General features: G+C 46.8%; 1 protein-coding gene and 1 long non-coding RNA gene across 6 annotated transcripts; one reads left to right on the forward strand and one right to left on the reverse strand.

Annotated features, from left to right (window-relative positions):
- Positions 1-29,318: 29,318 nt before the first annotated feature.
- Positions 29,319-100,563, reverse strand: LOC120848286. 5 transcript variants are annotated; one of them, XR_005717658.3, is made up of 5 exons: positions 92,586-92,733; positions 91,492-91,910; positions 47,697-47,702; positions 44,542-44,546; positions 29,319-29,368 (listed from the first exon to the last, which is right to left on the reverse strand). XR_005717658.3 is itself a non-coding variant. In XM_040220260.3 (5 exons), the coding sequence occupies exons 2-5, from the start codon at positions 91,846-91,848 to the stop codon at positions 75,296-75,298; spliced, it is 447 nt and encodes a 148-aa protein (XP_040076194.1). In that variant the 5' UTR covers positions 91,849-91,910; positions 100,507-100,563; the 3' UTR covers positions 75,159-75,295. The 5 variants fall into 5 exon arrangements, 3 of the variants coding, with proteins under 3 accessions (XP_040076194.1, XP_040076189.1, XP_040076186.1); XM_040220260.3 differs by lacking the exons at positions 29,319-29,368; positions 44,542-44,546; positions 47,697-47,702; positions 92,586-92,733 and adding exons at positions 75,159-75,374; positions 88,373-88,478; positions 90,775-90,826; positions 100,507-100,563 and having other exon boundaries at positions 91,639-91,910; XM_040220255.3 differs by lacking the exons at positions 29,319-29,368; positions 44,542-44,546; positions 47,697-47,702; positions 92,586-92,733 and adding exons at positions 75,159-75,374; positions 88,373-88,478; positions 90,775-90,826; positions 100,036-100,086 and having other exon boundaries at positions 91,639-91,910.
- LOC121833874 lies at positions 36,640-39,534 on the forward strand. The gene is made up of 3 exons (XR_006076917.1): positions 36,640-36,680; positions 38,243-38,446; positions 39,471-39,534. It is a non-coding gene; the product is annotated as an uncharacterized LOC121833874 (long non-coding RNA).
- Positions 100,564-144,179: the final 43,616 nt, after the last annotated feature.

The raw sequence follows: 144,179 nt of genomic DNA on the forward strand, positions 1-144,179 counted from the left end.
TCGGTGCCGTACTCGCCGGCTGTCGCCGTGTGTGCGGTCTTCCGTACTCGTCGCTAGGCCTAAGTTGTCATCCGGGTTGATTGATTGATTGATTGAGTTTTATTGGCGCAAAAGCATCTAAGGCTATAGAGCGCCAAAGTCCGTGACTATTTCATAAATGGTTTCTAGAGAGGAAAGAGGGCTCTAGTGGCCAGTGATAGAATAAAAGGATGTGCATGAATCTGTATATAAATAATGTGGATGAAAAATTTAAAATTGCAAAGCAAGTTTAAAGTCGATGTAAAAGTCCAGTGCTTTCTAGGAATTTAAAAACATTTGTATGATTTATAAAAGGTTCATCTCCAAGCAAAAGAGCAAGGTGTAAAGGCATCTGTGCTGAATAAAACTGGGCAAAGTAGAATTGGCGGTATCTGTGATATGCGGGGCACTCAAGAAGGATATGAACTACTGTTAATGGTTTTGAGCAGTGTTCGCATGCAGGTGGATCCTCTCGACGAAGCAGATACCCATGTGTTAGATGTGTGTGGCCAATTCTTAGCCGACAGAGGATTACCTCGAAAAAACGGTCCCTGTGACGGGCACTCGCCCACTCCTGTAGCATCGGCTTCACAACATGAAGTTTGTTGTTGGTTTCGCGGGACCATTCCTCTTGCCATTTACACTTGATACTTTTCTTTACAGTCGCTTTGTAGTCTTGGTAGGGTATGTCGTCAAGATCGACCTTCCTTGTAGCACATGTGGAAGCGGCACGATCAGCAGCTTCATTGCCGGGAATACCCGCGTGACTAGGCACCCAGCAAAAGACTATCTGCAATTTGTTGTCCCTAGCCGCAGCAACCACTTTATGTTGTAGCTGAGTTATTATAGGGTTTTTCGCTATCTCAAGGGATCTGAGTGCTCTCAGAGCACTTAGTGAATCAGTGTAAACTAAAGAGTATGTATGCCTATTTTTGATAATATAGTCTGTGGCCAATAGTAAACCGTATAACTCGGCAGTCAAGATAGTTGCACTGGAATTAATCCTCCGCACACATTTAAGTGATGGTCCAATCACGGAACATCCGACACAGGAATCGGTTTTTGTGCCGTCAGTATAAAAGCTGGTGTAGTCTTTATATGTATTTTGTAGCTCAAAGAATTCCTGTTTCAAAACTTCTGGTGGGGTATTTTTCTTAGTGTACTCAGTAAGTGACAAGTCTGTGATGAGCAGACCATGTTCCCATGGTGCCACTGTTCCCAAAAGCTGAGCAACAGGTGGGTTTGTCTGAAGGTTAGCTGATGCGGCCGCAGTCTTGTTCCGCAAAGAAAAGGGAGGCTTAACAGCGGGCTTGCTTTGGAAGGTTCGTTCAAAACGTGTTCCCTCGACTAGTTCCCGACACGGATGTTGTACTACCGACCGTATCCTAAGCGAATACATTAGACCTAGGACATCTCGCCTTTTCTCTAGAGACATTTCATTAGCTTCGGCATAGAGGCTCAGCACAGGGGATGTACGAAATGCACCAGTGGCAAGTCTGATCCCTGCATGATGGATTGGATCCAACATTTTCAGTGTTGATGCACTCGCTGATCCATACACCAAACATCCATAATCTAGGCGTGACCGCACAATCGACCTATAGATTCTTAGAAGGCACAGTCGATCGGAGCCCCAAGTCATGTGGGAGAGAACTCTTAAAATATTAAGGGATTTATGGCATTTTTGTTTTAGAGTTTTGATATGCTGGCTGAAAGAGAGCTTGGAGTCGAATATAAGCCCTAGAAACTTATACTCAGTTTTTATCTGAACTGGTGCACTGTATATGGTCAACGAAGGCGTCGGCATCACACCAAGTTTTCGTGAAAAACAAACACAAGCAGTCTTCTCCGTGGAGAACTTAAATCCGTTATTGTCAGCCCACCTTGTCACATTATTAATAGTCAGTTGAACACGCCGTTCACAGATTGCAAGGTTACATGAGGAAACAGCGATCTGGAGGTCATCTACATATAGCGAATAGTGGACCGATGGTGGTATGACACGCGCGATAGAATTGATTTTTATAGCAAACAGAGTAGCACTTAGGACACCGCCCTGTGGAATACCGTTTTCCTGTACGAACCATCGTGAGTGTACAGACCCCAGCCTTACTCGGAAGGTGCGTCTACCTAAATAGCTTTCAATGGCAAAGAACATGCGGCCCTGGATACCAATGTCAATCAAGTCCCTCAAAATTCCATGCCGCCAGGCAGTATCGCATGCTTTCTCGAGATCGAAGAACACAGAGAGGCAGTACTGTCTATTGACAAAGGCCTCTCGAACAGTTGTCTCCAATCGAACCAACTGATCCTGTGTTGAGCGGAATGAGCGGAAACCGCACTGGTATTTATCCAGGATGCAATGTTTTTCCAAGTGCTGCATCAGTCGTCTATTAATCATTTTTTCGAGGGTTTTACACAAGCAGCTCGTCAATGCGATTGGCCTGTAACTAGAAGCAGCATCCGAGTTTTTTCCAGGTTTAAGTAGAGGGATAATTGTAGCCGTTCTCCAAGCTGATGGAAAACGTCCCTCCTCCCATATTCTGTTGAAAAGGTATAAAACCAAATCAAGTGTAGACGGGTGGAGATGATTCAACATGAAGTAGTGGATACCGTCAGGACCAGTTGCCGAGGGTTTGACGTTATGAAGGACCATCTTTAGTTCAATAAGGGTGAAGAATCTATTGTACGGCTCCCGTGCACTGCCAGGTGCCTTTATGGTCCTGGCTTCTTCCCGTTGTTTTAGCCGAAGAAATGATGGTGAATAGTGCCTGGAACTTGAAACAAACTCGAAATGTTCCCCGAGAATATCGGCTTGTTCCTCTAGACTTTCTGGACAGGTTCCGTTGCAGGATAACAGGGGGATGGTGAAAGCAGTATAACATCCATTGATTTTGTTAATTCGGTCCCAGACCTCTTTCGGGGATGTGTGGCTATTTCATACCGTCGCATACCCTTGGAAACTTGTTCTTTTTGATTGCCGGCGAATGTACCGTGCACGGGCCTTCATTTGCTTAAAGTGAAGATGATTGCTCGATGTCGGATACCGTCGAAATATGCTCCATGCCTTGTTTTGTTTTTTTCGTGATTCTGAGCATTCTTCGTTCCACCAAGGCTTGGGACGGCGTGGGAGGCGTCCCGAGGTCATGGGGATTGCCATTATGGCTGCCTGAAGGATACAATTCGTTAAGTATTCGTTCACTTCATCCATTGAAAGCTTGTCAAGAGATGTGCATGCCAGCAGTGAGAATTCACTGAATTGTGACCAGTTTGCCTTCTCAAATTTCCAGCGGGGAGTTCGGCTGGGGAGGGTCACACCTGGGTTATTTCGTCTTAAAACAATCGGCATGTGGTCACTACCTAAAGGATTATCTGTAACCTGCCACGAAAAGAGTGAAAATAAAATAGGTTCACTTACAGAGAGGTCAATTGATGTAAATGAGTTTGTGGGTTTCTTTTCGTTAAACAGACACAAATTTGTAGATAAAATAAACCGTTCGACAATTGCTCCACGAGTATCGCGTCTAGTACTGCCCCATAAAGGATTGTGTGCATTAAAATCGCCAAGAATAATGAATGGATGGGGGAGTTGCGCGATGAGTGACTCAAGATCTTCACACCTTAAATGAAAGTTTGGAGGAATGTAAAGTGAACAAAGGGTTATCAGGCGGTCTGACAGAATGCGAACAGCTACTGCTTCCAAGGCGGTCTGCACGGAAACCTCAACACATGCAGCTGATTTTTGCACTACTATGGCCACGCCGCCAGAAGAGTAAGACGAGTGATCTCTATCCTTGCGGAAAAAATGAAAGTGCCTAAAGACTCCTGACTGACTTCCCTTCAAGTGAGTTTCCTGGAGACACACTGCCAGTGGACGATATTCCTCCAAAAGGGAGCAAACATCGTCATAATTATGTAGGAGACCTCGGCAGTTCCATTGAATAAGACTCATTGTCGGTTACAAGTTTGAAACTCGGGACCTCGAGTTCGTAGCCTTAGCGCATAAGCAGCTAAAGCTGTAATGCACCACTCACAAACTAAGGTTCTAAGGAAAAATCGAAAAACTAATTTAATAAAAAACGAAAGAGGACATGAATGGGTGTGGATGTCAACAGGAGGGCAGTTCCGACCAAGCCTTCGGGGAAAGACAAATAGAGGTAGTGCCCCAGGCGAGGGAGTCGCCAATAGTCCTCTGGCTGATCCTTGTGGAGCTGCCCCCTCTGACCTCCAAGGGGGTCGAGACTTTGGGCCAACGCCACTGGCGAGGGAGTCGCCATCATTCCTCTGTCCCAACTGATCCCTAAGAGTGAGTGAGGTAATGCAGGTGAGCGACAAAGAACAGTGATGCTGTGAGGTGTATGAAGTGTTAATGAAAATTTTTGGGTGTTGAAACAGCGTCCACGACTAAGCACTTGCAATGTGCCAGCTTCTGGACCTGTCGCTTTGGTCTTTTTCTTTGGGTCCTCAACTTTTGACGAGATTTTACCAACCTTCGGGGCAGGTGGAGGCTCCGGCGGACTGCTGGAGACATCCATTGCCTCAACCTCGCGATGCGAGGAACATGAAGGGCGCCCCTCAAGGCACTGTGACTCTGTCGTCACAGTTTTCTCACGAGAACGTGCGGGCATACGGCGCGGGGCCGTCGCCTTTGAGGATGCGGTTTGAGTTGAATCCCTCTGTTCTTGAGGGATTCCAGGTGAGATTTTGGGGGCTTGAGGTTTGCGCGGGGCAGAAAGGTCTAAAAGGCAGACCTGTGTCCCCACGGAAGCCGTTGTCGGTGCAGCCCCCTTGCTGACCGCAGCGGCGTAGGTGCCTCTCTGTAGGAATGAGAGGCGTTTTCGTGCTTCAAAGTAGGTCAGATTTTCTTTGGTTTTCAGTGTTAGTATTTCTTTTTCTTCTTTAAACTTTGGGCATGAACGGGAGTATGCAGGGTGAGCACCTGAACAGTTCACGCATTTGGAAAAATCACTTGCACAGCTGTCAGTAGGGTGATCATTGCTTGAACATTTTCCGCAGGTTGTCCGTCCCCTGCAAGTGGCTGCCCCATGTCCGAAACGCTGGCAGCTAAAGCAACGTCTCGGATTGGGGATAAACGGTCGAACCTTGCAGTTGAGATAGCCAGCCTTGACCGTCTGGGGGAGGGTTGTGGAGTTAAATGTAAGCACAAGGTGCTTCGAAGGCTTCTCTTGGTCTTCTCGACGAAAGGTAATACGCCTCACTGCAATCACACCCTGATTGCTTAGTCCTTCAAGGATTTCATCTTCAGTACTTTCCAACAGATCATCTTCGGAGATCACGCCCTGAATGGTGTTGAGAGATCGGTGTGGCGTTACTGTGACTTTGCGATCAGCTATACTAGTAAGTCCAAGGAGCGCTTTACTTTGTTGCTCAGTTTCAACCTCGACAAGGAGGTCTCCAGAGCGAAGCTTCTTTGCTTTGTAAGATTTTCCAACACATGATTCCAAGGTTTTTGCCACAAGGAATGGGGACAGCTTTCCAAGTGGTAGTTCGTATTCGCAGTGTATTACTAGAAACTTTGAGAAGGCTTGAGTGTTATCTGTAGTCTTTAGAGGAACGGTGGCTTCGGTGCGAACTCTTTTCAGAGATCGATCAGAAGGAAGTTTTGCTTTGGAACCCACATAAAAATGGGAGATCTTCGACACCTCCGGTGTGCCGCCCACCATGGAGCCCAACATGGGACAGGGTAACGGCACATAACAAAAATGGCTTTGCTGTGCACGTTACTCAAGTAGCACCTACCCAGATGTTATACCCAAGAATGGGTCTAGACTAGCGTCCTTCTCCACTCAAGGTTGGCCCTTGCCGCCAAGAAGGTGAAAGGGGAATGGAGAGAAAAGAGAGAGAAGTATAAGTAAAGGTGGGAGTGAAAGATCGGAGGGGATAGTAGAAGAAAAGGCGACTAGGCTGAATCATCCTGGCCGGGCCTTACCAGGACTCCCGTCTACGAGAAGCAGGGGCCGAAGTGGTGTATTGCCTCACCCGGGGGGCCCCGAAGGGTCCAACCCTACCCCGGGCTCGGCTCAACCACCAGGATGCCCTTTTCCCCGGACACGGGAAAGCCACGCACAGCCAGACGTGGGCGGGCGAACCGCATGGCTCGGGGTCCGTGGAGACGCCACTCTCCAAACACCTGCTTTCACAGGTGCCCCCTGCGGGGAATTGTCATCGGGGCTCCGTGGATGGAGCGGCGTTGCTCTGCGCCGTGCTGCCAGTGACATAAAGTACTGGGAACCCTCTCGCTATCGCGCTGCGGGTCAGTCCGAGACACAAAGCTCCGAGGCTCTCCGGCGCGGGCCGCGGCGCCCGAACAGACGTGCGCTGGGCTGCACACGTCTGTTTTTTTTGTGTGTGTGTTTTTGTTCTTTTTCCTCGGGCGCGTAAAAGCCGAAATCCAAAGTCCACTCGCCGAACAGCGTTCACCCACACCTTCTCCAATTTCCGGTCCGTTGGAAACTTGTGAAAAAGCACCTCCGGGTTGTGCAGCGGGTTGTTTGAGCAGCCGACAGAGCTTCAAGTTGTACTCGGCATCTTTCGAGGAACAGCTGGGCAGTCTGGGACGCACCGAGTTGCTCACTAAAACGAGTCTTGCAGTCCTCACAAGCAAATAAACAAAAGGCTATAGCGGAGCTACACGGGCTCCAGATAAAAGCAACGGCTAAACACGCCAATCACAAGCCGAAGTAGCGCTGGTAGCGGCTCAAAGAAGCGCACTCCGCGCAACGCCCGGATCAGAGGAAAAAAAGAGAACGATACTGATGTTACGGCCCAATGTTGCTTTACAATCAGCAACCCGCTGGCCGCCCGCTAAGGAGCAGCGGCTCGCGGTGAGTCTCATTTTTATTATCGGCATTAGTTGAGAATGCGGCGTCCCACGGACGTGATATTTTGGCTGGTGTTGTATTTTGTGTCACTACAGCGATACCAGTAATTTATTTCATTTTGAGTTTCGGGCAGAGTTGCCCTCTAAGGCTGGCTTGAGGTCTTGGTGTGGCAGGCCAAGAGACGTTTCCGTGTAGTTTTTTGCAGAAAGTGCAAGGTGGTCTGCATTCTCGTTACCAGGAATGCCCACATGACTGGGCACCCAGCAGAATTTTATAACTTGTCCTAGATGGAAAGCTTTGTTTATCTGAAAACAAACCTACTGCACAAGAGCATTCTTACTGTCTGCTAAAGATGAAATAGCTAAGAGAACACTTTGGAAGTAAACAGAACTGCTTTGTTAATGTTATTTTCTGGAATATATTCAACAGTAATCAGGATACCATACAATACGGCGGTAAAAATAGTTGCTAGAGGGTTGAGTTGCCTAACTTAACTGTAAGCGAGAGAACAAACGGCACACCCTACGCAAGTCGACGTTTTCGAGCCATCAGTGTAAAAGTGGAGATAGTCACTATATTTCTGCCCTAGCTCTGCGAACTCCCGCAAGAAACAAAAGGAGGAACAACCTTTTTGCTGTACCTTGAAAGGGACCAATCGTAAGAGATTGGCACCAAGTCCCAAGGAACAACCCTATAGGCCTGTCTCAACAAGGGAGGCTCATCAAAAGAAAGGTGCAGCGACCTTGCCATGCTCTCAGTCCGAAGGCTCAAGGGCCAAACAATACTAGGCTTATTCTCAAAAAGCCGCAGTGATGCAGAGGTCCGCAGAGCGGAGAATGAAGGTTGGTACGGATCCCTATAAACTTTGTAGGCATAACACAGACTAAGATATTGTTTGCGTCGCTCAAGCGACATCTGATGCGTTTAAGCATACAGAGTCAGCACGGGCGACGTGCGAAAAGCACCTGTGGCTAGACGCAGCCCCAAGTGTTGGATTGGGTCTAACATCCTCAAAGCAGATGGTCGTGCCGACGCATATACCGGTGCACCGTAATCCAACCGGGACCGCACTAGAGTTATAAATTCGCAGCAGACATTGTCTGTCAGGCCCCCGAGTAGTGTGTGACAGCACCTTAAGAATATTGGAAGATAGTAGGCATTTTTGTTTTAGTTCTTTCAAGTGAGGTACGAATGTTAGCTTTTTGTCGAATATCACGCCTAGAAACTTATGCGCCTCCTTTACAGCGATGGTAAGGTTATTCAGATGCAAGGTAGTATCCGGTGACAACCAGACTTGTACGTAATCCGTTACAAGTAACGAAATTACCTGTAATCCCTTACATTTATCAGTAATTTAGTAACGAAATAATTACATATTTTCTGATGTAATTTTAAAGTAATTCCCTTACATTTTTTACGTAACGGATTTCTTTTAATCCGTTACTTTTTTATTGAAGACCCCCCCCCCCCACTTTTTTTTTTCTAAAGGAAGGGTTGTTTTTATTTTGGTAAAGTCGAGCTCAGTGACACTCTCACGCGCAAAGCGAGGCTTGGCACCCTTCAGTTCCGCAAAACCATTTTTGTTTTCAACACCAAGCCCCTAAATTTATATTTGTTTAGACCCTAACAACAATGTAAAAAAAAAAGAAATAAAAAACATTTTTACACAAAAAAGGGGGGGGGGAGTGGGGTCAAGTTATATCCGCTTTTTTTAGACCCTTTGTTTTTTTCTTTGCTATCGAAGGCGGGAAGAGGACACCAAGTGGGTGTATGCCTCTTTGAAAAGCTCGAGGCGGTAAGTGCACAGACAAGAATTAACAATGTCCTTCTCGGTTTTGAGTGACTACGACCATTTTCATTATGTTACAACACCAGACAATGCTCCGTATACCCTAAAATTCACTAAAAAGAGATGTGATATTTATTATTATTTATTTACATTGTACCTACATCGCCCTGTGGGCATTATTGTAGGGGGGTTTTAGAAAACATTATAAAGAGTGGAAAAAGAAAACGTCATTATCATCAATGGACACAACATCTTCCGGGAGATCGTTCCACTCTCGCGGTTTTGACAAAAAATGAATTCGCAAAACTGACAGTCCTGTAAGTGGGAACAGCAACCTTTTTAGAATTATCACAACGGGTAGAAACGTAGGATGGCTCCATAAGATAAGTGGCTTTATCAATTCCTGTTTTGTTGTGAAAGACACGGTGGAAAAATTTTAGTCTTATTTTTTTTCGTCTACATTCGAGTGTTTCCCATCCCAGCATGGCCTTCATATCTGTAACACTAGCATAAGGGTCATAGTTGTTCAGTACAAAACGCGCGGCCTGATTTTGAATTTTTTCTAGTTTATTGATAAGGAAGTCGTGATAAGGGTCCCACACAACGCACGCGTAATCAAGGATCGTTCTTACCAAAGAAAAATAAAGTGTTTCTTTGACGTTTCGCGACGCGGATCTAAAATTTCGACGGATAAAATAAAACATTTTACTAGCCTTTAGGATTGTACGTTCTATATGGCTGTTCCATTTTAGGGAATCCGCAAATAGCACTCCTAGGTAAACATACTCAAACACAGTACATAAAACAGTCCCGTTGATTAGGTAGCTATAAGAATCGTGCAGCTTACTTCTCGAGAAACGAATATGATTGCATTTACTTAAATTTAGGCTCATTTTCCATTGATTGCACCAAGAAGATAAAATATTTATGTCGGTTTGTAACATGGCCAGGTCGTCTGACGTGTTTATTTCCCTGTACAATACGCAGTCGTCGGCGAACAGTTTAATATGAGACTGTATGTTTTCGGTGATATCATTTATGTATATGAGAAAAAGTAAAGGCCCTAAGACACTCCCTTGTGGCACTCCCGACGTAACCCGAGTTGATGTGGATATAGTACCGTTTAAAACAACCCGCTGCTCACGACCTTCTAAATAATTTTGTATCCAATTCAGGACGTTGGGATCTATGTTTAGCAAAGCCAATTTATACAATAATAACTGATGGGGGACCGTGTCAAATGCCTTTCGAAAGTCTAAGAACACGCAGTCGACATATTTCCTGCTGTCTAGTGATCTGGATATATGGTGATAAAATTCTACCAGCTGTGTGTTGCAAGAGTAGCCGCTTCGAAAACCATGCTGTGAGGGGGAAAAGAAGTGTAATGAATCCAGGAACGAGTAAAGGTTACTGTAAATAATGTGTTCAAACAACTTACATGAGATCGATGTCAATGAAATAGGGCGATAATTTTCAACACTGGCTTTAGAACCCGATTTAAAAACTGGTGTAACGTTTGCCATCTTCCAATCCATTGGAACCATCCCCGTCTTTAACGTTTCACTAAATATAACAAAAAGATAACGCGCTATGGATTCACTGCACTTAAGAAAAATAACAGGGGAAATGCCATCAGGTCCGACAGCCTTGGTTGCATCAATTCCGCGCAGCAACTTCACTATACCATTCATGTCAATTGTAATGCTGGGCATTACGCTTTGCTGCGTTCGGCAAGCCACTGGAGATAGCAGATGCGGAGTCTTCCGAAAATACCGACTTAAAATACGAGTTAAAGCATTCAACCTTCGCGTTATCAGACACCACAGTATTACCATCAACTTTCAACGCAGGAATAGAAGTGTCTTCCTTTCTGTTCGCGTTGACGAACTTCCAGAATTCTTTAGGGTTTCTTTTTAGATTTTCGTTAAACTTGTCAAAGAACACTTTTTTGCTTAATTTTATTTGCAATTTGAGAAGCCTGTTAATCTCTTTGTACTTCTGCTCAGTTTGGACTGACCAACTTTTGGTCAGCGTTTTGTAAGCACGTCTCGCTTTACCTATAAGTCTGCGAATTTCTACATTAAACCAAGGCTTATTTTTTTACGCTTCCTCATTTGTTTCGATGGAATATACACCTCCGCAAGCTCTAATATTTTATTTCTAAAAGCATGCCATATAGTTTCGACGTCACTATTTTCGGACAGACGACTAAATGTATAAAAATAGGATTCAAGCTCTGCATCGATCGCTTCGTAATTACCTTTGTCGTACAAAAATACTTTCCGTGGACACTCCGCTTGCTTTCGCGTTCCGGGCTCCGAGAGCTTAGCAACAACCGCGCAGTGATCACTTATGCCGGGAAGTACAGTGACCTCGGATACAACGCCAGGAAAATTGCATAAAATTAAATCCAAGACAGAATTTTCTCGCGTCGGTTTTTTAACATATTGTTCAAATCCAAATACACTGATTATGTCAGCAAACATCGAGTAAGCGCGGGGTCCATCTGTATCAAGAACTTCATCAGACCAGTTGAACCCTGGTAGATTAAAGTCTCCTCCCAAGAATACACTATCTGGAATTGTCGTCAACAAGTCACCCAATTTGTCTATCGAGTACGCATCACTATCTGGGGGGCGATAAAATGTACCAAAAACTAAAGTGGTCCGCTTAGGTAAAACTACTCGACACCATACAGACTCAGTGTCGTTTTCGGAAAAAACTAGTTCACTACTACTCCAGTCTGATTAAATTAGCAAACAGACACCACCTCCGTGTCCATTTCTATCTTTGCGGTATACGGAAAAACCAGGGGGAAAAACTTCGCAATTAGAAACCGAGTCATGCAGCCATGTCTCCGTTCCCATAATAACTTTGGGTCTGATTGTCTCGACTAGAGATAAGAAATCGTCCACTTTATTTTTTATGCTACGGAAGTTCACAAGTAATACCGAGACATCTACATCTGATAAAGCGGCATTTTGACAGATATCTCTCGCACGGCGTCAATCCTGCTGAATCGGTGGAGCCTTTTTACGAACGAGTATAGGCATGCTTTGTTCGAAATCCCAGGCGTACGTGTCTCCGTTGATAACGAGCTTGTCGTAGGTAAGATATACTTTGTTGTTCTTATCTTGTCGTTTTTCTTTGGAATAGTCCCATAGCTTGCGCCTTTTTTCTCTGACAAGTGCACTGAAATCCTCGGAAACGCTGTAAGCAGAGTTTTTGAATTTAAAGGCGTTGCGCATGATGTTGTCACGTTCTTTCCAATTTTGAAAGCTTGCTATAATCGGCCGACAGCTACGTTCCTTGAAAGTACCTAGACGGTGGGCCCTTTGTATTGAGGTGACATCGATATCTAGATTACCTTTACAGATGCGTCTAACAAGAGTTTCTGACTCCTCCCATGACTCTCGCACTGTGTCATCAGGTATGCCAAAAAACACCAAGTTTGTCCTGCGGCTCCGATTTTCAAGGTCGTCTAGTCTTGCTTCCAGCTTTCTTCTATTTACTTCAACATCTGAGATCCGTTGTTCAAATTGCTCGTTTTTTGCAATTAAATTCTCTATTTTATTGTGAATCTCCGTTTGTTTGCTTTCAATAACATTTAACTTCGAGAGGACACTTCTTTGACCGTTTTGCAGTTCAGTGAACATAGATTGTATGAGTTCCATTTGTTCCTTAGTTGCAGGACCAGGATTAGTTTCTACGTCGCCACTTAACAACAGCAACAAGAGCACAAATAACACTTTTTTCCTGTAATATAGTTTGCGTCTATTACCCACTATGGCATGAAAGTGCTTATTCCTAGTGCTCGCAATCAAGAATAGTTGGTTGGGTGGAGCTGGCAGGAAACCACCAACAGATCGGAAAGGGCCAGATGGCAAATCACTAACCTGCATCAAGAAAGGTTTTCGTGAGCACATGGCCTCGTTCCTGCCAGCTCCGAAACCCAGGGATTCCGTGACACGCGTCGGCTTATATGCTGACTCGAACAGTCCACTCGGTTGACTGGAGGGTGGGACGGGTGGAACCCTGAAGAACTCCGAAGAACTTGGAATCGTCTGACGGGAAGGCTGATAGGTCGTTGACGTCGCATGCAGCTGACGCTGCGCTGACGTTGGACTCAGGAAACTGATGCCAGCGGTGACGAGGCAGAACGGAACAATCGCCTGCATCAAGAAAGGTTTTCGTGAGCACATGGCCTCGTTCCTGCCAGCTCCGAAACCCAGGGATTCCGTGACACGCGTCGGCTTATATGCTGACTCGAACAGTCCACTCGGTTGACTGGAGGGTGGGACGGGTGGAACCCTGAAGAACTCCGAAGAACTTGGAATCGTCTGACGGGAAGGCTGATAGGTCGTTGACGTCGCATGCAGCTGACGCTGCGCTGACGTTGGACTCAGGAAACTGATGCCAGCGGTGACGAGGCAGAACGGAACAATCGCCTGCATCAAGAAAGGTTTTCGTGAGCACATGGCCTCGTTCCTGCCAGCTCCGAAACCCAGGGATTCCGTGACACGCGTCGGCTTATATGCTGACTCGAACAGTCCACTCGGTTGACTGGAGGGTGGGACGGGTGGAACCCTGAAGAACTCCGAAGAACTTGGAATCGTCTGACGGGAAGGCTGATAGGTCGTTGACGTCGCATGCAGCTGACGCTGCGCTGACGTTGGACTCAGGAAACTGATGCCAGCGGTGACGAGGCAGAACGGAACAATCGCCTGCATCAAGAAAGGTTTTCGTGAGCACATGGCCTCGTTCCTGCCAGCTCCGAAACCGAAAGTGCTATTGCCACAAGCATCCTCGTTCGTTGCTGCACACTTATCTTCTCGAAAACAGGATGTATTTTTTCTTCTGTTTCTTTCACCTTACCCTGTTTTAAAAGCTACTTAATTTTTTGTAGTCCAACTTCTAGAGTTGGCCCACTTCATTTGTGAATTCCAGCCAGGTTATCTGCATCTCAGTCACCCCTTTTGTGAGTCAGCTTTTTGTGAGCACTTTCCAAAATGGTAATAGTCTTCCTTTCTTCTTCTTCCCGTTTTTCCCCCAGCAGGACGCATCTTATCTCAAGCAGATATTCTTACAAATAAAACATAATGGTGGCTGACGTAGACTTGATATTCTGGGCTTGGGGAGAGAGTGAAACTCAAGAGTGGGGCCATAGCGCGGCTTACTTCGTTCTATGCCCTTCGCTGCCCGTGGCATCAGCGGACGTCTATCTGGAGAACACCGGAGTAAAATGCAGTCGATTCGTGCTCCGTGCGTTTTTAAACGGCACCAAAAAAGGTACACACGACAAACGTGCGTTTACATTTCCTTGTTTTAACCGGCGTTCTAATTAATTGTTGTTATGAGTTTCCTTTTTTTCGATTACTATATTCATTTACTGGAAACTTTTATTTATTCACCAACGTCTCAACCGAGGCTCGACCTGTTCAGAACCAAAGGAAGGAAAATATCGAGCCAAACCTTATTTACTATTTAATTATCACCTTACTGTTACAACGATGTTTTGCTATTGCCTGGCAATATATGCCGGTATAGTAAGATGGGCACAAATCAACTCTTATTCTAGTTTTGGCTAGATGTATGATGACTTCTACAGCTTTGCGATTTTGAGAATCGAGAATTTTAGTCGATCGGTCCGATCACTCCATTAACGATACCCGATACTCCGCCGCCGCCTGTCCGCAAATGGGACAGGTTGCAACAATAAAAACTTGAATAACCCTCTTCCTTTTGTTTCTTAATTGAAGGCAATATTCTTGAAAGTAACGCCACGAAAGTAACGGATTACTTTTTGGGGTAACGGTCACTTACTTTTATGGAAGGGTAATTGTAATTGTAATAAATTACAATTTAGCCTTGAGTAATTGTAACTGTAATTCCTTACTATTTTTCAGTAACGTGCACAAGTCTGGTGACAACCCTCGACGCAGCGAAAACGAAACTCATACGGTTTTGTCGGGGGGAAACGAAACCCATTTTCGGCTGCCCACTTGCTCATTCTGTTGATTGTCAGTTGCAGTTGACGTTCGCAACTATACAGGTTGCAAGAAGAAACTGAAATTTGCACATCATCCACATACAGAGAATAAGACACCGTCGGTGGAATATTTAAAATATTGGTGCTGAAACCCGGGACAAATATTCATTAAAATAACTGGACGATATTACTGCTTAAAGCATGGAAATGGGCTTAATGGGACGATGCCCGTTTCAAGCTCGCACCGTGGCGAGAGAGGTTGGGACAGTCAGGTCAGGGAGGTTGGGACAAAAGGCGAAAACGAATCACCTGACTAGGTCCCCAACCCCCGTTACAGCACTCAGCAGCAGGGCACAGGAAATGAATCAAAAACAGCATAAATAAAAAATAAAACAATATCTGAGAAGATAAAAATATGACACTCAAAAATGTACAATCTATTTTGATGTGAACTATAATAGGAATACACACTAGGCACATTGAAGTATACCGTAAGGTATTTTTTGAAAAGAAACACGGACGCTATTGTCTGGGCTAATTCGAATACACAATAATTTCTGTTAAGAAGATCGGGTATCTGGTAGGATGTTTTTTGTGTACCGTAATTAGTTCTTATTTTAGGTTTTGAAAACTGCTGGTGTCTCAAATTGTAATTTGTTTGCTTAAATAAATATGTTTCGTAAAATATTGCGGGATTCCTGTTTATTTGAGTATGAACTAAAATTGCAACCTTTAGGCAAAAAAGATTGTCTAACGTTAATATTCCATGTTTAATAAAGCTAGGGGAAGTCGATTCAGTCCAAGGTAAATTATCAATTGACCTAACTGCGCGTTTTTGCAATGTAAATAATTGCTTAATATTACTTGCTGTAGTCGTCCCCCAGACCAATAAACAGTAATGCAGCCTCGAGTTCACCTGCTATTTCGCAGTATCGCCGCAGTTCTGGTGGTAGAGCTCTCATGCTCGGCCAGCCCGTAGAGCAGAACTCCAGACGTGACAGGATCCTTCCCGATCTCATCTTTGATCCGTGAGAGCGTGTTGTTGACGCAGGTAACAGATCCACTGTGAGAACTTCATACTCCAGAACGGCTTCCTCCAGGTCGGCAGCTTCCTTTTCTCCTGCTCCAGTAAGTGGCTTGCGTTACAGCACATCTGCCGGGTGGATCTTCTTTACTGGGATGTGGGAGATCGTTAAGCCATACTCCAGTAGTCGCATGCGGAAACGTTGCAGAAGAGGTCTGAGTTCATCTAGACGCTTCGTGGTGAGAAGTGGCACAAGGGGCTTGTGGTCAGTGTCAATATGAAATTGGAGCCCTAGGAAGTATGTGCGGAAATGGCCACTAGCCCACATGATGGCTAGTGCCTCCTTCTCAATCTGGGCATAGCGTTGCTCAGTTTCCGTTAGTGCCTTGGATGCATAACTGGTCATCGCTCGCCTTGGGACTCCTGGAGGAGCGCAGCACCCAATCCATAGGATGAGGCATCGACCAAGAGTGTCAAGTGGTCTCTTTGGTTGTACATTGCCAATGCCGAGTTTGTGATGAAAGCTGCCTTGGTCTGCTGGAAGGCTTGCTGCTGAGCCTCTCCCCAGTACCAGACTGCATCATGACGAAGTAGGTCTCTCAGTGGTTTAGTTTGTCAGTGATAAGAGCAACAGTAGCGGGCACGGCACGCACAACCGAAGCAGCAGTGGGAGCAGCGGACACGCGTAACTGCGCAACAACGCCGGTCCAACATGACGGATCAGAAAGCAGCGGTTCAAGCGGGAAGCAGCTACTTCAACCCGATTTCAACACAACTGCTGGAAAAGTTCGACTTTCACCAGCCGCACACGTGGAAGACGTGGTTCACGAGATGGCAACGCTACAGGATAATCACCGAGTTGCGTCTCCGCTCTCAAGAAACGCAAGTAAACACGTTTACGCCATGGGCCGCGAAGGGGAGGACGTTCTTTGTTCTTTGAAGCTGACTGAGGACGAAGGCAAGAACTACGAGCATGCCACCATGTACCGGTTGGGCAGGGAGTCAGTACTGTCCGGCGAGTTTGCGTTTATTGTTTTTTCCGGGCACCCCCCGTCTCCCAAGCGGTGGCGCCTTCTCTTGGCCACTCGCCTAACCCTCCGACACTTTGAATAATAAGCATCCATTCATTGACGTGCTGTAACACACTGGATAATTTCAAAAATATATTAACTTATTGGTGGTTCCCAGAACTGATGAAAAAAGTGGTTCTTTTGCTAAAGAGATTATATGGAAGTGATAGATTCCAATGTCTAATGCACTACAAGTAGCAATGCCAACGTGTCTAATTGTTTTTCTTCCGTATTCTATGTGCCTGCTTAAGTACCATTCACTTTACTTTGTATGAAGCAAGTTATGAAGGACAGTAGTTGCGCAGGCATGTAGAACACATAAAAAAAGCATTTCAATTTCGTGTCACTGGCGAAAGGCATTTAAATTTTGTGTCACTAGCGAAGAGCAATCGTGATGTTGCAGTCAAGAGGCAATTGCGTCATTTTCTGTTTGTTTTTAATAAGGCGTCACTTCCCGTACGTCGCAGGCCAGCATGACTAGCGGCAATGCCGCACACCTCACAAATGGCGCTGCACCCAATGAGCCGCCATATTCGCGCCTTATGAGCTTCCATGGAAGCTTTGTTACCATTTATACATAGAGCTTGGATTAGTGATGTGCGAATTATTTGCGTTGGTGGGATATAAGATAGACCGTGACGACAGCGGTTGTCCCTAGAAGAAATATAAGACTTCCGCCCCGTTACGTGCGGGGATTTCAACCCAGACTTTTTGTACAATGTCTTCTGGAGCGGCAACATAACAACCAAGGGGGGCTACTACCACGCGCAGACTGTCAACGTGCCAGGTATGCAGAAAATTCTCCCCCCTAGCATTCCTCTTTTTATAAGTAACTGGTTGATCGAAGTGCATATAACCAAATGCACCTTAATTCAACAATTCCAGAATCTGAAGAACTGTGCGATGTAGTGAGGTGAACGAAGAAAAGGCCGCTCTCAAGCGCAAAGTCAACAGAGTTCATCGAGATGCGCAAGAAGCCTGGAGTGGTGAATATTAAAGGCAGCTTGCTCGGGTATCGGGTTCCAGTGCGCACCCTGCGGAGCTGCAGACGAACGGGCCCCTGTCCCGAAGCGATGAGCCGCGAGGCTCAGGCTTGTGAGGTGGAGTCTCAGGAGAGGTGGCCTTCTAAGAGCCCGAAAAAGAAGGCTTGCATGATCCCGTCAGTCCTACGCCGCTTTAAAGAGAGCATTGAGACTATGCTTGCGAGTGGCAACGCCCCCTTGCTACTCTCGCCACGTGACGCTGCAGCCTTAGGCCACAGTTCACACAGTGAGAATAAAAACACTGAAAATAGACGAGGGACAGACACAGTTCTTCCTGCGTGAGCTGCAGTCTATCCAACACACTCTGCTAGAAGTACCTAGCCTTAAGCCACTCGTCGACGCTTGCCGTCTGTGTTTTCTCCAAGACTTCAACACGTACAGCTGTTATTGGCCTCTTCGCCCAGCTGCCCGCCACGGCCCAGTACGTGCTGAGCGCCCCAGGCTCCGCCTGGGTGCGAAACGGGTGCGACGACAATGATGTCGAGGCCAATCCAGGTCCGGTTCGCACCCCGTTGAGCATGTCTGGGGTCGCTGCCGACTGTGGCTACTCAGACTGCTTTCCTCAGAATTTCCAGCAGCGGTCGTATGCACAATTTAATGCGGAGGAAGCGTGGTGTGCCAACATAAAAATAGCTTTTTTGTTGTTGTTAGTGTACTGCAGTGATTTTACCAGTTTACATGTGGTTCTCAACAAATTCCACTTTTTGTGTGAGTCCTTGCAACGAGACATTAGTTTTTATTTTTGCTAACATATCCATGTATGAATGTGTGCGTTCTACGCACTGATTATACTCATCAACTTAAAAAAGCTAGTTTTGCACATAATTCATGCGCTGTACGATGTAGTTCTGCCATATACAGCTGCTACAAAACAGAAAAACACAGTTCTTTTGCATCAGCACCTTCATTACACTGCTCAACAATAGCTTGCCATATTTTCCAAGGTCGATCTGGTAAGTCCTAGCACCAATACCAGACAAGCCATTGGTAATTCAAAAGGAGCCTAACAATGCCTTTCGGTTTGCGAGTTCGTGTGCATGCCATTCAAAGTGAAAAGCACTCCGACGAACTTTCCGTGATCTGTGGACCAGGTGTAACAAGGACTTCCATTCCGTGATGCCTACATTCACCATATTCTCGTTGTACTGATGGCATCTTCATATTCTAATAGCTCTTTTTAAGCTGAGTGTCGTCATGCACTCCACAAAAAGAAGAGGTGCAGCAGATTAGTAACCATCCGAATGTTTAGCTACTTACCTACAGACTTATTTTTAATGTTGAAGCAGATTACAGTCATGCTGAGATGCTGGGACAAGAAGTTAACTGGACAAGCTCTCCGAGCACTTACTCTCAACGCTCTTGATACAACTCAACTTCTGATGCCATGCTTCAACATGCATAAACCCTGTCCTAGAAAAAGAAATCTCTAAGGTGCCAATTTCCCGCACAGCTGGATCCGAACCGCAGCAGAACACCCTTTAGTCCAGGGTACCGTCCTAGGTCATACCGTTACTGCTGTGGCCGAGGATCAGTTGTAACCATGGTGCCACCTGCTCAGCGACCATGGTGAGGGATACAAGGATTCAGCGTCTGGCTGCACCTCTTCAAGTGTCATCGTTTTGCACGCCATCTTACACTGATGAGAAGTTTCCATATCAAAGTCATATAAAGACCTGATTGTCTCCTTAGTTAGGAATGCCAAGAGTGCAGAAACTTGTTCCAGTTGGGGAGAAAGAGAGGAAGCAGCCAGCACTTGGTTGTATGGGCTTCTGCCTTTTGGCTGCCTCACGCACTCGGCTGTGTGGAAGTTGTGCCATTAAACACCTTGAACCTTGAACCTTACTGCATATGAACAATTTATTGATTACAGTGTGACTGCTGGAGATAATGTTTGCTCACTAAACAAGGGAAACTGCTGTTCTTGCAGCTCCTGCCATGGAGCTAATCAAAACCCTCATGATCTTGAAGGACTTCGCAACTTGTCTTGTCGAGGAATTATGGTATGGAACTTCTGCCGATCTCTTAAGTCCCCAGCTCTCAACAGAACTTTCTTTGCTTTCCGATGGGGGAGTAGACAGGGGCGGGGAGCCACTGCCGCCCTTGTTGCCTTCATAAAACTAACACGCCTGTTTAGCAGGAGGCTCCAGCGGTTCTGACATAAATATATAATCTTCAATTTGATGAACACACACAAAGCATCACAAAATGCTGGCAGAGCAGTTTTCAACAGATGAAGCCATGTAGAAACTCAACTTATTGGGCAAACTTCACCTCAGCATTACTGGACATACTGAAGGATGCGCTCTGGCACATAATGCGCGTGCCCACACCTGCCTTCAGAGTGGTGCAACCAGTCCATGCCACATGCAAATCAGAAATTCAGAGCCCACATCTATTGTGCACATGCATGATGGAGTGGTGCATGTGAGCAGCTCACTAGCTATCTAGTAGTTTCAGTTATGGCACAGCTTGGGCTCGCCACGATGCGTGCTTTGTTTTGGAATGTGGCACTTCTTTCAATTTTTTTAACACTGACCAATCGAAGCTGTATGTTCTTGGTTGGGCTACTGTTATATTTATTTTGCTTCTTTTTTTTGAGTTTGTGAATTTCAGTAGGTACAGTTTTTTTATATTATTAAGGTTTAATGGTACTTTATAGTAAATTAGCTTCATGTAGAGCTGTAATTACAATATTTAATCAATGGTGTCCCCAAACTTAGAAGTTACCTGCATTTGCTACCTTCTAAAGTTGTGAAATAAACTATGATATACGGTAGTCAGCATTGAAATACAATAGGTTGCTCAAACTAATTAAATATTAAGAACGTTCCTAACATATTGTATACCAATTGGACGAATGCCCCCCGATATCCCCCGAATGTCTCCGATGTCGGAGGCCCCAATCTAAAAATCGGGGGCCTCCGATATCGAAGACATCTGATCTGTGGGAGAAGGGTCGGAGAAGGACGTTCCAGAGAAATCCTGGACGCACTTGAGGTAGCGCCGTACATCTACGCGAATTACGGTTTAGAACAGTTGTTGCTCGTGAGGCTGCTTTGTTCTTATCCGTTCGTGGTTGAGTCTCAGAGAGAGGACATTGAATAAGTTTTTAAGAACTCCCATGTTCTCTTTCAAATCTCTTCTCAAAAGGCAGTATGGCCTCATTCTCCGTGGGAAGGGGAATGCCGTCGAACTTAGAACAGTGGAGGGCCGAGATGCGGCCAGGCTTGACGATGACCCGTTTGCTACTGTCATGTGGGCTGTCCGGCACCGTCTGGTAGAGTCCACGCGTATTAGCACTCGGCGCTTTCCACTGACTCCCCTTTGCACCAACAATCTGACTGGCATCATAGACCTGCAAGGATCATGGGAAGATGATCTGTTTGCTAAGCGTGTCGAGGCACTTGAGGCAGAGCAGGACCCGCTCATCAGGGACCTGCTGGAGGCCAGAGCGGCTTGGGTTGCCGACCCGAGCCTCATTAACCCTATGGCCTTGTCCACCACTATAACTCGTGCCTTTGGCACTCACAGAGTGCGTCGTGTCTTTCCGGATCTACCAGACCCAGTCCTGGCCGATATCTCGGTTGACGACTTCTTTGCTGGCAAACGCGGGTCCGTGACGCTGCCAGACATTGGGGAGGCCAAGGAAGGTCTTCGCGCGACCTTGTCGGCAGTGGCCACGCAGCGGGGTCTGGCAGTGACGTGGAAGGGAGATCAACTTGAGGTGGTCGGGACCTTCGACTTGTTTAAATGTATCAACGGTCCCACCGTTGACATACCAGACTTCCCGGCCGAGTGGGTACAGCAGACTCGACGTCATAGCGAGACTGTCGGAGTCTCGCGGTCGAGAGGAGCCCTAAGCCGCCGCCGCGGGCCCCATTCGTTTGGGACCCGTTGCTCCGGCTGGTGCAGACGGCGGGGAAACATCAGGAGGGGGGCTGCCCGATCCTGCCCTTGTCGTTCAATGTCGGGGATCTTGTCGCCAAAGATCATAACTCGCTCTCTCCGGCGGAGAGCCTCAAATTCCGAGGAGGCGAAGACGGTGAGGCCGCCTGGCTGGCTCTCCCGAAGAGCAGAAGGAGAAGTTTTCAAAGGCGTTTCCGATGGGCTATTCCCGGACGGCTGAGGAGGTGGCCCTAGCTGCCATGGCCTGCCTTAAGCGGATCGGGGGCAATATCATACCCCCCGATCTCCTCGTGCCTGTCACTCCTGGCCCAGCGGGGTGCTTGGTCCCTTCGTATGTCGGTGTGGACCAAGAGGGTCGGCGGATAGTCGGCCGGACACCGGGATGGGGTTGGGGGCGATGGCGCGGCCGCGCCGGTGTCTAGGTGAACGAAGGAAGTCGGGCCCAAGGTAGCCATACGTGGTGCGCGTCGGGCTGTCCGGGGGGCCTTGCTGAGAGGGGGTTCGCGGAGAGCAGGTTTAGCCTGGTGGCCTTCGTTGACCTAGCCAGAGGGGAGACTAACCGTCACGTGCCCGGGGCGTCCCCGGCCGTAGCACCCGCCGTTCATATAAAGCTAACGCTGCCTGGTCGGAGTTCGGGTGTGAAAGCCGGTGGCGCTTCGGCCGCATTCGGAGCCCCCCTATGTCCTTATCCATGGATGCGACCTCACGCCTTCAAAACTGAAAACCGGACATGATCTCAAGTTTCAAGTTAAGAACTTCCATTCATCCTACCCCTAAGGCTAGTCTATATAGAGCTATGACTTTCATCGCTATGGGCAGGAGCCAGCTGAGTTTGTATTGCTTGGAAGGTGGAGGGGTGATGTGCTAGGGAGCTAAACCCCGTCCCTGTCTCCCATATTGTCTGCTATAATAGTTTAAAATGTCACTCAGAGAGAAGCGGGAGGGCGAGGCAATTGCCCCCCTTGCCTTGCGCTCTTCTTCCGATGCCACTAATAGGGTATGCAAACTTGGGGATTCCCTGCCATAAATAAATGCAACCCCTTATGGCTGCCACTGCATACAAAGGAAAAAAAAGAGAGATGTGGTTCATTTTTCTCTTAGATGTTCATATCAGAGGGGATACAAACAGTCGTGGGTAGTTGCGGCTGAGTGAGCCAGCAGTGAGTGCTGCCTAAGTGTTCGATTCGGACTCTCGTTTAATCGGCAAGAAAACAAGTACCAGACAACTATTGGAACGTATCCTGTGAATGGCTCCTGGGATTTTCGCAAATGGTCTCTTGTCTTACAAATGAATGCACTCCTATTAACTAAGGGCACTTAGCGAGCTATATATCCGAGGGTAAAAGACTAAAAACAATGGAAAAGTAACAGAAACCAACAACACTTCTACTTGTTCATTGTTTTTGGCGCTTTTTCCCTCGGAAATATGGATCACCAACTAGCCCAAGTGCATACCCTTCTACACTTAGTGAGTTGCTTCCTCCCTTCTCATACTGCTGAGTCTACATTTAAGCATTCATTCTTCACAGGAGGACCGACACGACAGATTGACCTATCCGCTGATGCGAATTGACAAAGAGGACTCAAAGGCCATAACTGCGGTGTTGGAGAACCACTTATTTGAGGTGACGGACGGATTGGGCACTTCATTGATTTGAAGTACGATATAAAGTCTGCCTTGGCTTTGGATCTCATCACAAAGTAAGAAACTTGTTCACCAGAGGGAATATGTGTGCCATTTTTGCCTTTTTTTCCCATGTCCTAACATTAAAGTGTTGGCTTATTGAGCTCTATTCTACTTTTTTTATCCTTTCTATGCTGACTTTTCATGAAAACCTATGGCCTCCGAACAGGCTCATGCTCCCTCTTTTATGTCCTTTTTCAGCTGCACTTCCACATTTCCAATGCAACCCTCCCCTTGTGAACATATACATAGCTGCTTTTAGATTTTAGGGCTACTGTTCATTGCAAAGTGCTTGAGTTGTCTCAAGTTGTATGTAGCAGCTCCCATAATAAGGACAGAAGTACTATTCCACATTACAGAGAAATCAAGGGACGTATTGAAATTTGATACAACAGCTGCAAAAATAAAAGTACAGTGGTCGCACTTCAACAGGCTAAAAATGCCACTTGCCAGTAGAGTTTTTTTTGTTTCAGCAAACGTTTGACTAACAAGGAGCCAATTGTACACTTCCCTTCCCCTAATTCTGTTAGCAGGCATTTACGTTACTTTTTACTGGGTGATTTTACACTCAGCACATAACACTATACTTGAGCAGAGTTCGTGTGAACCCTTCCTGGAAAGTGTGCTTAACTGTTTAATACTGAGTTTAGGCAACACTTCCAAATGGGGTTGTACTTACTCTACAAAATTCTTTAGTGCGAGTAATTAAATCCCCACTTCAAGTGTTGCCTAACTCTGTATGAAAGAGTAAAGCAGTCTCCAGGAAGGGATCATATAAACTGCTAAGTTTGCTGTTATGTAATATTAATTCTTGCTATAGAGCACACTAAACTTTTTAATACGGAGTGCAGGCACCACTTCTAAGGTTACAATAACTCTTCCTGGAGAGCGTGCTTAACTCTTTAGTACAGAGTTCAGGCAACACTTTTTCTTACATACGACAGACTGGTTGTCGCTTAAACAATTGTATTTAGGAGCAAAAAAGGGCAGTTAAAATAATGCACCAAACTCTGAAATTCAAAACCTGTAGACAGTCCTGACTCTTGCAAAACCATTTGTGTGACTATAGAAAAGTTAAGTGAGCACTCGTATGGGAGAGTAAAACATACACTAGTCGTGGAAAGGTAACGATTACCTATCCCTAGCAGGGATAGGCGGTATTTCAAATACAAGTAATTGAAATATGTATTTCAAATACTTTGTGTATTTTGAATTTCTATTTAATTACAAATTGGGTAATGCATTTGACGTGTGTATTTAAATACTAAAAGGTGGGTATTTCAAATACAATTGTAATTAAATACAATTTTGTGGGCGAAAATACATCCCTCAAATTTATTGGCACTGTCCAGAGCAGAAAGAAAACTACGTTCTGCACCGAATGCAGTGTCTCTTAATCAAGCACAAGCGTTTAGTGACTTTGTGATTACGGTGCTAGTCCAGGGCAAGAATAGTGATGAAATCGACGTTCACAGGCAGACTGGCTAAATAAGCGCCTGTGACAACTTGTGATGCTTTCCAGCCTGATTTCCATCCATAATTTTGCCTGGAACATTCTAAATGCGCGTGTCGTCCAGATTTTCGTTAACTGGTGCGAGTTGCAACAATAAAAAATTCTTTAGCTAGTGCTCCGTGTCTTGGTCGTCTCGGTTCTTTGTTGGTATATACCAACATGTAATCGACAAAAAAAGCTGCTTGAGGCTCTGTACTTTTTCACCTATTACGTCCAAGCTGATTACATTTTTTGTGATTATATTTCTATTACGTTACTAGAGCCTCGCAAACTTACTCCAGAGTGTGCGTAGAGATACGTAGAAACCCGTTGCAGGTGCCCTGAAGTCGCTCTCGCAAATTTTGAGGAATGTATTTAGAAAAGTATTTGGAAGAGAACAAATACATTTGGTTGTATTTGTATCTTGTATTTAAATGCTTTTTGTAGCGTGAGCTACACTGGCCGAAATTGAGCAGTTTCGCGTGGCTGGCATAATGAGCCATGCTCCGTGCTGCGCAAGTGCGAGGAGCAGTGACGTCGCACGGCGCACAGCTGGCGGGGCGGAGGCCAAGTCGCCGCGGGATCCGCCGCCACCGCGCTCGCCTCGCCAGTCTTCGCATTCCAGAGGAGTGACGTCACAGCCACGGCAGACGCACTGGCGGCGCCGCGTGCCCAGCTATGTGAATCCGTTGCGCAGTAGCCAAGTCTGACGCTGCACCGGAGCTGCTTGATAGCACCTCTCATTTTATGCGCCTAAGCTCACGCTGCGTATATCCTGGCATAGCCGAGCTAAGCCACCGCAATTTTTTTAAATGTAATTAGACTCGTAATTAAATACATTTTTGACGAAGTATTTTTGTATTTGTATTTTGATACATATTTGCATGTATTTTTCATATTCCTGGTCCCTAGAGAGAGTATAGCTTGCGATAACCCGGATTCTCTCCAAAAAGAGTACAGTCAACACCCGTCCATTCCTTTTTTAATTATTTTTTTTAAGAGTGTAGAGTTAACATAGTAATCCGAAACGAAAGGTCCCCTGCGTTTGGCCGCTTCGAAATGGCGGAACATAGAAGCGGAGATCGGCGGTCCCAGTTCGCGATTTCGATGAGCCCTATCGCTGCCGAGGCCTTTATATGCACCAAGATGCAGCCAAACATCACCAGTAAAGTCTTTACCTTGTTATTTTCTGTCTTTGCAGAAGAACACAGGAGTCGCGCAGTGATAAATTTAAATAAACCTGACAAGTGCTCGAGCAACTTCAACTTGTCGCGGCAAGACGAACACGCCTAACTTTTTGTTTGCTTTATTTCTCTGCCTTTTTTCGCTCTTTCTCTCGGGACTGGAGATGTTAGCGCCCAGGACTTGCCGTGTTCTACTCCTGTCTTTACCCGCCTGGTTGAGGTTGTGCCGGCGTGTCCGTTGGGAGCCATTCATAATGTCGGCAAACCGATTGCTCGAGCGTCGCCTTGTCCTGGTTCCTAATGATTTCCGGAATTCTAGAAAAAACAATATTGCTGGCCGTGGCTCCGTTGACACCAAGTTTTACGGCTAAAACAATCACAGAGCAACTGACTGTCTTCAACCTCGAGTGGGTGCACAAAGTACCATGCAGACAAGGCCCCAAAGGACACAAAACATAGGATAACAGCAATGAATGCCTCCAACATGAATTCCAGTGGGTTTTGATCAGATCCACGAAGAGGTAGCAGCATCGAACCATGGTATTGTGCAACAACCCTATACTGGTAACAAGTTACTGCTCCGTTCTAATTTACAACCAACTGTCTTTGACACTTTCAATCCAATCCGAGATCCAATCCGCTGTCACTCCGTGCGTGTCGCCAGCATTGCTCGCCTTGGCTGCTCTGGTTTCTCACTTTCGCTTGTTCCTTCGATAGCTTCTTGCCAACCAGTCGTTCCACTACCACCTAGAGGTTAAAAACTAATTCGTAGTGTTCACAATGATCTACGGGTACATAAAGTACATGAAAGGCGGGAAACGGGCCATTTTGCCATTTTCTCTCATCCTAAGGTTCGCGCCGAAGTCGACCGAGGACCTCACTCCTACTTTTGTGAAAGCATACTAGTAAAAGCCAAGTGAAGAAAAGGAAGGCTAATAAGATGCCAATGTGATCCAACCTGGCAGTAAGTATAGGGTGACTGAAATAACCAGGCTCGATCTAAAATGGGCCATAAAAATTGGCGCCTGCACATAGCAATCTGAACTTTGTGTCAAAGGTATATTTCACAGGTTGGTTTTTGTAAAATTACAAAGCGTAGCTCCCTTTCTGCAAAACATAGGGCTAAAAAACTTGCAAGGGTAAACAACGGATGGCGACGTAAACGACCAAGTCGAGCGGCGAGGCGCGTTTGGCGTCCGGTTTTCCGCAGCTCGCCAAGGCCTGGCTTCAAGACGCGCCCGCCGCAGCTCGCAAGACTCCCTGACTACTACAAGATCATCATCCGTGCACGTGGTGGCCTCAACCTAAGCTCGATGAGCACAGGCAAGCTGCAAGACTTCGTCTTTAACACTGCCCAGACCAATTACAACGTGGCACGCGATGATAAAATTCGAATCAATGCCATTCAAAACTATACTACTCAGCACCCCCTCTGAAGGGCGAAGAGAACTATTTTCTGGCCACATATATGGCAAATCCTGCGAAGATCTCACGCGGAATCATCTTTAATGTGCCAGATTACGGTCCACCGGAGAACATCAGCCAATACCTAATCGACTGCAATCACGACCCGGCTATTCTCCTTGCCCGTCGGATGTCTCTCATCACCGCCCCTCTCTACGGCAAAAGGTCCAAACCCTACGGCAAAAGGTCCAAACTCTACGGCAAAAGGTCCAAACCCTCACACAATAAATCACTGCCGTTTAGAAGGAAAATGCAGACTTACGACCCCTCCTTAAACAGAAAGGTTACCCCTCCAGCGCCAACTCCTACCCCTCCAGCGCCCACTCCTACTCCTCCCCCACTACCCGTTGCAGTTGCCATATCCTCACCTGACAGCACCGCCCAGTCTGTCAAGCGTAGAGTAATCAATACTATGGCCTCAAAATCGTAGACAAATTACACCGACTCAGCGTCAATGACCGAAATGTCTCGCATTTTCAGTGCCAGACTGCAAACCTTAGAGCAAAACGTTACAGCCGTTGTACGGCGATAGAAAACGCTGTCTCAAAGTACTCCTCCAGATTGGCCCAACTCACCAGTCAAATAAACCAACTCACCAACATCTCATCCCAGTTGGGGTCCTAAACTCCTCCACCACCCCCACCATCCATACCCTACCTCTAACAGTGCATCCCTCAATATGGCTTTACCTCTCCCACGCCCGCCACGCCTCGGTAGGCACCAAACCACTATCTGGCAATGGAATTACCACAGCTTCCGACTGAAGCGTGGCTATCTTTAACACTGCCTCCAGTCCCTCCAAACTCCCCCCGATATCATATTGATTCAGAAAACCCGCCGCGCGGTCAAACTAGCCATCTATAGAGCCTTCCAAACTCCTGACAACGAGGAACCCAATACCGCCATCCTCACTCGTAGACATCTAACCGCTTCGTACAAAAATCTTGGCGGAGTCGACGTGGAGCACGACATCGTAGAGATCCTTCCCCAAAGGAAAGGCGGCCCATGTCTCTATATACTAAACATATTTAGCCTCCCGTCGGCTTGCAAACACCGCTTTGGCGTCCTCTTCTCCCGTGCCTTGAGGGAGGAGGGTCCTCGGTAGCAGAACCATCAAACGGCACTTGAATGCAACATAGAAGTAAATTCGGACAGCATTGTAGACTTTGTCCAAACGGTGAGCTAAAAATACATATTTTTCGTGTATGGCTCGTCTAATTACTATTATTAGTATTACTATTATTATTATTACATTTATTATTATTTGACCGGGGCATTCAAGACCAACAAGCTGTGCGTTGTTTCGCCGTCAACGAGTCTGAGAGCGCTGTTTGTTACGAAGCTGGCGCCGGATATTATCTGCAAGGACGACTCTTCGCGCCTGTCCTCCGTTGGAATCGACAAAGTGGAGTGCCGTCACCTAAAGACCCGTTTCGACACTTACGGCTCCTTTCATGTGGCCGCGGCTGCGGAGGATTTTGAGAAACTTGCTGATCCAGCTGTGTGGCCTAAATCCAGCCTTTTTAAACCTTTCAGAGGAACCCTTCAGAGAGACATGCTCCACGCTTCAGAGGGACATCCCACAACCGCTGACAAGTGATGCCTGGCATAGATTTATTATATCAAAACGTCCGCGGCTTACGCACAAAAGCCGATTGCTTTTTTTTGTAACGTTACAGTGTCTAATTATGCAATCTTCTGTCTAACGGAAATTTGGTTGCGTCCTAACATCGGGTCCTCCGATTACTTTCCGCCTGGTTTTGTTGTGTACCGGCACGACCGTGACTTGTTTCAAGGAGCTGGAGCGGGAGGCGGTGTGTTGGTCGCGGTCGACAGCTCAAGGAGGCGTCAAGATTTAGAAAACTTTCCTGAGAGCTTGTTCGTCGAAATTGAGTATGCAAAGAGAGAACGTGTTCTTATTGGTCTGTTCTATCTCCCCCCAGAAAAGCCACCTGGTGATTTTCAGCGTTGTCTGGTTGGGTTAGAAAAACTCAACGAGCTACAGGCGTGCAACGTTTTGACTGATAACGTTTATTGAAAGGAGAAATGCAACCATCTTTTAGACTTCTCTCTTCTCTTTTGGATCTGAAGCGGCTCAACAATGTTCTTAATAAGCAAGGCAATGCTTTAGATTTATGTTTTTCAAATACGAACGGTGTACGTGTGACTTGGAGTGAAATGCCAATGGTGCCTGAGGATATGTACCACCCCGCGCTTGATGTAGTGATCTCTATTTTTAATTACCCAACTCGCAGTAACTCTGATGCCTCTCCGCCGCAAGCATTGTATAACTTTTCGGCAGGAGACTACGTCGGAATGTTGCCCCTCAGCTTGAGAGGTGGTGGTACATTCCGACTTGAGGAACACAGAAGGGATGTGGTGAAGGCCACGCATGCCACGAGAAGCAAGTCTGAGCTTGTTGACCACAGCTGGACGACTGCGCATACGTTTGACTTGGACAATGCTGCTCGTGGGCAGAGGTGAGGCCCGAGGAAGTTCGTGGAATCGTGGTTTATCCGCCGAGACCCCGAGGCGTGCAAGACGAACCGGGGCCCCCCACCGGACGTTTACGGGGACTTGTAGATTAGAGTCGACTGGTTTTGACTCTCCCAACCACCGGGCCAGTTCACACTGATGATGCCACCCGGATAGGTGGCGAAACGTCTGTGTTGTTGTTAATTTTTTGTTGTTGTGTTAAGCCACTGTAAACTTATTCCGTTATGACTACCCTGGCTTTTGGAGCATATTTGCATTCAGGAGTCGCTTCAGCAAAGTTGCGTCTGTCGCCCCACAGTGCTTTTTTAGCTTTGATGCACACGTTGTTTATATGGGTATTCCATCTTAAGTCAAGATTAAATACTACATCTAGGTACTTAAATTCTTTAACTCTTAAAGCTCAGAACCATTCATGTCATAATTATAGGCCAGCAGATTTTTTGTTTTAGTTATAGACATAAATAATGATTTTTGATATGGTGTGGAAACCCCACGATTCGTCATTTGTCGCACCATTGCCTATTTTCTTTTTTTTTCTTTTTTTGTAAATTACGGTTTAATTTGATCTGATCATCTTTTGTTTTCATTTTATTATGAACCACACAATTGTCTTCAAAAAGTTTGATTTGAACTGAAACGTCATTGGGTAGATCGTTTATAAATATCGAAAATAAAAAGAGACCCAGAACACTTCCCTGAAGTTTCCAGACCAGATCAAAAACCGCACAAGGTTTACTCCCCCTGACCTCGATATAGACCTTTCCAGCGGCAGTCTCGAACGAAGCGATTTCCAGCGCGCATCCCTGGTTTTGAGACTGTACGTCAGTGTTGCCCGACTGCGCTGAGCTGTGGGTTTTCTCGTCAGTAGGCTGTGGCAGCCTGCGTAGGAGCAATTTTGAATGCTGGTGGCGGCAAAATCGCCTCACTTTATTTTTTCTTTTGTGTTCTGTGGCGATTATAACGGCACTATACACTCAGCCGTGTCAACCTTAACTGCCTAATATATTTGACCACACCAGAGGATAGCCGAACTGCATGGGTATTGCCCCCTCACTATATGAAATTCAACGAGTCTCATAAATCGAACAACATATATTGTACGCGTACCCCACGGTGCCGCGTTATCCGGACATGATTTGAGAAAGGTCTCAAATAACACAGCATATCCAAAATACAGTGTCGACGACAGTCACTTCACGACGATCGCACGGAATCCGGCTTGTCTTGGGGTACGTTTTGAAGAGTGATGTTTTTTATACACAGCACTAGTGCGAATGAACGAACGTGTCTATTTAGTTCCCATTCCCCGGACCCTATCAGCTACTTCTCGCCAAGACCGGGAACATATCCGGGAAGGCTTTTCGGAGATTATCTCAACGGAAATAATCCTCGAAGAACGTCGAACGGCCTGCGTCGCGGGCTGCTTGACGTTCGCTTTCTTCGCCCGTTCTCTTCGCTCGTTTCTTGCGAAGGTCCAGAAGGCTATAAGTCCTGGTATTCCCAAGTTCTCACAGTGGAAGATTACAAAAACACGCAAGCATCCTGAACAGGCAAATAGAGTAAACACTTAGAAGGAAAGCCGGCAAACTCCGAACACACGATGCAGGTGGGGAGTCGCGCTGATCGGGTTTCCACAGCTCAGGCGGGTGGCAGAAATTTTTGGCTAATAGGGGTCACTCGAGTCGCAAAATGGCGGCGGCCAGCGAGCTGTTTCTGCAAAGGTCTATACTGTCTCCGTGATAAAAGATAAGAGGAAAACCATATAATAACTTTAAAAAAGAAAGATATGTACTTGTCTGTGTTTCTGACCTCTTTGGGTTTATTCTTTCTGTGTTTGTAAGTCTCTATAAACAAGCTCCCTAAATTTTAATTCAAGTTGTGTGAGCTTCATGTCCTGACTCAGTACGTCCGCCCGTCACCCTGTGTTCAATCCCCGCAACTTCTTTCAAGCCGTCAGCTACATCTCAATAATTAACTTTCTGCGGCTCCGTCTACGCTCCCTGGGGCTTTGCTTGCGAAAAAACGTGGCCCACGCCTCCGTGGACTTTGTGCTGGGATTCCACTCCCATACTTGGTTGTCAAGCTACAGGATCATGCAGATTTCAAGAATAGAGATATCCCAGGAACTTCGACTCATGAGAATGACTCTCCCCGGCCACGACAGCACTCCTCGATACGTTTTACGCCACAGACCCTCGTTCCTCTTCCTCAGGAGTTCTGCAGTCGGGCTCTTGGAGGCCGCAGGGGTAAAAATCCTGGGGAGGTACGCAAGTCTTGCCAGAAGGCTTCGGACTTCAACTGAAACCCCCTGTTGTACTTTTGGACAAACAGCTTTCCCCGGACACGGTGGGACTTCTGTCTCACGGGCCCAAGTTCGCCCTAGACCTTCCAGCATCGAGGGTAGACCAACTGACATCCGTTTACAAGGTAGCAGCAAGTAACCCTGAAAAGGATCGTCAGAACTTCGTAGGGACAGCTGTGCATTCCGTTTGTGCCCACCTGCCTCCTCCAGGCAAGTCATATGTATACTCAACAGTAGAGGAGCTCCGCAACGCCCAGCTAAAGCTGCTAGAGTAAGAAAAGATGGTAGTTTTCGTTGTTATGAACGAGGACATCTAAGAGGAAAAGGTGGAAGCTGCACTCGAAAAAAGAACTGCTTTACTCAAGGAAAGACCTTCAGGGTCTTTAAGGTCTGAGGCTAGGGAGATATGCTCTCAACTGAACCTCCCCGCTCTGAGAAAGAAATGCGTTAGCTTTGCCCGGACATCAGTTCATAAGAGTGCCTTTTTTTTCTGCAAAGACCCATGCAGAAAACGCCCCGCTCCGCGGCATTGTTTCGGAGAACGGGTGCTGGCAGAAGAATGGTCTCCAACGGCCAACTCTGCCAGCAACACCAGCGGTCGAACCAACGGGAGCCCCTGGGAGACAGACGGTCTCCAACACAACCATGGCAAATCGTCACCAATGACTTCTTCCATCTCCACAGTGTCACCTACCTACTTGTAGTGGACTACTTTAGCAAGTACATTGTGATAGAGCAAAAGGGGGACACCTCTGCTATCAAAGGATCGCAACCCTAAAAAAGGAGTTTGCTTGATTCGGCATTCTAGAAGGGGTCTGTGACAACGGCCTGCCATTCAACTCTGAAGCATTCAAAGGGTATCTCAAGTGCTTGGACATGACAAATAATCCAAGTTCTCCTGATTACCCACAGTCGAATGAACTTGCAGAGAGGTCAGTTCAAAGAATGAAAACAGCTTGACCAAGGCACCGAAGGAAGGCAACGACCTGTCTCTTGTCCTTATGGAGCTTAGGGACACACCGATGGATCAGCTCCTGTCCCCATTGGAACTGCTAATGGGCCGCAGGATCACAACCCTCAAGCCAGCTGCTCCGCGTTAACTTGAGCAGCACTACAACATCAGGGAGGTTCAAGCACGCCTTCAGTTCCGTCAAAAGTGTCAGCACCGACATGGTGACGCACACAGCAAACCACTACGTCCTCTGAGTCAAGGCGAGAGAGTCTATTTCCGTCGAAACCACAAATGGGAACCCGGAATTGTGGTCCAAGTCGGACAACAGCCACGATCATACCTAATCAGAGCGGAAGACGGGGGAGGGGAGGGGGGGGGGGGCATTACAGAAGAAATCGATTCCCCATCTGACCATTCGCTTGAAACAACAACGCGATCCCTGAGGACTACTACCAACTCACGTTCAACGACCAACCTCACCAATGTCCTGCCCAGTAGTCCCGCATACCCGAAACCACTCGATCAAGCCATCAAGTTGTTCAGCCAGCAAGGTATCGCCGAATCTGTGGACTCTGAACTCTTAAAATTCGCATAAACTTTCTTTTTGCAAAATAAAAGGGAAAAAAGGATCTGTTATGTATTTAGAAAACTATGGTTGGTGGTGCCCACTTCGCAGTTTCTCACAAATCGGCGTTGATACCCACACGTGCGACTCAGCTAGCCTTACACCACAAAACAGCTATGTGCCTGGCGTCGTTCCCGTTCTCGTAATAAAGTTTGTCAACCAAAAACATTTCAGTATGAACAACGTTATCCACAAACACGGCACGTGTCAGTTCCTGGATCTCCTGGATGTTTACCTCCACTCAACCTCAGTGGAGTACGAGGGCAATGTTTATATAAAGAGAGCGGAGGTGTGCATCAGGTCATGCTTTGCAACAGTTATGAGTAAGGTATGTATTTACTCGCACAATGAACGCACTCGCGTAATGAACGCACCCCCAAGTCGGCTTCCAAAATTTCGACTTTTTTTTTCACTTGCATATTAAACCCACCCCCAACTGGGAAGTCAAAACTTTGACCCCCTACCCTTTCCCCACACGCGCGAAATGAACGCACTTTTCTATCCTGGTGCAGCGAGGTCGCAAATGCATGGGTAGCGTGGCCGAACAAAACGCCTTGCAAAAGGCCTTAAAAATAAAAAAAGACCCATTGGAATCATTTATCGAAACTACAGTACGAAAACCAGTGTCTCCCACTTAGACTTGGTTCTTTCTAATTTAACTTCTCTTGAATCACGTCGGACAGTCGCTCGCCTTACTCTTTTTCATAACTTTTATTACAACATGCAATCATTTATGCTCACTCACTGTAAGTCTGTCTCATACATTTCTTTGCGTCATGATCATTCCTTGAAAATTGCACCTATATTTGGTCGCACTAATAGATACAAATACTCTCCTCTTGCTCTGTCCATTAAAAATGGGAATTCTCTCCCAAACGACATAGTCACTGAATAGAATGATAAAAAATATTCCGCAAAAAATTTTTGGCTTTGGTACTATGTTTTCAGCGCCATGTCTGCTTGTGTTTCCTATAAATTGTGCACTGAGTCCCCAGTTCTGTTGTGCCCGGTTTCTGTAAACTTTGTTCTGAATTCTGTATAGTTTGTTTTTAGTTTTTGTTTGTTGTTAATTTTTAACCTTAGTTAGTTCTTTTATTTCCATTATATCATTGCATTTGTTTGTATTTTTCTACCCCCCCCCTCATGTAATACGTTTGAACGAACGTATTTGAGGCGAATAAAACTTGAAATTGAACTTGATTCGAGTCCATTGAGCTGCGAAGGCGAATACATCGGCCATCGGAAGATGCCTAAATGCTCGCTTTAGGGAACACCATTTAGATGTTACCAAGGCATCATCGGACTCGTTCCACCCAATAGTTCTGCATGCCCGTACCTGCCACGATTGCACCCCACACTTTGAAAACACCACTTAGCTAAGTTCACACATAGATAAATGTGGGCCCGAAACAATAGAAGCGTTTAAGGTCAGATATGCCGTGAGCAATGTCTCTGGGACATCTTTGGCTTTGTCGTCAAAAAAGCTGGAATTTCTAGCGTAAAAATTATCGTAAAAAGCTTGTTGTGATCAATTAATTTTGTCTTTTCCTTTCTTTTCTTATTTATTTTCCCCCCTTTTCAGGGGTTAATTTCCTGATTATATTGCAGTTAATGTAAAGGTACAAGCGAGCTGGACAAGAACCTAGCTGTGTTTGTTCTTTTCTTAACAATAAATAAACTTAACATGGTAAGTTTCTATGCTTTTAAATGTTCTAAAACTATTTTGAGTAATAATAGTATTAATATAAACTAAGGCAGATTATTTATTTAATCCAATCCAATCCCTACATACCAGCGCCGCTGGCTAGCCGGCCAGTGCGAGCCAGTGCTGTGAACCAAAGCCGCATTGACGTTAGGGCTATCTCGATCGGTGTGTATCGGTGTCGATATGTACTAAGCGTACGTGATTTATACTGATGGCGCGAAGGCAATAGTCAGCGTGGTGAACCGTATCAAGAAGTTCAAACCGGCGAGCGTTGGCGACTTCGACCCCGACGTGCCGAAAAGCGTCTACTGGGAGGCTGTTGGAGCGTGCGCCGGGGAATGGTAAGTTGTTGTCTACGCATCAGGGGCTCGAAGCACAACGTATACTGCAAACCGTTAATGGGGAGTTTTCGTTGATCGTTTTCGCTGTCCCGCAACGCCCTCCGCAACTCGCTATATACCCGGAACTCTACTGTCAAGACTATCGGCGGGCACGCGCATCTTCGTTGCAGAGGGGGAAACGCGGTCTCCGAACACTCCCTAATGTTCGCCAGCCCCCGATGTTTTGCAAATTCCACGCGTCCAAAAATTAGCGAAATTTAAGGACACGTGGAAAGCGGAAATTTCGTGGGCCCCCGTTCCGACGTCTAAAATTCGCGAAATGTGGTGGGCACAAATATGTCCTTGCGCCCGATTCGGTCCTTGCGCCCGATTTGTGAAGAACTGGGCGGCAAGAGCGAAGGGTTTTACGTTGTTTAACTACAGGGCGCTCCAGATGGTAGCGACGACACTCAAAATAAATCGCAACAAATCGGCTTTGTAAGCTCGACAAATTTACCACATAAGTTCGACTAGGTGGTGCATTTAATGTGTAAAAATACCGAAAAAAAATAATTTTTGAAACAAGGGTTATAGCGCAGGCTGGCTGGTGAACGGTCATATTTGTAAACCCCGATACAAGAAGGGAAAGGGAGACAAACACGACGACTTTGAGATGTAATTCAGTGTGCATGTTTTGTTTTACAGAGACACGAGCTGAGCTGGTTGCTGCTTTGAAAAAGAAGCACGTGGCCATCCCTATGGTATTGAACTCAAGGTTCGAGGTTTATGTGTGCCTTTAGGCTGTTTTTCTTACCTCATCTTCGGCTCTGTTCAGAAGGAGGGGGTTCGTCTTTTGTTTCCCTTTTTCAAATCAGCAGCATACTTCACTTCCGTTACCAGTGGGCAGTAATCGTGGGTAAATTTGAACGGTTAGGCTAAAGAATATCTTGCATTTTGTTCGCTTTATGAGTAATTGTGTCCATTCATTATGGCTGGTCAGGACTATTTGTACAGACACTTTTTAAATTGCTTGCTATTCTGGTACACAGATCCGGTGGGTAGAACGCTCTATGAAAGTGGACCACAAGCCGCACATTAACACACAAAGTGCCGCAGCTTGGCCACTCCTGGTCTCGACTGTGCTGTAGCTGCAGTTGTCCCTCTTCAATTTCAAGAGACACTCTCCTGCTCGTTTCTCGACCGCATTAAGTCTGAATTCGACACTCTTCAGTCTTACGAGATGTGCTCACCTGCTCTAAGTCAAGTCAAAATCTCGCTGTACACGAAGTTACATCTCTTCTCCACTATCGCAAGACGTCCTCATTTGTTTGGCGTCCTGCTTGCGTTGCAGCCGAAGTTTCCTCTCTTTAATCTTTTCATCCGCTTCAATGGTCCTCTTGTTGCTACTTGCCTCTCCAGCTTTCAACAAACATGTTTTATGTTGTTCCGAAGTACCCTAGGCACTTTGCTTTCACTGTGCCTCAGCACGCTTGCGTAATGTTCCTCTGGTGAGACCTGCTTTCGTATACCGACAACGAAAGATGATACTCAAGTCTGGTTCACAGAGCTCTCCTCAGATGTGGCTATGTGCGACTGCGACCAGATGCGGCGCACATTGCTATGGCAACAACGGCGTTGAGTCACTGGCACGTGCATCAACGCAGCTCTTGCCTGCAACCAGTAGCTCTTTCGCAAATGCTTACCCATGTATGCTCGTAGTGAAGCGGATACGATGCCCGGCTTAGACTTCAACAGTTGTGGGTTTGAGGCGCAGTGCCGGCGGCATGTTTTTCTTTTCTGAATTATAATGTGCCGGCACATGCTCTTTTCAAAAGCAGTTACAAATCCTCGGACCAACAGACGCCTAAAGTGCATATGCTTTGCTTATAGATGCTATCGTATTTAAAAGCACTGAATTGCAAGTACAAAGCAACTGAGAGTTTACGTTCCTCATAGAAAGTACACTGGGTGCAAAATAGTATTATCATATTTTACTTTCTAACTAACTTAGAAGTACCTTTTAACACAATATTTTATCATACTATTTCGTTTACCTACACAGTGTTTTCTGACAACAGGTATCGTCCTTTACAAACTAGAGTATGTAAAGGACGATATACCAATTATTTCCTGTACTGACAGTGAATACCGGATATCTTGTCAGGGGCGTCTGGAAGCATTTCTTCAGGGAGGGGGCTATCACAGGTATAGGGCTGAAACCTGCACCCAAAAAATAAAGGGGGGAGAGCAATTTAATGTGAACTATGTGTGTCCCAATTATGTGTTGGAGTTTATATTAAATAAATATTACAACACCTGGACCTTTTTCTTTTCCAGATTTTGATGTCGCCATCCCCTGCAGTGGGTGGCAAGTACAAGAAAAAAAAAAAAAAGACAGAGGACAGGACGTCCGCTGTGTCGCTTGGGAAGCATGCCCGGCTGGTTGAAAAGCTGAGGTCGGCAAAGCAGAGGGTGCTGAACCTGGAGCAGGAGCCCCAGATAGAGAGGACGCTATCAAGAAGCAGCTGCTGGCACTACTAGGTAAGCGTGGAGGCACTTTCAGTTGCTTACCTCACACACTACACATTATGTGCTCACACTTTATCTGAGAAATCAAAAGTAATTTTAATTTTTTTTTGTCGCAAACAGAAGTAAGCATATACTACAGGGGTGCTTCAATGTATCAATGAGTTTAAGAGGTGTCTATAATTCTCTTTTCGTCTCTTAGGGTGCAAATGGAGCTTTGAGGGTTTGTTTCTTGTTGCTGATGGCGATGAGCCCGTTTTGCTCGGCAGCACTTTTGCTTTGATTGAAGAAATATTTTTCTGGTTCTGCAGTATGTCAAACAATTACGTCATACCAAGACACCATGGTCTGTGCGCATAGATGAGGCTTGAAGTGAAAGTTTGTTCTGTCAGTCAAAACATTTTAAATATGCGCTTTCTGGTGAGGCCGGCCAGCACACATCCTTTCGTCATTGGGGACAAAGGAGTTCTTTTTGTTGAGGAGGAGGGAGTGAGGAAGCTGGTCGTAGGCATGACCACAGCACCAACAAGGCTGAACTTTAATCGGGCGGCAGATTGTGTCTAGCGACGCAACTGTGCAACTGGTTAAAAGGTGAGCAGACGATCTGCTACAGCATTGAATTTCGTCAGAAAGATTGAGCTTATATCTCGCAAACCGTTGGAAATGCTTGGCATGAATATTCATTAGCTATTCACCGGTATTTTTTGTGTAAACTAAACAACCTCTCTGCCGCCCACTGCCGGCGAACTTGAGCGCATTTCTTTTCTTCCTCTTTTTCTTCTTTGGTTTTGTTTCTCATCCTTTTGTTTTGTATCCTGCTTGCGCTACTTTTCCAGTCCCGGTGTGTTACGGAAAAACAAATAAGCACACTGCCGGTAGTCTTCTGTGGCATGAAGTACTATGAAGCCCTCATGCCATCAACGAACCAGGAAAGTGCTGAAGTCCGAATAATCAAGCTTGTCTGAATTTTTGGCGTCCGAAAAATCGGTTGACTCCTGAACTGTGTCTTGTTTCTAAAGAGTGTTTTATTATGTTGCAGTGGACAATGTCCCGTCTGGCAGGGTTGGGTCAGCTCCTCCAGCTTGCCCAGCAGTGGTTCCTGCAGCTGGCGCTCCTGCTTCAGTTCACGTAGTGCGAGCTGGTGTGGATCACGCTCGACCTGTACCGGCCGCTGATGCTGCTGTTCCAGCAGCGGATCTTGTAGCAGGCCCGCCGGAGGCATTTCCCGAGTGTGTGCCAGTGCTTGCAGAGGCTGATGACGAGGTAAGTTCAGAATTTCATGGAATATTCATTCCAGATATTGGGCAAGTGACTAAATTTTATTGTTTCCACAGCTCCTTGAATGAGGTTATTTATATGCTTCCTTAAATTGAACCATCGGGCTGCTTCAGAATGCTGGTGAATGTAAAGAGTAGGGCCGGGCATTGATAAGATATTTCTTTCCCAATTAATTGGCACTTTTCTGAAACGTTTTCTATCTAGTGTCCTTGTCTTATTTCGAGGTTTTTCATAAATCATGTACCAAGTAGCCCAATTAAAATTGTGTTATAATTGGTACCCTTCTTTCGCTTTCTCTCTTTACTCTGAACTCACTTAAACGGACACTTAACCCCCCAATAAAAGTTTTCATTTTTTGCCAGCCGATTTTTAATAGTGTCGAAAGACTACCAAATTAATATTTTGCAACAGTCACATATATTTTATTAAAGGGAAGCTACGGAGCTTCTTGGAAAAAATGAGTTAGAAGTGAATTCTAGTGTATTTTTACCCCGTGAACCCGAATACCCAAATCATTTGCTGCGTAAGTATTGTTAAACGCGAGAAAAACTCGAAAGACAGTCGCTGTCCATGACGTCATCGACGGCTCTTTTCGCTGCCCAAGGCTAGGGGGGCGGGGCTTCAGCCATATTTTGAAATTGCTCTTGTAACTCTCCGGCGCGTCGCATTGAAATATAATTTTGATATCTGTTATTCTAAAGGCCAAATGAACGCAATTCAAGCGTTTTTTCTCAAATGTAGAAGTGCCCCATCTTCCCTTTAAAGCCAAAAAACGCAACTGCTCAGAACTGAAACTGAAACCCGCGCACGGAGGTCGGAGAAGTGGAGAGGAGAGAGTGAGTGGGCGGAAGTCACGTGGCTACACCCGACCGTGAGCTTTTTTGTTTTCCCCTCCGTGTTTTTTTTTTTGTGTGCATAGCAGACGACATGCGTGGCTGGAACTGTTTGCTATGCGATTCTTTTGCAGTTATGTTTGTTCCACTCTCTGTTCTGTACTTCAAGATGAGGTGTTCTTTACATTGAGAAGTTGGAGACGAGTAGTGAGTGCCCGTGGTGAATTTCTGTGATTGGCTTTGAAAAGAATACGCCCAAGATGTTGCATGAAGAGCTGCCTTGCATGTCCTGCGTCCGAAAAAAGTGGCATTGTGCGGCAGACGTCTACACAAGTTTCCGAAAGATCAATGAGATCGGGACCAATGGCTGGCTGCATTTCCTGTAGAGCATTTTTATCTATTTCTAGGTTCACCTTTGCCATGGTGTCTTGGTGGAAAAGGACAAACTGTTCTACGTGAGGGGAGCCCGGGGAGACTCCATGTTCGTTAAAGAGGCCACGAAGTTGATCTTCGGCAGGGAGAAGCTGCATGGGCGGAGTGTGACTGGGGTGCTATGCCGGCGCTTCAAGGGCGCTTTCGCCGAGAGGGCCCTGACTCCAGTCAAGTTGGCAGCAGTAAGTGCCCACTTCTCACAGATGTCTCATACTTGGTGAGTCACTCAAACCTTATGGCTTCTGAAGTTGCAACCTGCTACGACAAAATTAATGTGATAAAATATTCCAAGGCTTTCGGAACTTTCAGTGTTATAGGCTGTTGAAAGGTCACGGTTCGACTAGTTCGAGCTTTAGGAACGTGAAGCTCTGAGCGCAAAACCGAAATGAAGAAGCCCTATCTCCCTCTTTGTTTTTAATATATGAAGAAAAGTAAAGTGACCTTGTCACGGTCATCTAGGTCCCTTGGTGCTTTCTGATGTATTCACACTGAGGAGGTTTTACAGTAACATGCTCCGCATTGCAAATATCTGCTAATCCCTGCAAGTTTTGGGGGAGGTCCATGATATCAGTGGCCTGCTTGCAGGACCTTCTGCTGAGGCACTTATTTTTTCTTTTGAACGAAAAGCTGGCACTAGCAGAGTTGTGAAAGTGAGTCTGTTTGTTCACTAGAACTGCTACAACCGAACTATGTTTGGCTCTGTCCTTTGAGTACTGCCCATTTTTTCTGAACCGCCTTCTGACCGTGGGTGTTCCTTCTTTCTAGTGCTCAGTTTTCTTACCAGGGAACTATCTCGTATGAATAGACCATTGAAGGGTCGTAACACGGATATTAAATTAGTTAAATGGTTCTTGATATCAAATCTGTGTTGTCAATTTATATACATGCCCAGAACAACAATTGCAAGTCAAAATCTTTCTTTTGCACTAAAACTGCCGGTCGAGAATTGTGTGTTCAGTGTTCATTTTACTTGTTCCCATGGTGACATTGTTGGGCATGAAATAAGTTAGAGGTTGTGGGCAATCAGAGGCCCATGTTCATAATTGAAAATACATATTTAGCTTTATTGAACATACTTTTACTTAAGTTAACAGGCAGGCGAGCTGGTTAAGGATAGACGTGGTTACCCAGGAACGTGGGGAAAAAAAGGGACAGACAGACACGAAGCTCTGGAGCTTCGTGTCTTTCCGTTCCTTTTTGTCCCCTGCTCCAAGGTCTATAATTTTCATAAACACTGAAATGCAAGGAACACATTGTTGCAAGCAAACTTTAAGTGCATAGTTGTGGAAAGTCACACTAGGTCTTTTCGATTTGCTTGAACTGGCTGATCTAGTTCAAATAGTGTGTAAGAACTGACTCATTAGATTCAACCGGAAGTTGCATGGACGCTGAACTGGCCTGTTCGATTTATTCCAGTGCTGCACGAGCTCAGCCTCAGTTCCACAGAATCTTGCGCTGGCCGAAGTCAGTTCAGCGTTCATGCAGTAACAGATGGCAACTCTTCGGTCTTTCGGAAACCAATTACAGGGTCGTTTGTAACGCTGCAGCTTAAGTTCACGCAGCCGCAGCCCGACTTGCGCACTGCTTCTGCACTCCTCTGAACTCGGTCTGAACTGGTTCAAAACTTTCGGGCCGAATCATGCATGCCTACTGTTTTAAGCAGACTGTGTAATCGTAAGAAGTTGCTCTTGGGGTCTACATGGTATCACAAGATATTAACAAAGCATAAATTGTAGCGGAAATTGCTTACTTATAATTGCAGGAAGTAAAATATTAAATTTTTCAGGGAACTGTAGATATACATGACTTATTGTTGTATTCTTTTCCCCTGCAGATGCCTTCAACGAGTACCTATGGAGGCATCCTCGAGAGGCCTCTCCAGGGAAGAGGATAGCTCGGGTGAATCTACTGCAGTATGCAAATTTGTTAATATCCTACTGCAGGATATTAACTAGAAGTTTGACTTCTAAGCTTGCTTAGAGGTTAAGCTTCTTGTTGGTGTTCTGCAGATGCCAATTTGCGTTCACTAAATACACGTATAACCTGAAATGACCTGGCTCATGCTCATTCTTTGCATGACAAATGCATGTGAATTGTTAAACCTGCAAAGATCCGTCCATCCGTTTGCAAACGTTGGACACCATGTTGATTCCTATTACTGCGTCAGAAGAGATAAACCTTTAAAGATATAGGTTTCTCTATCTGAACAGATGAACATGCATAAATATTGGTTCCTATATCTAAATGAGTCAACCTGTAAGGTACGGGTTCCTATATCTAAACGGGTCGACCCGTAAGGCACGCTTTCCCTTACCTAAACGGGTGAACCCGTACAGGTGCGGGCCCCGTATCTAAACGGGTTCCTGTATCTGAATGGGTCAACCTGTACAGGTACGGGTTCCCAGTATCATACGGGAGACCCGTATCCCATAACACCGTATGAGATATACGGGTCAACCAGTATGAATTTTTATACGGGTTTTTTCAGTAGGGTAGTTAGTTGAGGCAGCTAAAAAAATCGCCAGAGTACCCCTTTAACAACCAGGAGAATTCTTTAGATTCATGTTTCTCTAGTATGGAACGCGTTTCCATCGTTCGGAGTCAATCCCCATTGGTCCCTGAAGATATATATCACCCTGCACTTGATGTAGTGTTCTCCCGTATTTCACCAGTTTGCACTCCTCCTTCCTAAAGATGCCTTCCTCACACCTCGTATAGTAATTTCTCGGCAGGCGACTACATTTAAATGCACTATTATTTTACGGATGTCAACTGGGCATCTGTTCTTAAGCCTATCAATGTGAATGAGCAAGTCACTTGCCCCACGAAGAATTGTTCTGGGGGCTATAGAGATATTGTCACGGGTGGTGACCAGAATGACAATAAATAAACAGGAAGAAATAAACGTTTAATGTGGCGAACTTGTGCCGAAAACAAAAAGGAGAATAGAAAATAATAACAAAGCGTCGCGAGCGTCGAGGTCGGCGAGACAGCGGAGTCGAGCGCTGGGGCGAAACTGACTCGCAAGGTCGCGGGCGGCCTCTTATCTAGAGTGAGTCACTATCTCGAAGATTCGGCGGAGAAGGTTCGAGCGTAGCGCGCTCGGGGCGAGAATGAACAAGCACTTTCTAGAACAACAAAAACAAGGATGAACGATAGTTATGTCCAAAGCAAGAATGAACGAGAACTTTCTACAAGTCCGTGACCCTGCGCGCGGCATTATCCCCCCCCTTTAAAAAGTGCATCGTCCCGATGCAGCACAAAACGAAGAACAACAAACAAAAACAAATCCAAAACAAAGAGGCAGCAGAATCGCGAGTCGCAGTTCACAGTTCACAGTTCACCCGTCGACGAGAGTGGAAAGTTCTATCGTTCGTAATACGGCTTCAGCCTAACGACGTGCACCACCTCGGGTCGCGGCTGACGTCTTGCAGATGGGCGCGTTCCGTCGGGTAGAACTTCGTAGTTCAGATCGCCGAGGCGTCGGATGATCTTGTAGGGTCCGAAATAGCGTTTCAGAAGTTTTTCGCTGAGACCGCGACGACGTATTGGTGTCCAAACCCATACCCGGTCTCCGGGTTGAAAGTGGACGTCCCGGCGACGAAGGTTATACCGGCGTGCGTCGACTCGCTGTTGGTCTTGAATCTTGACTCTTGCCAGTTGACGAGCTTCCTCCGCGCGCTGGGAGATGAGTTGAGCGTCGTCGTTGACATCACCGGTTGGCACGTGAGGCAGCATGGCGTCGAGCGTCGTGGTAACCGTTCGGCCGTGTACCAGTTGGAACGGTGTCATTCCCGTGGTTTCTTGAACCGCTGTGTTGTACGCAAACGTGACGTACGGCAGCACCTCGTCCCATGTCTTGTGCTCTACGTCGACGTACATGGAAATCATGTCGGCGATGGTTTTGTTGAGTCTCTCCGTCAGCCCGTTGGTCTGCGGGTGGTACGCCGTGGTGCGACGATGGCTGGTGTGGCTGAGACGAAGGACTTCTTGCGTCAGCTGGGCCATGAAGGATGACCCGCGATCTGTAATCAGTACTTCAGGTGCGCCGTGTCGAAGGAGAATGGACTCGACGAAAAATTTGGCGACTTCCACGGCTGTTCCCGATGGCAGGGCTTTCGTCTCGGCGTATCGTGTAAGATAATCGGTCGCGACGATAATCCACCGATTTCCTTGCGTCGATGGTGGGAACGGCCCAAGCAAATCCATTCCGACTTGCTGGAAAGGCCTAGTTGGGGCAGGTATCGGCTGCAGGAGTCCTGCTGGCTTCGTCGGAGGCCTCTTACGTCGTTGGCACTCATGGCACGACCTTGTGTACAGATGGACTGTTTTCGGGAGTCTCGGCCAGTAGTACTTGTTACGAATCCGGGCGAGCGTCCGGCTATAGCCAAGGTGTCCAGCCGTCGGGTCGTCGTGGCATGCTTGAAAGATTTCTTCTCGCAGGCTGGCCGGAACAACCAGCAGCCAAGCAGGGTTGCTCGTTCCGAAGTTCTTCTTGAAGAGCACACCTCGCCGCAGAACGAAGCTTGACAAGTCTCGGGCCAAGACTCTCGGAACTGAACTTCCCTTGCCTTCGAGGTGTTCGATCACGGCGCGAAGTTCCGGGTCGTCTCGTTGAAGTGCTCCCATGTCGGCATCTGTCACTGCACCGAGAAAACAGGCGTCGTCGTCGTCGTCAGTGCTTTCGGGAGGAGATTCGACTGGGGCCCTAGACAAACAGTCGGCGTCGTTATGCTTGCGGCCAGACTTATGCACAATGGCCACGTCGAATTCTTGCAGTCGCAGACTCCAGCGAGCGAGGCGTCCTGACGGGTCCTTGAGGTTGGCGAGCCAACAGAGAGCGTGGTGGTCCGTGACAACGCGAAACGGGATCCCGTACAGGTACGGGCGGAACTTGGTTAACGCCCAGATGACAGCGAGACATTCCTTGTCGGTCGTCGAGTAATTTTTCTCTGCCTTAGACAGTGCCCGGCTTGCGTAAGCGATCACCCTCTCTGCTCCGTCTTGTCTTTGGGCGAGTACCGCGCCGAGTCCGGCGTTGCTGGCGTCCGTGTGAACTTCCGTTTCCGCTGATGGATCGAAGTGTCTGAGGATAGGGGGCGACTGGAGTCTTTCCCTCAGTTCGTTGAACGCTTGTTCTTGCTCCTCCCCCCAATGGAAGTTCACGTCGTCCTTGGTCAAATGCGTGAGCGGTGCAGAAATCTTGGCGAAATCGCGAACAAAACGCCTGTAGTAAGCGCACAGTCCAAGAAATCTTCTTACGGCTTTCTTGTCTGATGACTTGGGAAATTCTGCAACAGCAGATGTCTTGGAAGGATCAGGGCTTACACCCTGAGCACTCACGACATGGCCCAGGAACTTGAGCTCGCCGTTAGCGAACCGACATTTTGACGGCTTTAGTGTCAGTCCAGCATTCTGGATAGCCTGTAGTACGGCTCGCAAACGTCTCAGGTGCTCGTCGAAGTCGCTTGCGAATACCACGACGTCGTCGAGATAGACGAGGCAGCTTTGCCATTTCAAGCCGGAAAGAACGGTGTCCATTACGCGCTGGAACGTCGCCGGTGCTGTGCACAGTCCGAACGGCATCACTTTAAATTCGTACAGTCCGTCCGGCGTGACGAAGGCAGTCTTCTCACGATCCCGTTCGTCGACCTCGATCTGCCAGTACCCAGTCTTCAGGTCCATCGACGAAAAGTATCGGGCATGGCGCAGCCGGTCCAGAGTGTCGTCGATGCGTGGCAGCGGGTAGACGTCCTTTTTCGTTACGGCGTTTAGTCGGCGATAGTCCACGCAGAACCGAAGAGTCCCGTCTTTCTTTTTCACCAGGACTACCGGTGAAGCCCACGGGCTGCTTGAGGGCTGGACAATGTCGTCATCGAGCATTTCTTGGACCTGCTTCTGGATGACTTCTCTTTCTTTCACGGAAACACGGTACGGCGACCGATGCACAGGAAGCGCGTTGTCTTCAGTGACAATTCGATGTTTCGCAACGGTCGTTTGGCGCACCTTTGACGACGTGGAGAAGCACTCAGTGAACTCGGCGAGAAGGTCACTGAGTTGTCGTCGTTGTGGGGTAGGCAGGGTTGGGTCGATGTCAAACTGCGAAGGCGGCGTTGTCTTAGGTGGCCACGAAGAGAGGTCTTCTGATATTCCGGCGATTGCGGCTGCGTCCGGGAGTTCCTCGGCGTGGCCCATGGCGGTGCCTCTCGTAAGGTGCTGGGCCTCCTGTCGGAAGTTCGTTACGAGTGCGACAGTAGTGCGTCCGTCTTGGAGCTCCGTGACGCCTCTTGCGATGCCGATCCCTCTTCCTAGAAGCAACTGGAGGCTTCCTTCGAGCAAAACGTCGCCACAGAGTGTCTCATCGACCCCAACAGGTACGAAAACACTTGACTGCGGCGGTAGGTTCACATGGTTTGCGAGGACTCGTACCGCGGATGACGTCATTTTGGGGTCCTCATGTGGTGGAGCAGGTTTTCGAAGCGTCAGCCGGTTTGCTCCGAGGTCGATGACGGCGCCATACTCGCAGAGAAAGTCCATTCCGAGGATAACGTCCCTCGAACAGTCTTGCAGAACGACGAACTTGTCAGGGCACGTCTCACCGTGGATCTCGACGCGAGCAGTGCCTCTCCCGACCGGTGTGATGAGGTGCCCTCCGGCGGTTCGTATCTGAGGTCCATCCCACGGCGTCGTGACTTTCCGAAGGCGGCGGGAGAGCCTCCCACTCAAGACTGAGTAGTCTGCTCCAGTGTCCACGAGCGCTGATGCGTCGTGGCCGTCGATGACGACGTTTAGGTTACTGGACACCGTTGCAGGGGCGTGGTTTCGATCTCTGGTAGCGTTCGAGTGGGGGCCCTCCGACGTTCGTGGAGGATCTTGGCGTCGGTCGTCTTCGGCAACTCCACCTCCAGGGGTTGCCGCGCCTAGTTTCCCCGGCGAGGAGCGAGGGGCGACAGGCTTTCACGTCGGGGTCGGTGCATCGGCGAAGCTGGACGTAGTGGCGACGGCGACCGGAACTCTCGGCGGGACGTAGGCTCGGGGGACTGAGGTCGTCGCAGGTACTCGTCGATCTCCCGAGGGCGTTCACCATAACGGGGTCGCGGGTCGTTCGGGTGGAACCCGCGAAGCCCGAGCCGTCGGTATGGGCATCGGCGGTAGGTGTGGTCCGCTTCCCCGCAATGGAAGCACAGAGGGCGTCGGTCGGGCGTACGCCACACGTCGGTCTTGCGGGGTGCGCGAGGCTCCGGGCAGGCGTACTGGACCTGGTCGTCGTGGTGTCGGTCGTGCTGCGGCGCAGGAGACTGACGTCGGGGCGGCGCGACATAGGCGCGACGAGGAGGAGGCGGTGGCCGTCGAGCCACTGCGGCGTAAGTCAACGTGGGCTCCTCGGGGGCTGCCACGACGACGGGAGCCTCTTTCTGGAAGGTTCTCTGGACTTCTTCCCGCACAACCTCGGCGATGGAGAGTGAGGCCGGGCGTACTGCAGCGGGCAGGAGCTTCTTGAGTTCCTCCTGGACGACTTCACGGATAATTTCATGGATGCCGGGGAGGGTGGTGCCAAGGTCGGATCCGGATGTCGCCAGAGTGGTTACGCCGGGGTGTCGCTGGTAGTGTCTGGCGCGTGCTTGTAGGGCCCGTTCCATATTCGTCGCCTCCGTGACGAACCCGTCGACGGTTGTCGGGGGATAGCGAATGAGGCCGCCGAATATCTCACTTTTCACACCCCTCATCAAGTGGTGCAGCTTCTTCTCCTCGGTAGCCTGAGGATCGGCGCGGGCGCTCAGGCGGAGAACATCCTCAACGAAGCTGGTGACGCTCTCATGTAGGTCTTGGGTCCTTGTTCGCAGGAGATCTTCGGCCCTCTCACGTCGGTGTTGGCAGGCAAACGTCTTCTTTAATTCTTGCTTGCACACCTCCCATGACGTCAAAGAAGCCTCGTGGTTTTCCAACCAGTGCCTCGCAGTTCCTTCCATCGAAAAGTAAAGATTCCGCAAGCAGTGCTCGGCTGACCACCCGTTATGGCGGGCCACCCGTTCATAGTGTTGCAGCCAGTCCTCGATGTCCTCGTGTGCGTCTCCGTGGAACGGCGTCGGAGTTTTGGGTGCGACGGGCAGGTATACGACGGCAGGAGCAGCCGGGGCCTGCGCCTGGTCGGCCATCGTCGTCTTCTTCGGCTTGGGCTTGTCCAGTAACAAACCGTATTCAGGATCCTCTCCCTTGATGCGCCGGCTGGTCCGAGTTTCGGGTTCCGCGGGGAGTGGTCTTCTCACTGGGCTTGGTACCGGACTTGCACTGCGGGATCTTGGAGGGGAACGCTGTACAGGCATGCGGTACCCCGCACCTCCACCAAAATGTCACGGGTGGTGACCAGAATGACAATAAATAAACAGGAAGAAATAAACGTTTAATGTGGCGAACTTGTGCCGAAAACAAGAAGGAGAATAGAAAATAATAACAAAGCGTCGCGAGCGTCGAGGTCGGCGAGACAGCGGAGTCGAGCGCTGGGGCGAAACTGACTCGACAAGGTCGCGGGCGGCCTCTTATCTAGAGTGAGTCACTATCTCGAAGATTCGGCGGAGAAGGTTCGAGCGTAGCGCGCTCGGGGCGAGAATGAACAAGCACTTTCTAGAACAACAAAAACAAGGATGAACGATAGTTATGTCCAAAGCAAGAATGAACGAGAACTTTCTACAAGTCCGTGACCCTGCGCGCGGCAATATGCATTGCATTAAAGGGACACTGACACCCCCCCAAAAAAAATTTTTATTTTTTGCCAGGCGCTTCATTATGGTGTCGGAGGACTACCCAATTAATATTTTGCAACAGAGTAGCGTATTTTTTTAATAAAGCCAAAAGACGCAACTCCTCGAAACCGAAACCGAAACCCGACGGAGGTCGGAGAAGTGGAGAGAAGAGAGTGAGTGGCGGAAGTCACGTGGCTACACCCGACCGTGCGTTTTTTTTTTTTTTTTCTCCTCTCCGGTAGCAGACGACAGGACATGCAGCGTGCGATGGGGCGTGCGGGAACTGCTCGCCGTGCGATTGTTTTGCAGTTATGTTTGTTCCGCTCGTTGTTCTGTACTCCAAGATGAGTTGTTTTGTACATTGAGGAGTTGGAGATGAGTAGTGAGTGCCCGTGGTGAATTTCCATGATCGGCTCCGAAAAGAATACACCCAAGATGTTGCGTGACGAGCTGGCTCACATTTCCTGAATCCGAAAAAAAGTGGCATTGTGCGACAGAGTTTCCGAAAGATCAATGGGATCGGGACCAACGGCTGGCTGCAATTCCTCTAGAACATATACGGGCACCTCGGAAAGCGGACGTTACCTGATTTATATGCTCCTTGCATTTTGTGGAAAGTGATTACATTGAGCTCGCAGGTGTCAAAACGGAAATCCCATACCATTTAAATCAGCGAAGTATCGTCCACAACATTAGTTCGTTTCTTCAGTGATGATTGTAAAAAAATATATATATATATGTAAACATCAGAAATTGTTTGAAGAAAAAAAAAATAAAGTTTCACGGGGGATCGAACCCGGTCCTACCGCGTGTGAACCGGACGTCTTTCCCACTGAGCTACTGGGGCATCACTTTTCTGGTGGATCTCTTTCCTTAGTAACAATTCAGCCGGTAAACTGTAAGTTGGAAAGTTTGCTGTCGATTTTTCTCTAGCAAAAGCACTCCTGGGTCGAAGTCGGGATGCACCGCGCATTGGTGACATTCTCACGTAGTAAAGAAATCGTACGCGTGCATACTCAACTCGAAGTAGACACGTCGTGCTTGACGTTTGCGCGAGCGATGTCTTCAGCCACGAGAAGGGAGCGACGGCTCGGCGACGTTTTCGTGCAAATCGGCTTGGTGGCCGGGCGTGTCGTACGGGATGAATACCAATTCTTTTGATCAGTCCCAAATTTCTCTTTTAACGGTAGACAGAATTCGCCGGTACCGCGAACGACAGTTCTGAAATAGAGGTCCCACGCCCGTCGTCCGCTGCCATCGCCGTCCCCGCGAGTCCCACGATACGCGAAACGACGAACACACAGAATGCTTCCGGTTGTCTGTGGAACTTTTTTTAGAGCGCAGCTCTTAGGGGCCCGTTCCCGGCTTGAGCGGCGTCGACGTCGGCGTCGGCGTCGGCGTAACCGCAACCCTCGTAACCCTCGTGAGGGTTTCGAGGGTTACGAGGGTTAATCTCATGAGGGTTACCCTCACGAGGATCACGAGGGCCACGAGGGTTACTTACCCTCGTAACCCTCACGAGGGTTACGAGGGTTAGTTACCCTCAAAAGGGTTACCTTCACGAGGGTTACCCTCACGAGGGTTAACCCTCGTAACCCTCGTGAGGGTTACGAGGGTTACGAGGGTTAGTAACCCTCGTGACCCTCGTGAGGGTTACTAACCCTCACGAGGGTTAGTAACCCTCGTGAGGGTAACCTTCACGAGGGCTACCCTCACGAGTGTCACGAGGGTTATGAGAGTTACCCTCACGAGGGTTACTTACCCTCGTAACCCTCACGAGGGTTACGAGGGTTAGTAACCCTCGTGAGGGTAACCTTCACGAGGGTTACCCTCACGAGGGTCACGAGGGTTATGAGAGTTACCCTTACGAGGGTCACGAGAGTTACCCTCACGAGGGTCACGAGAGTTACCCTCACGAGGGTCACGAGAGTTGCCCTCACAAGGGTTACTAGGGTTACCCTCACGAGGGTCACGATGGTTACCCAGGTCAAGTGACCCCCCCTGGGGTCACGTGACCTGGGGATACCCCCGAGGTCACGTGACCCCCCGTTGACGTCATAGCCACTGATGACGTCATCAGTGACGTCACTGATGATGTCACCGGCATCCGCGTCGTCATCATCATCATCACTGATGACGTCATTAGTGACGTCACCGGCATCCGCATCGTCATCATCATCACTGATGGCGTCATCAGTGACGCTACTGATGACGTCATCGGTATCGTCACGTGGCCCCAGGTCACGTGACCCCCGCGACGTCACGTGACGCCCCAAGGTCACGTGACCCCCAAGGTCACGTGACCCCCCACCCCCGAGGTCACTTGACCCACCCCCCAGTACCCTTCCCTCCTCCTCCTCAAGAGCTGCGCTCTAATTCGGCGTTACAGGGAGTTGTAAACGGCTTTTTTCAATCAACGTATTTACAGCTTTTTAGAAGCCACAAAAATGGGTTTCATATTTTTTTCTATTTTTAATAATGAGTGTGTGCCTTCAGCGACGCACGACTTTGATTAAATTTGGTGGTCGCATCGATACCTTAGAAAACGGCCCGAGACCGCGAAAAAGAGAGTGAGCGAGACTCGAACCGGCCAGTTCTTGATCGGCGGTTTTCGGGCGGAAAGAAACCGAATTTCGAGCCGCAAATTCTGTTCTGGGTAGTTGAGCTCTCATATGTCACGTACAACTAAAAACCTCGGCGAGCATAAATACCCTGTCAGTGTCCCTTTAAGAACGTCAAAAAATTCTCACTTTCCTAACTGGTTATCCTTAGAACTAAAATCTCTCTTGGTCAAAAAAGACTTCTTGCATAGAAAAAAAAAACAAAAAAAACTGCCTCTCAAAGTGGGAAGCAGAATTAAGAGCGGTAGAAAACAATTCAACCGTTTTTTAACTGTGATCAAAAACTTCACCGCGAGTCTGTAGAATAGGATCTTGTGAAATATCCAAAGAGATTCTGGAGGTACGCCAGTAAGATCGGAGATAGCTTCCGAATTTCATGGAGGCGATGCGGTGAGTGTACGTAGTTGTTTACAGCTCATCTTGGTTTAGTCTATAAAAACAGCTCCGACTCGACGTCTCCTACGTTGTTTCATTTGACTGGGTTCGGCAACCTACTCAGTAGCATTCATGTCGATAAAGAATGTGTTGCGTTATGTATTAAGAAAATGAGAGCCACATTATCTGCTGGAGCGCCAGAATACCCTCAGAAATACTAAATCTTATCCATTTTGTGCACTGTACTTAATAACTTCCTGAGGTCGGGGATATTTCCAGAAAAATGAAGAATAGCTGTTGTGGTTCCAATATTAAAGACAGAAAATAGGGCTGATGTCCTTAACTATAGACCTATCTCTCTCTTGTTCCTTCATTTTCCAAGCACTTTGAAATGGTCATACATCAATTCTCGTCTCTTAAGTTTCGCAACATAGCCATCCCTAACACACACGGTTTAATGTCCGGCCGGTCAACTGCTACAAACCTCGCAACATTAATGTCCACCCCTTCTCAGGTCGTTTGTAATAAAGGTCAGCTGGACGTTATCCGCTTTGACTTGAGCAAGGCCTTCGACATTGTTAACCACACTATTCTCTTAGCGAAGCGTTCCGCCTATGGAGTGTGTGGCTCACTTCTGGACTGGATTAAAGACCACCTGACAAAAAGAATCGCGTACATCCGGGTTAACAACATAGCCTCTTCATTCTACAGGGCTTCCTCTGAAATTTCTCAGGGATCTGTTTTAGGTCCCCTCGGGTTCTCTGCTTTCGTAAACAGCGCTTCCCCCCTGTTTTCTAAGCCTTTATTTCTGCAGTATTCAGATGACATAAAACTCTACAAACAAATAATTCGCAGTGATGATTGCATTGAGCTTCAAGAGGATGCATGTTCCTTTTAGAACTGGTGCTCGGTTAATGATATTTGTCTTAACCAATCGAAAACCATGGTTAAGACATTTTCACGGAAAACATTGAATACCATTTTCGCGTACAGCATCCGCAGTGAGTTCTTAACGCTTGTATTTGAGATGAGGGACCAGTGAGTTACGTTTGATTCAAGCTTACGATTCGGTGATCCCATAAAAACAGTTATGAACTCGTCTCTCAGCACATTAGCACCACATATATCATAACAAAAGAATTTAAAATTCCGTTTACGTTTCCGACACTGCACCATTCGTTCGCGAGATCACAACTTGGGTATGCCTCAGTTGCATTGAACAGCATTTCTAAAACTCCTTGGCACTCGACAAAGTTCAAAAGTTCATTTCCATCTTAGAACATCACTACGTTAAGAGTGGTCCACATAACTTCAATTATGAAACTGATTTTGAACTTGTGAACTTGCTGAGCCTGCATCAGTGCCGGGCTAAGGTAAACATGTTGCTCTTATTCAGAGCTCTTCACGATTTTATTAACTCTCCCCGCCTTTTGTTAGAAGTGAGCCTTAGAGTGTCACGTGCGCTTACACGACATCAATCATTCTTTTATACCTCTCGTCATTGTAATCGATTAAGCCCTATTCTTAGATTGACCGAGTTCTACAACATGTACTCTGATGCACTCTATTTTTTGTTTGTGCTGCAGAACTTTTGGTCATTCTGTTTGCAGGCAGTTAATGCTTGAAAAGGGTTGATAAGTACTTGTGTGTCACTACAATATCATGTACTTGCATTTGTTTAGAATATGCAAGCTTTGTTGTAGCTTCTACGTTGTTCATCTGCTTGTTCTGACTTCTCCAACTGTCTTCTAATTTGCGACTTTCCTGATGTCACACTGGTATTAATATAGCAATACTAATATATTTAATATTAGAACACAGCTCTAAGGTGCCCGTTTCCATGTTTTGCGATATCAGCATAACCGCGCTAAATTTAGCGGGAAAACTGATGTCACGTGACCTTAACACCGATTCAATTCCCCGCTACATCTAGCGGAGCAATTGAATTTCTTCATAGGTGCAAGTTATTTTTCCTTGCTAAAGTTAGCAAGGAAACTGACTTGGAGGAGGACGGGAGAGGAGGGCATAGAGGAAGAGGGGCATACCCTCCCCTCCGTACCCTTCCCCCTCCTCCTCAAGAGCTGCACTCCCATTTTGCGTTAGAGATTCGTAAACATCTTATTTTTTTCAGTTGAATGTAAGACTGTACATGTCAGGACTCAGTACATTTAAGACTGGTGAACTCCATTCCACCATTGCCCTGGTGTTTCCATTTTAATTTCCTTTTTTTTTGTCTCACAAGTGTGCCAGAGCTAAGACTCAAGGGGTTGTTCCTGGACACTCAAACACTAATTGATTGATTGATTGTCATTGATTGCTTGTCAGCGATTGATTGATTTATTGACATACTGACTGTGCGTGGATGCTATCTCCGCAACGGTCTTTCTGCTCGGCACGGTGTCCAGCTAGCGGTGAGGTGGCTCATTCACCGAAAGTGGAACCAGCGGGGGGAGCAGGCGGCACTGCCCAGTCGAGGCCGGGGCCGTTCGCATCCGATTGCCTCCGACCTCGGCCGCGCAATGAGTATGCAAGAGCGCAGGAGCCAGTGGACTATTTTGTTGCACCGGCGCCCACAACCATTGACTGTTCCTGTCAGGGGTAAAGCTAGCTGACCAACTACAGTTGTTTCTTTTTTTGTTTTTTTGTTGGCTTTGTTTTTATTTGTGTTTCTCACAGGGGCACAACCAGCTGGCCCACCTCATTGTCTTTGGCTATTGTTTTTTTTATACATTCATTTTTGTATCGTGATGCAGCGTGACAAACTTCGGAATGTTCTGTGTGCTCCAAGGCCCTTTTGAGGAACGGCAGGATGATAAGGTGCGCCTTCTGCTTAGCCTCCTGCCACATCGGGAAGATGTGCTCGAGGATCACAGAAGGCTGAGGATGGGTGAGGCAAAGAGCCATTAATATCATTCTGCAGGGAAAACGACACCAGGAACACCGAATGTGACGCATGGCCGTCACAGCTCTCTTCCATATTGAAAGAGCTCCTGATGATGAGGGCTAGCATATAGACTCGCTCCAGCAGCTTCCTTGAAAGTGGACATCCTTTTGGCATTAAGGCGCGTCGTCAAGCAGATGAAAGACAATCAGTGGAGTCCAGGCCTCAATGGAATTGTTTTCTGCCCAGTACAACACACTTTTGGCAGCGGTCACGGCTAATGACCAGGTCATTAACGAGGTCAGGGCTGAGGTGATGGAGCTGAGAGGCCATATGCATGAGCAGGCCAAAGAGATCTAGGCTCTCAAAGAAGAGCTTAACACCAACGAGCAGTATGGCCGCCTCCCTAATCTGGAGATTCAATGCCTGCCTCAGTGACCTCAAGAACACCTTGGGGAAATCATTGCAGACATTGCGCGAAGAGCGGGCGTCTCAAATTTCCGGCCGTTCAGGTGCTTGCCATACACCGCCTCCCGAGTGGAAAAAGCGGACCCCACCAGTTTTGGTGAGGTTCCAACCGGTTGGCGGCAAGAAAAAGTGGATGACGGCTTGCGGTAGTTTGCACGCACTAAGCAAGGGGTCATCGCTGCAGCGTCTGTATTTCAATGGCAACCTCACTAGGCTCTACCGAGAGCTCTTCTGGATGGCCCATTCCCACGCCAGAGAAATGCACTTGAAGTTTGTGTAGGTAAGGGACGTCAATGTCTTTGCAAAGATGGACAAGAAAGGCCGTCCCATCTGAATTTACTGACACACTGACCTGGAAGAAATAGTGTAACTTGATGACTTCGTCTCAGGTTTTTTTTTTAGGCTGACTATCGGATTTTTTGAGCCTTATGAGTAACTTGGCACTGGACGGCGGCATCATATATACTGTGAGCCGCCTCGGTGGCTCCGAGGCGAGAGCGCCGGCCTACGGATCCCCAGGTGGCGGGTTCGAATCCCGACCGAGGTGCCCGCAATATGACGGAGGCTTATTGCGGAGAAGGCGCCGTGTAACCGAGCTTTCGGTTGCACGTCAAAAGATCCCCAGGTGGTCGAAATTAATCCTCAGTCCTCCGCTGGGGCGTGCCAGATGCCCGTCGTAGGTTTGGCACGTAAAACCCCCAAATTTGATATATACTGTGGTACACGTAAATATTCGGATCATTAGAAAATATTGGGACCAGTTCTGTTTTTTTGATAAGAGGTGTCATCGCCAACGTTATTGTGTTTGTACTATCGGAGACCAACGCTCATGAGTGAGCAACTAAATGTTATCATCTGGATGGTTTCAGTAAGTTTTGTTTCACACGACAAAGCAGAAGAGGGGAAGGTACAGCCGTATTCATAAAAAATGGGCGGCATGCAGAATGTCAGGATCACACACACACCCGAGACAATATACCCAAGGAGCAAGAGGCAATATCTATGAATCGAGACGAGAGCCACAGGCACATAAAAACATCGAGGAAGTTTTCCCTTTCCTCCGGCATCAGTCAGCGAAATGGTTCACCGTCTCCGATTTCCAGTGACGACTTTCCAATCACGTTTCAAGAGAGTCAGAACGATCCTGCAACGCCGGAGGCAGGCCCTCCAAACTCGCCTGCCACGCCGCTTAGTTGCACACGGGACCAAGACACGGGGGGCATTCCACCTCTTCTCAGAAGATCAACACAGATGCGCCAGCCACCTACGCGGCTGGGTATTTGAAAACTTGTTTTTTTTTTAAAGGGATATTTTGCCGTTAGAGGCACTCGACTTCCACCAGATGGTGGAAGTCGAGTGCCTCTAACTTCCACCATCTGGAAATCGATTCGAAAGCTGCAGATCTATGTGGAGGGACAGTGGTTAAATGTAAAAGAAATGTGGGCTTCCTGCTTTAAGAGTGAGCTAACTGTTAGAACTAATACAGAAGCCCAAAACAAGATGTTCAAAGAGCACTACTTAAAATGCCACAGTGGACGAAAGAGCCTGATAAGTCTGCTGCAGATGATGAAGACATTTCTGAGTGACAGGGAGAAACATTTCTCAAAAGACAACTTGCACTTCTCCTCAGGCCACAGAGTTTATCACTAGTCTGTACCAACATTCCTGCACAACAGGCCACGTGCCGTGGTCAAGCACATAATGGCAAGTCTACATGCTGCCGGGGACATTGATGCGGACCACATAATCACAGATGAGCCTAGTGGCATATTTCATGTTCAAAGTGCTGCATCGGCAAATGCTTCTTACCTTGCACAGTTCACCACAACAAGCTGCAGTTGCCCTGATTTTCAGAAGACGAGACTGCCCTGCAAACACTTTGGTGCCATAATTTTGAATATCCAAGGTTGGTGCTTCGACAGGCTGCCTGCCTCTTATAGGAATGGCCCATTAATGAGCCTTGACAGCTTAACTGTCTCGGATCTTGCAGTAGCCACCCCATCGGAAAGGTGTGGACATCTTGCGGCTAATGTGAGTAAAGATTGCAGAGCCACAGACACCACACTCCCAGACTTGAAACATCGGGAAAAGTTGGGAATAAGAGTGCTGAAAGCAAAAGTCCCAGCTGAATTTGAAAGGGGAAAAAGCTTTTCCTACTACTGCACCAGCCAAGATAACCTGAGTGCTAGAACTGCTTAGAGAGTGCAGCTCCATGCTTCAGGAAGGGACACCATCTGTTGGCGGTCTGGGTCTGTGCGGCTCACCCACAAAGGGGCACTCCGGTCAGTGCAAAAGACAATCGGGCAACTGCAGCCTATCCAATGTTTCTGGGCTGAAACGACACTGCCCTCTTCATCAAGAGCATTGGCGTGCACGGGGACGTGTTTTGGAAAAGGCAGCCATACTACGGAAAACATACAATGTTGCACCAACATGAGTAAAAATTCAAGATGGGGGAAAGGATTCCAAGATTTAAATTTTTTAAATAGAATTAGATTTTAACATGTTCCAAATTGTAATATAGTACATTCTGTGGGACGTGGTTGTCCGTGAATGTTCCCTTAGAACCACCTTCAACCCTCGCTTTGTTTGTGTCCGTTTGGTTTGAATGAATGATTGACATGTTTCCAATTTTTATGACACTATTATGTACTCCTTGTATTGTACACTTTCTAGTACTCTCATCACACTGCAGAAGTGTACAGTATCCTGTACGATTTTTTGGTCCAAACACAACATTCATGCTTTGTTTCACTTTACTCATACGGATTAGCACTAGAAAACAGATTTTACCATTTAAGTGGAGGCCCAACTGGCCCACACTAGCTCATTCCATTACGTAGTATCTTGGGTGAGAACTATTCAGGTGTGAAAAAAACACAAAAAATTTGGCAACTGCAGATTTGTGTAAGCTGTGTCAAATTCTCTACCTATGAAGACACCACCTGAAGTGCACCAGACGTGTTGATTATTCAGTTTCCTCACCTACCTATTTTTTTCCATAAATCATCAGAACTTTCTGTGGTGCCTCAGTGAAAGATATGGGGTACACGTACATAGCATTGCAATTTCTTTAGCGATGCAATGACAATTTTTTTTTAATTTCGAGGTTTATTTTATACTAGGAAGTTTAACCAAATGAGAAACATAATGAACAACCATGCACTTGCATACAAGTACCAAACACAGTACTGTACAAACTTGATACACCTCCATATTTTGTGTAAATAAAAAATTGTTTCACGTGGAACACTGTTCACTGCAAAAAAACCTGTCAATAAGTGCAGTTCAAGCGTGCCTAACGACACCTTCCCTAGTTAAACTGGACTTTCCCTTTAGCGCAGCTCGTCCTCTCTTAAAACAACATAGTCATGCCCTACAATGACCGATAGCCCATAAGTGCAATAACGACAGATATCTTTGCAATTTCAAGATATGTTTATGTAACGTAGAAACTTGAGATATTGAAATAAAGAATAACTAACCAATACTTCGTCTCATCCTAACATCAACTAGCCTGTGAGGTTACAAGCGCGAGCTCCTTGCATTGAATCATACTACCTCGGCTGCACGAGCGCACGTTCACCGGGAGTACCACAGCTACTCGTTCACGATTGTAGGCTTTGCAGTTAGTCCATCTCAGGATGAAAAGAAGTGTAGAAGAAAGTACATTCAAGTCGACACACTTGCGAGAGCAGCTGCTTAACCACACAACACAGATATAATAAATAATGTACAATGACACAAATCTCAATTGACTCCTGAGTGCAATGTGTTGCCTCTGCTACACTGTACTTGTACCACTTGTACGCCAAGAGGGGCGGTTACTGTGCAGCGCCAAAGAAAATGTGTTTCTGGAGCAATTTCTTGATTTTGTATGCGTCAACAAATATATACATTGTTAATGAGTGGAGACTTCAATATAGACCTGTCCACTGTATCTGCTTCGCAAACTCTATTTACCTCTATTCTCGAATCAAATGGTTTTAACAATTTAATCGAATGTCTAACATTTGACCTCTTCATAACAAATAATGATAATGAACATGGGTATTCTGGCGTAATACTCAGTGATGTCAGCGACCCTTTCACCATTTTTTTTTTCATTTATTAGAAAATTTCGCAGTAAAACATCAATACCACTACAGGAACCAATATTTGCTCAACAAATGAATGCCCAAAGATTGGACATGTTTTTTAATGCCATAGGTAATACTGACTGGAGCTTAGTATACATAAAGAAACAGCAGATGAAGCTCATAACATTTTCTTGTCTTCTTTAACTAGGATTCATGAAAATTGTTTTTCATATAACAAATAGGGAAAAGCAAAAAGTCGAGAACGCCATGGGTCACACCTGAACCAGTTCGTAAAATAAACATACCGTAAAAAAAATCTTTTTAAAAAATTTATTAAAAACAGGGATCCAAGTCAATTATGTGATTATAAATCTTTCCGTAACAAACTGAATTCCGTACTGAAACATGCTAAATTGAATTACTACAGTTGAACCTCGATGTAACGAAGTCGGTAAAATTCGCAATTTACTTCGTTACATTGAAATTTCGCTAAATCGAAATTTGGCTTCAGCATGCGAAAAAAAATTCCGAAACATTTTACGGGTATGAAAACTCACCGAAAATGACATTTATTTAGGGGCGAAGTAGTCCGCGAGTTTTGCTTGCGCCTTGTCCGGCAGTAGCAGCGGCGTCATACGGCGTTCGAGCGCCCAGAGCGCTTGCACGGCATCCTGCTGCCCATGCGACGCCGTGTACCTCCTCAGTACGTCCATTGCGTCGAGCACTTCCCGAGTGCTCGTGATCTCGGCAGTTTCTTCAGGATGGCGTCCAAAACGTTTGCTTTCTCATCCAAAGAAAGAACTTTACGTTTCCTTATGGCAGCAAGCACGTAAGTGAACCGCCCGGTTAAAAAATAAAGCTGTTTAGTTTAGGCAGTTTAGGCGGTGCCAATGTTTCCAACCTACACAGCACTCTTCACCGCACAGTTTACTTGCCCCCTTGCCACCCTTGCGCCCACAGTGATGCTTGCGCCGCTTGCGCCCACGCTCGCAAGACGATAATCGGTCTTTTCGGTCTTCTCCTAGATGGCACTGCCCGTGCGGTCGCGCCATCACGTCGCTCCCCCGCTGAAGTTGGCTCCCGCGCTACCCGCGGTGCAGTGGAGTGGACTATGGTTATCAGTGAATGTCAGTGGTGATGCTGGTATGCCGTGTTAACTTTTTGCTCGGCATTTTCTGGCCAACCTCGCGGAATCCGCTTTGCCGCATGCCTCGCCGGTGCTACCGGCGCCGCATCCTCGGGCAGCCTGGGAACGTTGGAAGGCCTGTCCCCGTTAAGTAACCTATCAAGCGCTCGCGTTTGCGCATAATTTTTTTTTTTAACCACATTTTTTTTGCGAAGTTGTTTTTTAGAGTTGATTTATTTATTGCCTTCTATGACAATGGCACTTCGTTATAGACTTAGACTTCGTTATATAGAGACTAAAAATACATGGGGTCTATGGGCAAGAAATTATGAAAAATAAAATACTTCGTTAAATCGAAGATTTCGTTACATTGAAGTTCGTTATATCGAGGTTCGACTGTATAACAATCTGTTCAATAATACCGTAAGACAAAAGGGAGATATTTTATGGAAACTCAAATTTTATAAAACAAGTTGAAAAATGTTCTCGTTATAATGTTGAACTAGATGGAAGCAAACTGCCCGACTTACAGGTTGCTACCACTTTTAATGATTGCTTCGTAAATTTGGTACAACCAGCAAATTATAGCATAGATCCGTCGGTAACATCGCGATATGTTCCTAATGAATCTACGTTTTTTCCTACTACAATAAATGAAGTGATTAGCATGTTCCTAAATCTTAAAAACTGCTGATCCCAGAACATAAGTGGATTGCAAATTAAACCCATCAAATATGCCATTGATATATTTGCTCCTCCACTCACGTACATTTTTAACCTCGTTTTAACAACCAGTGTTTTTCCAAAAGTGCAAAAGGCAGAAGTAACGGAGCTGCACAAAGGTGGTGACAAAAACAACCTAACTATAGGTCGATATCAATTTTACCGATACTGTCTAAGGGTCTTGAGAAAATAATTCATTCAAGACTAACCAACTTGCTTAGCCCTTAAAAGCCCAAAGGGAATATGCTTCCCACTTCGAAAAAGGCGCCATAAACAACTGATGCAAATTTTTTTATTTTTTCTGTATTGTGGCGCCATCTAGCCACATGCCTAACAAACTACACAAAATTATTTTGAAGGTTTTCGGTGCATCCACTAGGCGGCGAGAATGGTTTTTTCCCGGCAAGGTGGCATGGCTTCGGCTCTTTGTGCTCGTACAATTTGCCGAAGAAACTTTAGCCTGAGGACGGCAAAAAACAACTTCTAAAGGTGCATATATTTAATTAATGTCTCTACGGCATCTCGTGCATCGATTTTAACCACTTATAAGCATGTTCATTGCGTTCATTAGATGCTGTAATGGTTTTTCCCGACCATAGGTGGTGGGAATATATTTCCCTATGGGCCTTTAGCAGAACATTATACCTGCGCTTGTTTCTCCACATATGTCGAAGTTCTTGTCAGTGGACGAGGCACTGGATGTCTTTTTCTCCCTGCCTGATGACCCAAATCAGTCAAGTGACAGCGAGGAAGAAGAAGACGGCGACGATGTTCCGTCGGGTGCGGTAACCCGTTCGGAAGTCCAGCCGAGTAGCACAGCGTCACAAGGAGCAGCACAGGTGAGTGCGTATGATGTGCACTCAAGTGATGACGCCAGTGATGATGAAGAGACTGCAAGTGAGTGGACAATACGTTCGCTTCCCCACCGAAGCAACATTCCCGATTATTGCTGCCAAACACCTGCAACTCCTAAGCTTCCTCCAACGCACACGCCAATAATGATCTTTGATGCCCTGTTCGGAGGTGCTTTGACTATACTCGTTGAGCAAACGAACATATACGCCAAAGAAACCAAAACGAAAGCTTGGCAGGATACCGCAGCTGAAGAAATGAAAGGATTCCTAGATATTCTCATCAGAATGGGCATTCTTCAACTTCAAAACAGACGGGACTACTGGTGCACGGACAGCGACCTCGGAGTGGCATCAGTTAGCCCAGTGATGCCAAGAGCACGACTTTTTCAGCTTCTTCGATCACTGCATGCCAACGACAACAAGACAGCGACTAGAAAAGAAGACGTCGGCCATGTCCCTTTGCACAAACTTCGACCTCTTATCACAGAGCTCTCCGAAACATTCAGAGCTAGCTACCAGCCATCTGCATACCACTCAATTGATGAGAGTATGATTCTGTTCAAAGGAAGGGAGTCATTCAAACAGTACATGCCCATGAAGCCTATCAAATGTGGGTTCAAAGTATGGGTGCTTGCTGATGCTACAACTGGCTCTATTAACCAGTTCGAAGTCTACACGGGCAAAGAGGGCGATGGCGGTGGGCTCGGCTACAGGGTAATCCAGAAATTCACTGAGGAACTTGTCGGGACGGAGTGTCTGGTAGTGTTCGACAACTTTTTTAGTTCACCCGAACTCATGCAAAACCTGTTTGACCACGGGATATATGCCGTGGGAACTGTCCGTGCACAAAGAAAAGGTCTTCCTGATGTTGTGAAGAACAAAAAGAAAATCAATGAAGGCGACCACAACTACAAGGTGAAGGGAAATGTTGCTGCGATCCAGTGGCAAGACAAGCGGCTAGCCAACGTAGTAGCAACAGACCACGATCCTTCAGAGACGGTAACAGTGGAAAAGAAAAATAAGGACGCGTCAAAGAGAAGCATCAAGTGTCCACTAGCAATTGTGCAGTACACGGGGGTGGAACTCATGAAATGTACTTGGGAGCAGCCACGGGAGCAGCTGAAGCAGCCGTTTTAGAGCATGTTGGGAGCAGCTAAAACTACATTCTGGAGAACGCTAGGAGCAGCTCAGATCAGTTTGCATTGCACTTCAGCTTGTGTCTTAGATAAGCACGGGAACAATTTCAATTTTGCTGAGGAGCATAGATGAACATCAGTGGTTAGGGACCCAGGCAGATGGGATAACAGTGTAATATATGCGAAAACTTGAAACTTTGTGAGCCTTAATGAGAATCAAAAAGCTAGTACCTGATGTTTCTGAAGATAGCGTCCTTAATATTTTCTTAGTGGCTTTCGGCTGCTCAAAATGCAAACCAGCACTACTTATCGCACAACCCGCACGTGATTGACATAGTAATTATATGTGCGAACCACGTGACGAGCGTAAACAACGGACATGCAGTTTCACGGAGGAGCAGAGCAACAAATTTCGAGTTTATCCCATTGTGCAACTCGATATCGAAGCAGCAGGCTACGATTAACGAAGTTATCGTATTTGAAGCGATAAGCAGGAGCAAGGTTAAAGTACGCCGAGCAGATAAGTAGAGCTGCTGGCCGGCAAGGTAAGAGCTGCTGGCCGGAGAGGTTTCGGATCGGACCGCGTTTCAGTTCTATCGAATCACGATTTATCTTACGAGAATGCGGTTCCAACTCCTAAGGATGAAGTACTAAAAGGAATCTTTTGCTCATTTGCTTTCGACTGGATGGCGTCCGGATCCCGAGCCGCAGAGCCTCATGCAATCTGGTGCTTAACGACTCGACCTCACCTCGGCCGACTTGCCCTACCGCTTATGGTTGAAGAATAACAATCCAGTCGCAGGTCGTGTAGCGCTTAGAATCCGAGTTTTTTTCGCGCGCTTCCGACTCGGGATAGACAGGGGGAATAAACACAACAAAGGATTACAAGGCCGACCAGGCTAATCGCCCTCATTGTTGCCAATCGAGTCGATAGAAACCGAAACTAAGACGAAATAAAGAGTTTTTTGGCGCACGTTTTGCGATTTGGCGCATAATGGCGCGAGGTATTGGCTGTGGCGCAGTTTCTGCAACATGGCGCAGGATGGCGCAGACACATGCGTCTGGCGCAAAATGGCGCAAATGGCGCAGCCGTTCCACGCCTGAGTACACGAAGCACATGCGGGGAGTAGACCGCTTTGATCAGCTGCGAGAGTATCACACCGTTACTCGTAAGTCAAGAAAATGGTGGATGCGAATCTTCTACTTTCTTCTGGACTGTGCTCTTGTGAATAACTTCATCCTTTACCAGCTGTCAGAGGGGGAGGCGAACCACCAGAGTTTTCTCCTAATACTTGCACGCCAGTTGGCCAACGGCTATAATGGAAGGAAAAGGTCAGCCACGACCGCTTTTCGACGCGTCTTGCAGCAAGCAAGTACCAACAAAAACCTTGGCGTGCCAGATGAGGTGCACCTGTCCAACGGGCCACATTACCCACAGGGCAAAGCAGCCTACAAGAGGTGTAGGTACTGCTCCACGGCCAAAAATGACAAAAGATCAAAGATCACATGCACAACTTGCAAAGTACACCTTTGTGTGGTGCCCTGTTTTGCCAAGTGTCACCAAGAGTATGTGTGGCACTGAAGGCCCAGAGGGAAGAATATTCCCATGCCCTAATTAATGGCTTTCAATTAGTATTTTCATACCTTTTATTATTTGTGCTTGTGCAGCAATAAACATTATTTCTAGCGAGTTTCATGTTCCTATCACTGATAGAAACATTATGGGCTTTTAAGAGTTAACAAACATAATATTCTATCTAACTCACAATTTGGTTTTCGTAAACACAGGTCGACAGAAACCACACTATTAACACAAAGAGAATGAATTGTTGAAGCATTTAAGAAGAAAGAACTCATACCTGGAATATTTATTGACCTTAATAAGGTGTTTGACGACATAAATCATGATATACTACACCTTAAGCTTCACGCTTATGGTATTAGAGGAAGCGCAGCATTATTAATTCAATCTTATTTACAGCCTCGGTCTCAATCTGTTTGTATAAACTTTTCTTTATCTCCACTTGACACTATTACAACAGGTGTGACCCAGGGCAGCACATTAGGCCCTCTTCTCTTCATGCTTTACATTGACATTATCAACATAATGACATCAGCAAAAATAATAGCCTATGCCGATGATATGACTTCTTTTTACTGGTACTGACCCGACTGATATAGCTTCAGAAGCAAATAGCTCTTTTAGAAATTTGCAAAGATACATCATTGCAAACTGTCTGCAAATAAACCCTTATAAAACTAGAGCGATTTTCTATAGACCCAGAAACAAATTAACTTGTAGGCCAACATATCTTCATTTAGACAACCAGAAAATAGAAGTTGTAAGTGAAATGAAATCCTTGGGTGTTCATTTTACAGAACACCTCGCATGGGACTATCATACCATTAATCACATCCGTACAAAGCCGAATGGCTGGTAAATAAATGGGCTGGTAATAATGCCGAATGCCGAACAAAGCCGAATGGCTGGTAAAAAATGGGCTGGTAAATAAACACAGATACAGCCTACCATGCAATATTAAGAAAATGTTATACAATGGCTCATTTTGTTCCTCACCTAACATATTCTAATCTCCATATGAGGTACAACTAATAAACATAACACACATATCCTCCATCGTGCACAGAAAAAGTCAATTAGAATAATAGCAAATCTCGCATAGAATGAGAGCACTGCTAATTATTTGCAGCAGTTAAACATCCTAAATATATCTTTCCTATACAAACTAAGACTCACGTGCCTTTACAGATCTGCCCTACTCGCAAATAACACCTTCATAATTGAATTTTTTAATCTAAACAAGCATCTCACAAGCCATAATACACGACATGCAGAACCATGGTTTGTGCCGACATCTCAAACAACATTTGGACATGAATCAAAAAGGCACAATCTAGCTTACTTACTAAACAAATTGATTCAATATCACGTCATACTTGAGGTTGTCACCAAGCCCCACGTGATATCCCTGTTTATGACGCTCACTGACACTCACTAACAAAATCTCACGTCTTTTGTTGACTACTGCTCCAATTTTATTGTATGTGTGTAGTTTTGTATTTGTTATTTCATTTGGTTTGTAAATGAGTGATTAGGAAACATTGTCATCACTGCTCTCTCTGCCGTTTCAATCGGGGCAGGGACCTCGTCAAGTAGCTGAATGCAGCTTTTTGTCCTTGCCCCTCCGCTCCCTGGAGAGGAAATAAAAAGTATCATATATTTTTTCAATACTCTTATGTGCATGTGTTTATTTTTAGGTTTAGAGTGGCTATGCTATGCTATGCTTGACTTTTTAACTGCAGGGTGGCATCACACAAGCACCTTATTTGCTTTGATGTGCCCGTTTTCTTAAAGAGAGCCGATGTCTGTGGTAATGAATTTATTAGTAGTTGTTGCGGCCGGAAGCGGGAACCTTGGCCAGAGCCGCCAGCCTTCTTCCGGCAAAGCAACAACAATCGTCGAGCGCAACGCCATCACGCCGACTAGGGTCGGACGTCAGTAACCTGTACTCTAACAATGTATTCACGTTTCTCGTCACCTATAAAGAACCCGAGTTACAAAACGTTGTGTTTCCTGACGCGCTAACAATGACGACGAGGATGGGATAAGGAGAGGACAACCGAACGCCAGTACATGAACGTTAAGTGGTGTTAGTCGGTGTGACGGTGGGGCCCGGGAACAAAGGAGAAGCGGTGGCCGCCATGGCGCAAGCTCAAGCCCTCTACGCCGCGCCGATCCAGTATGACCCGGCGGTGGAGAATCGGACAAACTACGTGGAGCGACTGGAGGCATACTTCGACGCCAGCAGGGTGAGGGACAACGGTAGGAAACGTTCGATCCTAATATCCGCTTTTAGCCCGGAAGTTATGCATGACTGCGAAGCTTGGTGGCGCCAAACAAACCGCGAGACGAAACCTTCGACACGATCATGAAAGCGCTTACGCAGCACCTCAGTCCGGAACCGTCCGAGATCTATGAGACGTTCAGGTTCCAGTCACTAAAGCAAAATGAGGGGGAAAGCGTCGCGGACTACCTGGCCGAATTACGGAGAATCGCAGACCACTGCGGTTTTGGGACGCTCTAGACAACAACCTAAGGGACCGATTTGTCATCGGACGGTGCGAGAAGACGGTGCAGAGGATCCTCCTGGCAAAACCAAAGAAACTTACGCTCAAAGAGGCGCTGGACACAGCGTTGGCTGCGGAGTTAGCAATGCGGAACGCCGACCGGCTTCCTGGCTCAAGTTCGCTACGCACTACTGCAGGGGACGTGAATGCCTTGCGGTTTAAGAAGCACAAGGGACGTCAGCAGGAAACGTCTCGGACGAAGACTGCGCAGCCCTGCATTCGTTGCGGAGACAGCTCTCATGACCAGCCAAACTGTCCACACAAGAAAACGACGTGCTTCACGTGTAACAAGCAGGGAGATTTGGCGAGCCGGTGCTTTCGCACTCAGTCGACACCGGCGGTCAACCGAAAGAAGCAGCAGGCCAACCTGCTCACGGAAGAAGCACAGCTAGGACAGGCAGAGGAGGCTTTCCACTTGTTCACAGTGCACACTCCAAAAGCTACGGTTGATTCAGTCAACGAAGTGCTCCAGTGGGGAACAGTAGAAGTGACCATGCAGGTTGACACTGGCTCCCCCGTGTGCTTGATTTCTAGGGACACATACTCCAAGAATGATAAGGTCTGGCCACCCCTACAGGAAACTACCAAGGAGCTCCACTGCTACCTGGGGAAACTACCAGTGCTGGGAGTCCTGGCGATGCCAGTAAGGTATGGAAACAAACAAGTGCAAGGACAACTGTACATTGTGGATTGTACGGGTCTATCCTTGTGTGGTCGAGACGTCATCTAAGCATTGAACCTCCTGGAAGAGCATCTAATTGGGAGCATGCAAACAAGTGACAACCAAGTGCAGGACACGGTCAAGAAGCTGAAAGAAGACTTCAAGGATCTCTTCTAGCCGGGGACGGGGTTGATGAAGGGACCTGTGGCCTACATCAACTTAAAGAAAGAGGTAAACCCCAAGTTCTGCAAGGCCTGGTCTCTTCCCTATGCCCTACGTGACAGGGTAGGAGAAGAACTGGCCTGAATGTGCAAAGAGGAGATATTGTCTCTGGTATTCCACAGTGAGTGGGCAACGCCAGTAGTGCCAGTGACCAAGGCCAATGGAGGTCTCAGGATCTGTGGGGACTTTAAAGTAACCCTGAACATGGCATGCGACATCGAACAATACCCACTTCCCAAAGTGGAGGACATCTTTGCACCTCTGAAGGATGGCCATTGGTTCTCGAAATTGGATCTTCGGGAATCCTACTGCCACGTGGCCTTAGATGAAAAATCCAGACAGGCAGCAGTGCTCAACACCCACAAGGGTCTCTTCTGCTACAACCGGCTGCCATACGGCATCGCTTCAGCACCAGCGATCTTCCAAAGGAAAATGGAGGCGTTGTTGAAGGACATTCTGGGAACGCAGGTTTTCTTGGATGATGTCTTGGTGGCAGAAGGCAAAGACGAATTTGGGCAGACGCTGCGGAAGGTTCTGCAGAGATTCAGGAAAAATGGCATCCGACTGCGGGAAGAGAAATGTGTGTTTGGTGAAGGTTACCTACCTCGGACATTGGATCGACCGACGTGGGCTGCACCCATCAGAAAAGAAAGTGGACGCCATCGTGAAGGCTCCTGCACCTCGCAACCTCCAAGAAATTCGGTCCTTTTTAGGACTCATCACATACTAAAGGAGTTTCCTGCCTAGGATGTCTACACTTCTGGCTCCGCTCCACAACCTGCTGAGGAGTGAGGTGAAATGGAAATGGGGAACAGAAGAACAGGCTGCATTCGACGGGGCGAAAACAACCTTGCAGAAGTCCAACCTTCTTGTGCACTATGACCCAAGTAGGGAACTCATTTTGGAGTGTGATGAGTCACCAGAAGGCCTAGGAGCAGTGCTGTCTCACTGCGTGAATGGCATCGACAGGCCTATCGCCTTCCAGTCAGGATCCCTTACCAAGGCTGAGAAGAACTATTAGCAGCTGGAGAAGGAAGCGCTTGCGCTCATTTTTGGGGTAACAAAGTTTAGGGATTACCTTCTCTGCAGGAGCTTCACCCTAAAGACAGACGACAGACCACCAACCTTTGGTGGGATTGTTCAAAGAAAGCAAATCGATTGCAAGCATGGCTGCGGCACGCATCTAGAGGTGGGCACTAACGCTTGGAGCGTGTAAGTATGTGATCAAGTACAAGCCTGGGTCACAAAACCTGAACGCAGACACTCGGTCGTCTGCCGATGGCAACTGCCCCAGATGGAGCAGAAACCGAAGAAGCCCAAGATATGGGGGTCTTCACAGCGGACATGTTGGACGCCAGCCCAGTGTCCAGACGACAGCTAGAAGACCTGACGGGGAAGGACCCAATTATGCAAAGCCTACGAGACACGATCAGCAGAGGTTGACCAAAAAGACTTTTGGACAGTTGCCTTCAGCCATACTGGCATCATCGTAATGCACTCACGCTGGAAGGGGCCCTCATCTGCATGGCTGGAAGAGTGGTGATTCCAGAACGTGCACGGAGGGCATTTCTATTGGAGCTTCATGATACTCACAAGGGAGTCAATGCAACTAAGGCACTGGCACGCACGCTGGTGTGGTGGCCAGGCATTGACCGTGAGGTGGAAGAGTTGCTTCACCGGTGCACAGTGTGCCAACGGGCGGCTCCCATGCCACCGAGTAGGGAGCCACTGGCATGGCCAGCAACTAAACAGCCGAGGTCAGGCTGTTTGTGCAAGGGACTTTGGTAATGAACCCCGCTGGCTGAGTGGAACCATCACGTAAGAACTTGGAAACCGCATGGCGCGGGTGCAAACACCTGGTGGGATGATCCGCAGACATCATGACCAGCTACGCCTGAGGCTTGAGGTCAACACACCTGACCCTCTGCACCAACCCAGTGAGCGCAATGAGGATTTAACGTTAGAATGGGGCCAATCCTCAGTGGCTCCAGAGACTTCAAGGGCCACCGTGGAGCCAAGCAAGGAGCAGCGTCCAGTGCAACAACACCGACCGCCCGAGCGGCTGGACTTGTAGTTCCACCATTCCACCAAGTGTGGGGGAAGTGTTGCGGCCGGAAGCGGCAACACTGGCCAGAGCCGCCAGCCTTCTTCCGGCAAAGCAACAACTGTTGTCGAGCGCGACGCCATCACGCCGACTAGGGTCGGACGTCTGTAACCTGTACCCTAACAATGTATTCACGTTTCTCGTCTCTTATAAAAAACCCGAGTTACAAAGCGCTGTATTTCCTGACGCGCTAACAGTAGTAGTAATCTTATTATCAGTAATAGTAGTAGTATTATTGCTCCCAGCAAGGACAGATGCTGTTATTATTATTATTATTATTATTATTATTATTATTATTATTATTATTATTATTATTAATAATTGTCGGCTTAGACGGACCCGTCATTTGACATACCGAAAGCGTTGTGTGAATAAAAAGATTATTATTATTATTATTATTATTGCGCACAGCAAAGGACGCATGCTGAATCTGCTCCCGCTGCTTCTATGGAATACTGCTGTTTCTACACTGTTCAGGGTGCCAGCTATGTGCCCACACCAAGTATACCTGCTGGACGGAAAATAAGACCACCTTTCTGCAATCTGGGGTAAGCTCCTTAATCTGCAAGAGTTGCAAAACATCAGCGGGGCTGCTAGTCCTAACAGCAGAAGCCAGGCCGGATTTGACGGAAGCGTCGTTCAGCCACCACTCCGCACCGCCCTCCCCCACTGCTTCCACTCGTTCGGAGAAACCTTCCTCTTCCCCAGGCGGTCTTCATGCAGACATGAAATCCTTACAAGCCCTCCTCCTCAACTCCCTCGAGGGGATCTCGTTCCTCACACACGAGGTCGCTGCTCTTTCATGACGAGAACGCGCAGCTCTGCCAAGGGTATAGGTATACCTCCCAGCTGCACGCAAGTGCCATACTGTCTTAGCGGACTGAGCTCGGAGCTGTGCGTAACACTCGGAACCAATGGAACCGGCCGGCAGGAAACAGCTGCCTTTTTCCTAAACTGCGGCGATGAGCCGCCACCATCCCCTTCCTTTGGTGACCCTGTCCAACCTTCAGGGCATCCATGCCATCAAGCTCCATCAAACTTCAATGGGGCTGGGTTCCGCAAGGAGGGGCCAAAGGTCCCCAGGGCAAGACGGCCGTTGTTGAGGGCAAGTGTGTCAGCCAGCTGTACACCTGTGGCACTGCCACCCTCTCCACCACGTCGCCAACACGCTGTGCACATGACGCATTTCGGCCCATCTTGCGATCCTCCGAGCCTTTAAACCCACATTAGGAAGCAGGGCCCTCTTCGCGAGCTTGCGTGCACCCGACTGAAGACACGGCATGAAAGCTACTCGTCCTTACGAGTGATGGCTGCAAATGAAGAAATAGAGAAACTTTTTGATCCCCTTCTCTGGCCAGAGGGAAGCCTTTTCAACGAGTTGACAGGTCAGCTGAATGAGAGCCACACATAGCAAGCGGTATTCGAAGCGCCTCTCTTCCATAATGCCGGAACAGATACGTAACCTAGACATTTACTATCAGAATGTCCAAGGTCTTCCCACAAAAGCTAACTTTTTTTCTAATGTAACCCTAACTGAAGTGTCTATTATTGCGCTAAACGAGACCTGGCCTTGTTCTAACATTTATTTATCCAATGTCTTCCCACCTAATTTTGCAGTACTTAGACGTGATCGTGTATTCTCTACTAGGAAAAAGACGTTGGGTGGAGTGCTGAGAGAAAGTGATGCGTCCTTACAACGTGTTAGGCGTCCGGATCTTCAGACATTGTTTGAGTCAGTGTGGATAGAGCTGCCATGTGCGAATGGCGAGCATATCCTCCTGGGCGCTTATTACTTGCCCTCTGACACGTCTCCAGATGGTTTTCGCCAATGTCTACTGGGCATTGAGTGTACAACCAAGGCCCTGAATAAATTCAAATTTATAGTTCTTGGAGATTTTAATGTCTGTAACATATGCTGGAAAGCAGCCTCAGTGTCCTCTAGAAGTTACTATATTATTCAGAAATCTAATTTCTTGCTGAATTTTTCATCATTTACAAATTTAAAACAATACAACTGTATCTCAAACACCCAGGGCAACATGCTTGATCTATGTTTCGCAAATCTAGACTGTACAGATATAACAGAGGGTATGTCAAGCTTGGTTTCCTTGCTCCTCTCCTCTCTCTCTCCCCCCCTCCCTCCCTCCCTCCCTTTCCTCCCCTCCCCTCCTCCTCCTCCTCCTCCTCCTCCTCCTCCTCCTCCTCCTCCTCCTCCCTCCCTCCCTCCCTCCCTCCCTCCCTCCCTCCCTCCCTCCCTCCCTCCCCCCCCCCCGGACGGACATCATGCCCCACTGGAGATCAGTATACCTATCTGACATGGCATGAGATGTTATTCACGGAGACATCCTGAAGTGAATAGACACAATCTTTCCGCTGGAGATTACGTTAGTTTGTACAATCATTTCTCCAATTACGACTGGTCCTCAATCACTCCGTGCTCCCGACGTTGCCCAAAAGGTTCACGATTTCGCTCGCATCGTTCAAGAACGAATGAATCAATTCATCCCGTTACAGGGGGGGGGGGGAACACCGACGGCCGCCGTAGAGGCAAAGTGTGTTTCTGATGAGCTCTGTGTTGCACACCCAAAAGTTCAGAAAAATCATATTCTGCACAAATTAAGGATTACCACCATATTCTATTAAGCAAAAGGCACATGAAGACACCAGTTTTTCGCCGGTGAGTGCAATTGTGGTGAAATTAGGAAGACTTTCCCGAGCGGGAAGGCTAAGCCTTCTGTTAGCGTTGTAGGCCTAGCTAATAATACGGCGATGAATCAGGCCCCGCCCGGTGGAACCGATGCGGGCTGCACGGCTGTCACGTATGCCTCGGGAATCAGCTTGGATATAAATAAAAATAATTTCATCTACCGAAAAGATGCAAGTGCAGCAGATAACCAGGATTACCCATCGTCGGGAACGAAAAAAACAAGGCAACTCTGGATCAACGTAGTCTTGAAGGCACAGCGTCGACGAGCTCGGCAACAGCTAAACCTAACTCAAAAGCAAGTCACGCTGCCACCTTCGCTTTCGTCGCCGAGGCAGCTGAGAAGAGCTACGACCCGCAGACCTGCTCCCACGCCCACACCCTTTCCCCTGGAAGAGTTTAAGCGAATTTTGCGACCATGCAACGGACTCAACGTAGGCCGGCTCCAAGCGTCCTCACTGCTCTAGCCCAGCTTCAGGGCACCAGCACAATGGGGCAACAAGCCAACAGGTGCCTGCAGATCAACCAGAGCCAAAACACTGCAATAGTGAGCATCCCATCTAAAGTTGCGAAACTATTACTTCACATAACCCAAACCAAGATTGGCAAAGCAGAGCACACAGTGGAGGTCTGCGGACTTGCGCCAAACGATGCAGTAAGGAGTTTTACAAGAAGTCCAAGCCCAGTTTTCGATTCAAGAAATCATGAAAAATATAGACCAAGATGAACTTTACCTGAAAGACGCAAGGAGTGCAGCAAAGCACACCCGGAAGAGAAGCACTCAGGAGAGACATACTGCGCAAACTGCCATATCACGCAAATTGACACAGGGTGACACCTTTCTAGCCAAGAAGAATGCAAATGCGTGTCTCCAGAAGAGACCAAAGGATCCGACGATGCAAGGAAGGTTGCAACACAACCGCACAACAACGAAGCGTGAGGAGGCCGAAACAAATAAAACAGATTCTCACCGCGTTAAAGATTTCCCTCCGCTAAGCAATTATCACACGGGGCACACCAGGTAAGCAGACGTACAAACAAGCCCTTAGAGCAAAAGGCGAAACAGCACGACCCCGAAATGGGAAAGCAGCATCCATGTCAAGCATCCAAGACGCTGCCAGTCAAGCCCAATGTGGCTTAGGCAGGTCTGACTTCAACCTCGCTTTGTTCATATGCAATAAATTATTATTATGTCCTCGTTTATGGCTTCATGGACAAAGACATTCAGCTGGCTCCAGGCCAAGCCCACCATAGCATTCTATCCAAAGCAACAAGCCCAAACGTCAGCTCGCAAAAAGTATAAGAGTCGATGAGACACGACTCATGGGGCAGCAATGTTGACCAGGCGGAAGCAGAAACCAGGACCTTTAGACAATGCCGCAGCTTCATCTTCTCTTGAAACGCAATATCAAACAAAGAAATGGCTGCATGCATCACTCACCTTGCAGACATCTACGTAGCCGCTTCCGTTGCAGTCTTACCTCATTCCTGATCTAGACTGCAGAGACAGCAGATGCCGTTCAGCGAACACGCTGCCGCTCGAATCAAGCCAAGTTCTGCGGGATGCACCAGACAAAATATGCTCGTGAGCTTGTATCATTAACACAATCACCTTTCATATCATTTCGTCGTTTACCCTGAGACTGGGGGGTTTTTCGAAGAGCAGAAGTAGCAGAAAAAACAGACAGGTCTCAAACTCAGCTATACGTTTATTTCAACAACTTCCTCTTATATAGTTCGTTTTCGTCGTCAACAACCAATCACATACGACTTCTCCTTTGCACCGTGACTTTTCAGGTTCCACTCTATCACAAAAGAAGCGGACACTCCCAACGTTTCCAAGTGAAAAGGTTCTAGCAGAAGATATGCCTCACAAAGCCCCAAGCACTCTTTTGTGTCCTCACAATAAACAGGACAACAGCCCACAACAACATCCCACTCAAAACTGGTCACCTCCAAAATTGTAGAAAACAGACAATACACACCAGTACACACCACAGACGATACACACCAAAGAAGCCTTTCAAGATGATAAAAAAAAAACACTTAAAATTGTAAAAATTGCTTGCAGCGGTTCCCTATTTGCATGGAAGGTTGACTAATACAATGGAAGGTGCAACTAATAAAAAAAAAAAAAAAAAAACTTAAAATTGTAAAAATTGTTTGCAGCGGTTCCCTATTTGCATGGAAGGTTGACTAATGCAATTTCCTAACGATCTAATCCTAATTGTTTCTCTTACCACCCTTTTAACATCGTTCCTTTCCTTAACAACTACATCCGTTCCAGACCAATCCGTTGTGCAGTTTCTACACTCCTCCAGATGCTTAGCCAACTCCGAATTTGCTGCATTATTTTTAACATTCCTTTTGTGTTCTGTTAAACGATCGTTTAAACACCGAGAGGTTTGGCCTACATACTTAAAACCACACGCCAAAGGAACCTCATATACCACGCCTACGCTACACGGCACCGACTTTTCCCTATGCGCCTTCTGACATCCCCTCTGAGCCGTTTCAAAAGGTGTCAATCTATCTAACCTAAAATCCGTGCTGAATACGACATCCACGCCATATTTTTTTGCACATGCTCTAAGATTGTGGGACACCTCGTGAAAATACGGAACCACAGCGTACCTATTCCTGATTTCTTGCGTCTTCCCCTTTTTCTCCCTGCACTGTAGGGCAATCTGTCTTTTGATGTACTCTTCCCCATATCCTGCCATTACCAGTCTTTCCCACTGGTTTATTAGTGCCTCCGGTCCGAAATGCATGCATGATCTCACCAAAGCATTACTAATCAAAGATCTGACTACCCCGGCTTTTACATTTTTCGAGTGACAGCTGCTCTTTGATAGAACCGGTTTTGGGTTTTCCTTCCCATACTCCCAACAAAGACCTCGTTCCAAATGTAAACGCAGGTCGAGAAATTGCAGGACCTCGCCCCTTGGCCTCTCTAACGTGAATCTCAACTCTGGCGCCGCTGACCTTACTACTAGTTCTAAAACTTGGTCCAATCCTTCCTGAACAGAGCAAACTAAGATATCATCCACAAATCTTTTCACAAAACACTTTGGAGACAACTCTTCTACCTTCTCATATACTTGCTGGTCCACCGTGTTTAAGTAAATTTCCGCTAACAAAGGCGCTACAGACGAACCTATACATACTCCCTCTTTTTGCACAAAATTGCGACCTTCGTATTCCAATACCGTTGACTGTAAATAAAGGTCTAGCACCGAAAGAAAACTATCCACCGCTATTCCTGTTCCTGATTGAAACTTAATAAGGTTCCCTTCCAAGGCGATCCTCACTCTATTCATTAGTCTGCTTTTCTCTAAAGAGTAATATAGGTCCTTGATGTCCATGGAGAATACCGCGCACTTCCTTCCGTGAAACTTTTCCATTACCTCAATCAACTCACTAGAGTTCTTTAAGGCAATTGATTTCTCCAAATTAGCTAACTTCAAACCCCGCTGTAAGAAGCATGAGACCACCTTCTGCCACGTCCCATTCTCGTTAACAACGGTACGTAGGGGCATTTCAATCTTATGATCCTTCAAAAAGAACTTAAGGGTGAGCGTTGAACGCAACGGTTTCAAAACGCTTTTCGCTACCTCTTCCATGCTTTCCTCCTGAAAAACTTTGCAAATGCTCTTCCTCAGCTTCCCGATATTGCCCTTCCATTCATTAAACAATGATCCCAACGCTTCCTCCGACTTCTTCTGAAAGGCCTGTACAGGCAAAACTGCAAACCTTCCTGTTTTATCTGTCTGCAACAGTTTTAACGAACTCCTTTCTAACTCTTGTTTCACCGCTCTCACATCCTTGAAATCCCTCCTATCGATGGGATACGCGTTTCCCATTAATTTTTTAATTTTTACCATTAATTTCCCATTAATTACAGCGGGGTTTGAAGTTAGCTAATTTGGAGAAATCAATTGCCTTAAAGAACTCTAGTGAGTTGATTGAGGTAATGGAAAAGTTTCACGGAAGGAAGTGCGCGGTATTCTCCATGGACATCAAGGACCTATATTACTCTTTAGAGAAAAGCAGACTAATGAATAGAGTGAGGATCGCCTTGGAAGGGAACCTTATTAAGTTTCAATCAGGAACAGGAATAGCGGTGGATAGTTTTCTTTCGGTGCTAGACCTTTATTTACAGTCAACGGTATTGGAATACGAAGGTCGCAATTTTGTGCAAAAAGAGGGAGTATGTATAGGTTCGTCTGTAGCGCCTTTGTTAGCGGAAATTTACTTAAACACGGTGGACCAGCAAGTATATGAGAAGGTAGAAGAGTTGTCTCCAAAGTGTTTTGTGAAAAGTTTTGTGGATGATATCTTAGTTTGCTCTGTTCAGGAAGGATTGGACCAAGTTTTAGAACTAGTAGTAAGGTCAGCGGCGCCAGAGTTGAGATTCACGTTAGAGAGGCCAAGGGGCGAGGTCCTGCAATTTCTCGACCTGCGTTTACATTTGGAACGAGGTCTTTGTTGGGAGTATGGGAAGGAAAACCCAAAACCGGTTCTATCAAAGAGCAGCTGTCACTCGAAAAATGTAAAAGCCGGGGTAGTCAGATCTTTGATTAGTAATGCTTTGGTGAGATCATGCATGCATTTCGGACCGGAGGCACTAATAAACCAGTGGGAAAGACTGGTAATGGCAGGATATGGGGAAGAGTACATCAAAAGACAGATTGCCCTACAGTGCAGGGAGAAAAAGGGGAAGACGCAAGAAATCAGGAATAGGTACGCTGTGGTTCCGTATTTTCACGAGGTGTCCCACAATCTTAGAGCATGTGCAAAAAAATATGGCGTGGATGTCGTATTCAGCACGGATTTTAGGTTAGATAGATTGACACCTTTTGAAACGGCTCAGAGGGGATGTCAGAAGGCGCATAGGGAAAAGTCGGTGCCGTGTAGCGTAGGCGTGGTATATGAGGTTCCTTTGGCGTGTGGTTTTAAGTATGTAGGCCAAACCTCTCGGTGTTTAAACGATCGTTTAACAGAACACAAAAGGAATGTTAAAAATAATGCAGCAAATTCGGAGTTGGCTAAGCATCTGGAGGAGTGTAGAAACTGCACAACGGATTGGTCTGGAACGGATGTAGTTGTTAAGGAAAGGAACGATGTTAAAAGGGTGGTAAGAGAAACAATTAGGATTAGATCGTTAGGAAATTGCATTAGTCAACCTTCCATGCAAATAGGGAACCGCTGCAAACAATTTTTACAATTTTAAGATTTTTTTTTTTTTTTTTTTTTTTATTAGTTGCACCTTCCATTGTATTAGTCAACCTTCCATGCAAATAGGGAACCGCTGCAAGCAATTTTTACAATTTTAAGTGTTTTTTTTTTATCATCTTGAAAGGCTTCTTTGGTGTGTATCGTCTGTGGTGTGTACTGGTGTGTATTGTCTGTTTTCTACAATTTTGGAGGTGACCAGTTTTGAGTGGGATGTTGTTGTGGGCTGTTGTCCTGTTTATTGTGAGGACACAAAAGAGTGCTTGGGGCTTTGTGAGGCATATCTTCTGCTAGAACCTTTTCACTTGGAAACGTTGGGAGTGTCCGCTTCTTTTGTGATAGAGTGGAACCTGAAAAGTCACGGTGCAAAGGAGAAGTCGTATGTGATTGGTTGTTGACGACGAAAACGAACTATATAAGAGGAAGTTGTTGAAATAAACGTATAGCTGAGTTTGAGACCTGTCTGTTTTTTCTGCTACTTCTGCTCTTCGAAAAACCCCCCAGTCTCAGGGTAAACGACGAAATGGTTGACTTCCACCAGCTAGCCTGTACTTTGACTCTTTTCTCGTTAACCTTTCATATGCCAGAATATCCTACCTTAAGATGACGAGTGCTGCTAAAATGTAAATGAAGACACAGCCTACTGTACGTAAATTTTCTGGATGTTGCACCATTTTGGCATACCTTACAATAATAATAATAATGCTTTGTTTGAATCATGCCCCAGAACGACCACTAGGTCATGTGTGGTGGCACATAAAATGGTAGTACATGACTTAACACAATGTACCCCATTTGTAAAAAAGAAAAGACTAACATGCAATCAGGAATTGAAAAGATAAAAAATTAGCTCCCTTCTAAACACTGATATATCTGAAAAGATATTAACATGAGAGGACAGTTCATTACCACAAATCTGCATCCTTACCATCGGTGACAATTTCGATTGAATGGAGGGGTAAAATATACTAAATTCTCTAACAACACTGTTACAAAAGCAAGAAAGAAAAGCATCACTTATTTAAGCCACCAGCAGACATCCAGAAAAAACCACCTTGGGACCTCGCGATACTGCTCACACGCCAGTCTTTCTCGGCAAATTACCATGTGCAGTCTCCACATTAACAGTGCTCACGTTTCGACAGTGTACAAACAAAAAATAGGCAACGACAATAGCGAGAGGAAAATGGGAGCTCGTTCGTGGTGCCGTGCCTCGCATCTCCCCTGTAGACCAAACTGACCATTTTAAACCGAAGCAGCGCCAACGGGCATGGCCTAAGAAGTATGAACGTAAGCACAGTATCCTAACCCTGCCATGTCCACGATGTGTGAGCATCGACAGCTGCTGGAGGAAGCACGACAGGTTGAACCTTGCTTTCCCTCGGAGGGGTGGAAGGGAGATTTGTTTTTGAAGGCCTCGAAACTAAGCGCTCATCTAGCATGCTGCAAGGGCTTGATCGTGGACGGCGAGTATAGTTTAGATGACCGTCAAAGTTCTCTAAGGGGCCTGAGTACCCTTTAACAATTCCTGAGGGGTGTAAGAGACCCATCATAGCTTTTTGAGAGACCTGTGAGGTCTGTCCCAATCCTTTTCGTGAAACTACAGCCCCTATCAAAAATTATTTTAACGGGTCTCTAGGTCAGATCATGCGACCATTCAGGATACATTCCGTCGGGGAAGCCACTCGGCCATTTTGCAACGGGTTGCGCGACAAGTTTTAGAAATATAGGAGACATTCCCCAGTCCCTTCCCGTAGTGGCGCGGCCCCAGCGAAGAGAAAACGGGCACGCACGAAACAACCCGTTGTGGAAAGGACGTTGCTCCTCTCCACTTCAGCTCTTAGTTTTCACCATTTCCCCCTTCACACGTTTTGCTGTTTGATTGTAGATAACCTGTTTTAGTCAGTCGAAATACAGTCTTTGTCAGAATCTGGTCACCCTGTTTTTTCTCAGTTTTTGGAGACCAAGTGTCGCGTTTTCCGGGTTCAGGGTCTAGTTGGAGGAGTCCCGGCACACTTATGACACAGAGCTCTGCTTTTGCTGATTGTTTAAGGGCTTGCTTCGGTATCAAGGAGGCAGCCGGGCATGCTGCCTATATTTCGTGTGCAGGCTTTTTTGCCCCTACGTGCCGAACCTTGGTTTTCCCACGACAGGCTGTTTGTTACTTCCAGGATTGCATACGTCTGCTCCTTAAAAACCGACGACCAGTTTGCGCTTTCCACTATTCCCTCGCTTCCTCCTCTCCCATGGTGAGGAGGAAATTCTGCCTTGCAGAATCTCGAGTCTGGTCGTCGGCCTTTAACCCCGAAACGCAGGGCCAAACGTAAAGATTCACAGAGGAAACCAGGTCCGGGAGACAGATGAGTCGATGGCCGTTAGGTCTCTCGCTAAGCCGGAGACAAGGTGCCTCTGGTTCTTGTAATCGTACCTCTCCCATGATGCTCACAGACCAGGCATGATACTCTGGAATGACTGGCATACTTTTCTTCTTGCTCGATCATCTCCGCTTACGTTTCTCAGCCCCAAAAACGTGCTTCGGTTGACATGCGCCGACAGTTTGGTTTTGCAGCGAAGAGCAGTTGGTTGGCGTCCTGCATTAGGCTATTTCCTACTTACACCAAAATTTATAGCATGCTAACCCAGGAGCCAAATAATTGTGGCCCGAGAGAGTCTGGCCCGAGCCAATGAGATTATTCTGTCTCCGTTAAAGCCCCAAGATCTGTACCATTCTTCCCACTAATGAATGTACTCTTATTCGACGTATCTTTTATTTTAAATGTAGAACCTGGGTATAACTGTAATATTTGTAACGCTGTCACTGGACCCATCAAGTGTTCATCTGGTAGTACGTAATCTGCCCACCCAAGTCTCCGATTACAAGCTACCAGCACTGGTTCAGGGATGAAAATGTTTGATGGCTCAAATTTCTTTGTGTAGCAGGAAAAAATGGTGCTTCTAGATAACTTTAAACGACCAATCTCAGTGGCCAATGGTCAGAGCAGCACAACTGACATTGCTAGGTCAGATATACTTACGAAACAAAAGATCTGGTGGCTGTTCCTTGTAGCCTCTACCCAAGATTGAGGTAAACAACAATGGGCGATGCAGGTTTGCAAGACATTATTTACATGGTTGAGCAAGCCAATTAAATTACCGACATAACATTTTTTCCTGCCAGTTTGACTTTCAATCAGCAGGTTCTCTCGAAAGTCATAAAACCATACCAGTAGCCCCATTTTAGTACAAGTGCACTTTCAGACAACTCCTGGAAATGTTATGCGAGAACATTCATGGCAAATACGGTTCCATTTTTGTCTGCAGGTGACAGATGCTACCTCTGGAGCCCTGGCTACTCACCCCTATTTCTGGCAACCCCAGCAAGAGGCAGCGCTCAACAACAGCGTGTTGAGCGGTGCGTCTTGTCGAGTCTGGCCTCGGCCAACACCGCTCAACACGCTGTTGTTGAGCAATGCATTGGTAAACTGAAAAACCAGTTCCGGTGCCTGCAGAAGTACCACGCTCTGCACTACGACCCAGAAAGAGCACGTAATTTAGCAACAGGATGTGCTATTCTGCACAATGTTTGCTTACACAGCTCCGTTCCGGAGTCTGCCCCAGACCCCTTTCTGTAGGAAGAGTCTGACTGCGGGTACAATGATGACAGTAGCGACACCAACAGCGACACTGGCACTAGGAGCCTCAAAGAAAGAACACTAGCAATGCAGCGTCGGAAAGTCAGGAAGGTGGACGCCCTCTCTCATCGAGCTTGTCATGCTCTGCGGTGTTGGCATGCTTGCCGTAATCATTCAGCTCACTGGAGTCGCGCTGTGCAAGCTTAATCATATCTCATCAAAGACTGGGAAGCACAGAAGGTGTACAGTTCTACATCCATGTAATGTGGGTGGCTGCACAAATTTTAGCTCTGATGTGGGAAAGTCAAATTTGGGGGTTTTACGTGCCAAACCTATGACGGGCATCTGGCACCTATGACGGGCATCTGGCACGCCCCAGCGGAGGACTGAGGATTAATTTGGACCACCTGCGGAGCTCGGTTACACAGTGCCTTCTCTGCAATAAGCCTCCGTCATATTGCGGGCACCTCGGTCGGGATTCGAACCCGCCACCTGAGGACCTGTAGGCCGGTGCTCTCGCCTCAGAGCCACCGAGGCGGCTTCTGATGTGGGAAATCACTTATTGGGTTGGGGTGAAGGCATGTTTTTGCATCCACATACATCATGTGCACGCAGAACTTCAGACATTCTATGCTCACCAGTTCGTTGCAATGACATGCTCTTAAATCGTAATGCAGATATTTTTTTCTTCCTTTTTTACTTTTTTTGTTTCTCTTTATAAGCGTAAGCAGTCAATGTAGTCCACTTGTTTGCTCTCGTAAATGTCTCTGTCAGGGTTTCTTTTGGTACACATTTTCATAAAATTTGGCTGATAAAACACAGTGTTCAAAGAGGTTTTGGCAGAGCTTTGGTGGGCCGATACAAATTTTTTTTTTTTTTTGAGTGGGTGCATTTTTTTAGTTGCACTACCTGCACCGGTGTGAAAAAGTGCAATGTGGTGTACTTCTGGCATGTGTAAGAAAGTGCAAGGTGGTGTACTTCTGGCATGTGTATCGAGATAGAACCGTAAATACATTGCCCTACAATTTTCTTCACCAGTGCAGGTGTGGCTAAAAAGATGCACCTAGAGTCGGTGACAGGTCAAGAACGAAGTGGAAGCTCCTCCCACCCTTTTCCACTTCAGCCGAGCAAACGTTAAAGGGCAACTCCGGTCCATACTTTCGGTTTTGGGATTATGACTGTTTTTAGTCCAGTCAGCGTCCCTGAACTGCAAGGTGCAATTTTTTTCTCGTTATTGTGCGTAGTTCTACAGATATGGACCCCTCAAAGTTTTGTTTGGGGCGCGGCCAACAAACCCGAAACTAGCCGCTCGAGGCTCCGGCAACGCTCGAAATCAACCGCTATGTGAACGTGACGTCAGGATCGTTCTCGTTCAACGAGCACGCACGCCGAGCGGCACCTACCTCTGTTGCGCTAGCCGTCTAAAGATAGGAGGTAAGCTGATTTTGTTTTAATTCTGTATACGTGGTAGTTATCCAGCATATGTAGCAAGGGCTAGTGCATATACCCAAAAGCTAGCGACTGGAAAACCCGTGAACTCGTACGATTCCGTACTCGGCGGCCGCCGCCATGCGTGCGCTATGCCGTACTAGTCGCTTGTATACCCAAAAGCTAGCGACTGGAAAACAAGTGAACTCGTTCGGTGCCGTACTCTGCGGCTGTCGCCGTGTGTGTGGTCTTCCGTACTCGTCGCTAGACCTAAATTGTCATCGGGGCTCTGTGGATGGAGCGGCGTTGCTCTACGCTGTGCTGCCAGTGACGTACAGTACTGGGGGCCCTCTCACTTTCGCGCTGCGGGTCAGTCCCAGACACGAAGCTTTGAGGCTCTACGGCGCGAGCTGCGGCGTCCGAACACACGAGTGCTGGGCTGTACACCTCTGTTTTTTCGTTCTTTTTTCCTCGGGCGCATAAAAGCCGAAGTCCAAAGTCCACTCATCGAACAGCGTTCACCCACACTTTCTTCAATTTCCGGTCCGTTCGAAACTTGTGAAGAAGCACCTCCGGGTTGCACAGCGGGTTGTTTGAGCAGCCCACAGCGCTACAAGTTGCGCTCGGCATCTTTCGAGGAACAGCTGGGCAGTCTTGGGCGCACCGAGTTGCTCGCTAAAACGAGTCTTGAAGTCCTCACAAGCAAATAAACAAAAATCTATACCGAAGCTACACGGGCTACAGATAAAAGCAACGGCTAAACACGCCAATCGCAAGCCGAAGTAGCTGTGGTAGTGGCTCAAAGAAGCGCACTACGCGCAACTCCTGGACCAGAGGAAAAAAAGAGAAGGATACTGACGTCACGGCCCAATGTTGCTTTGGCGATCGACAAACCGCTTGCCGCCCGCTAAGGAGCAGCGGCTTGCGGCGGGTCGCATTTTTATTATCGGCATTAGTTGAGAATGCGGCGTCCCACGGACGTAATATTTTGGCTGGGGTCGTAATTTGCAGAGCAGTCGCTTTCTTGTATGGTATCGCCATTGTCGCGGCTTGGTTTGATGGCAGAGTTATTGCTTTTTGGTGACACCATGTTCCAAAACTTCCTTGGGTTACCATTCAAAATAAACAGCGAGTCATAAAAACAAAACTTAGCCAATTTCAACTTTTTATTGTAGTTTTTAAGGGCAAAGTTATAAGCACCCAAAGCTTGAGGTGTTAACACGTTTAGCCTTTGCAAATAGCCTTTTCTTGTTATGCAAAAAGAGCAGCATTTTGGTGAACCATGGGTTATTTGAATCAGTGCATACTCAGGCTGTCGGAACAAACATATATATAAGACTGTTCATTTTAGCTTTAAATAATGCCGGTTTCCTCTACTGATGGAAGAGGACAATTTAAATGTAATGGTCAAAAAAGATTGTCAACCCATGATCTATTCATCTATAATCAGCCTCATTATAATCGCGAATGATCTTGGAAATAGAATGTTTGACGAGAACGGAGTGGCAAGTCGACATGTTGTAACCTATAATCACGGAGCCCGTCGCAGTATTGAATGGACTTGACAAGGTCCGGTGACGTAGTTAGTGCAGGGGTGGAACTCACGAAATGTCCTTGGGAACAGCCACGGGAGCAACTGAAACAGCTGTTTAGGAGCAGGTTGGGAGCAGCTAAAACTATGTTCTGGAGCAGGCTAGGAGCAGCTCAGATCAGTTTTCATTGCACTTCAGCTTGTGTCTTAGACACGCACGGGAGCAATTTAAATAGCGCTTAGCAGCACAGATGAACATGAGTGGTTAGGGACCTAGGTAGATGGGATAACAGTGTAAAAGGTGTGAAAACTTGAAACTTTGTGAGCCTCTATACTTTCCAGACTCGTACGTAACGTGTTACAAGATTACTTGTAATTGATTATTTTTACTGCAATTTTGTGACGCTTCGATTACTTCCTTTAAGGGGTAATGATCTTTTTAGTTGAACTAATTTTTTGCTGTAATCGATTACAAAATTACCCCCCATTACAATCTTCCTCATTTCTTTTTTTTTTTTTTTTTTTGGGGGGGGGGGGGGGGAGGGAGTTGGAGTTATTCAGCTCCGGGCAACGGGCTTTTTTTTTTCGAAATTATTAAGCACGAGGCTGTGAGGATTAGTAGGCCACTTTACTATGCTTCTTTTTCGTGGGTACATTTTTATTTCTACACCGGAGACTACTTATGGGTATGAAAAATGACTTTATCTAGCCTCTTGTGAGGGATTAGGTGTGTGCCATCACTCACTCAGCTTTAAGCGCGAAACACACGTACAACCAAACCGTCCGATCCGACGTGCGGACTGCCGGAATGACCTTGGGGGGCGAGGGGGTTCCGCAGCATCGGAGAGCGTTGAAAACCCTTGCCTCCGACCGTCGTATTGCGCGGTCAGACGTCGGATCGGACGGTTTGGTTGTACGTGTGTTTCGCGCTTTAAGCAAAAACAGTCGAGGCTTTCTTTTTTTTTTTTCTTTAACAACTGAGCGCGAGATTCCACGGATTATGCTATCATAAAAAAAGTTTGAATGAAAAGTAACGTGGGAAGTAATTGCTTACTTTAGAGTAATTTTTCGATTACTTCTTTGAGGCTGTAATTGTAATTGTAGTCGGGTACTTTATACAGCAAAGTGATTGTAACTGTCATCGGTTACTTTTTCAGTGACGGGTACAAGTCTGATTATTTTCTTAGTGGCTTTCAGCTGCTCAAAATGCAAACCAGCTCTGCTTATCACACAACCCACACGTGCTCGACATAGTACTTATATGTGCGAACCACGTGACGTGCGTAAGCAACGGACGCGGAGTTGCGCGGAGGAACAGGGCACCAAATTTCGAGTTTATCCTATTGTGCAACTGAATATCGAAGCAGCAGACTACGATTAACGAAGTTATCGTATTCGAAGTGACAAGCAGGTGCAAGGTTAAAGTACACCAAACAGATCTACCGATCGCGTGAAAGCTGCTGGCCGGCAAGGTTTCGGATCGGATCACGTTTCAGTTCTATCAAATCACGATTTATCTTGCGGGAACGCGGTTCCAACTTCTAACGATAAAGTACTAAAAGTTTGAGGACACATGCGAAGTAAAAAAACATTTTTTTTGTAAACAGACCAGATGGAAAAAGAATGTTATAAAATAAAATTAGAACGAAGAAAAAAAAATTTTAGAGCTATATTGACGGCACAAAATGATTTTGTAGTTGCGCCCGTGGGAGCCGCCGCAAGTCATGTGATAGACCTGTGCGCCGTCTCAAAGTCGACTCACAGTCACGCCGCCGCTGCACGCTGAGCGTGGTGCGCCGCCGTCAACTCATTTCTCCACACCGCCACCGCCGCGCAAGTTTGTCTACCCCGCAGCGCTGCCGCCGTCATCTGACCGGCACACAGGTCTATCACGTCTGCTTCCGCTTTTTCAGGAGCTTTCTTTGGGTTCGAAAAGTTACCGATTAATCTTTGTGTTTTGTTGCACTTGAAATAAAGATGAATAACTAACTTTTAGAGACCATAGGAAGCTTCCGATAGAGCGGAAGCACCACGTGACAAATAGCGACCAGTCACGTGACAACTAGCAGCCACTTTTCCGCAGCGCCCGCCGGCGCCAACTACAAATTCGTATAGCGCCGTGAATATAGCTCTTAAAATTTTTATTTTCCTTGTGAATTCCTTTTATGACTTCCTTTTCCCAACCAGGCTGTTTAAAAAAACTTTATTAGTCCTTTGCATGTGTCCTTTAAGAAGTGCTCGAGCTTCCTTAGGCTTCCTTGCTGGAAATCCTTTGTATTCCTGTTACTAACAAGTGCACCAAGTGAGACACTTCGGCCATTATTGAACACTTTGAATAAACAAATATGAATAGTTGGAAGATGTTACAAAGCAGTCTACATTGATAAAATTTCGTTCTTTCTGCATGTCAAGTTCGCTTGTGGCGTAATCTAAGATTACTACGACATACCAGTTAAGGAAAGTTGGTCTTCAAATGCGGACACCACACGCGAGCCACAGCGAGCTACAATGGGGAGCAGTGCCACGCTTGAGAAGCCCATCGAGGCACAGATGTTGTTTGGTCTAGCCACAGTTTACAAAATGGCCGCTGCAGCAAGAACAGCGGGACTGCGACTGCTCGCTTTTAACAATTCTGCAAAGCGGACACCTATGGCAGTTTTTCAACTGAGATGTTCAAGTAACGGTGGTGTAACCCGTGCCAAAAATGAAATGGAGCATAGAGACCCACTTTATTCGGCTGGCGGATGGAGATTCTGCACACCGACGAGCTGAAGCACTAGCGAAGTCAGTGCGGACGACTGGTGCGCACTTGCTGCTGCTTGTCCCTCTACAGCCTGCAGGAAAAGGGGAGCGCATTATGCACAAAATGCAAACTGTTACGCAACACATTAGTAAAGTGAAAAGCACGCCAGAGGTTTTCAGACGCGTTGCAAGCAATACAATAGGAAACTTTTGCCAAACAACTTTTCACCTTGGTAAGCTCTGTGCAGTCATGTTGCAGAGCAGTTTTCACCATTCACCTTATTAGATTACTCGTAGACAACGAGTTACTGGCATTTTAGGTGCTCCTAAAGCACAGAAGAAAAGAGAATGGCTGTGTTAACGAAAGAAGTCGAGAAGTCTGATCAAAGGCGTATGTGGGGCGAGTAAATCCACCCTTACTCTGTTCTCTTTCCCCTTTGGAGCTGCCTTGGTGGCGTCCTTGCCTGCGCTTGCGAATGATGCATTTTAGTTACACTGACGGCAGAGTTGCCGCGTGACAAGTCCTTCAGTAACGAGGCCAGTTTCCTATAATTACACGAACACACGCTGGTGGCGGAATATTATTTATTTGTTTCTTTAGTTACTTAGAATTACCCTCAAGGCCCCGAAGGGCATTACAGAGGGGAGTGCATGGTTAGTACAGTTCTGATTTTAGCGTTATCGGTGATGGTGACAATATCATCTGGAAGGCCATTCCAGTCTACAATAGCTTCTGGTAGAAGGGAATGTTGAAATGGTCTTGGGAAGGGTAATCTTGCACGAATGATCGAGTCTTGCAGAGATATAGCTGGGCTGGCTGAGGAGAGACTGTCGTAATGGTTCCGAATAGTACATTTTATGGAAAGGCAAAGACGGGAAATTCTGCGACGAACGGAAAGATCAGGAAGAGCTAATTGACATTTCATTGCAGTGACACAAGAAAAGCGAGACTAATTAGAAAAAATAAATCGAGCAGCACGATTCTGGACAGATTCGATTTGCGTTAGTTAAAAAAAGACTTATGTGGGTGCCAGATAGCTGAAGCATACTCTAGTTTAGGGCGAACAAGCATGGCGTAAAGGAGACGTTTAAGGATAGAAAAGGCAGAGTTGAAATTGCGACAAACAAAACCGAGTGAGCGGTTTGAGGATGATATTGTCTCGTCGACATGAACATTCCTGGATATATTAGTGGTTAAACGAACGCCTAGATATTTTTACTGTGTAGCAGTCAGAATGGTAGTGCCATTGAATGTTAACGAGTTTAAGGGCTGGAAGCAAGAATGTGTAAAGCAAAGGTGTGTGCATTTGCTAATGTTGAGACACATCTGCCATGTGTGACACACTGCTTCAATAGCTTTTTTATATAACTTGCGATTCAAATAAAATGAAATTTACATGGCTTATTTGGCATTACAATCGGACTACAAATATGTACTTTGTTTTGAGGTAACCTAATTAGATTTATTAATATTAAAAATTTAATTTGCAATGATTATGGAAAGGATTAACGCAAATTAAAATACTGAGCTCAGAAAATAAACATAGATCAGTGAACTGAGAGGTATGTGCAATCCAATAAGGTATAAATGAAAGCTCTAGGATGATTTATAAATTACTTATGACACTTTTGAACCTTCCAGTTTCAAAATCATTTTTTGCCGGATGCCTAAAAGGCACCCACAAAAAGCCTGACAGCCTATTTAATATATTTGTAGCCCTCATTCAATATGTCGAAAATCCTTCAGGACAAGATGATAAGTGCTTGCCAAACTTCAAAAAACACATTTTTAAAAATGTGTTTTCTTAGTAAAATTTTGCTTCAAAGAGCAGTGTCTCCCCTTAAATGCCGTTCTGGAGTGCAACATGGTCATATGGGTTTTTTATTAGTCTATAAACAGCACAGGTCATCAGTGAAAAGATGAACAGAGGATGAGATGTGAAGAGGGAGATCATTAATGTAGATTAAAAAGAGCAAAGGCCCAAGCACAATTTCCTGTGGAACACCGGAAGAAACGGGAGAGAAAGAGGAGGATGTGCTGTTAGTGAAAACGAATTGAGAGCGATGAATAAGGAATGATTCAATCCACTTAGGAACATGAGGATCTAGTTTTAGGAAAAAAAGTTTAAGAAGAATGCGATTGTCCGGGACTTTAGCAAAAACTTTGGCGAAATTAAGCAAAACAGCGTCAGTAGGAAAGCCGGTGTCAAGATTTTTAAACAAATCGTTAGTTATAATAAGTAGTTGGGTCCCAATAGAAAGGCGTTTCCAGAGGCCATGCTGCACATTGGTGAAGAAATTGCAGGAATCCAGGAAGTTAATCAGGTGCCTGTAAATGACATGCTCGAGGATCTTGTAGAGGCAGGTGAGTGATATTGGCCTACTTACTAATTTTCCGGTCAGAGGGCAACACCCCTGTGTCCACGGACTGCTCAAATATCTTTGAGGTAAAGACCGGATGAAAATTTAGTGTTAGTGAGAGCCTTCGTAATGATTTCCTCTATGCCACATGATGGAGATATTTTGAGGGTTTCTATACCGCTGAAAACACCCTGAATGTTTATAACAATTGAATCCATTGGAAAATCATTCTCTATAACAGGAGAAATTCCAGTAATGGGTGTAGAAATAGTGAAAGCATCAGAAAACGCACTATTTAAATATTCACACATTCACTATTCAATATGTTATTACAAGAGCTATTCACTAGATTAATTTCAGAGTACAAATCTCCAAAATTTGCGAGGGTTGTTTATTAACATATTAGGTAGAGTTTGCAGAAAGAATGTCTGCTTAGAGTTATCAGAAAGAATGTGTGCTAACACCCCTTTAACATAGTTTTTTATTCGGAAGAGCAAGTGGCAAGCTTAGGCCAAGTATTTCCTTTTTTAGCGCTCCTGAAACATCTTTTCTTTTTATGAGATAAACGATGAAGTGGATTATTGAACCACGGTTTAGACGTAGTAGTTCGGATTGTCGAGCACAGTATGGTAATTTTCAATAAGTTGAAAAAATTTTGTCTCAAGGCTTGCCAATTTTCATTAGCATTATGGCACTGGAAGGTTTCATTGAAATAAACAAAATAAAGCCTTCGCTGTTGGACACTTCAAATACACATACAAATCATATCTGGTTTCAGTTTGAGTCTAAGAACACTGCCTTCTAACTTAACTGGCTAAAGTAGGGTTGACCAAAATCAGCCTAACAACAATAATTGGGAGTGCACTACACTACAGTTCTCTTAACACCTACGCTTGCAAGTCGACGGAGTGCATCGACTGCCTCTCTCTGCACGAGCAGCATTTCCTGCTGAACTGCCAGCTGCTGCTGCTGGGTGGCCAGCAGACCCTGCTGTGTGGCCAGCAGTTCTCGCTGGACAGCCAGCTGGTCCTGCCGAATGGACAGCAGATCCCGTGCCGTATCAACTCCAGACCGTTCGTACCATTCGGTGGTAGGGGGCATGCCACTTGCGCAGGACGTTCCTCCTCTCCTCCCTTTGCCATGTCGCCTTCAGCCACAGACCCCTGCATAATATAATTCAACTATGTAACACGCCACAACGCTATACAGCCCTTCTAGTTATACCTGTGTCTAATAGTGTGCACCCTAAACTCAATATTATTTTTTTTTTCGAATGTCACGGATTTATTGTCTCCGAGTGGGTCTAGAAATGTGCTGCAGCCCCGATATCCAAGCTTTCGTGGAAAACACCACGAGGCAATACATTCGCACCACATTGTTTTGTACATTAGTGTTCAATAAGGTAAAAAGCAACATGGTGTCTGCTCATGATCCAAGAGATTCACGGTACTTATCGAAGCTGCTGCTGCAGCCGTGAAGTCCCACAGCGGCGCGTCCACTGTCGGGGGCGCACGCCCGCCCCCTCGAGAGAAATCCGTCCCCACAAAAAATAATAATTTTTCTTGCTCCGCGTTTAGGGACGGCCCATCACTCGCGCCTCCACCGGCATACCTGCCAACCTGTGGACATTAAAATTCGTAAAACTCACGCAATTGCGGGGGGGGGGGGGGGGGGGGGGGCTGTTTCGCAAGGTGGCAAGGCTTAATGTCAGCCTTGTCACCGTGCAAAACGCTTACGTTACACGTGCACGTGCTACAGAATCCAAACTTCTCTCCTTTTTGGACGGCACAAAGCACTGGAATTCCGACGTGTAGGACTTCAAGAACACCTGAAAGTACCTCTTTTTAGGTTTGGAATTTGCCATTGCACCGCGAAGCCACCGCAACCAGAGGAATGCTATGATTACACGTGTAACAAACACAGACGCTGCACTTCTCGCCTCGAAACTGGCCGAAACAGAGGCCCAACCACGTCTGAACACGCCAAACCAACATGCGCCGCCAAACACACAAACAAAGGCTTTGGGCTTTGGATTGATTTTGGATATGTGGCCCCCGGATAGACGGATAGTAAAAACCACAACGCTGCCGTGGACGGCACCTGTCGCCCTCTTGTGGCAGTGTGAGGTACCGCCAGCAACGGTTTTACGAAAAAAATGTAAAAAAAAATAGAAATGAAAAAAGTATCTTTTTTTCGTAAAATTTGAAGCAAGATTCGTAAAATCGTAGAATTAGTCCCAATTCATACATTTTACAAAAAATTCGGAAGAGTTGGCAGGTTTGCACCGGTCTTCTGTTAGGGACACGAGACTCTCAGGTCGCAAGCCCACGTCTGGCATGCACGTGAGTTCCAGAAAGTTATTCTTTATGGCCGAAGGGCATTTAACTCTCAAACTATTACGCCCCATAGTGTATCTCGCTCCTCCTTGGTAACAAAGCTCTCTGTAGCAGTCCCCGAGAAAACTCGACTTTCACCGAGAAAGTCCAGGAGAAGCGCAAACTGTCGTGCCGAGACGTAGCGACCTAGCTTGCGCTTCTTAGCGTTGTCGGCCACAACTGTCTTCGCAACGTAAAGGGTTGTAGTTAACGTTGATTGTATTGCCGCGCGCAGGGTCACGGACTTCTAGTACTTTCTCGTTTATTCTTGCTCCGGACCTAACTTCTGTCGTTTATCCCTGCTTATGTTGTTCTAGAAAGTGCGTGTACATTCTCGCCGCGAGCGCGCTACGCTCGAACCTTCTCCGCCGAATCTTCGAGATAGTGACTCACTCTAGATAAGACGCCGCTCGCGACCTTGTCGAGTCAGTCTCGCCTCTGCGCTCGATCCTGCGGTTTCGCCGATATCGACGCCCGCGACGCTCTGCTGTTTTCTTTTGTACCCTTTTATTTTTGGCACAAGTTCGCCACATTAAACGTTTATTTCTTCTTGTTCATTTTCTGTTTTCTTTTGGTCACCACCCGTGACATTTTGGTGGAGGTGCTGGGTAGCAAGGGTCCTGATTCCGGGGGTAGGCCAAGGTTCCGGCGACATAGTCGGATCTCGGTCTGGTCTTCGTTGGGTTCTTGGGGGCTTGTGTTCGGACTTGCACTGCGAGAACTCGGGGGGGGGGGGGGGGGGAGCGCTGCACGGGCATGCGGTTACCCCGCACCTCCACCAAAATGTCACGGGTGGTGACCAAAAGAAAACAGAAAATGAACAAGAAGAACGCATGGTCGGAAGGTAACGACCATGCTGGACGCCATGCTGCCCCATGAGCCATCTGACAACGAGAGCGACGACGCCCAGGCGGTTGCTCAACGCGCCGAAGAAGTCCGCCAGCTCGCCCGACTCATGATTCAAGACCAGCAACGCGTCGACGCCGGCCGCTACAACCTTCGTCGTAGGGACGTTCACTTCCAGCCCGGAGATAATGCCGCGCGCAGGGTCACGGACTTCTAGTACTTTCTCGTTTATTCTTGCTCCGGACCTAACTTCTGTCGTTTATCCCTGCTTATGTTGTTCTAGAAAGTGCGTGTACATAATGCCGCACGCAGGGTCACGGACTTCTAGTACTTTCTCGTTTATTCTTGCTCCGGACCTAACTTCTGTCGTTTATCCCTGCTTATGTTGTTCTAGAAAGTGCGTGTACATTCTCGCCGCGAGCGCGCTACGCTCGAACCTTCTCCGCCGAATCTTCGAGATAGTGACTCACTCTAGATAAGACGCCGCTCGCGACCTTGTCGAGTCAGTCTCGCCTCTGCGCTCGATCCTGCGGTTTCGCCGATATCGACGCCCGCGACGCTCTGCTGTTTTCTTTTGTACCCTTTTAATGTGGCGAACTTGTGCCAAAAATAAAAGGGTACAAAAGAAAACAGCAGAGCGTCGCGAGCGTCGATATCGGCGAAACCGCAGGATCGAGCACAGAGGCGAGACTGACTCGACAAGGTCGCGAGCGGCGTCTTATCTAGAGTGAGTCACTATCTCGAAGATTCGGCGGAGAAGGTTCGAGCGTAGCGCGCTCGCGGCGAGAATGTACACGCACTTTCTAGAACAACATAAGCAGGGATAAACGACAGAAGTTAGGTCCGGAGCAAGAATAAACGAGAAAGTACTAGAAGTCCGTGACCCTGCGCGCGGCATTATCCCCCCCTTTAAAAGCGCATCGTCCCGATGCAGCACAAAACAAAAAAACAAAAAAAAAAACAAAAAAACACAAATCCTTAACAAAATGGTAGCAAAATCGCGAGCCACAGTTCACAGTTCTCAGTTCACTCGTCGACAAGAGTAGAAAGTTCCATCGTTCGTAATACGGCTTCAGCCGGACGACGTGCACCACCTCGGAACGCGCCCATCTGCAAGACGTCAGCCGCGACCCGAGGTGGTGCACGTCGTCCGGCTGAAGCCGTATTACGAACGATAGAACTTTCTACTCTTGTCGACGAGTGAACTGAGAACTGTGAACTGTGGCTCGCGATTTTGCTACCGTTTTGTTAAGGATTTGTGTTTTTTTGTTTTTTTTTTTGTTTTTTTGTTTTGTGCTGCATCGGGACGATGCGCTTTTAAAGGGGGGGATAATGCCGCGCGCAGGGTCACGGACTTCTAGTACTTTCTCGTTTATTCTTGCTCCGGACCTAACTTCTGTCGTTTATCCCTGCTTATGTTGTTCTAGAAAGTGCGTGTACATTCTCGCCGCGAGCGCGCTACGCTCGAACCTTCTCCGCCGAATCTTCGAGATAGTGACTCACTCTAGATAAGACGCCGCTCGCGACCTTGTCGAGTCAGTCTCGCCTCTGCGCTCGATCCTGCGGTTTCGCCGATATCGACGCCCGCGACGCTCTGCTGTTTTCTTTTGTACCCTTTTATTTTTGGCACAAGTTCGCCACATTAAACGTTTATTTCTTCTTGTTCATTTTCTGTTTTCTTTTGGTCACCACCCGTGACAGTATTCATTATTTCAGTACATTAGGTACTAATTCATGCAACCAGATTTCAGGAATATATTTTTTTAATTTTGTCTCATGCTATTCATTTTGCCAACTTAAAAATAATATTTTTACTGTTATACTCACCGCGGTGTTTTGAGATTCTTAGTGGGGACACTTTAAGGGAAAAATCCCGATAGAGTTTCAACTCAGTCGTGCGTGTTGACCGACGTCACAATGGAGTTGGTTCGCCGGTGGAGTTTGCCAAAGATGGAGATGAAGCTGCTCCCATTGGCAATCCCACGAAGGAGATTCACCACTGCTTCTTTCAGCATAGACAGACGGGCGATGAGGTCAGAGGGGATGCACCTACCGAAGAAGCTGCATCACAGAGGCTAGCCTCACCACGTCATGTCATGGCCCTGCTCTTTTCAGCATGTTATTTATTATATTGCGCCAGAAAGCCAGCGACATCAGTACCTGGGCTAGTTGGTGCCACTGATCTCTGTTGTAGTAAGCTGGATCACGAATCGAGGCTCGTCTTAATAGGGAGGAGTGGTGCCACCAGCGCCCATCACTTGACATTGGCTAATGCATAAAACTCTATGGGAAAGACAAAGAAAAGTGACGTTCCCCCGCTCGTAAACTGTTGTCGTCACTGAATCTTTTGGCTGCTGTCGGGAAGCCTGTCAAATAGCTAGTGCACAAACATTAAATCTGACAACCCTCGCGGTTGTTATATAGAAATGTTTTGTTGTCGAGAGTGACTCTACTGGGCAAAAAATGTAGAGCAGCTCACTGAGAAGAGAGTTACCTAGAGGTACCTCGGAGTCGGTGGCGGTTTCAATGAGTCGGGTTTAGCAGGTGACAAGCTTGAAGGCTCTGCTATGATTTCGCTCACTCCCGGAAAGACGCTGCCAATATGGAACTTTGTTGACGTTCAGCAACTTCTGGGCTCCCCCACGACGGCATTATTGACAGCAAGTTTATTTGTTCACTCCACCACGAGAGCAAGCTTGCCAGATCAGCCATGGGTGCTATAGCACAATATTTTAATGGGCATTCGAATGCTTGAGAAATCGCAATTCAACCTCCAAACACAATATAAAATTATTGCAGCACATCGTAAAATACATGCCTTCGAACACTGTGTAGAAGCTTTAATTTCCTTCTTTTGTGTGTTTCTCCCATAGACTTGCGTGTATACACGACTTGCATTGACGTCACATCAGCCACCATTGCTGCGGACCATGCTCCAGTGCCCGTACCTTCCGGAGCACACATTTAGGACCAATGAATTTCTTCCTCTCGGAGAACTTTGCGGAGAAGAACAGATTCGATGCTGCCAAAATGTATGTTCCAGAGGGTACGGGCACAGGAATGGTATGGAGCCATATGACGTCCCGTGCAAGGCACGTATTGCTTGGTGCCAAGCAATGGCTGCCGGTGGCGCCACCGACAGACTTCCGATTTGAATCCAGCCTACTACAATAGAGACCAGTGGTTGGTCCACGCTTCAAGAAAATTGGTCTATGCGTAGGTTTACTCAGCTGCACAAATTTCCGTAGAACTATGGCAGCAGTTGAAGAAACGTTTAGGGTTCCTGCCACATGACAATGTTGGATGCGCAAGAAGCAAATGCCCGTGGCTCAGAGTCCGGTAGAGGCAAATGTGCAGCCCTCCCCGTCGCAACCTCCGAGGCGGAGTTGCGGAATTGCACACAACTGTTTTTAACACTTCGACAAGTCGCGCGAGCGAGTTGCGTGAACTGCTCGTGCCGCAGAGCACGTGAGCTCGGCAGCTGTCCAGAGTGATGAGCGAAGATTGTGGAATCAGGGCTGCCGAAGCGGCATGTACAGCCGTTACGATCAGACAGGAGCACGTCGCTTTGAAGAAAGCAGGCCAGCAGATAAGAAAGGACGTGGTTGCACACTGCACAGTTCTGACGTCACCCGTGATAAAGTTTTCGTGTCATCGACCTCCAGACCAAGCGGGCAGAGCTATACGTAGAAACCATGGTGTAATACGCCACGTCCTGTCCAGTTCTCCCTTCTTTTTCGTCTCTGTTGTTTTGGTGTTTTACATCATGATGCAAAACCAACTAGCCCAACTAGCCATCCTTATACACCTTTCCAAAAAACACTCAACCCCAGGGGAAACAAACTGTTTTCGAGCCCAGTCACTGAGTTTGAGGCTAGACTCTCACCAGCGTCCCTCCTAACCCTAACCGAGTGGACTGTGATGTCAATAGGCGCAGCCTGTGTAGGCGCAGTTTCAAACACTGCTGGCGTATAAATTATCGTCGTTTCCCGCTATATTTTGTGTTTCATGCTACATGTATTTTCCAGAGGACATTGAGAAAGAATTGTCCCACATTTAAAAAAAAAAAAAAAAAAACTAAACTATTTTTGTTGGGTACGCGCGCGACAGAACGAGTTCGATTGGAATGTATAGTTCTAGTTGTTTGTGTTTATTTCTTACGATAAGCTTTGACGGCGCCGCAGGATTCACCGCATGTGAAACGACAAAGCGCTTTGCTGTCAAAAATAAATTGCAACAGAAGAGGGCCGCAAGGCATGCATTTTTCATGCTCACGAATAACGTGTTTACCGATGGACAGGACACGGACATACAATTGAGGAAGTGGTAACATTCAAACAATATATCGTACGTACCACACGATGCAGCGTTATCCAAAAAGAATTTATTTGAGAAAGATCTCAAATAACACAGTCACAGTCGACGACAGTCACATCTTGATGATCGGACGGAATCAGAGATGACTTCGTCTCGGGGCCCGTTTTGGGAAGAGCTACCTTTTCTCATAACCGCACCAAAGCAAAGAAACAAACGCGACTGACCCGTTTCTCACCCCAACCCGGACAGCTATATTTGGAGACGACTGAGGATTCTACGCGGATTATCTCTGGGAGGGGGAAGAACAATGTTTGCAAAATCGCGTCGAGGGTCGTTCGACGTCCTTCACCTCCTTCCTTTCCCGTGAATGTCGAGCAGAAAAGCTTGAATGGCAGGTACTTACCAGCCTTATTTATCACAGTGGAAGATAACACAAAAAGGGTACGCAGCACGCATAAAAAAAATTAAGTGGAAACTTTCAAGAGGGGCGAGAAAACATTGAATGCAAAACCGCAAAAACATAGGTAGAGAACCACGCCGAGCGGGTCTTCACAGTCCCAGAGGGTGGCAGAAAATTTCTAGCTGATAGAGGGCGCGAGAGTCGCACCAGCCGCATCAGCATCAGCAACATGGCAGTGGCCTAGGAGCGTTTTTTGGAAAGGTGTATACATAGAAAGAGTTTGGCCATTCATTGGAAAGTATAGGAAGCAAATGAAGAGGCGCCATTGGCCGAAAGCGGGCTGGGCGTGTCCCAGGGCGTCTTCACAGATTTGAATGTGGCCAGCCAGAAGCCGCAAATAATACCCTGGCAGTGGTCGCGAGAAACAAAATTAATAAGTGCGTCGGACTAACCCTTGGCGAATGAAAACATGATGCATGTGATTGTACTATCACGGTCATACAAAATCAATATCTAGGAGAACGGTCGACATGATCTGTATGCCAGGCGTCTGAGCCACGTCCGAGCGGTCAGACTCTGTCCGAGCAAAACGGAGTTCGAGCGGGACATTCGATTCTTACACCTTTTTGCACGATCATAATCGAAGCATCACGTAGACTATATTTTCAGCCATAAACAGTTACTCTATTAAACTCTTTGGCACAGGTTAAAATTTTTCGCGCTAACACTGCTAGGCGATTATTTGCGGCTTCTGGTTGGCGTGTCAAGCCTTCTATCTGCGTCTCGTACACGCCCTGGCTCTGCCCGCTTCTCCTATTGACCAAAGTCTGGACGACAGCGCTACCAAGGTCGCACGAACGGAAGAGGCCGGCTCTCCGAAGCGCGGCTGCTCGTGGCTTCGTTTGGCTTCGCACGAAACCGAGTGCGAATGAAACGCAAGACATTCTTCTCGCGGCAAGTGCGTGGTTTGAGTGCTGCGGAAGCCACGCTAACGTCGATTGTCCGGTAGATCAGCGCCTTATCACGGCGTGAAACAGCAGGTCAGCGAGGCTAGCATGTGCCTTCTGCCACACGTGAGTAGACCCACTGACCTGCTGTTTCACGCCGCGATAAAGCGCTGATCCACGGGACAATCGACGTTCGCGCGATATCGTTGGAAAATCTGGAGGCTGTGCCACAAAACAGCTGACGCCGTGTTTAAAACCTATGGGAGCACAATAGTGGAAGTCGCCCTTGTGCAAGATGAAACGAAATACAGCGGCTATTTACGGCATACAGCACACGCTGTCAGGATGTCACGACAAAGAATTTCGGCCCAATGGCTGGGGGAGCCAGTTTTTCGGTGCCTACCTTGTGATGTGAAAGTGTCGCCCTTCGGCCAGTCTTGTCTCGGAGTCGGGGTGTGTCGTAAAGCTGGTGTCTACGACGTGGAACTAGAAGGCCTATGAACTGTGCGAGTAGAACGTCGCACGACTACGCAGGAACAATACAAAATAACTGCGACCGCGAAATGCGAAGCATGGTGCGAAGCGTCGATTGCCGCGGGCACGGCGAAAGACAGCCAGACAGCTACGACACTGGATTGGATTGAAAGCCGCAAGTCTGGTGTTTCACAACAAACCGTTGCTAGGGGTGTTGCTAAGGGCGAATACACCATCGTTCAAAAATTCGACGTAGAACATAAACGTCTAAAAAAAAATACACTACTTTTATAAAATTCCAGCATGCAGCAGTCCGCATTTCGCACCCATGGAACTAGTTAGCCAGGGAAGATTGTGGCATGGTTTCGGTTTCGATTGACAGGTTGACAAGAGTTCATACGCAGAGCAGGCCGTCTACATCACCATGACTCTTGTGACTTGGCAGCGGGTCAGGTGCCCCAACCAAGGGGCTGGCTGGCATCCTGACAGGAGCTGCGAGAGTTTCACAAAACAGCGTTCCTGCAATTATTAAAATAAACAAATGTTACGTGCGTGCTTGACCCAACATATGAGAAACCTAGGAGAGCTGTGAGTATTCAAATATCTATCTCCTAATGCCATGCACAAATGTCTTGCATGAACCATGTGCAAAACTTTCATTTTGTTTCTTGAGTTCTTAATGGTTGGAATGAAAATGCAAATTGTGATGTTGAGCTATTCGCCTCGAGATCGAACCGTGCCGCCACTGTGCGGCCGAAATTGGAAACGCGCGAAAGCGGGGATACCGCCGTGCGTCGTCTGCTACGGGCGCACGCTCAGAAGCATGGACCTCGACGACGCAAGCCCGTTTCCGGCTGAGCTTGATATTCCTTATTAAATTCTTTATGTTTTTGTTGCCGTTTCTTCTTACTAAAGGTTGTGTTGTATCGTTTGCCATGCGTAGAAATTCAGCAAAGTGATTATTATTATTATTATTATGCTTCCATAATCTTAGTGTGTTGTTTTTTATACAATCGCTGGTCCCACGTATTTTTGTTATCTCGCACAAACCGTGGCTTTCATAAAGCATTGAATGTTGAGTGGGTTTGTGGTTTGATTAGAAAATTAACCCGACTAATCGCTATCCTTAAAATAGACTAATCAATTAATCCGTACGTTGATTTTTTCCCGGTCATATTGCGTGAAAGACGTTAAAACTACATATTTTGTACTGGTTTTACTATGTCACAAATGGCATATTGCATTCCCATTCTAGACTTCACGCTGTGAGTCCTACATAAATATGATCACGGGAAGCCTTTTAAAATAAAGTATTTCTTAAGTTATTATTTAAACAGTATAATCACCCTCGGCGAAATGACAAGCACGCTGAAGTGGTTTACCGTGCAAGCTAGTGTCACAAAAGAAATAAAGACGTCAAAAATATTGAAGCCGGCATATTTTACTGCTTGCTGACTTTCTCCAGTACTAGACTCCAATTGAATGGAAAAAAAAATTAAAGCATTACTTGAATAATCTAAAAGTTAATCGATGAACTGCCCAGTCCCGATATAGGTTAGGTGAGGGCGGAGGGAGATCGGAAAATCTCGTGAAGGTCGCTAGCCCTCATCAGTAAAAGAGTATCACTGCGGCCGATGCTGTCTGTGTCGTGGTGCGCGTCGTTTGTTGGGGTTGCAGAGTCTACTGTGTTTGAATACAAGATTATTTAGCCAGAAATGTATAGTATTAGCCTCTTGACATTCGCGGCCCTCACCAAGAAAATTGAAGGGGGTGAACCCACACTACCGAGAAAAGCATTTAATAGCAGGAACATTGTTGCGTTGCTCGGTTACACTCGTTTATTACAGTCACGGCAGATATATTAGAACAGTTTGTTTCACTTGTTTCAGTTGTCCTGCCAACCGTGCAGTTTGCAGATTTTAACTAGAAGAGACACTCACTCCTCATCGCAACGCAGTAGATTTGTTCAGACTCCAACCGTGCAGTTTGCAGATTTTAACTAGAAGAGACACTCACTCCTCATCGCAACGCAGTAGATTTGTTCAGACTCCAAAAAATTTACCCACACTATGGCACAGTAAAAGGGCAGAGGAACTCAATAGCATGGTAATTTCTAATACAACGCTAGCTTATCTTCATTCTGAATATTTATATTACTGCAAAAGCTTGACGTTAAAAAAAGCATAGAAGCTGCGATTTCACAGCCCACAGTACCAGTATTATGTTAACTGGGTCGGACTTTATTTTTATTTTTTTTTATTTCCACGTTGATGAACCGATACATCCATTTTAAAAGAAACAAATATTTAACATAAATATTCCAGTTCAGCCGGAGACAGGCATCAGTCGTGGTGATCCATGCTCTCCAAAGTCTGCCTAGAGCAGACGACGCACCCACAGAAGCGATTATATAAATTTGGGCCGCACGCTGGTAACACGATTCTATCTTCACTGAAGCACCGAACAGTACTGCATCTTTTTCCGCTAGAATTGTTTTCCCACCGATAGTATGCGACAAAATAAACGGAAGAATCTACGCCGTCTCGCGCGCCGACGTGGAGAGCCTATGGGGCGGCCGTTCTCCTATCCCCGCTTTGATGATGATGATAGCGCGACCGTAGCGCCACCTCTAGGTCGATCTCGAGGCGAATAGCGTACAGCAAACTGAGCAGGCGCAGATCAACATATTGGCATGACACTGCAACGTACAACAGCATGTTCTTGCCCGGTATGTTCAATAGAACCTGGGACGGAGCTTGATGGTACTTATATCTCAACTAGAAAAGGAAAATATTAAGAAGAAATTAGAAATTAAGAGGGAGCGCTCCTCCAAGCCCCATAGAGAATACACGCGATTTTCTGCCATTTTACGAAAATTCTCATTTAATAACCGTTACACCGATGTTTTCACACATTTTTGCTATAAAAAGATTGATTGTTCGTCCAACTATCCCACAGAGCATATTTTTCATAAAAAAATTTATTATATTTTATATTAAATCGTGAAATCGGTCGGAATTGGCTGTTTTGACATGTTTACGTTAGAACGCGTTTTTAAAAACCTGTGAATTTTTAACTACAAATGTGTCTTGTGGGATATCTGCGGAATTTAACACGGAATTCAATTATAATAAAATTATAGCTGTAAGTACATCCGTTCTTTAACTACATCGAAAAAACTGAACCAAGGTGTTGTGGCTTGTTTTCCTCGTTTGGACGGTCAAGACTAGTTCGACGAGCGCCGCGTGAGGGCGCCACCATTTCGCCACGCACGCTGCTCTGATTTTGTATTACTCCGCGCGCATGCGCTCTTCAGTAACGCGCTTGTGGTGGTCCAGAGGCGGCAAGACCCGTCCAGACAGAGTGGTTTTGTTTCTCGGGGCGGGGTGTCGGGTGGATAGCTGTGCGTGTTTTCATAACTAGAAAGGCCGTCCTCGCAGCTATGGGTCCAAAGAGGTATAAATATGGCAAGCGAAAGGTCTCGAAGTCGCAAATAGAGTTTGCACGTAAGCGACCCTCTGCTGAAACTACGGATGGTGAGGTTGAGTCATCGTGTCATAGTGCTGCGAGAACGAATTGACTCGGGGTGTTGAAGATGCCGCTTGGGAAGCCATGCAACAGGCCGGAGTGGAAGAAGCGAGGCGCACGAAGGAATCTGGCGAGATCGATGCCGAAGGCTATCCGCTTGTTACCGTCGTTGCAGACTGTGCGTGATCAAAGCGATCGTAGAACGACGCTCCTTCTGGTACGGTAAGTACTACATTTCTTCCTCTAAAAGGGGCGCCAATTTTGATCGTAGATATAATATACATTTCTTTAGAGTGCGTTCGAAAGAAATCCGAAGCATGTTTTTCTCGCCACGAAAATACATTGGTCTCTGTCGCTAGGCTACATTTGGGCGGACGCTGAGCATTTGGCAATGCGTAGTTTATTTTTATGGTGAGATGACCGTGGTTAGAATCCCTCTCTGTTGTATGTGTATCTCTGTGAATGCAAAATTTGTTTCGGCAACTGGGGTGACGATTTCTCACGAAGCACTGGAAACAGTTATGCTTTTTGTGTGCCTGTTTTAGTGACCGCTGTTTTATGTACTATACATTCCGAATATACGCGGTGCCATGCAGTCAGTTCGTCAGACGACGTTTTAGACAGCTCGTTTCTTCGAAGCTGCACCTTTTCAAGGATAAATCGTTCCATCGGAAATAGCCGGCGTTCGTTTCATCGATACACCTTGTGACGTTTCGTCTAGTTTTTCTATTATGTGCGTGCTCGCGCTTGCGAACGTAATTGCGCGTCCGTGTCTGCTTGCGTGTGCGCCTGCATGAGCGAGGATGCTTATGTGCGTGCCCCCCGTGCACATGCGTGTTTTCATGCCTACGCGTGAGTATATATACCCGCGTATCTGTGTGCGTGTTAAGGCTAGCCCACATGGTGCGCTTTTCTCCGCGTCTGCGTCGCGTCTGCGCCTGCGCTTTGACGTCACTTCCGGCGCCGGGACGAAACGCAGCGTTTTTTGGCGCATCCCGGCGAATCTGGAAGAGCCAGATATTTTGCGTCCACGCGTCGCGTCTCGCGCTGCGTCCAGAAGGCAACAACCAATGAACCGCCGTGTTCACTAGTTGCAAGGAGCGTTTGAATTTTCTCCACTGTAGGATTGTAGTTTTCGCCACAGACCTCGCGACGAAGGCGATAATAATTATAATAATAATACTTTTTATTTGCACATATTGCGATACCCACTCGGCAGCGTGCGAGGCTAGGCAAAAAGGTCGAGACCCTTACGCAGGTGGGCCTGCTAGCCCGCCGCCAAGTAGGGAAAGGGATACGGGAAAGGAAAATAAATAAAAACACTCAAAACAGAAAGATACACACAAATACGGGTAGCAGCCCTGTGCCATCAAAGCGCACGCGCGCACGCACACACACATACCTGCGCGCGCGGAGTTTACAAAATTTGCACGCTCGCGGCCTTCAATAAAAACGGCTTTTAGGCCCTGCCAACGCTAGCAGCAGGGCGAACATGGGTAGTTACGTCCTTCCCCCCGCGGATATCAGTTTATCATACCTTTTACACAAGTCCAGGGAATCCTCTCTGCTCCGCGGGAGAGGCTGACGCTGCTTCAGCGGAACAGAGAGGACCTAGCGAAGTACAAAAGCGTCCTGCACTCTGGCAGGCCAAATGTAAAGAATACAAGGACACCGAGAGACAAAGGTACAAAACTAATACTACCGGCAACAACCGCTACAACGTAACCACTGTAGCGGCCAGCGGCCAGCTGTAAATGTTTTGGCGCGGGCGATGGGGATGCCAATGGCGTATCGAAACGTGGATGAGGCGTACGCACTAAAAAGAATGAAAATTAGTGAAATTGAGCTTCATTGCGATTGTTGTAATTAAAAATGAGTGATTACTATTACTAAAATTAAATATTACGGCATGTAGCCATCATTTACCGCGCGATTTCTATTTAATGTTTGCTTTTGTTTCTTAAGCGCGTCTGGCTACGTTGGGCAGACGCTTCGGAAACGCAGATATGGTGTACTACACTGATCTCAATGACAATTGCTGGATCGCGCTTGCCGCTCCCGCAAGTGAAGCCACCGGGCCTCACTCGCTTGGGATACGATTTGCCGTTTTTGCTAGCCTTTGCTGCGGTTTTCCAGCGTGCTGACGACACGTTTTCTAGTCGTTCGTCGTCATTCGCCGAAGAAGTTTTTTGAAGACTCTGTGTATTGTTGAGACTTGCCGTTGTGAACACGTGGAAAAGTTTACGAAAGTGCAGTGTCGCAGGAAAAAGGCACAACGCGTCGAAAGGAAGGGCTGGCGGCGTGTTCAAAGCATCCTTGGCACGCCGAAGTGCCGTGTCTCTGTGCCTTCGCGCGCTTGGATACCGACCAAGAACCGACGCCGTGTGAATGTGTTTAGCGAGTGCAATGTGCGTGAAGCCGTATCAAAAGGTACAACTCGTCGAAAACGTGTCGCCGGGGTCGCGGCGTGATCAAAGCTTCCTTGGCACGCCCAGTGATGCATCTTTGCGCCTTCGTACGCTTGGATACCGGTCAAGAATTGACGCCGCGCCAAAGTTCTGAACGTGTGTCGCGCGTAGATGCCTTTAGATCATTTATATATATCGGCCACGGAGTTCTGGATCGTCCAGCTGTTCCGGTGAGTTGCTATCAATAAAAGGGGGAGATCTGTACGTGTTCTTATGTACTATATTAACCATGGCTGTGTTTCAAATCTACTCTAATAGATTCCGTGGGAGCACGAATAGGGCAACGTTGTGGAGCCAGGGGGGTTTTCGAAAGCAAAAGTACAAGACGGCGAGAATGAAAATCTTTGAAGCGCGGCCGATATGGTCGTGTGCAATCTGTTGACCAATTACAATTAGGCGAGCCGCGCTCAAACGTCAAGTGCAATTAAGTAGGTTGATAATAAGCCAGCACTGATCAGTGATGAGGAGCTGTTGTGCACGGTATTGTGTAAATCGTCTAAGGACGAAAAAAAGACGTACCTTCTCCCCATCTTCCGTCGCTAGTGGACGCTGGAGTTAAGCTCGTTCCTAAACCGCGAGAGGAAAAGACGCTGATCCAGAGGCACGAACAGCTTCACGCACATTGCACTCGCTGAACACATACACACGGCGTCGGTTCTTGGTCGGTATCCAAGCGCGCGAAGGCACAGAGACACGGCACTTCGGCGTGCCAAGGATGCTTTGAACACGCCGCCAGCCCTTCCTTTCGACGCGTTGTGCCTTTTTCCTGCGACACTGCACTTTCGTAAACTTTTCCACGTGTTCACAACGGCAAGTCTCAACAATACACAGAGTCTTCAAAAAACTTCCTCGGCGAATGACGACGAACGAGTAGAAAACGTGTCCACAGCACGCTGGAAAACCGCAGCAAAGGATAGCAAAAACGGCAAATCGTATCCCAAGCGAGTGAAGTCCGGTGGCTTCACTTGAGCTGCAGCGAACAAGCGGGGAAGCGCGATCCAGCAATTGTCATAGAGATCAGTGGTGTACTAGAAGACTGGGCAGTGTAGCGAGCGCCGGCGGAGGGGGGGCTCTTTCAGCGATGACCGGATCGGTGGCCGCGAGAGGGCGCAACGTGTAGTAGGCGTGCTGCCGGAGTGCGGAGCGCAGGCAGCGGTAGCGCTTGGCTGGCTTGGCGTTCCGCACGGGTTCGATTGTTTCGTATTGTTTGGCTAACTCTTTACGGTATTCTTTATTTCTGCTGTTTCACATAATATTTATCGCACTAATTCGTTGCCAAATGCTTTACCCGAGACGTGCATCTTCGGACAGGACGCCACAGTACACATCGCGGCACTGCTAGCGCGAACAAGACATTGGCGCTTTCTCGCATTTATTTCGAAAGAGTATTAGTGAGGGCGAACTTTTATCACCTGTGTTATAGACCCGAATGAGCTTTTTCCCCAGCAAGTAGAACTTTGCTGAGTTTCTTTGGTTTCTCACAAAAAAAAAAAAAAAAAAAAAACGGCGATCGCTCTTTCGCGCTAACAATGTTGCGTTCTGAATAGGCGGGAAATCCATCCCCCAGAAAAACGTTCGGGAAGTATCTTGAAACAGACGTCACAAACGTGTGTCATCCCCTGAATAACGTAGGATAAGCATGCTGATGGCATGATACCTAAACAAATGTCTGCTTTTAATTGTGACTCTATAATTTGGTCCATATCACATGAGCGAATGACATTTTAGCGAACAGCGACATTTGAGCGAATGGACGTTTTAGCGAATAACGGGGGCGCGCGTTAACCCATCCGCCGCGCTGCGCTTTACGCGGCTTCGCGGCGACAGTCTGCGGCGGCTCATTACAAAAATGTGAACCCATTTGGCCCACCCGAAAACGCCGCTTCGCGGCGTCCGACTATTCGCTAAAGTGTCATTCGGTGAAACGTGGGCGTTCGCTAAAACGTCATTCGATCAAGTGAGTGCCTCCCCTATAATTTCGCTGTCACTGTAGTTGTGATAAATGAATTCCGTGGTTGAAGCGCACTACCCTAATGAATTGTTTCAATGTTTGGGAAAACAAAGTGGGGCTTACAAAACGGATTATATCGTCTACTTCCGTAGGCTGCATGGAGGTGCCACTGTCGACTCTCGCAATTACTTCCACGGGCTTTCGAAGGAATTTCCATCACTAGCCTTTATCGTAGTTGCTGTTACTTCGTAGGCTCAACAAACAGGACTGTGCGAATAGTTAGAAAAATGTATCCACTCACCAGCTCTGGTAGTAACCACAGTAGATAAATTCTTATTTATCCACTGAGCACCAGCTATATTGATATGTGGGTACCAGGGCAGACAGATAAATTTTTAATGATACACTGGGCGCCAGCGCACAGATGAGATTAATGAGGTGCACCCAAGGATTCCGGAGGCGATGGTACTTGCTTTTCCCAAGAGCTCGGGAGAGGGAGGCTCCCGAGCTCCCCCGTAGTCGGCGCCTATGGCGTTTTGTACCTCTGCATTCTCCGACGTGAGGTCATGATCTTGATGAGCTTCGACATCTTCAGGATAAATGACTCAGTATCTTCCGCTGGGCCATTAGACCCTTCAATTTTCTTGCGGTAAAAAGAGGCCTCTTAGCACCTTTTCATTGAAGAGACGGAGTGCTGGGCCAACCCTCATCTTTTTAAAGCCGTTAAGAAAAAAAAAATAATAATAATTTGCTCATGTGAGGCCATAACCGTTAACGTCACATTTTCACAGTCACTTCTCCAAGCCTTTCTAAAGCAGTCAGCGTGCACAGGACCCTTCGGTGTGTCGAAACCAGTGTCTATTAGACCGATTTAGCAGATACTTTAAAGTGCAAAAAGTCCGAAAAAAAAAATGTAGAGGAAGACTGTCATGACTGCGTGCATCACATGAAGCAGAGTCTCCCTGTCACTCCTTTTATTGTTGCGGGATCACGACTTACGCCGTTCGAACTCGAGAGGGGCACGAAAAAGGGAACGGGCTTTTTTGGAGGACCGGTAGCCACTGTTGCAACCCGGCACGGGCCCCAGGAATTGAGGTTAGAAAGGGGGGGTTTCGGGGGGCATTGAGAATATAAGAGTCGTTGCGAATTATACGGGTGCTTTTCGAAAGACAAGGGGGGAGTGCACCCCCGTAGAGGGGTGTAGGGAAATCACTGCCTCGACACAAAACACGGCCCGTCTCTCTTGTCCCGCCGTTTTTCCGTCATTGTACGCGTTGTCTACATCCCACTGAACGGCACCGATCACAATCCATTTCACTCAACCATAAAAAAAAAAAAAAAAAAAAAGGAACTGCAGCAAAACAAGGCGACGACGCGAACCAGGCGATCACATGCAGTACGACCACACGGCAATCCGAGCGGGGAGGAGCACGCCTGTTACCCGCAGCGCCCCCTGGCGTCCTTGCTCGCTGTCATCGCTGCGCCGACCTCCTCCCTCCGTTGCTTCTCGGCGCGGACGACACACTGCCCAGTTCTAGTACACCAGACGCGAAGCGCTGCACGGTAGCGCTGCGTGTGGTTTGACTGGGCGCACGCGTCCTGCTTAGCGCGCGCGCCAAGCCGAGACGCGCGTCTAGACGCACCGAAAAACGCGCCATGTGGGCTAGCCTTTATACGTGCATCTGCGTGCGTGTTTGCACGCGTGGGCGTTTGCCTGCTCATAAGTGCGCGTGCCTGTGCAAGTGCGCGCGTGCACGTGCGTGTGTAATTCGTGCGTACGTGTGCGCGGGTGTGCTTGTGCGTGTGTACGTGAATTTGCATCCGTGCCTCCGCGTGCATCCGCGTATCTGTGTTCGCGCATGCGTATGAGTGCCTAATTCGTGCGTGTTTGAGTGGGCGCATGCATACTTGGGCGTACGTGTGCCCAAGTACGCACGTTGTCGGACTTTGCGGGAAAGGTTCGAGAAGCTCGAACCTGGTCGAACTCGAACGTCGGCTGGTTCGCGACACCTTTAGTACTCACGTTGCGGACGGTTGGTGATTGGCCGCTGATAACTTCACCGTAACTTTTTGCTTTATGTTTAGCGCCATTTTTTATATTTCTATTCGTGCTATTGTAATCTTTTGCGATTAAACTCTCTGTACCCTTTCCTTGTGACCTATGAAACGATCTCGAACGCCTCGAACAACAGCGACGCTTGCGTTCGTTCTCGGGGCTAGTAGGCAAGGAGGTTACAAGTATTTATATGACGTCAGACTGCCTTTTGATGCCGAGTCACAACACAGAAGTATGGCCACCGAAGGCAAAAGCAGTTATCCCATTGGCGAGTTTGCTTTGTCTTTCAATTTTCACAACTCTCCCGAATCAGTTTTGCTTTATCGTTTGGTGGTCATGTTTGTGGGCGATGACTCAGCACGTGACTAGACCCTATAACCGTTCATGGTGTTTTTCTCTGTTTTTATTTTTTAGATTGAACGATTCTGCTGCAGTGTGGAACGAACTACACGAAAGTGCTCAACCTTCTACGAAGTCTTCCGAGGAGCAGAACGTGTGGGGATCAGGACTATTGGAAGATATGTTCTCAAGTCATGAAAAACTGCCCGGTCGCCAATCATTACAAATTGTCTATGAAATACTATAAGAAACAATCAGTGTCGTGAAAAATTGTATAAAAATACTTTGTTGTGCAGTGCTGGTGGCTAGTTGTGATGAAGTAACGAAGGTATATGCCGGTAGTTTGTCATATATGTATTCGATTATGTATTTATTTTTAAAGTACCTAATATACAGTGTTGTTTTTCCTTAACTGGAACGTGTTTTTCTTTTAAAAGAGGGGGAGACCCGTCCGCGCGCGTGGAAGACCTGCAGGTGTCTGCGCCCGCGTTTACCCGGCAGGCTTTTGCGGGGAGCAGGCGTTTTTTCTTTTTCTTTTTTGTCTCGCCACCGTGAATAGGGTGCCTTCGTACACATTCGCTTCTGCGGAGTGGCGACATCTCGGCGATTTCACTGCCCGACCTTTTTTTTTTTATTTATTTATTTTATTTTTTTGTTTATGCAGAGTATACGTGCTTTGGCATCTCTCGGTGCGAGCCCGCAATTTTGGCTATAGACTTTTTCTGTGTACTCTCGTCTCCAGCCACCTAATAGGCGTATCCGGTATGGGCGACGAAAAAATAATCCAACGTTTCAACCTGCAAATAGTAAAAAAATAAAGGGGAGGCAAAACGAGAATGGGTGACGGTTACGCTTATATCCTAAATGCCTTCTATTGGCGTGGCGACGGCAAAACAATGTTTTCGCCCATATTGGAAGTGATGTCAATTCAAGATGGCGGCGCACTTGCAGAAAAGGTCTATAGACGAGCGCGCGAAGACCGCCCTGTTTACAAACACGGTTTTTGCTTTGCCCACACCGGGTGTGGGCACTGCGGAATCGCAGCGTCTCGTTTTTGAAGAGAAGCCGCCTCTGCGTGGTGCGCCGTACTCAAGGCAGCGCCACCGCAGAGGGACGGCGTCGGAGCCGCGTGTCGGTGTATATACTTCGTTTCACGTCATGTGCGAGCGAAGTCAAAGCTAGAAGCGCGAGCCCAAGGCTCCGAGCGTGCCGGCTTCGCACGTGCGTACGTGCACCACAGGCGCTGTTACAAGCAGCATGCTCGCGCTTGTAGCGTTGGCTTCGCTCGCCCATAAGGTGAAACGAACTAGCCTTTTGATACCAAATTCCCTCCAGAAGTTAATTTATAAACCGGGTGTTCTTTTTTGTTCTTTTTCTTTTCTTTCTTTCATTAAACTTTCAAGTTGTGTGATAAAGCCTCAAAGGCAATACAGTGTCTCTGTCAGTTACTTCAAAATATCTGTATTCCTTGGCAGAGTCCTGCCTTTTCCGTGCGGATACTTCGAAAGTCTGACTGATTATTGAATTCCTGTTGCCCACGAGGATAACAAAGGAATATGTGCAGAGAAAGACGCTTCTTTTGACGCTTACAAAAACAAAAAAGAAAAAAAAAAAGAAAAACGGTTGCAAAACTTGTCCTCGGATCCCTGGAAAAGGTCAAGACCGCTCAAGATTTTACAACTGACAGCCGTCGAATTCGGAGTTGTTCGGATAAATCCGAATTCGCGATAGTTTCACCGGCGAGTGTTTCACGGAGTTTATAGCATTTGTCCGAAAGTTAAAGTCCCTATCTACAACCTAGGTTAGGGCCCACCAGGTCCAATCACAGACAAGTTATAGGCACGTGTGCATTAGCGTGCTTTTCTTATACGCGCGTCGAAGTAATGCATTACGTGACTGGCTCCCGATTGAACCTAACGGGCCGTGGCGTCGGCTGACGACCATCGCAGGACGAGACGCAATCATAGTGCTAAATTCTTCTCGTTGATAAGACTGAAGGATGTGAATGAAATGTACTGTACGTTTTACTTGGTGGATGTTTTAATGATTTCGCGTACATAGAGCTGACTATCATGCCATGATTCGTGTGGCACCGAACTCCGGCTGGTGGATTGCTGAAATCATCACCTCATCAACCCTCCCGGAACCCGCTAGGAACCCACTTGCCAGTATTCGTTAGACCCACTGTGTCCGACCAAATCCGATCAACTGCCTCGCGCTTCGACACCAAGGCGGTTTTCGTTTGCAGCGTCTAGGCGATCTGAACCGATTATTTTATCTATACTTCAAATGGTGCAGGTGTCAACGATTTGCAGTGTTGTTCAAGATACTCGACAAAAGTATTTAAGACAAGATACTAAATACCCAAGTGAGACAGTATTTAGAGTAGTATTCAAGTTACTTTTGCGCCAAACTATTTTGAGTAAAGTGCAAATACTTTGAAAAATAATTGAATTACTTTTGAAGATACTTTATAAGCGCGCGACGAGCTGAAGTTATTACAACCAAATAAAAAAATGGGGGCATCTTGATTATATTTACTTAGCTGAAACGCATATAGTTCGATGACCTCCTAGTGTACACCTCATTTGTCCCCCTAGACACGTGCAAAGGAGAAAGAAAGAACATTTAGTCTTAGTACTTCCCCTTTGGGGACAAACTTCTTCGTACGCCGGAAAAGGTATTTGAGATACTGAGTAGAAGATACTAAGCAATGTAGTTAAGATAGAGTGCTATTTACTCTCAATCGAATGTATCTTCAAGATACCAAAATACCGACAAAAGTATCTTAATTACAGTATCTTGAGTAGAGTATTTGAGATACGTAGAAGCCTTGCTATTTGCTTGTTTCAAGCGAGCCTCCTGCCGTCATATTGCTGGCGACACAGGAGAAAAGTGGTTTACCCGCCCTCTTGTTCAACATACCATAAAATACGCAGTATAATTACGAAATATTTACATAAATCTTTACTGACATGCGTATGTACATATACAGAAAGCTGGTGCACAACTGTTGAGGAAACGCACTGGTCGGCACTTTTCAATATTTTAAAGATAAAGGTAAAACAAATAAACAGTGGGCGACACCAGTCCAAAATGTATACCTCGGTAAAAAAAGTTCCCGTGTGTCTGTGTTTCCCCAAAGCAATTCGAGAGCCAGTTCTGTAAGCTACGGAGGATGCTCGGCGAATGGCGAAGCCATTGATGTGTCTAGACTGAAAAATAGTCGCCGAGAGGACACTCAGAGGCATGACACGACTGTTGTCTGTCCGTCATAAAGACATCGTTTTTAGAGCGAAACAATAATTCGGATTCGCCATTCGCCGAGCTTCCCCCGCAGATTACAGAGATTGATCCTCTACTCTAGGAAAAGTAGACGCGCAGGAAGTTGTGCGAGGAAAGAAAAAAGGTAGCGAGTGGCGAATATTTGTGATTGCGTGTGCCGGAAAAATATAAAAAGAACCTGAACAATACTTAAAAATTAAAAATCTCGACCAGCCAGCAGACTTCACTGAGGCCTGCATTTTCATTTTCGGAAATTTCGGCAAACTCCAGTCGTGTGGCTTTAGCCCCATAACTTTTGCAACTGTGAATCCGTGGGCGTCAATCAACGCCAGGCCGCTTCGTCATCCATAGCCCAAAAGCGACGTTCACGGCGCCCACCAGGGGATACCAGCCAAGGTCGCTGTACCGGGGCCGCCCGATACGTGATACTTGTCCGCCGCCAGCAGGCCTTTTTTCGTCTTTTTTCTCTCGGTCGAGGCAGGGCCGGCATTTGGAGTGGGCGACCTATGCAGTTGCACCGGGCGCCATTCATAGAGGGGCGCCGAAAGGGCCGCCAGGTCATGCAGGGCTCAAACCTCGAGGGGATAAAATCAAAAACAAAAAACGACCGCATCGCCGTTTGGCATTTCGGCCGCAAAACCAACGACTAAGTTCTTGTTATAATTGGCGTCCATCAACCCGCAGCCACCTGTGAATGTTGTTTTACTATAGAGAACCTCTCCCCCCGGTGAGAATCAAAGCGTCATTGAATGAGTCATGAACGACTGGGCAAGCGGTCACCTCCGCACAGCTCTCAAATTACGAGCGGAGCAAAACCTGACTGGCAAAAAGCGATGGAGCCAGCATGCCGCACTCTTAGCGCAACTTACTAAACGGTGGCGCCAAACCCATCGGCGAGCAAATCAGTGTGTCGGAGCGAGTCACGGAGTTTTGCTCTTAGTTATCACGTGCTTCGCTCAGAGTCTCTGATTGGCTCGCAGAAAACGTAGGCTCCACCCTTTGCCAAGTTATTCTGAGCCGAAGAATGACTTCGCTCAGTAGGTCTGACCGGGGGTAAAATGAACCCGATTCCTCCCGACATTCGAGCTGCGCTTTGGGCAATGCTTGCTGTGGAGTCTCTTGCAGTAAGCTGAACGAACCAATGCCCCCTCAGCATCCGGTGAGTCTCTGTGCCCAGAGGCTTCAACCTAACTGAAAATAATATGTGTAAAGAACTTTGGATCCGCAGCTCTTTCTTTTTTTTGTGTGTAAGCGACCAGCGACGACTACGGACTTCCAATGCCGATCAGTGTTGCCATTTCAAATTCAGAAACTCGCCACAAAAATCCCGAAAACCGCGAAAAACATATAAATTTATAATGTTGCGCAAGAATGGCCGCATCACTGCAGGCAAACCTGGTGTCCGACATGAAGCTCTAACTCTTGCAGTTCAGTTTCTCGTTTACATTGTTGTGTGGTACGACATTCTTTTTACAAGTTAATGTTGTAAGCGAGAACATGCAATGCAAAACGAAGGACATCGTAGCAACCACCCAGCTGATGAAAGCATGCAGCGATTGCATCGACAATTATCGCGATGTCGGGTACTGCAACTGGCAACTGCGAACGGTCTTCCCGAGAGCATGGGTATTGACAGTGCGACGAAACCGGCCCCTCGACTGCGGCGGAAAAAGCGCCAGTTCTATTATGAGTGCCAGGACGAGGTTGATGATGTCGAGACAAAATTCAAGCGAGAGTTCTTCTACGAGATGATTCACACCGTGAGATGTCGATTGAAGAACGCTTCACGCGGATGGAGCAGCACGTGAGCTTCTGGGGGTTCCTTTACGGCCTCACCCGACTTCCCGACAAAGCGGAATGTCTTAAACTTTGCCAATGCGTTGACCATGCATGCACTCAGAGTCTGAGACACCTAGAAAGTGCAGACATCGACGGTACAGATCTCTGCGAGGAGCTGATCTAATTATGCAGCCTGCTGCCCACTGGATGCAGTGCTCGCCAGGACGTCCTCCAGTTCATTCTGGACAACCATCTATGTGACAAATTCCCTCATACGAGGGTGTCATTGAGAATCCTCCTCCCTTTGCCAATGTCAATGGCCACCGCTGAGAGGAGTTTCTAAAATTAAAGCTTATTAAGACATACCTAAGATCAACCATGGCAGATGACAGGATATCGTCATTGGCAATTTCGTCCATTGAAAACAAGATAGCGTCTAGCCTGGATATGTCGCAAGACGTAGCCCAATTTGCGTTGTTGAAGGTTCGGAAGGTTGCCTTCTACGGCATTTGACATGGTTAACTTGTGCTTTTGTTTTCTCTGTCCCTTAGACGTTAGCTTGCTATGGGAGACCCACAGCTGAAGTTTGGTTAATCTAAGAAATAAATGATTCTTGAACTTTGAACACGGTGCCGACAAAGCTCACATTGCTCGAGGACGTCGTTCGTTTTTAGGACGCGGTTTTCGACTGACAACGACAAAATCGCGACCATTCGCGCTGGGTCACTGTGGCATGTTTGCTTACAACATGATGTTTGGTGCGAGAATAGTATACGTGTGTGTAAGGGGGGGGGGGGGGGGGGCGCCACGCCTGCAGTTTGCCCAGGGCGCTTGCTGCTCTAAGGCCGGCCCTGGGTCGAGAAATTTGTGCTGAAAACGAAGAGACACGTAGTGGATGTATTTAGACAGAGCAGGCCTATTCAACTCAGAGTACCGCAAGATTGAACGGCTTATTATGATCATGGTTAATGCTGTTTCATTAGAGGGGCCATGCAACGATTTTGCTACTTTCACCGAATACTTTCTGAATGAATACTTGAAGTTCATTATGGGCGGAAAGCGTGTGGCAACCCTCCACAGACCTTGCGTATTCGTGCTCGTCGTGCTCTAATAAGTGATGGTGGGCCATTGTCCGTGGGATCCTGTGCACCACGTGACCACGCTGGAAAAAACGCACCTCTGGTGGTCACATGACCACGTGACCATGTCCCGTGGGGGTCATGTGAACATGGTCAGTTGGATCCCGCCCACCACGTGACCAAACTGCGAATAGCGCGCCTATGGTGGTCGCATGATCACGTGACCTTGTTGCGTGGGGTCACGTAATTACGCAGCGACAATTAAACTTGTAGCTCATGGCGTTGCGCATGAGATACTTGCGTGACACTTGTGTCAGTATGGTTGTGCAAAGTGCCCGAAATTCGAACTTAAAATTGCTGCAACGGAACTTTAAACCGCGTGGAAGCAAATTAGTCACGGCTTCCGGTTTTAGCGCACGCGCCAGCCTTTGTCCCTACAATAGGCGAAATAAAAGGCAGTACATTGGGGGATAAGCGCGTGAGGAGAGGACACTTTCATGGTAGCCGGCAGGTAGACTGGCATAACATACTTGTTTGTTGCTGTTGTTAAAAAACATCTGTATTAGGTCTAATAAAGGAAAAATAGAAAGGGAGAACGATGTGTGACTACCCCTATTCCGGGTCCCATTAAATTTCTATCGAGGTGCGCGCTGTCCGAGGCAGAACGAAAGTTCTTGTGTTCGTGGCTTTTATTTTCAGCGCTGTAATAATACGAATGTTGAGGACCCAAATAAGTCACTAAGATTATCAAAATATTTTTCCTGCTTCTCCTGGCTCGTGCAAATGTACTTTCCCATTTGCGAAAATCAATGCCGCTATGCTCTAGAATGTAATGCGTCAAAAAGTAGGAGTAATTTCGGTAGACTGAACAAAATTACGCGTAAACTCCTCTCAATAGTGTTATGGTAGGTCATATGATAGAGTTAGTATGCCATATGATAGTTGTCCTCTTCTAATTAGCTTCTTAGAACATCTAAGGACCTTGCGTTTGCAAGAGACGAGCGATTTTATGGGAAAGGGCAACTCAGAAAGATACAAACTTACATCCACATTCAAGACGACCAAGATCCGCTCCTTTGTGCACTCTATTGCACGTGGCAGTGCCTTGTTGAATAACCGTACTTCGGGCTCAACTGCCTTCTTTCGGAGTTGCGGTATGAGCTTGTAACAGAACACAAAATGTACTCTTTGCCTGAGCCATAGGAGCAGGTCCCGAAAAGCAAAGTCCAGATGCTAGCTGTGCTTTGCAAAAACGCGCACACTTATTGAATCATCGGAAAATATGTGATAGCATTTCTCGGTAGAAAGAACACGAAAATATAAAATTTAGCCAAAAGATGTAGATACGTCATGTTTTTCTTTGGGATCTAGTATAAAACTAAAATAACAAGACCTTGAGATAGTTGCATGATTTTCGTGTTGCACAACAAACTCTGATGTTTGCTTCAAACGACTATTGAAGGTGTCAAAAAGAAAAAAAAAGACGGGTTTATTACGGTTATCGAACGCGGTTTTGTCCAGGTTCGTTTCAACGAAAGGGGTGCGGTATATCGAAGCACGGTTTAGCGAAAATGGATACATTTTATCGAGGCCTCCGTTTGAGAAATGCTGTTTGTAGGCGGCGGCAAGCTAGGCTTCCAAACAGACCGCGCTTTGTGCGGGCACCCCTCGCTGTCGCTCGGGAAAAGTTTAATATAAGTTCGAGCGTGGATCGCCAAAGGTTGGTTAGCATGCGGGCGGTCGCCATTTTCTCTAAACGGCGATCCGATCTGCTGTTGTCGCGAAAACGGTGTTCGCTAAAACGAGCTTCCCTAAACCCCACTTCTCCGAAAATCAGCACATTTTTCTCCATAGCTTACAACCATGCTGGGGTGTTGTAAGCTCTTCTTCTTTGACCGAGGCTGGCCCCCAGTCGCCATTTTGCAGGTTGTTTCCGCCTGCGTAGACTACCGCAAAATTGAACTTCTTGAGAGGCAACCCGTCAATGTTCTCCTTGAGAGCCTGCACCGTCGCTCCCGAGAAGCTAAAGCTGCACACTTGTATGCACTCATCTAAAAAGCGCGGCAAAGCCATTTCACTGGGCTGCTCCCGAAGATTGCGCCTTTCAACTTCGTCCGGACCTCAGTGAAATCTTCTAAATCTCACTTCTTTGTATACCAAGGTCGAACGCTAGAGCACGTTTTTTGAAAGCAATACACCACAAGCGCACACAAGGAACTGAATAAAGACCCAGGATCGGCTGAGTGAGAAACAGCTAGCTAGACTTATTTTTGCCTCAAACATGCAGTCCGTGTTTGAAGTGCAGGCTACCGAAACTAGACTACCGAAAAGTAGCTCCTAAAGTCATTTTTACGGAACGTGCAGATGGTCTTCACCGGAGAAGAAAATTGTGGCGGAGCGCTTATTTGTACGTGTTTTACTTGTTTTGATATCTAGCATTCAACAATGCTGCAGAGTGCCACCGTGAAAACTAACACCAAACGAAAACTAACCCAAAACAAACGAAAGAGCCAGAACCCGTGCAAACTGCGAGCGAGGTCTTTCCTTTCGTTTTTACTTTGTGCACGCGGCCCAACGCTGCCCGGTGCCGCCAGCTTCGTCCAGGCGGACTTTGCGGGCACTGAAAGTGAAGGGAAAGAAAAGGAGACAGACGCGCGCGTCTCCAACCGAGAAAAAGGAGGCAGCAGGCTTTGAAGTTGAACTGGTTGAACTTGAGCGCAGACGTCTCTGTCGAAGAGCGGGCCCCGGACGGACGAGTTCACCCCAAGTTGGAGGGGAGGCAGGCGAAACCAAATTCGCGTAACCTGCCGATCGCGGCGGCGGCATTTGCACCCGCAAATGAATGGGCTTGGCAACTTACAGACTCGCAAGACTTCACACTCAATGAACCGATCAAGTAAACCAGTTGACGGAAAAAAAAAGTGAAATAAAATATTCTGCTACGCGAAAGCGGTAGGTTTTGTACTAACAGCGACAAAGCGTCTTTGCTACGGCGGATCGAACGCCGTTATATCGAGGCTCATCTTAGCGAAAGGGGTACGGTTTATCGAAGCACGGTTTAGCGAGAGGTGCACGTTTTATCGAGGCCTCCGTATGAGAACTGCTGTTTCTAGGCGGCGGCAAGCTAGTAGTAATGCAAAACTATCGATAAATTGACTATCGATACTATCGATAGTTTTTCCAAAACTATCGATAGTGTCGCAGAACTATCGATAGTAGACTATCGGTAGTACTATCGACAGTTTTTCGATAGTCGACTGTCGATAGTACTCTCGATAGTTTTTCGACAGTCAACTATCGAGAGTTTTTCGATAGTACTATCGATTCCTTTTTTACTATCGATACTCAGTTTTCTGGTGACTATCGATAGTACTATCGATTGTTTTGCACTACTAGAGCGAACACAGTTGCCGCACCGCCGCTCGCTTCCCCTTCCTCCTCTCTTCGGCCAAACTCCCGTCTTCGTCATCACTGAAAGCTGAACCGAAGTTGAGACGGTAATTGCTTGGGCTAGTTGGTGTCCCATTTGAAAAAAAAAAAAAAAAAATAAAAAATAAAGCGAGAAAAAGAGACGAGGGAGCGACGCACACTACTAATGTCGCATAGCTATCGATAGTAAACTGTCGACAGTACTATCGATAGGTTTACGATAGTCGACTATCGATAGTTTTCTGATAGTCGCTTAACAACAATTTTCCGATCGTCGAGTATCGATAGTACTATCCATAGATTTTCGATAGTCGACTATCGATAGTTTTTCGATAGACGACTATCGATAGTACTATCGATAGTTTCTTTTACTATCGATGGTCAAATTTCTGGCGACTATCGATACTATCGATAGTACTATCGATATTTTTGGACCACTACAAGCTAGGCTTCCAATCAGACCGCGCTTGGCGCGGTCGCCCCTCACTGTCGCTGGGGGAAAATTTATTATAACCTCAAGCTTGAGCGTGCACTACCAATAGTTCACCGCCAAGGGTTCGGCAATCTAGGCTAATGAACCAGTATCGGAAACGGCACCCCGGCTGCCGTCATTTTCTCTAAACTGCGATTGGATAAACTGATATCGATAAAACGGCGTTCCCTAAAAGGAGCTTTTCTAAACCGCATGCCTCCGGGACAAAACGGGAATCCGCGGAGGTAAGAGCGGCATCGAAATACGCACATCTGAGTCCATTTGGACTGTTGGCGTTTTGTCTTCGCCAACGGGCGACACAGTGCAGATAACCCGTGCCGCGTTTTTTTTTTTTTTTTTTTTTTTTTTTTTACATTTGCTTTCGCTCTTTTGAGGTGTGCGTGTCCTGCGTGTGTTGCTAGAAAAGTATGCCAATTATTGAGATTCTAAAAGTAAACGTCTCGCAAGATGAGGTAATCGGATAACACTAACACTGACATTATGTCAAACTGATAACCTGTATCTCCCTAGGTTTACCCCCAAAATTTACAAAACGTCCTTGTACTTACACAAGATAATGACTTCGGAAGGCATTTTAGGTGTGTTTTGCTATTTTTTTTTTTTACTTTACGAGCTACCTTGCGGATGTTAGTTTGGAACAATACAGAGGCGTGAACTTCAAAACACCAAGTAATCAAATGACTAATGCCGAACGTATAAATGCCGGAAAATTAGATAGAAGTATGTCGTGCTAAATAAAAAAAAAAACAAAAAAAAAAACTCGTTTGTCCACAGGTAACTTAAATCGATACATGGGGATTTAATTCCCCATGTGTAATTTGTTCGGGAAATTCATAATCTCGCGAAGGGAGTTTTTGTGCAATAAGAAGAATTATTTTTTCATTTCCGCAGTTCAATATCGTAGCTTATCATCATGTATGTCAGCACAAATGACATTCACCAACAAAAACAAAATCACACTTTCTTCGAACGCATTGCTACACATTAAAAAAAAAAAAAGTGCAATAATAGGCCTCGTGAACAATTATAGCAAACAACGAAGACATTATTTATTTTGTTTAATCTACGCGCTTTGATATACTTTGCACAATTCGGAAGGTGCATCTGGTGTTTCAGATAAGAACGGTCGACAATATCCGGTGACCATTTTTAATTCTGACTAGAAAGATGCATCTTGCTGCCACAATGCCCAGGAAAACGGAACCGGTCGTTGTTGTTGTTGTTTTCTTTTTTTTTTCTTTAGGGGGGGGGGGGGGGGGGGCCGGGGTTGCGTCCAAGAAAAATAAGTCAGAAACACCTGGTCAATCTGAAGCGTTGTTTGCGGATTTCGCAACATTGGCATTTCAAGCAACTTTCCCCCAAAATGTGTTGTGACTACTGGTCCAGAAATATTTACCGACAAAGTAAGTATGGGAATGATTGACCCAAATTATTTATCACGAAGTATCGACGTCGTTATTTTGAAATAAAAAATCGCACAGACGACTGCACAATAAGCCGTACAGCTCAAGTTTTATCTTTTTTTCTCCGCATTTATTCCAGCCAGGATTTTCAAACATTGTCAGCGTGTTATCCTCTACTTGGCTAATCTTCGTGACAAGTATTGTTGTCCTTGTTAGCGGGAAAAGTTCAAGAAAAACGCTCAAATAAAGGCATTTCCGTAAATGTGCATAATTTTGAAAATCAATTTAAAAAGAAAGGCCATCTTCGATTTTTTCAAACTCTTTCAAGTTAGCGCCAGTGATATGTACTAACAGGATGTGCAAAAATATGTTGCATTATTTGTGTCTTTAAAGTTACAAAGCAAGAAAATCTGGCCAAATGGAGGCTACCGCGGTTGCCATGAATGAGGCCTGTGCGTACGCCTATTTGACAATTTCATTATTTTTACACAGCGTAAAACTTCTCCCGGGTGGTCAGATTAACAGCACAGAGGTGGAGGGTACTTTTGAAGTGATGATTCTTGATACGTCTTTTTTTGTCCTTACTATTAGTACAAGAGTCAAAAAAATGCGCAGAAGCTGGAGCAATCGCGAGACGCTAGCCTGTCGCACGCTTCGCAGGGCCCGCTTTCTATGGCGGGCGTGTAGCGTCTCTGCGCACGCCACGTAGGGGAAACGATCGGTGCGGCTCCGATAACAGGCGTTTAGGTAACAGGATATAGGGCTCTAACACGATATTGAGGATAGGGCGCCGCACAACAGGGGCACCTTCGCGCGGCAATAGAGCCTCGGCCGTGGTGAACCGCACACCGCAAAAAAAAAAAAAAAAAAAAGAGGAAGAAAGATTTTCGTTTGTTTATAATGCAATTAAATGCAAAGGTGCAAGCGAGCTGGACAGTTCGTTTGTTTGAGACTTTTTATGCTCCCTTTTCATCACATTTTTGTCTTAGACGCATTGTAGCCGCTTCGCACTAGCCTGCCAGCAGGCCTGGGTGGAATCGAGCCTTTATTGTCCGAGTGGCTTGCTTGTAGACGCTATCGTTCGTGCTACGAGCAATTCGTGTCGCAGTGAGTTGACGCATCTATACACTGTCAGCAGTGCCAGGATTGAATTCCAGGCACGGGATGGAGGGAATCCCAGGCTGTTGTTTTCATTTCAACTGAACTCCTAAAAGTCAGCCCTTGCTAATCAATGCCACGTTGGGTAATTTGGTGCTGAGGACGTCCACCATATCTGACGCACATTTCATATCTGATGTAGCCGGCCCTCGAAGGTTGTAAACAGTTGCATCATGGTGCTTGACGAGGCCTCCAATCCCATCGCAGGCGTTCTTGGTATGCCCAGTAGCGGAAACTAGCCACTTGGCCGACAGGTACTCGGTCTTAGCGAGCTCATGAAGTTGGTGCCTATTCCTGAAGTAGCTTGCTCCGCCGTCACTGACCCACATAAAATGTGCGTAGAAAGGAGCAACCTCCCCAAGCCACTCGTGAATGTTCCCAAGGCCATAGTATGCGCGGGCGGAATCGTGGCTGGTGTCATCACTGATTGGAGCGCAGCTACAAGTCCCTTTTTTTGGTTGTCACTGTGCATGACGTCGCATGTGAATATCTTCTCTAATAATATATGGCAACCGAAGAGGTTGTGCCCTCTAATGGTTTCGCCTCCCCTCCTTTTCCTTCAATCAACGCACCCTTTCTTGTGACGTAATCCTCCGGGTGACCAATTAATCAAAAACACGAAAGATGCAGCTACACTGCCTAAAACGTGAACGGGAAGGAAAATACGACGTTTCGGGCGAACGTCCTTCTTCAAGTGATAGATACGAAACACGGCGAGAAACAAAGAAAGGGTCGTATACGTCACAAGAAAAGGGGGCTATACTCACCGATTTTTTGTTTCTTACACGAAGATGGGCGTCCGCCCGAAACTTCGTGTATTCCTTCCCGTTCACGTCCTATTTATTGTAGCACAATAATATTTCTTTTGTGATTACGTGCCGAAGATCATTGTTCTCGGCAGCCCCCATTCTCTTACACGCTGAAATAAACATCTGCTATCGGAACCACTTCTGTTGATTCCTTTGCTTGGCGTACACAGAGACGCTACACGCCGACTACCGAAAACGTACCCTGCGAAGCGTGCGACAGGCTAGCGTCTCTCGATTGCTCCGGCTCATGCGTACTTTTTTTTTAAATTTCGTACGAAGAAAAAATAACTTGCTAAACATTATCACTTAGAAACTATCGCCCACCCCTGCGCTGCCAATCTGACCACCCCGGAGCACTCTTAAGGGCTGTAAAAATTATGAACTTGTCAACTACGGGTATGTATAAGACACAGAAACAATGCAATAATATTTTTGCACATCATGCTCATAGATACTATTGGCGTTATTTTGGAAGAGTTAAAATATCGAAGATAGCATTTTTTTAATTGATTTGCAAAAGTATGCATATTTAGTAAAATGCCTCGATTTGAGCGTTTCTCGTCAACTTTTCCTGCTAATCAGGACGACAATATTTATAGCAAAATAGAGGACAACACGCTGGCAAAGTTTGAAAACGGGCTTGAATAAATGCGGACAAAAAAAGAAGTTAAAACTTTGGCAGTTTTGCTCAATGTGCCGTCGTCTGTGCGATTTTTTTATTTCAAAATAACGACGTCGATACGTAGTGATAAATAATTTGGGTCAACCATTCCGATACGGGCCAGCAGCCACAACACATTTTCGGGGAGAGCTGCCTGAAATGCCAATTTTGCTAAATCCACAGATAACGCTTCAGATTGAGCAGGTGTTTCTGACTTGTTTTCTTGAAGGTAACTTTTTTTTTTTTTTTTTCCTAAAACAAAGACCGGTTTCGTTTTTCTGGGCATTGAGGCAGCAAGATGCATTTTTCTGGTCAAAATTAAAAACTGTCACCGGACACGGTCGGCCGTTCTTATCTGAAGACAGAGTCGTCCTAGAGAAAACTGCCGCGGCATAACATAACAGAACTGCATGTATATTGGACGCACAAATATCAGTAAGCTAGGTGGCCTCTTTACGTTTTATTTATGTAGAATACGCTTGCAACATCACATTTTAATGCTTTCTTTTAGTGGGTAGAGGAAAATCGGACCCTTCACGTAACATATTTTTGTAGATTTACTTTTTCGAGTACAAAAGAGGTAGTAGTGGAGGAGAAGTAACCAAACTTAGGAACGACTATAGAGACACGACAAGAAATGTAGAAACGAAAACTGGTGGTCAGTCAAGTGCAAAACAAGCACCCAGGAGATTTTATTCACATTGCGTGGTCGCATTTTAATATTGCAATTATGAAATTCGTCTAAATTTGGAAAATAGACGCAAGTGGAAACGTTCTCAATTGAAAGAACGCATTTTGTTCCTTTCCTCACTCAGAATACTGTAGCGGGACTTCGTTCTTCCTCCACAACCCCAATACAGTGAAGACGATGACGAGTTAATGTTTCAAAGGCCTGCTCATAGAATGATAACATCATGTCCCTTGATTGCAGATTAGCGCAGTCTTCAGGCACGGGTCCGCCCAAGTTGAAGGACTGGAGGCGGTCACAAACTGGAGTCGATAAGACTGTTTGCCGAGCCGACCAAGTCTTGCGCTAGAACGTATAAATAGCAGATTGGTTAAAAGCAGAGTCAATAATTATGTTCAATGCAGGACACCAAGTAACAATTGCGAGCTTTCATGAAAATTTCAAACTAGGTAATGATAGCGACGTACTTCGTCCCTCGAACACATCCGAATCTGGAAGCAATCTGTTTACAATAGAAGCTATACGTTTATTCAGTGTGTGGTTCGCACCAGCCTGAAGTACACAAAGTGATTCTCAATCGATCGTGGCAATCGCACCATTCTGATAAAGGGAAAATGTACATCACTTGCGACAGAAATCATAACTGAATGGGGACGTCATAAAAAAAGTTCTGACCTCTTGATTTCGGTTTTCTTAGGGAAGGCCAGCCGACTGACATATCGCGACTGAAAAGTCTAGGCCTTCTAAACCAATAACGACCACAACAGAGCGGTCGTGCGCGAACAGCCGTCACCGCCGGACGGACAACATATCGGCGTTCAGAGTTCTCCGAATCCTCCGGAGAAGTCACTCCCCGCGAACATTTACCTACCGCACGCGCCACTCCGCACCCCTCTAGCCCCTCGGGGCAACTGCCGGCCGCGGCCCGCCGCCGCCGCTGCCGTGGGCGACTCGGCACGAGCCTCACAAACCCGCGAATCCGCTGCGAGCATCGAATGCGACGTCATCACGTGTCATTTACGTCACCCTACCGAAGGAGACGTGAAGCGCCGTCCGCAAGTTTCTCGGGGCACGGAAGCACTGTGAAGGCTGTCACTAGCGGCGTTTTGGTTGCGTTTCGACTACACTGAAGGAAATGCAACTGTAACGAACAAAAATGTGGTTTACGTTCTTTCCCGAGGAGTCTTAAGGGACATGAGCTCTCATTTCGCTGCTAGACCCAGATACGTTACGCGCTCATTCGCCTCGGAGGGAAAGCGCCTTTTCACGCCTTCGACGCGCGCGCCATCTGGATTCTTGAAAAGTTCCTATCGGAGATGAAAATCGAGGAGCGCTCCTTCTTAAGGAAGACGCGAACATTGCATAAAAGTGAAATCACGCGCAGGTGACAGTTTCACTTCATATCATTTACGAAGTTTGGAACGTCCGTTTGTTTTCGAAAACATAGAAGTGCCAGTAGTAAAGGCCAGGCACGTAGCCAGGATTTTGTTTCGGAGGGGGGGGGGGGGCATGACAAAATGCTGTATGAGGGGGAGGGGGAGAGTGGTTTACTCTCTAGGCAACGAAAGCCTAAAGGCGCGTTCACACTCTTGCAACCGAGTACGACCGAGAAAGACTTCTTGGGACCGGATGCACTGAGCGGAGCTGGTCCTAAGAGATCGCAAAAGGCTTAAAAACCGGTTTGGTCTCTCTCGGTCGCACTCGGTTGCAAGAGTGTGAACGGGCCTTAACTGAAAACTGTATGAACTTGCGCGAAGAGGAAAAAGTTAGCAAAACTTGATAATGTCTGCCTAAAAGTGCATGCGCAACAACGCGGTGCCTGAAATCGCCTTTGAAGCATTTGCTAACCTTTGAAAACAGGATAAAAAGTCAGTAGGATAAGGATAGATAACTGGGCGAGTTGGTGAGAGTTCATGTTGAAAAACAGCGCGACTAAGACGAGGACACAAAGAGACAAAAAGAGCACAAGACAAAGCGCTGTAGGATATCGAGGTGTCTTTCTTTCACAGACATGCACGTTTTCTAGCGATTCGTGCTGACATTTCCACACGTTGCCCTTGTGTGACAGTGCACTAGTCGACGGCGAGCCACCCATGACCTCCAGAGCTGCACACTGTCACCGTTATTACTCGAACCCCGCAGCACTGCAGGAAGTTGAAGTTCAACTTCCTGCAGTGCTCAACACTGCAGGAAGTCCACTCAACATCGCGTATGCGCATATTCGCACATACAAGCCGTTTTAAAGGGCAACTCCGCTCAATTCCGAAAATTTTAGGCTTCCATGTGATTCACATTCACAATTAAGGCACTACTAAATAACTCTACGTCTTCGGATTTGCGAAATGTGGAATATTATTTGTATAATCCTAATTAAAACATCAGCAGATACCGAAACCGAAACTTCAGTTGCGTCAGGCAACATTGGTCTCGGGTCGTCAGAGTCATGGCCAGTGTTGCCAGGTTGGGCTATAAATAGCCAAATTGGGCTAGTTTCATTTGCAGTTGGCGGGAAAAAATGGTAGTTGGCGATTTGGCTAGTATTGGGCTATTTCTTACCTGTGCATTGGGCTATTTCTGAGCTGTGCATTGGGCAATTTCTGACCTGTGCTGGAACCAAAATGTCTGAAAGCACTTGGGTTTATAGGTTCGAATGTGTTTTTACAGTAATTTACGTGAACATTTGGCGCTTCAGACCCTTAACCCTGATAAGTTTGCGACTTGCAAACAAATTCGTCTTCTTTTTGCGCGCCTTGTGCAATTGTTTACCTCCGAATGGAAGCATGTGCTGTTATTCCTCCATCTCAACAAGTGACAGCACCTGTTCTGCGCATTCTTTAGGTTGTCTTTCTGACGTCGTCCGTGACGTCGTCCCAATACAGTGGAAGGTATGTTGTCATGCTCTTGTACAAGCGTTTCAGGAAGTTCGCCGAACGTGCAAGGGACGCCATTTCTGGGGCATTTGATGGATAAAAATGTATTATGTGTCTTTTCTGCTCAAAATAAACGTTTTAAATGATAAGATTTTTTTTGGCTATTTATGGGCTACTTTTCTGGATCGACATTTGGCTATTTTTGGGCTATATCTCGTAGACGTTTGGCGGGTTGGAGTTCAAACACCTGGCAACTCTGGTCATGGCCACGTCACGTCGAACCACGTGGTCTTGTGACGTTCGGGAGGGAGCGAGAAACAGAACACGCGACGCGGGCAGGTCTTCTTTTTTCTTTTGACGCGGGCAGGTCGCTTTGCATGGCGTGGACGGTGATGGCCCGGGGGAGAGGAGGAAGGGCAGAAGCAACGCAGAAGACGAAAGAGGAGAAGGGGAGCGGAGAAACAGACCGATAAGCGCGCAGGGCAGCGCAAACTAGCGCATCCGTGTTACGGTGATCACGTGAACGCCCGGTAAGCCAACACCGGGAAGAGAAACTCATGACGTCATCATTCATTTTCGCTCTGAGAACTAAAAACAAACAAAACGTGAGAATGACGTAGACATGCCTCTGTCGTAGTGGTTCAACGTTGGCCGCTCCAACTCCGTGGCATTAGGGAGTTTTCGTAGACCGCGTTGCCCCCTCCGCTAAGCGTTACGCAGCGAAGAAGTTGCTACTGCGCCTGCGCGCCGATAGCCTTGACTGTGGAGTTCCCGCTATCGTAGCGGGTTGCGGAGGGCCTTGCGGGACGGCGAAAACGATCTACGAAAACTCCCTATTGACTGCGCTGATGATTGCGCCTCGCGCCGCACGCTAGAGTCGGCAGATTTCGGCGATTAAAATCATCTGGTGGGCTAGTTGGCTAAACATAATGAGGGAATTAGCGGAAATATAATAGCGTCAAAGCTCTCCCCCGCATTCAGCGGGGGAGAGCTTTGACGCTCAAGTTCACCGACTGAGGTGTTCAGGTTTTCCTGACTCAATCTTATTTGATGTTGCAGAACGTCTGCTCACGTCACAGAAAAGACAACGAAAATCAGAAAAGACACGGCGTCCTGCTATTGTTCCCTATATCCATTGCTTGGCACACAATCTCAAGAGAGTAGCCTCCAAGTATGATGTACAGGTAGCACTTTCAGCACCGGACAAGCTCAAAAAACTTTGCCCAAGAATAAACAACAAAAAAGAAGAAAATGTTCAATGCCAAACAAGACACCAACATAAGTACGTGGACTGTAAGAGTCATGTCGTTTATGAAGTACCTTTTTCCTGTGGAAAGGTCTATGTGGGGCAGTCGGGTCGCCGCATCAATGTTAGTTTGAGAGAGCATGACCTCTCACTGAAAGCCTCTCCATCTGGACATCTTACGGTGCATGTTCGTGACTGTCATTGTACCCCTTTGTTTAATCAGACGAAGGTGTTAAAACATCTCAATGACAAAAGAGCTAGAGAAATCTATGAAGCGTACAAGATCAAGAAAGAAGAAAGCAAATGTGTTAGTGCCCCGTCAGTCTTCCTTTCAGAGAAAGAGCTGAGATACCTCGACACGTGCCCCTGATAATTGCGTCCTGCTGCTTGGGTACCGGCAACAGTGTCGCCACTTCATGCTGGAAGAATTTGCCGGTGTCCCGCGTGTGTGTGTGTGTGCGGCTACTGCAAGTGACTCATGTGTGACCAATAGATCTGCGGGATGGTCACCGGCAACAGTTCGCCTCTTCATGCTCGCAAAGGGTTTGCCGGTGTCTCGTGTGTGTGCTGCTAGTGCTGCTGCCTGCGCATTTGCCGATGCGATTCTGCAGATCTGCCTTTATTTTATTTTATTCTATTTTATTATTTTATTATTTTAATTTGTATTTTCACCTTAATTATTTTCGCTCTCTGTATCACTTCTTTTTTGTCAGTACTTTGTTCCCCTCTCCGGGTTTGTTTTCTTTTTCTTTTTCTTTTTTCACAATTAAAGCCAGTTGTAAGTAGCGCTTTTTTTTGTCCCAACGTTCTTCCTTCCTTGTATTTGCGCTAATTTCCTCATTAGATTTCGGCGACTTGGCTCGCTTGAGGGTTTGCTGGCCAGTTTATTAAATATATAAACGGAATTAGATCGTAATGTTTGACATGGGGTCTTCCTATATGATACTGAAGAGGGCTACATAGTTTCCTAAATATCAAAAGTGAAGCGGAGTTGCCCTTTAAGAAAGCAAAAGTCGAGCACTTGTGAAAAGGATGTCGCTCGCACCGTTCGCCGGAAGTGCGCCGGACGGGCATGAACCCCTATGTGGTGCGCCAAACGAACGAAATTATTCAAAGCGCATTTGACGGTTGCTAATGGCTATAATATTTGTTATGTGTTTGCTTTCTTTCTGACTGAGTATGCCGAGATAATTTCAGACACACCGTTCAGGCACAGATCTTGGGCGTCAGGAAAAGCTCGTCGAAAAAGGCTTACCGAGGAGTGGGGGACGCTTGTTAGGGCCTCCGTCGTAGCAAGCCGATCTCAGTGTTTGCGAAAAGTCAATCTTCTATCAGCATAAAATTTGAGTGTGAGATATGTGATGACACGAGGAAGACATCATAGTAACTTTTGTGCAGTAGTGAGGTCGAATTTATTAAAAGTTCATGCGCCAACGCTGGGCTCAACTTTGGTAATACTGTGAAGATGCGGCTTGCTTTTCGCCCAATGAAGTAACAAGAAGCGGAAGTTTGGCAAACAAAATACGTGTAGGGCTCAAGTGACCAAATTTCAGTTGTAGTTCACTGGTAGTAGACGAGATTACTGACATTGAGCTCAGAGATGCACTCGTGGGGTGAAGTGACTAAGCACGTTATACTACGTTTGCATACGCACGCACATTATCGGGTGTTTCGGGAACCAAGGAAAGTGCCCCTGGTCTTCGTTTTATATCGCTCGAGAATGAGTGTATTGTACATTCGTAAAAAGTCAGATAATCGAAAACGCAATCAGCGCGTTCGGTCGCGGCGTGATAGCATGAGATGAAACTGCTGCTCACTCGAAACCGAAACTGAGTGGCCAACTAGTTCCCAGAGTGCACTGCGTGCTATTTCGCCGCGATGGGGCGCGTCGGTTTTGGAACAAGTCATTTATAAAACTTTCACTGTAAACTATCATGACTAGCTATTAGCTGTCCTATTACCAAGACATACAAAGTCACCACATCATTGATCTATTGTATACAATTCTTTTCGAAGCCAAACGCTAGGGTTCGTTCACCGCACAGATCGATCATAGAAACGCTAGAGGCTCAGCTGGCGCTAGTGTCTACGGGACTTGAAGCAAACAGCATGCAGTCGACATTTCCAGCCTCCCTGTGTATTCCTATGGGAAAACGGGCGTGAATTTTCTCTCTTCGGCGGAAAATAACATGAATGACTTTTGTCATTTCGGTTGTACCGGATAGTATGTACCTTTATTGGTATTGTGAAAGTGTAATTGTTTTAGTTACCGCATTTTTCTTTACCACTGAACGATGTTAAACTTCGCTCTATTTCAGGCCCAAACCTCTGTTTCAAGGAAGGTATGTGAAAACGAGCGACGATTCTAAGCAAACTAACGATCGAAAGGAATGTAGTGTGTGTACAAGGTTTGCTAGCATTTCGGTGGTGCTTATAGATTGCTAATATGCCCGTCCTGTCATTGCATGAAAGTGACTCCGTCGTGCACTATTACGATAAGATAAAAAAACATTCCAACGCAAAAAAAAAAAAATAAAACATGTGAGTTACGAAAGGTGTGTCTTTTTATTATTTCCTATGTCGGGCAGTTTTTATCGGGCACCTGCTCTCTGGCTCCCCCTATTTGCAAAGATTTGGAGCGTGCGGGTGATGATTTGAACCCAGAGCAAGCATCTTCGCAGAAAGAATAAAGCAGGACTTATTTATTGCAAATCTGACTATATTATGTGGCTTTAAATTTATTTTCATCGTCTGCGTGCACAAGGAGTTACTTATCCAGTGTTACTGCGTAGTTCTTGCCGTCTCCCTTTGTTTTCCAAATGTTCGCGCTAAGAGTGTCCGACAGTGCACATAAATACACGTACGAAGCGGTTTTAACACCGTTTTTCATGCCACGAATTTCAAATACAAATGCTGTAACTGACCGATTATTTCGTCTGCGTGACTGAGAAATGTTACAATGTGCACGTGCCTAGCTCGTACAAATTATTCGTGATATTTGCTCTCATAATCGAGCGCAGAGAGAAAATGCACTCGCTTTTTCCCATAGAAATGCATTACCGGAAGCCAATTTCTGACTGCTTGCTGTCTGCTTTAAAATGCAACAGCACACTAGCGCCAGCTGAGCCTTTAGCATTTATTGTAATAACTCTATGAGATCGATCACCAGACCTTTCACCTGCGTAATACACAAAAGTGAAGACACAGAAACGGTCCGGAACACACGGAGAGATTGTAACGGAGAGGGGTAGGAAATAAGAATAAATAAATAAGAATAAAATTGCCCAACTCCGATTTTAACGAAAATTGCGTTAAAAAAATATAAAAGATTTAGGTTCCAGCGGTGGCAAGGCGGTAGGTCCACGCCTATGGTCAACGCCTGGTGGAGAATCAGACAAAGAAGTCAACGACACGTAAAGGTAAAACAAAAAAAACCAAGACGCAAAAACTCAGCCGCACATGGCAAGAACAAAGAACAACTCCTCTGGGCATTCCCTAAACGGGACACAACCAAAGGCGTGCGAACACGCTCCCTACAGCACCGTCCGGGCACTACGCCATGACGAAGTAAACCCAACAAGTAAACAATGCTAACAAACAGTTAGTAAGAAACATTAAAAAAAAAAGAAGACTTTCAGCGAAACCGCACCCGAGAAACAAAGTTCAGCGGGGCGAAGAAACACACACGAAATAAAAGAAATTAGCGCATCTCCACGTGGTGAATGATGTTGATTGGGGTTTGGGGCGAAGCTCGGGTGGTGCTGATGATACTGATTTTGGTCATAGGTAGTGCTGGTGGTGCAGTTTTCATTCATGCCAGTAGGTTTTTCATTGATGGGGTAAAAGGAAGCCAGAGAAATTAGCCGGGAGGTATCTCCTGACTGGCTCTGGTAAGGGTGGGGATGAGAGGTAAAAAGATGTGAAGAAAGCTAAAAGCACACACACACACAAAAAGCAAAAAAAAAAAAGCAGCATAAACTTATTTTACATTAAAGTTTCTTGATGAGGCCAGTCGTGTTCAGGAATCGCAAAAGGGACTTTCTCGCAAGTGTGGCGGTGGCTTCGTTTCTCCACGGTCCCAGTATCTTGTCGAGGGTAAGGTCTTCTTGAGGAGATAACTTAATATATGTTCTTAGTTGTGTCCGTTCAGTTTCATAGTCGGGACAATCCAGCATAATGTGTATCAAATCTTCCGGAGTTTTGCAGTTCGCGCAGTTTGGCGAATTAAGTCGTCCTGTGATAAACAAGTACTTATTTGTGTATGCAACGTTTAGGCGTATTCGATGTATCACAGCTAGACGCCGTCGGGTGAGACCTCGAGGTACATCAAACATTAGGCGAGGGTCGATAGTGCGTAGCCGTGTTCCTTGATCGGTGGGATCGTCCCACAGACGTTTGTTTATGCTCTTCTCCAGTATGTTCACTGTTGCTTTTATATCTGATCTTGTATATCGGGATTGTACTTCATTGACGGAGTTACGGGCATCTGCTGCTACAGCGTCGGCTGATTCTTTACTGGGACGCCGCAATGACTTGGAGGCATACTGAATGCCTCCAAGGCATATGCGACATCTGGCACTGGAGGCATACTGAATGACCGTTGCGTATTGCGTCCCAGTGCAATTTGAGGATGTCCAATAAGAGTTGCCTATTTGGGCTCTTCACGCCTTGGAACTGGAGGGATTGAAGGGATGATCTAGAGTCAGTGACTATTGTCGAGGAACGAGGGGGAATTTCCTGAATGTATCTTAACGCCTCGCGAATAGCTACTAGCTCAGCAGCTGTCGAGGGCATCCTATGAGAAAGTTTACGACCAATTTTAAGTGAAAATGCGGGAATTACAATACCAATGGAGGACTGGTTAAATGTTGTGGACGCGTCGGTGTATATGTGACACGTAGAGCGGTGCTCATAATGTATGTATGATAAGGACAGTTGCCGCAGGACGACAGCGGGGAGCACAGATTTCTTGTCGATTCCCGGAATAGTACCGTAGATTTTGATTTGAGGTAGTGTCCATGGGGGAATGTCGAGTAACTTATGACATTGAAAAGATGTTGGGAGAACGTGCTTGTGATCAACGATCACTTGGGCAATACGGTTGTAGAAGCATCTTTCGGAGATGTTCGCTAGATGGTGGGTCTTATGCCGTGCCAGATGTCGCATATGATTCCGGAGCGTCTCCTGGGTGCGAAGAGATATTATGGAAAAACTGTGGGATTCTGCTATTTTTTTTTTTTGATGGATGTGCATTTTGGAACGCCGATACATACTCTAAGTGCCTGTGCTTGAAGTGACTGGAGCTTTTTTATGTTAGTCGGACTGAGGCCATGTAGTACGGGAAGGCAGTAACGAAGAATGCCAACAAACAAGCTGCTATAGAGGCAGAGAAGTGCACTTGTTGTAGCTTCCCAGGTCGTGCCTCTTAAAACCGTCCAAGGTTAACAAATGATGACAATTTGACGTGAATATGAGCCAACTGGGCGTTCCAAGTCAGCCCACGATCGATAAAAATCCCAAGAAATTTGTGGGAGGATACATAGGGAATTGCAGTACCGTTAATTTTTAACGGGTATCGGTCTGTCTTCATCCGCGTAAAGGCAAGAGCGGCAGATTTTTCAGGTGACAGCTCAAGCCCACTCTTTGTTAGAAACTCAGACACGCTTGTGAGCGCACAAAGCAGACGAGTCGGTATACACTTAAGGGAAATTGCGGATGTCCATAGGCATATATCATCGGCGTATAAAGTAATGTGGATAGATATTGATACAACCTCAGTAATACCAATGAGGGAAATGTTAAATAAAACGGGACTCAAGACCCCACCTTGCGGTACTCCCTTCTTTATAAAACGTTGGCTTGTATCTCCTTCGTTCGTGTGCATGAAAATCGTTCTGTTATGTAGGTAATTAGCAATCCAGTTATAGAGACGTCCTTTTACGCCAATTGATCGAAGACCTTGCAAAACTGCTGAATGACTCACGTTATCGAAGGCTCCCCTTACATCAAGAAAAACGGTTGTGGTCAGTTTGCCACGTAGTGTGTGATCCTCAACGTGGCTAGTTAGATTCATAACATTGTCAATGGAACCTCGGCCCTGTCTAAAGCCGGTCATTGTATCTGGGTATATTGAATTTGATTCTAGAAACCATTCCAACCGTGCTAAGATTATTCGCTCCATGCACTTTCCTATGCAGCTTGTCAGTGCAATAGGTCTATACACTCTAAGAAAAAATGGAGGAAAAAAGTAGCAACGGCGCGTCTTCCTCCCTTCTACTGACGCGCCCCCAAGCGGACACGAGAAAGAGAGGAACGAAGCGTTTTTCTCCTTCTCCAGGCAGACGGGAGAAAGCTTTCGCCCTCCCGACTCATCTTCTTTCGGTTTCGTTTTTCGAGCAGGCCGCGCACGTTGTTTAATAAAGAGCCGTTGAGTTGATTGAGCTTCAGCGGCAGCGAGGGCCGCCTGTAATTCCGTCTTCTAGTCTTAACGTGCAGAACATTTCGGTTGCATTGACATTTTTATCACTAATTTTATCAAACGAGCAAACGAAGCCGCTAGAAACAGCGAAGTTCCGGAGCAGTGCCAGCAGCGCCACGTACACTGGGGGATGGCTGTCCATGGCTGTCTCCGGATTGCGGGACTCGCCCGGTGTAGGACGCCGATCTCACTACCCCTCCGCTTCGACTACGGTAGTGGTTATGGCGTACGCCAAAATCAATACCGTAGTCATTTCGGCGTACGCCATAGTCAATACCGTAGTCTTTTTCGCATACCCCAAACACACTGTCCTTACGCCAAATTCAATACCTTGAATAACGTCGGTTCAGCAGGGGTTGAGCTCCGCATTCCGCTAAAACTGGCGGAAGTAACTTTCTGCGGCAAAGTACTCTGATTGTTTGTTGTTTGTATGAGCCACGACCAACTCGCGCGCGGCAGGCGTTGTTAATTTTGATTAGCGTTGATACGGCTGACGGCGCACAAAGCTGAAGGGCACAAGCAAGGAAGCTTGGAGTGATTCTGTGTCGATGTGATTTGACGTCGCTTCTTTTTGTTTCTTCAATCATGGTGCAAATGCAGGTGCCCGACTCCCGAACGATTCGAAGGCAAGAGTGGTAGCCAGCCTATCCGCTGGTCTTTCAATCGCATCCACTGTCGTCATTTTGGGCACAGCGGAAGAAAATAAGACGTTCACTATTTTAAATAGCGTGCGATCGGCCTGTCTAGGTTCTGGCGATACCGTTTCAGGCTGTAGATGAGAAAATTTAGCCACTACAGTACGACTGCTAGCCTGGGGTCTGTGCCTCACAACAGATCGAAACGGGTAGGGGTGGGGATCCCTGGCAGCGGGACCTTTCGCCGTACGAGCTGCGGTGCGCTAACACACTCGACCTCCGATACCCCCTTGGGTCACAGCGCTTGCTGAAAGAAGTTTGGATCGTTTTACGCAGATTTTGCAGTGCGTACGAGACTCACAACTACGTACTACGTCCTAGATGCCCAAACTGAGGCTCGCTACGTGTTTGCGGCTCTCGTGATCTGGGGAACAGTATGCTCGCCATGAAAATGTTGCAGTGAGAAGTACGGAAAAGTAATAATATAAAAGTAGAGTATTTGAAACTGGCTTGCGTTGTCGCTGGACATATGAAAATAAAACTGATTAGGAATGCTGATCAGATCGGGTGGGAATGTGATAAAGATCTTTAAATATGCTCGGGTTATATGCGAAGTTGCGTCGGAACAGGTGGGCAGGGGTGCTATACTCTCCATCCCCCACATAATTCAAATTCCTTGCCCCCATCCCTGTTCCTATATTCTTCTAATGTTACTGGCAGGTTCTTTTTTCTTTTTTTAATTGTGCCTAAAGCTGCAGTTTTCTACACTTCATCTCCCCTTAGCATGGACTGTTGTTAGCCAGATTCTACAAGTTTGAGCTAATTGCTTTGGATCACACCATGGCGGTTGCACGAGTACTCATTCACTGCAAGCGCTGTGAAGGCAGTCGAGGCTATACCATCTTGTGCTTGCGCAGCCTTTGCAGTTCGAGGTTTCGAGGTCCTTTGTTTTGGCCTGTTCTTTTGTGTCTGGGTTTCATGTTCTTTTTTGTTTCTTGTTTTGTGTGCTGGATATGGTTGGAAGTTATGTTACCCCTAGTAGTAGGATCTTTTGTAGAAACATTGGTTTGAGAGTAAATGGTTCTAGTACCTTCTTTCTTTTTCTTCTGGCCGAGCAATGAACCTTTTGTAGAAACATCGGTTTGAGAGTAAATGGTTCTAGTACCTTCTTTCTTTTCCTGCTGGCCGAGCAGAGAGGGAAGATGGTTTCTTCGTGTCGACTTCGGGGCAGAAGATAACCCACAATGGGAACAAAGGCAAGTTTGGGGGAACCGTGTCTAGGTCACAGCAGCTCAATGGGCAAACAGGATGTGGCTCACGTTTTACGTGTCGAACAGGTTAGAGAGGCCTTGCGTGCGCGTTGTTTTCTAGCCATTTATTCTCAAACCCATTCGCGTGTCTAGGTGGCAGCACGTATTCGCCAAAAGGTGAATTGTGAAGGAGGTATGGACGTGTATATAAGGCGGTGTTTGTTGAATAAACTTCAACCTGTGTCCGATACTTCAATGTTCATTTCATTTTTTTTTTATTTTCCTAAGTCTCGGGTTTACTATGTTTGTCATTCACAAGCTTGCCTGTGTTTTCTCCCTTTCTTCACTGAATAATGTACTGGTCAAGAATTATCTGGTCTTACTCAAAGTCGAAGGGAGACCAATGGAGTTTGAGGTAGACACAGTAGCTTTCCACCTTGACCAGGGCAAGACCCTAGATGACGTGTTGCTGACACATGAGGTAGTTCTTGACCCAGGGATGAGCAGGCACAAAGAACCCTCGGTGAACCTGGATCTGAAAGAAGATGCAGCACTGCGCTTTTTGAAGGCTAGCCCTGTTCCGTTTGCAATGTGTACCGCAGTGGAGGCAGAACTCCGGATGCTCCAAAGCCAAGGCACACGCAACACTGAACGCGGTTGAACAACTGGCGGTAAATTGGATGCGGGCTGTAACAGATTTTGTGGCGAGCGTGCTTGGAGGCACTTGGAGGCACCTTACTGGTAATAATAATAATAATAATTTTATTTGCACCAGAAAGTTTGCCCACTCAGCGGCTTGCAAGGCTAGACAGAAAGGTTAGTACCCTTACGCATGTTCACCTGCTAGCCCGCTGCTGAGTAGGTGTAAACATAAACAAACAGTAGTCGTAAGTACAAGATAATGCATATACACGTATGGAAACAACGAATAATCATAACCCAGAGGGGAAGGTAAGAAAAATCGCTGTGCCCCAACCCACCCCCATGCAGACCACAGCAGAGGCCCCAGCCACAAGGCATTCCACTAGCTGTGTGTGACGGTGGATACAGCAGATGTGCTCACCATAAACACCATCAAAGGACTACACAGAGTGAAAAGGATGTTCTTGAAAATTTCGGCTGCCGCGGCAACTTTCCAGCTCTACAAGGAGACAGTCCTAGCAGGAAAACCAATCGTGGAAATTTACCTGGGTAATGTTATTGTGATGATCTGGATCGGTCATCAAGATAAATGGGCACCGTGCTCAGGAAAGACATGTCAACGTCATCAGCTGCCATGCCAAAACTACTTTTGTTTCGATCATGAGCGCTCGCACGAGCCGCTTCAGAGCAATGTCTCTTTTGCAGCTCGTCACATGCCAAGGTTTTTAAGAGTCAACCTGATATATCACTCTCCCACGCGACAAACACTAAACAAATACCGCATTGAGCAATAAACACATGATTCAATAATGATATACATACGACTTGATAAATGAGAAGAAACCGTATAAACAAGTTTGCATGCTACACATTACAAAAGTTCAGTCCCCAGGTAGAGGCTGCACAAATTTGACGACCGGCTTCAGTTTCTCCACGTGCACTACATCGCGGCCAGTGCTGTCCACGAGTTCAAACTCGCAGTTCACGGGAGAGAGCCGGCTCACAATTTGGCGAGGGCCAGTAAATCGTAGTGTTGCCTTGACTCTGATGAGTGGGGTCTCTCACAACACGAGGTAGTCCTTCTTAAAAAGAACATACATGTGCCACTGTCAAAGTCGCTTTCTTGCTTTTCTCGAGCAAGCTTGATTTCTCTGGAGGTCAACTTCCGAGCTGCATACCGCTGTTGAATGTGACACCAATGTTGGTGCTGAGGGTTGACAACTTTCCAAGGTTCTGAGACAGAAGTCCCCTGGCAAAAGAAGGCTTGATCAATGCAAAATTGGCTCAGTGTCCGCATTGCTAAGCTTAATTGTCTTCATGCCCACTGCAGCAGCAGAGGTGATGTGACAAACTACTGATGAATCCTTCCAGGCGGTAGGGGCATCAGGTTTCCACTTTCCTTCGTCAACAATTAATTCAACAGACTCAAGGTGCCGTTGCCATTCCAAAAATTTTGGGGTCAGCTCTTGCCGGCATCGTGTGACTCCCCCCCCCCCCCCCCCCCCCCAAAGTGGCCGCTCGTCTTACAAATGAGACAGAGCGGACGAACTTCAGGGTATTGGGACGAAGAACACCGAAAGTCCCGCGAAGTTTTTGACGCATGCTGAAGTGACACATGCTGCTTCTCTTGCTTCTCTGTTGCAAAAGGGTGCTGGTGACGATTGCTGTCGTCAGCGTTCCAATGAGGCGGTGACCGGCCTGCTTCGAGAGCAGCAAGGAGCGCACTTTCTTTGCCCCTAGCTACACAGCTTGCACTGGCTCTGCAGCGAAAGCCAAAACCAGTGTCTGTGGTTGGCTGAAGACAACCTGGTCAAAGCCAAGGAAAGAGTCCAGCAGCTCATTTAACGAAGCAAAGCGCCTGTCGAAGCATGCTTTCGTGCTTTGTGAAAGAGTGTGGCCAGGATAACCTTGCATTTCTCCGCCTTCGTCTCTGGGTAGCTGCACTCGTAGATGAGCTCCAGTTTACGGAAGGCGAAGTCGGTGCAGGACTCTCCCGAGTGCTGACTTGTGCTGAACATCTTTTGTTTCATCCCAGCTTCGTTGTCCAGGTTGTAACGACGACGGAAAGCTTTCTTCATTTGCTCCTACGTTGTTAGCTCGGCTGTCTTGAGGTGGTACCTAATCCACATGAAGTAATTAGATGGTAGCTTGGATACAATCAATGGGATGGCCTCACCTGGTGCAACTTCAAACGTCTGGAACCAGAAATCTTTCTGGTGAAACCAGGCGATGATGTCCGTGCCCAGCTGAGAAACCGAGCTGACAGTCACGTTGGTCAGCGACTGCAGTGTCTTCGGCTGACTCAGCTTGAGCAGGAACCTTCTTCCTAGGCGCCTTGGACCTTTTTAGAGCGCAGCTCTTAGGGGCCCGTTCCCGGCTTGAGCGGCGTCGCCGTCGCCGTCGCCGTTGGCGTCGCCGTCGGCGTAATTAGGGTCACCCCAAGGTCACCCCAAGGTCATCCTAAGGTCACGTGACCCCCAAGGTCACCCCAAGGTCACGTGACCCTCCCCAAGGTCACGTGACCCCTCCCCAGGGTCACGTGACATCAGGGGCGTCACGTGACCTCAGGGGGTCACGTGACCCCCTGAGGTCACGTGACCCCCTGAAATCACGTGACCCCCTGAGGTCACGTGACCCCGAGGTCACGTGACCACCCCAGGGTCACGTGACCCCCCCCCCCCGCCGATGTCACGTGACCTCCCAGATGTCGTCACCGGCATCCGCATCGTCGTCATCATCACTGATGACGTCATCAGTGACGTCACTGATGACCTCACCGGCATCCGCATCGCCATCGTCATCATCACCGATGACGTCACCAGTGACGTCACTGATGACGTCAACGGCATCCGCATCGTCATTGTCATAATCACGGATGACGTCATCAGTGACGTCACTGATGACGTCACCGACATCCGCATCGTCATCGTCATCATCGCTGATGACGTCATCAGAGTCCGCCTCATCATCGTCACTGATGACGTCATCAGTGACGTCACTAATGACATCATCGGCATCGTCACGTGACCCCTCAAGGTCACGACCCCCCAAGGTCACGTGACCCCCCCAGGTCGCTTCACCCCTCCCAGTACCCTTCCCTCCTCCTCCTCAAGAGCTGCGCTCTAATTCAGCGTTTCAGGGAGTTGTAAACGGCTTTCACTTTTTTTTCAAAAATACTCCAAAAGCCGGGAGACGTCATAATTAAAATAAGAACGCCGACTTGACATAACAGAAAAAAAACGTCTAATGAAGTTGTTTTTTCTGTTATGTCAAGTCGGCGTTCTTATTTTAATTACTTTTTTTTTCTTTGCGGGCTCTTGCAGCAGTGTACGTCAGAGTCCACGCTGCACGAAAACTCCGAGGACGAGGTTTTCGGCATCCTTGCCTCAAGCTGATCAAGACGATCCATGATGATGACTGGTGCCAGCAGGTTACTGATCAAATTCAGTGTTGCCTGTAGCTGTGCGTCGAAGAATCTGAACGCAGACATTTTGAGCAGACTGCCTTTCATGCGGGCAATGAAGAGCCCAACCCTCCCACAGTTCTGCTCATGTTGCAAGTGTTGACAAGGGCGCTATAGTCTGTTGGAGGTCAAGAATAGCATGAGAGTGGAGAAGAGGAAACCACCTCTACTTGTCATGATAAAGGTGGTTTGCTCCTCTCCAGTGCTCGCTCCGCCAATGTCGGGAGAGAGGGACAGAGACTTCTCCTGAGCTATTCTTAACCTGCAGCAGACTCTAATTATGTTCCAGAAGCTGGCAGAAAAGACCACATAAAATTTCACTCTTTCGCACGTTTCCGACGCAGTTTGGAGTAGAAATGTCGGAGGCCCCAGAGAGGATATTTTTTACCTATTCAAGAGTTTTGTTACGTTGCTGCTGCCGCTATTTATTCTGGGAACTGCAGTCCCGTGCACGCGCGATAACCCCGCTGAGGGCCTGTGCGTGCAGCATACGAAACGACACCACCTGTCTTGTGCACGGCCGTCTGTCCCCTGTGAGCAGTTATGGCGTCACCAAGCATGTGCACAATAGCTGGTGAGATCAGTGTGTTGGTGACATGATGTTGTTTAAGGCAGGGATCATGTGTTGTGATACCAATGGATCCACGCTCTGGGTCGCTGACTCTGGTGCGCTCCGTATACTGCAGAATCATTGCCATGAAAGCCTGTGCCAGAAGCTATATATGTGATGGCCAGGAATTGGTGAAAATAGCATATATGGCAGAGTGTAGGACAATATGATCCCGGACAATGTGGTCCCAGACAAAATGGTTCCGGGCAAAATATTCCCGAACAGTATCATCCCGGACAATGTGATCCCGAACAATATGGTTCCGAGCGCAAACCTGGACAAAATGGTCCCAAGTAAAATTTCCGACACTTCTGACGCACTGTCTGAAATGTCGCTGATATCTGCAGCGATTACTTTTAAGGTGAGTGATAGATATGAAGTACGGTCCATTCGTGACATGTCGATTCGTCATAGGGGGAATAAAGGCAATTTATTGTGCAGATACCGCATGTTTCGATGCAATGTTAGAAAATAAGAATGGAAAATAATAAACATGCTTTTGAACACATGACGCATTTTATTACGTTCCCACAAAAAGTCTACCCCTGTTTGATGCTGTTTGGCCTCAGCAGCCCTTACGCCATAAAACACAATTTCCAATTCAAAAGGTCTACGATCTTGAAACGGCACTTAATTGGCCCACGCCCTTCAGAGGGTCATTCATGATACGGCTCCCTTGTACGTACTGTGTGCAGATTGTTTGAAGTTGCTGTTGCAATTCTCAGTAGACTGGTTGAAACTCAAGTTGAACACACGAAAAGTAGTACAAATGGCGAAAATTATGCGTGAAAAATATAAACTCTAGATTGACAAACGGCTCGATATACAAGTATTTTGCGAATCACACTTAATAACATAAACCTGTGAAGACCAAGCAATAAAAAAAGTAACTTCAAAATGACCAACGGCTCATGTCACAAATGTTTAGCAAAAATAAAGCAAAAAAGCAAGAAAAAAAAAAAAAAGAAAATTGCCGCGAAAATGACATGGGACCATTTTGTCCAGCCTAGCACTTGGGACCATTTTGTCCGTGACCATATTGTCCGGGATCATTTTGTCCGCGGGACCATATTGTCTGGGACCATAATGTCTGGATCCCGTACTCAATGCCAAACAACCAGAAAACCAAGCTAAAAGCACTGACACATTGAGAATGGCCAACAGCCTGGAATGAAATTCAGTTAGGCTTTGCTGGTTCAGTGGAAGGAAAAGCATTTCAGGTTGTTTTACACCAAGTGGCTGGAGGTGTGAGTGGTTAGCAGCATGTCGTCGAGCGTAGTAATCAAGTATCTATGGTCTTTGTCAGACACAATTGAAGTGCTAATGAAGGTTCGTTTGGGCAACGGTATGATTTATTGCATGAATATCATCTGAGCCACCAGCGCACCTCATCACCGGCAACTCACAGGCTGAGCAGATGGTACAGGAGCTCAAGCAATTGTAAGGGCAACTACAGTAGATAAAAAAATTTCAGGTTTATGATTGGTTAAACGTCATGTAGGTACAACAGCGCAAAACGAAGAGGACTAAGGAAAGGGACAAACACCACAGGACGAGCGCTGCACTAGTCCTGTGGAACTAGTCCTCGTTGTTTTGCGCTGTTTTATGTTTAGCCTTCAATAAAGTGACCTGGGCCCGTTTGCTCGAAGCTGGTTAACTAACCGCGGTTAACCGGATTTCCAGGAATTTTCGGTCACGTGACCGGCAGAGTAAGGACGGCGGGGAAACATGGCGGTGCCCCGGCGGTGGCAAT

Source organism: Ixodes scapularis, unplaced genomic scaffold, assembly GCF_016920785.2.
Source record: "Ixodes scapularis isolate PalLabHiFi unplaced genomic scaffold, ASM1692078v2 ptg000005l_1___fragment_1__unscaffolded, whole genome shotgun sequence".
Lineage (NCBI taxonomy): Eukaryota > Metazoa > Arthropoda > Arachnida > Ixodida > Ixodidae > Ixodes > Ixodes scapularis.

Bases quoted from the DNA above. Each gene is read 5' to 3' on its own strand.
- LOC120848286 (XM_040220260.3), bottom strand. From the start codon at position 91,848: ATGCCCCCTACCACCGAATGGTACGAACGGTCTGGAGTTGATACGGCA. The intron at 88,479-90,774 runs GTAAGTAGGCCA...CTTTTCCTGCAG, and splicing joins GCCCTCTGACCGGAAAATTA to GCTGTAGAGGGACAAGCAGC. The intron at 75,375-88,372 runs GTGGGTCTCTAT...TGCATCCCGCAG, and splicing joins CCATCCGCCAGCCGAATAAA to AACTTGGCTTGATTCGAGCG.